The sequence below is a fragment of the Cinclus cinclus genome, chromosome Z (genome assembly GCF_963662255.1).
Source record: "Cinclus cinclus chromosome Z, bCinCin1.1, whole genome shotgun sequence".
Lineage (NCBI taxonomy): Eukaryota > Metazoa > Chordata > Aves > Passeriformes > Cinclidae > Cinclus > Cinclus cinclus.
The window spans coordinates 46,044,388-46,188,566 of record NC_085084.1 but is presented as its reverse complement, the minus strand read 5'-3'; the positions used below and the strand labels follow the sequence as shown (position 1 = coordinate 46,188,566).

General features: G+C 39.3%; 4 protein-coding genes across 5 annotated transcripts; 1 reads left to right on the top strand and 3 right to left on the bottom strand.

The window, feature by feature from the left end:
• Positions 1–46,967: 46,967 nt before the first annotated feature.
• HSD17B3 (hydroxysteroid 17-beta dehydrogenase 3) lies at positions 46,968–67,251 on the bottom strand. Its single transcript, XM_062513938.1, is given in 9 exon segments — positions 46,968–47,087; positions 47,391–47,443; positions 47,736–47,748; positions 49,153–49,234; positions 53,139–53,190; positions 53,659–53,825; positions 64,904–64,955; positions 67,069–67,099; positions 67,102–67,251. Coding segments are annotated over 9 exon segments (696 nt in total). The 5' UTR covers positions 67,228–67,251.
• Positions 67,252–70,626: 3,375 nt separating this feature from the next.
• Positions 70,627–92,101, bottom strand: SLC35D2 (solute carrier family 35 member D2). The gene is made up of 12 exons (XM_062513346.1): positions 91,962–92,101; positions 89,237–89,270; positions 87,605–87,691; positions 84,749–84,816; positions 82,279–82,350; positions 80,200–80,268; positions 79,056–79,158; positions 77,057–77,149; positions 74,630–74,697; positions 73,795–73,873; positions 71,923–72,005; positions 70,627–71,298 (listed from the first exon to the last, which is right to left on the bottom strand). Exons 1-12 carry the CDS (start codon positions 92,099–92,101, stop codon positions 71,196–71,198), a joined length of 999 nt encoding a protein of 332 aa, XP_062369330.1. The 3' UTR covers positions 70,627–71,195.
• Positions 92,102–95,128: 3,027 nt separating this feature from the next.
• On the bottom strand, positions 95,129–99,686 carry ZNF367 (zinc finger protein 367). Its single transcript, XM_062513751.1, has 5 exons — positions 99,327–99,686; positions 98,181–98,331; positions 96,453–96,572; positions 95,941–96,079; positions 95,129–95,369 (listed from the first exon to the last, which is right to left on the bottom strand). The coding sequence occupies exons 1-5, from the start codon at positions 99,684–99,686 to the stop codon at positions 95,129–95,131; spliced, it is 1,011 nt and encodes a 336-aa protein (XP_062369735.1).
• A 17,141-nt stretch (positions 99,687–116,827) lies between these two features.
• Positions 116,828–141,785, top strand: HABP4 (hyaluronan binding protein 4). Of its 2 annotated transcripts, XM_062512791.1 has the most exons (9): positions 116,828–116,862; positions 117,069–117,337; positions 127,532–127,679; positions 128,462–128,623; positions 128,822–128,893; positions 130,647–130,730; positions 137,539–137,707; positions 139,339–139,521; positions 141,259–141,785. In XM_062512791.1, the coding sequence occupies exons 2-9, from the start codon at positions 117,085–117,087 to the stop codon at positions 141,313–141,315; spliced, it is 1,128 nt and encodes a 375-aa protein (XP_062368775.1). In that variant the 5' UTR covers positions 116,828–116,862; positions 117,069–117,084; the 3' UTR covers positions 141,316–141,785. The 2 variants fall into 2 exon arrangements, with proteins under 2 accessions (XP_062368775.1, XP_062368774.1); XM_062512790.1 differs by lacking the exon at positions 116,828–116,862 and having other exon boundaries at positions 117,049–117,337.
• Positions 141,786–144,179: the final 2,394 nt, after the last annotated feature.

Below are 144,179 nucleotides of genomic sequence, written 5' to 3'. Positions count from 1 at the left end.
TATCTGTTTTTATCATTGTTTGCATCTTAGTATGCTTCAGGAGAATGTTTCCTTTCAGCATTAATGTTTCAGGGAGGCCTGGGCAGCCTACAAAAGCAAGATAGGACATTTTGCATCAGTAATCAAAACCAGTTAGTTAAAAGGTCCTTGCTCTTGACAACCTAGTTCATCCATTTAAAAATGAGATAACAGTTTTTCTTGTAAAATGTCTGCTTTCTGTTATGCCAAGGGATAAGAAGGGACTGAAAATCCCACACGAGATGTCCGCAAGCCCCAGCCTGAACCTGGTCCAGCCTTCAATGAGGAATGCAGCATTGCACTGGGTCCTGGCTCACTAATACCTTTCTGAGCAAACATACATTGCTTTGAGGTCTCCTGTTCACTCTACATGACTCGGCATCACAGACTCTGTTTCCTAAGCAGCTCCTGAGAACATTTTGGAAAACTTAAAAACACCATTTTAACCAGTTTGTAGCACCCGCACAGTAATAACACCATCACACTATTTTACAGGGCCATAATTTGGTTCCCTCCCTGGCATCAACCAGGGGAATTTTGTTCTGGTAGTTTCTCCACTTGGTGACTGGCTTACTACCTTGTAAAACAGCGTGATGGGACTATTACTACTGGAGGAAGGGACAGGCATCAGGAGAGCTGATTGGTTGACACCTCTTTTTCATTCAGCATAATATTTTTCTTCTTAGAAGTAACATGTAAACCAAAATGTTTGCAACTCTAACACCTTATAACTTACTTCCCCCAGCCCCCAATCCAGAATCAATTTTAATTCAGTTTGCTTAATTTATAACCAACCTACGTAGACTACTATTCATTTTATACACCACTGTAAACAGGGAGAATATGCACAGCAGGGGAGGACAAGGTGGCTGTGCCACCTGACTTTGAGCAGGAGTATTTGCATCAGATGGAGCAGTGGCTGGCAGGAGGGCTGCAGCCCCCTGGCCTCCTGTAGGTCTGCGCTGGCTGGAAAGGCACGTGACATTTCATAACATTGGCAGAGTTTTTCTAAGTACCCTCGTGGGTCCTTCTGAAAAATTTGTTCACTTACACCTGCAAGACTTCTACAAGGTAGGGTAATACTTACTGTCCCTGTTTGACATACAGGCATTTTGGGCAGGGAGGGGCAAAGATGTTCACTGGTTAGTGTTTGGCCACCAGCAACAGTACCTCTTCCATGGACCAGCCCTTTGCTGCCAATTCTGCTTGTCCCCATCCCAGACAGCATAAGGATTCTTCTCCTAGTGATGTCCCACATACCAGAAGGAACCCAGGATGCTGCGAGTGGCTCTGACCATTAAAAGAGTTGACCTATAATGCCTGAGCACAGAGAGGACGGCTGTGCTACCACTGCAGCACAAGCACTTTCACAAAATATTTACTTTCTTTAAAACTAGATGTATTTTGTGATAAAACGTCCCTTTAAAAAATTGAAATTGCTTTTAGGAAGTCAGAGCCGGTGTTTCTGTGTGTGTAAAATTTCTCATTATTCTCTTCTTTTCACTGTTAAACATATTCAGCTTGGACCAATGAATTGTCAGCCTAAAGCTGGTCTATCTATAGGAAAAAGGACTCTCATCTGGAGTAATGCCACCTAGGCTTAGTTCTGGGTAATCTGATCCTGATTAGCTTTGTCTCCTCTTACCAAATCAGAAACCCAATATCTGGAGAGGACATAAGGAACAGCACTGTTGCCAAATTTTGCTAAACTACCACTTGACAACTTTTATTTCTTTTCTTTTTTTTCTGTCCCAGTTGGGTTTTCTTCAATCCAAATTCTGAGAGCACCTGCCCAGCACAAAGTCAGGCTACTGCTGCTACTGCTCGGATAATGGCAGTCTTTTCCAAGAGCTTTCCTGGGAATCTAGATGGTGTGGAAATCCCCTGCAGATGTGAAGGTTGTTTAAGTTTCATTTCCTTGTTTCATGCATCCTCTGACACAAGGGACTTTTAGGGCATGGATGAATATTATTTCAACACAAGGGTGTACTCCAGCAGTACCTGGCTGGTGTGGGACCCAGGAGGCTACAGGGAGCAGTAACAAAACAGAAGGTCTGCAGGCTGGTATAAGCTTTGCCACGACCAAGCCAAAAACAGGTAATTAACTTCTTTTTTCCCCCACGCTTAACCTGGCCTTGTACAGTTAATAAATAATACTTCTAAATGTCATACATCCTGATGAATAGCATTTGTTTTTCTAACTGTGCAATTGCACATCTCCTTCAAATTTGCCAAATTTCTTGCTGGCTGTACTTGCCCCCTAAACTACTCTCAAATGATTGTGTTCAACTCCACTGAGCTGCCTAAAAGTTGTCTTGAAGAGACATTCAGTCACACATGTCTGTGTTGGCTGTCATGAGAGTGGGATTGATATTGTCAGTTCTCTTTTTTGCATTTACATCTCTGGTTTGAGTGGCTTATGAGTATTATTGCACTGATCAGAGACTGCCTTTGAGACAGGCTCTGCCCTGCCAATCCCTGCTGTGCCCTGGTGATTCTCCCTTGCCTGATCTTGCAGTGGCAGGAATGTCTCACCTGCCTGCTGCAATTCCCACTGCAGGGGAGCAGAGTGAGCTGTGTGAGCCACTGTGGCTCACATCTCACTGCATCCCTGCAAACCAAATTAAAGAGCTTATTGCAGTGAACATGAGCAGCTGGACTGAGGATCATGGCATCTGAGAAGCAGATTGGATAATCCAGACCCATCCCAGCTGCAGGGATTGTAACCTGCAGACTGGAGCAGTAACCAGAGCTAATTCCCATACAGGCTTGAATCAGATGCCTTTAAGGGACAGCGTACCAATGTGCTTCCAGTAGACTGAGACAAGTGCATCAGAAAAAAAATGTGCATTCAATCTTGAAAATGCCCTGGTAGCTGTACAACAGTAATTTAAATCCTTTCCAAATGTCACCAGTAAGCTTGCCTGTTAAATCTGACCCGCTCAGCATCTCTGCACTGCAACTCTGCTGAAGGCACACAAAATGTGATTCACTTCATGGGCCTTGGGGTGACAAGGCAGGACTTCAGGCTGTGCTGCTCCCATCCTGTGGCAGCAGACTGGGAGTCTGGAGTGCCTCTGTGCAGCGAGTATCCTGCTGTCCCCAGGGTACTGCCAGGCCTGTCCCACCAACCACAGGGCAGCCAGAGGGGCTGGGAGTGTGGGAGGACTCCGGGTTGTGCTGTCAATGTCAATATTTTAACAAGAAAATGGACCTTTTTAATTTAAATTGTGGAATTCTTCTCTCGAAGGAAAGAGTGGAAAAAATGACACAAACTCACAGATTACAATCTAACAAGGTTTTTTTCAAATTTCAGATCACTTATCTTTACTATTTTTTTTTCTTTTCAGTTAAAAAAACATTTTGTACTGAAGGAACTGTCTAGTTCCCGCCTGTTAATATTCCCAGTGCACTGCGTGCATCTTGGCTGTATCTCAGAGAAACTCTTCAGAGTGCTGCTGACAGGATTTAAAGCTCACCAGTGCTGCTGGGCTGAGTTTAAAGCTAGGGCTTTTAAGCCAGAAACCATGGGGACTGTCTGTGTGTGCATGCATAGTTAATCAGACATCGATTAACATCTTTAGCACAACGAATCCCTGTGGATCACAATTTAATGGATCCGTTTTGGGTCAGAGGCATGGTGCAGTCCACTTGAGCTTGCAGAAAACTGGCTCCTGATGGTGAACTGGGATTGCTTCTTGTCATATCATCAGCACTTCATACAGGTTTCCTGGTTTTGTAAACATATTTGAGAGAGGGACCTTTCATTTATCAACCATTTTCTTCGCTATTCCCCCTTCCTGATTCAAATGTTGTTAACAACGTTTTCCTCTTCTTCAGAGCTTTCAGTTAAATCCACAACTGATCATTTTGTTGGCCCAGTGCTCCTATTCTGCAAGATTGCACACCTGGAGGTTTTTACAGGAGTTTCGTTTTGGTTTAATTCCCACGGGGTTTTGTACCCCTCTCTTAACAAGAATCAGAATAGCTTACATTCCTGCACCATGCTTTTCCTCCCAAAGGACCCTAAAACCATTTACAAACTATAAAAGCTGCTTTTTCTCTAAACAAAAATCACTTTACCCATCAGTGAAGTGCAGCCACCTGGAGGGGAGGGAGAGTGGAGAGCAGCAGCTGCTTAAAAACTCCCAATATTTTTACATTTTAAACTGAAAAGTGATAAGTACTAAGATCCAGCTGAATGTATGGCTGGCATTTCAGAAAGTAGGATGTAATTTTTCAAACTGTAATTTGACCTAGAGAACATACCCAGCTCTTGCCCCAAGTACAAAGAGGCATTTAATTTTAGCATGCAGTCAAACAAGCAGCTTATGATTTATTATAAAGAAAACCAGGACCTCTGGCAGGAAATTATCCTGAAGTTATGTAAGAAAGGAAGAAAAGAACAAAGTGGATAATCACCTCCCAAGCACAACTGTATAGTATTATTTAATGAAGGACTATGTGCTGAGCAGTCTCAGGCTATTTGTTTGTCAAGTTTCCCATAACTACAGCCCAGGGGGATAGGCTGCAACAATGCTCTAGATGGCATGCAGAAAAATTGTCTGTCTCATAATTGTCAGAATACACTAACAGTGACTGTAATGATGGTGATGATGACAATGATGATGATGATAATAGCAGCAGCAACAACAACAACCATAATAAAAGCCCAACAAATACCATTGATGATACAAATTAAACCAAGTTCATGTGAACATGCTTGAGCCTTTGTTTTCAGAGATTACTTTTTGGTGACTCAGAACTACTATGGCAGGTTGTTTACTTGGGAACATGTACATGAAAGGTACAGAAAAGACACCCTCTGTCTGGAGTTATCATGTGCATGTTACCTAATTACAGGTGATGTGCCAAGGGAGAAATCTATATGCATTTTAAAATGCTGTGACAAGAGTAAAGTTTTGAGATGAGCACCCTGCTGAAAAGGAGTTTCAAAGAAGACATTTACAGCTACTGAGACTGCAGTTGTACAGCTGTCATAGCAAGAATAATTACTGCTCATTTAACAATCCTCATCTGGGTGTTTCCCAGAGATCCTGAGGGACTTCAAGAGAGATAAATGTCTCTTACACCCATCAAAGTGATAAAAAGGCACCACTCCTCTTTTAATGGAAAAACTCAGATTTTTTAAAATCATAATGCACTGCTAAAGGACAGACTGTCGCAGACAATTCCCAAAAGCTGTTCCCTTTGCTGAGCCTGGTGCTTGGACTAGCTCAAGAAAGAGACATTACTTTTGTAGACTGTAGGAAGCAAAGGAGGTTACACCTCTTTGCTTAATCAAATTTTCTTTATTTTGCTAAATAAAAAGGTGTTAAAGCACTGTCATCTAATGAACAGCATGACAAACAAAAAGCATGAGGGAAGACATGAGAAAGGACTGAGATGGCATAAGGGCAAAAGGGAGTGACCTGACTCCAAAATGACAGAATGAACCTGTGTTATTCCCTCTGCATTTGTCCCAGAAATATCTGGACTTCATATATGTCTCCTGTGTCCTGCCACAAATCAAACCTGCATCTTCCTCTACGGTCTCCTGTACTATTCATTCAAAATGAAAGTGTATCAACACTTTCACCAGAGTGCTCATTGCTGTTCTGCAGTGCTCTTGGTAGAGTTTGAAGAAAATTGCACTCTTTCAACAGATAGAAAAGCTTCATGGGCAAAATAAAACAGAACATATTCATTTTGAATATTTAAGCATATAATAAATTGCAGAAGTGAAAATAATTTTTAAAATAATAATTTTGTTCTTTTGCTCATTTTTTCTTTTCCTCATGCAGAAGAAGTCTGCACTGAGGTTCGGATAGTACCAGAACCCCTATACCCAAACACCTCATCAAGCAGGTTTTCTGCAGTTTGATTCTTCTTGACCTAAATTTTGTTGCTTGGTCAATATCTTCTCTATAAATTTATACTTTTGTTCAAAGGTAAATTTCATTTTTCTTACTACTACAGCTTCTTCAAAAGAACACAAGCTAGATGATAAAGTTAGACTTGAGGCAGATTGACTGAAGCAATTGGAGTGTTTTTCCTTTAATAACATTATTTGGAGATAAATCTTTTTATTCTGTTTGCTTCCCATATGCTGTTTCCATGTTAGAAGGTCATTCACAAGGTAGAAGTCATAATTGGGTTCACTTAATGGAAAGAGAGAGCATGTAATTCATGCAAGGAGATCAGCTGATATTTCATCCCTCAGAGATAAGAGTCCACAACAGAGTGAAGATAACATCAGAGTCATTGAGGGAAAGAGTAACTGTACCTGAAAAATACATGATGATCAAACCTGTAAAATATGTCTGCAAGAAACCTTAGAAGGTCTTGATGTTTTTATCAACTCTGACTTTTTAAGTACTGAAGTGACTTAAAAGCAGGGGGAAATGATTATAGAATTTGAATTCCTTTAAGTATTTATTTCAAAGGCCATGGGTCAAGTAAAAATACAACAGAAATAATCCTGGTCAAATTTATTTGAAAAATGTAAGTTCAACCAAAGCCTGGGAAGTTTTGGAGACCAATTATTTTAAGTATGAAATGTAAGTTTCTTATCCAACAAACATTTATACGCTACCTGATTTTGAGAGTCTCCCTTCAAGTTCAACAAGCCTAATAGATTGCATAATTTTAAACACTGTTCAGTATTTAAAGCTATTTTTTATCTTTACTTCAGCTCTATTCAGTGGATCATACCTTTTGTATGCACAGAGAAGCTCATCATGCTTTGAGAAACCTACCTAAAAATTTTGTTAATTTCTACAATGGAGAATAAAGAATTTCTACCTTGGACATCTGAGTGAAATGTGTATATAAGGTGTACTCTATTATGGGAAGAATCACATTCTTGTAGGACAGGAATAAGAGCCCCATGATGAATTTACATTTAGCCTGCAGTTTTTGTGAACTAGATAGAGGAAACACTTGGGCAGTTAGTGTTCATATTATCAAAGCTGTTTTCTGAATGTATTTGGAAAATTACCTTTTTGGCAACCATATAACCCTAATTAAATTACAGTATTAGCATAGATAATTCTGGCAGAGATGAAGTATGGTGATGGATAGAGTTTGTAAATATGCATCTAATTTTATAGATGGGGGTAAAACAGTCAAAGTGAACTGTTTCCCTGGGATGAGATCTCTGGCATCTGCTACTTATTTTTATTCTGCTAAATACAAAAGGAGTTTTGTGGATATGATAAAAAGGTTTGGCTTTGTTAGAAATCTTGCCCAAAAAGTAATGATAAAAGCCTTTTTAACTTTCAATTTTTGTAAGTAGCATTTATTGTGCAAGTATGTAGTATCTCCTGTAATAATTTTAATATGTCTCTGTGATTGTTCAGTGGGATGTACCAAAGGAAAGGGATATTTACCAGGTCTGTTTTTATCATTGCATCTGCCTAATGATCTATCACATGTGCATATCATGTGGAGGATATGGGCACTAAATAGACAGACTTGGAATAGGTACAGGACTGTATTTTAGGCAAAATTAGGGCTTGGGTTCAGAGGCAGGCTCAAGGTCAGCCTGTAAACACCTTTTCTGCTCTTGTGAGATTTCACATTGGTATGCTAGGCAAAAGGCATTAGAGGACTGCTTTGGTCATTAACACTGAAAATTTAGCTTGTTAGCTTTTGTGCTTGTGGCTGTTCGCTGCTTGTCTCTAAAATTTTGGAAGTAAAGGTGTCTTCAGGAAATTTTGCTTTCATTTTTGCTCTTATCAGAAGAAGAAGCACTTGTAGGTTCCACATGTTCTCCAAACCTGTGGAGGAGATCCTGCTCTGAAAAATCACCCAACTCTTTCACCTAATCCTCATGACAGAAATTATTTGCTGTGCTGAGTATGACCTTGGTTCTGTAGTAATGTGATATGATTGTAAGGAAAGAAATAATAGCCTTTCATAAGACTCCAGCCTCTTCCTATTTTGTAACAAGAATATAATCCCCTATTACTGCAGGGTAATCCAGACAAGCCTCAGATGCATTTTATGGGACCTTTTGATGAAGATGTGTTCTCTTTCCTTTTTTCCCTGACAGAAATACAGTGTGATTCCAAATTGAGTCATCCCTCAAACTATTAAAAATTAGTTGGATGAGCTACATGACATGCTGTGCTCTATGGTACATTTCTTTAAACCTGGAGGAAATAGCCAGCCTTTTCTCATAATTGTCACAGGGCTTTAAAAAGGTTTAAATCCTCATCAGAGGTGATTAATGCCACTTAACAGATGCGGTCCCTTTTCCATTCTGGTAAATGGCAGCTCTTAGGAAAGTGTAAAACTCAAGCACTACTTTTAAGTAGTGTTTCTTTCAAGTTAAATTTCAGGTAGTCAAACTGAAAAAGAATTGCCAGTATTCATTCTGTATCCTACACAACAGGCCAGTTCCCACATCTATTTGTGAGTTTCATCCATCATCTGAGCCATTTCCAGGCACATGAAAAAGAAGGAGGAATTTTTCTTTTGATTCTTCTGATCTCTAACATGAGCTGTGATTTAGATTTGATGATGTAGATGCAATACAGTTACTGAATTTTCCTACCTCTTTTTATAATATGGAATAAAAGTGCTATTTTCCAGGGGAAATTCTTGCCAGTCATTCTTCTTAGGAACCCAAGAGTGTGTATTTTTAATGCTTTATTGGTACTTTGCATAATTTTAAATAGACCTGAGTTGACAGAATTCTGTGAAGTCTACATCAGATTTTCCAGTGATTAGTGGAAAGGTATCAGGGCAAATTCTTGTATGGACTGTGATCATCGTCAACCAAACCCAGACCTCAAAACTGAATATGCAGACCTACAAAGATTGCTTGAATGTCAACATGGTTTTTGGGTGGTATTGCTTGGAGGCTCTTGGATTCTACTTCTCTGCTGTTTGCAGCAGGAAAAATGCGCCAGGCAGGATCCATCCTTTACCAGTTTGCGGGTATGGTTTTAATTCCTCAGGGCTGAGAGAACTGTAGCTGGCATTAGGTTTCTCTGAGTATAGGAAATCAGAATGTAACAGAAAGAGGAAAGGGATTAGAAGGATGGAAAAAAGGGAAGGGACAGAACCACAACTCTAAACCAGTTCCTACTGCGTTCAATTCAACCCATGCCTATTGTGTTTAGCTGCCTTTTCCCATGCACTTGTTTTTGATCTACAGCACACGACGGTGGTAACTACTAAAACCTAGGGAACATTTGCAAGCTATCAAAGGAGGTGGAGTCACTCAGGCAACTGGAAAGAGAAACTCTGCTATTTCTCAGGATATTTATAGAAGGGTACCCCCACTGCCATTTGTGCTTCAGGGAGGTCCTTCCCTTGATTACTGATAGTGTGTACTTTAGCCATGTGTGGTGTAGCAGATTGGGCTCAGCACTGTGAGCCACAGTTCCCCTTTCCCAGAGATTCCTTTGAACTTTGAAGCCCTATGCAATAAACTTATGTGTGGTGTTAGGCTGGCCCACCCAGAAGCAAGATATTTCTTGGAAGCTGTCTAGCACTTCCCTATGGCAAGCTACTGTGAAAACGCTATGGTAAGATCTCTGTGTCAACACCATTTCTCCCACCCCTCCTTGCTCCAGCCTGCCCACTGGAGGCAGACCAGGACAATCCCAGCTGGAGCAGCACCTTTTGCTCACCACTCTCTGATTTGAGACCCTTCATTACTGTCCCACTCCACGTGGACTGCTGAAATAGCAAAATGTTCACTGACAACATCACATTTACCCAAAGCTATTGTTTCAGCTTTTGTTTTTAATTGCAGCATTCTCAATAGCTGGCTTCTTTTCCACTTTTTTGATTATGAAACAGGACTATGTCCCATGTGTTTTGTTTTTGATGGTGCTGTTCCAATCTCTAACCCGTTTTCAAAACAACAGTTTGTTGTTTGAAGGTCCCTCTCCCCAAAAACAGCTGGTACATTTTCAAAGACTTTGGTTTAAGATGAGGGAAGGGAAGAGAGTAACAGAAGGTCTAAGCAAGCCTGACAGTTCTCTTATCCAAACACACTGTCATTCCCATGATTGATGGAGTTTTTGGCCAAACTCTGGAAGGCTTTCAAACACACTGTTCTGGGGTGGTGTGAGTTTCAGAGGGTCATTCTGGCAGGTGTGACTAAACACAAATTAAGTGTAAGATCCCCAAATAAATACTCACCTGGGGAAGATACCAAGTACAATTTTTACAACTCACTACCTCTGAGCAGAGCAAATTGTCTCAGAACTTAGAGATATTAATGAAAAACACTGAGAATCTTATAGCTGATTAGTAAAAATTAAGTTTTAAAAGTTGATAGTTCTGCCAATAAAAGTATGTTTCATAACCAAAACTGTGAATGTATATTTTCAGCCTGCGGCTTTAAAAAATGTCAAAAACTATTAAAAAAAATTTTAAAAGGAACAGCAACAACAAAAAGCCCAAAACAATAACAACAAAAATCCCAAACCAACCAACCAAACAGAAGAAAACCCCAAACCCAAAAAAATGCCACCAACCACTCCACTCTCCTCAAACTTCCCAACCCTCACCATATATTCAAAGTAAAATTTTAATCTATTATTCAGAAAACTGTCCCATTTACTCAAAACTCTTCAAGGACTAGCTTATCATCAGGAAGAGGCTTGCAATAGACCTGTCTTTTCACTGAGAAGTAAAAACCCCTAAATTCAAATGCCTTTAAAGTATCCCAGTCTGGAACGGAAGTACTTTTATATCCTTATATATATTGTTCCCACCCTTGTGGTATGATAAGCTGATAAGTATGTAATGTGTATTATTGATACAAGAAAATTATTTAACATGTTACAAAGCTAAATACAAATGTGACTCTATTTGGTGATTTCAAATGCACTGTCTAAACAGGAAGGTCAAATTATTATGCACCTCACTTGAATGGAACTCTCAGTTTTGATGTACAAATAATAGAAAAACATTTTTCCAGTGTTTTCCTCTACTGTAAGTTATGACTAAGAGTGTCTATCAGCCTATAAATGCCTTGCCCTGACAATGTTTCAATGTCAAACAAAAGGACTTTGGCTTTCAGAAAGTGAATCACCACCTTTCTTCTTTTATAAATAATACTTTGTACATAGAACACCTTCCACCAAATTTCCAGGAGTGGGAAAAGTCTCCCTATACCTTTGGGAGTCTGGAATGTGTGAAGTGAGGATGAGAGTAAGCTTTAGGTTCCCAGTGATGTAAAAGCCAAAGCAGATGTAAGTAATTAATTCCAGTTCATCCCTCTGCTAAGGTGTTGCTGTAACTATTAAACCTTACCCTCATTGTATTAATAACAGTAAATCAGTGGAGGGTTACCTGTCCTGCACATGGATCTACTTTTTCTGTGTTTTCCCAGGGTCCTCCAAAGAATCAGACTCACAGTTTTTCTTTGGATTGGCATACTCAGGTTAAAAGATGACACCCTCAAAACTATAATACTCATGTGTCTATACAATTGGTGAGACTCATGGTTTTGCCAGTAGGCAAATGGGTAGAAATCAAAGACTCTATTCCATCACTTATGAGCTTTGTGCCTGCTTCTGGATGAAATAATCCTGGAATTTGACTTTAAACTGGAAAATGCTGGAATTAATTTTGCTTTTACAATTGTACTAACTATGGTCAGAGCTTCATCCCCTGTCACTGAAGGACAAGAGAAGCTTTCTGCCACGGATGTATCAGATTTGCCATGTGCAAAAATGTTCCTCTTGTCGGGTGTCCATAATCAAGCCCACTTCTTGCTATCATTGATGCTGCTGCATTGTTTTCTCTCTTTGCCAACTGCCTCACTTCCCTGTCCCTTTAAAAGTCCCAATTAGCTGATCTCTGGGGCCCAAACTTCTGCACATATCTAAAAGTACATTTTAGCACTTTGCATCCTACTCAAATTGGGTCAGTTTGCATGTGCCTTCCAGTGTGCCTTGGCATATGAATCACCCTTTAAATGAGAACTCTTATTTACCATTACACCACTTAAATACTATAAAGGCAACTAGACGTTTCATTACAACTGGGTTTTGAACACTGGCCTTGAGGATTTAATTCTGTTTTTAATTTGTTGGACACTTTTGTTTTGAATATATTGTCAGTGATTGAAAGCTTGTACGGGTGGGAAGAGGAAAGAGAGCAGATGAGTCACCACATTACATAGCTTGTGAAAGGCTGGAACAGAATGGTTGCTCCAGAACAATGAACATTTAGAAAGACACAGAGCCTGTGCTGGCAACTTTAGGCAGCTTTAAAGTAATATGGATATAATATGTCCCCAGCATGAGGCTGCATAACTCTGCCAGAGTACTGCAGTGAGAAGTACTGCCAAAGAGTAAGTGCAGAGAAGTTCCTGGTATCTCACCGAATAGAGAAGCTATGGAAAGCCAACGTAGAAGATGCTTTGTTGTTGCTTTGCTGTAGTTTGTACCTACCAGTGGGGTAAGGCTTCCTCATCTATGTCAACAGTGTTGTCTCTGAAATCCTTTTTCAGGTAAGGGAGGTAAATCAGCCCTCTGCTGATTTATTTAGGTAGCACTAGGCTGTTGATATGATGGCTACTGGCTATAAAAAGACTGGAGTGACTAGCTCTTAGAGTTATCTACATTTTAAGCCTTACCAGACTGTAGCTATCCCACACAATCCCACCCAAAACAACTCAGCACTTCTAGGACATCTTCCAGTATTGCTTCACATCCCACATAACCTTCCTGAGTCTTTTCCTGGAGAGAACCTTTGGTGTCAGCATGGTAAAAATATTTGTATTGCTTAATTGCTTGAGATCTTTGAGCTCAAAGATCGTTTGCCTCTCCATGGATCTTCATGAATAGATACTACAGTGTCAGAAATTGAATGAGGAAAACATTGTATGGAACACACACAGCGCACGCACACACGCACTCACACACATGCATCCACAGATATGTAGACAAAAAGTCAGAGTTCTGTTCTGAGTTTGGAAAAAGGGATGTAAATTTGTAGGCATTTGGTTAATAATGACTCATTTAACCCTTACTAGTCCTTCTTGCCATTACCTGGGGTAGGTGGCACGGCATTGGCACTACATGATATCAGATGGACCCAGTGTGAGTCAAGGGCCACGAAAAATAGTAAGAGCAGACTCACACTGTGTGTCATCCATGCAAAATTAATAAAACTGAAGAGCTGTTTCTTTTCACTTTGCATACATACTACGGATTTTCTGCCAAACTACTTCCTTATATGAAACATTATGTTTTCTGACACTGAATATTGTTTGGTGATGAGTTACCATTCCAGAGTTCATCATGCTGTATTTTAAGCACTTGTTAACACACCTTAAATCTCTAATTATGCTATAGGCCTAGTTTATTAAAAAAAAACAAAAGGAACCACCAAACAAACAAAAAAATTCCAATAAAAAAACAAACCAAAACAAAACAAAAAACAAACTAAAAAACAAACAAACAAAAAAAGAAAATGCCCCCCAAAAACCTCAAAAAACCAGGAATTTTTTGTTTTGATTCTTTTCTTAGATGTTGACAATTTGACTGCCAGATTGGACTGCTCTGAAGGTTGTTTCCTAATAATTGGTTTTGATCTGTTGGAGGAAAAAACAAGTTAAACTTACATGGATTTCTAGTAATTCATTACTGTAGTGATTACTTGAATCAGGGAGATAAGGTACCTGAACTTTTCAAGCACTCCAAAGCTAAGGTGAAGTCTACAGAAAATAATAGCCTCCATTAATTTCCTTCCACACTCAATTTGGTTTCCTTCATCAGAGTAGACCCTCAATGTACTAGAGTAGGGTGGTTATTTTTCATAAAGTGGGGTATTATTTTGGATATTTTATTCACCAAAGTGCATGAGGAAAGAGGATAAAGCAAATAACATTTTCTGAAGAGAAAATACTGCAGAGAATAGAGAATATTGCAGAGAAATAATGAAGCTACATGGAGAAACATTTGCTAAAGTTCCCATAGTAGACCATAATATCTGAGCCTCAAGGAGAGGTGTGAGAAGCAAAGGAGACACAGAGGAAGGAAAACAGTTAAGCAGGAGAAACAGGCTGTTTGGGATGTTGTTATTTTTATATGGTCTCAAATGGCTTTAAAGAATAATTTGATCTTTGCACAGGGAGTGAGAAATTACAGTGATCTCAAAGAGAGTGAGAGATTACCCTCAAAGACAGTGAGAATACTTTCTTCTTATTTGTGTGCATTTACTTCTGTGAAAACACCTACATTCTGCTTTACTTAGAAATGAATGTCTGGCCTGAGAAGCATGTAACAATGAGTTTGTTCTTAAGCCTAAGCAGAGACTTTAATAGATGTTAATATTTTTTATGGCTTTACTGAAAAAGCTTACTGTTCAGATCCCATACAAATAAAAGCTTTTCTATCACCTGTCATAATACTCTATATTGTTGTAGGTTAAGATAAAAGTCCATTAGAGTGATTGGCTGACTCACTGCAAGGATTCAAAGGCTGTTTATCTCGATTAATTAAAGACCTGTAATTACACCGGTTTGACCTCGAGGACAGCAATTACTCCACAAAAACTCTCTACAGGAAACCAGACATTAGCCTTGGCTAATTAGCTTGACATTCACAAGCTGCCTGTACCAGAATGCAGATGGTTTGGCAACACCAGCATGCAAACAGCACCTACAAATGTTGCATGAACTGCCTGTCAGTGATGGCTAAGAATTAAATTATTTTCTTGATGGCTTTTATAATTTGCATTTAGAAAAATCCTTTTTCCCAGAGACAATTTCCCATGGAGAAAAATGGAAGAATGGGATGGCAGCCTGGGAGATTGACTCAATTTATTATGGGAAAAAGTAGAGGAGTCTGGTTCTGTAAACTTTCCCTGGTCCTCCTGACAGTGATTAGTCTTCTCATGCCTATTGGCACATTCCTTCCTCTTGTAAAACCCTTGTCTATAGGGTTTGCACTTAGGATGCTGCAGGCTCCCTACATTATGCTGAATACAGCAGCATAATAAGCAAAAAAATTGTCATTCAATTTACGCTAAATCTTGCATCATGTGCACACAAACTAAATGGAGTTTTGGGTTGGATTTACAGTTCCAATTTCCGTAGATGTTTAAATAATGATTCAATTAGTCCTATAGACATGTTTTAACATATGCTAAGCATGTAGCTCAAAATGAGCTGTGAGTTTACACTTTTTGAAAAAAGAGAGTTTAGAATTATTTATTTCCTTATGTCCCTCCCAAGTGACAGTCAAATTCTAACCTATATTTCAAATTTTTTTCTTCAACAGTTTTCTACTGTGTGTTTTCAATGTTTTGGGTTTGCGTTCATAGTATAATGGAAGAAAATATTTGGTATTTGTTAGCATGGGAATATATGGTGGGCCCAGACACTAAAATGCCAAATTTCTTAGTATTTTCTGTGGGAACTGCACCACAATTTTGGGGTGTCCACCTGGGGTGGCAAAAGATCCTGCCAAACAGAAATTAGTGGTACAAGGGCTGGCACAGAACAGACATATTCTTACTTTGTGTCTGAAAATTATACCGTGGTGAGAATAGATACCATTATATCCTGGTGAGAAACAAGATTAGCTACATACTAATAATAGAGATGTACCTGTTTTTTTCTTTTTAATTAATGTCAGAATATTTTATTATCTCAAAGGTAAATTTAAATAAAAAACATTTATGACATGTTCTTTCTGTCACAGATGTCTTTTTATGAAAACATTCTTTGCAAACAAAGAAAAGATCCAACAGGAGGACGAATCAGAAAAATCGAGTTGTTGAAGTGCTAGTAAATGAGTGTTCATGTTGTTGCCAGAGGACATTTCCACCTGCTCTGAGCATTGCAGTGTTCAGCTTTCAATCAGCTAAACCACTCCTGTTATGCCTTCTGGAATTTTCCATAAACTTAGTAGAAGAAAGGACTAGATTACCTTGCAACTTTTATGAGATGCACATGAAATGGAAAACAGGGAAGAAGAAATCTCCCTTTGGACTTAAGTATGTTTGTAGTTCTTTCTTGTAAACAGCTTTTTACCGAATGATATGAAATGGATAAGAAATGTTGGAATTTATATTAACAAATGTACTTCTCATGTGTTTATTTGTCATTCACTTCTTTTCCAGTCTCAGCATAAGCAGCATCTCATTGTTCTACTGAGTAATATCTACATTTGTCAATTGATGTTTGGTTTTTCTTGAAAGTAAAAAAAAAAAAAATATACAAAGGACATTTTTATTACAATCAAAAACATCAACTAGCCCTGTGGAACAACGTGCTAATCAAAGAGTTGTCAATATGTAGGGAATCATTTTACAGTCAGAATGAATGTTCCTCCTTTCACCATTTCCAACACCTAGTCTTGCCCCAGATTTGCCTCTCTGTGACACTGAGAAACCTTTAGAAATATCATTAAATTGTCCATTTTTTTACAGACATTCACAGCATATCTCGAGTTTTATGTTTTTGCAGATCCAGAATATGCAGAAGCACATATACATTACTCTGTGCCAAACCATGGAAATGCAGTCAAGAATCTGGCCCTTGTCTCAGGTCACATCAGTTTTCTGCTGAAATAATTCATCATCAATGGACAGGGTTCTGATGTGTTACTCTGTCAGCACTAACAGAGCTAGCTGGTATAAACCTGTCTCAGGTTTGTGTCATGATTTTCTTAATTTTCTGTTATTTTCTGTTATAGCACTGATCAATCTCAAAGAAAAGGTAATGATTGTAAAATGGCTATATTTTGACAAAAACCTGACCTGTTCACAATCCCTCTCAACCTTCCCTTTTGGGGGAATAGGAGGAAAAATGTAGAATAGGCCCTGAAATGCCAAGTGGTGCATTCCTCCTAGCATGAAGCGTTTCAGGAAAGTGAAGGTATAACAGAAGCTATGGAGCTTCAAGGATACAAAGGACATTCTTGTATGGAGTCCTGATTTTATAGATAGGACTGCCACCTCCTATACTTCCTTCACTTGGCCTTCAAATCACATGATTCACAAAATATCCAGAATCACGAGTGACAGCGTTGCAAACAAGCAGATGCCAATCTAGTGCATGGCACTGGAGATACACAGCTCAGAAATTGCGAGGTACAGCGTGTGCCAACACTGAAAATGAACATACTTATAAAAGGTGCCTTTTCCAGTTTCTGCGTTTTGCTCCATGTTATGAAATTTTGCAGGGCTGAGCACCACTCAAACTACCTCTGAGGCCTACGGGACTGTATTACAATGAAGTGAGAAAAAGATATACATCTACTTTTCTGCTCCATACAGGCACGTCTGTTTTCTAGGTGCTCCAGCCCATGAAAAAGAAGAGGAAAAAGAAGCTGCCATTTCGCAAACCCCTTCAGTCCTTATTCTCAGCAATCTTTGCCAAAAAGGTTACCAAATACAGTGGTGGGGCATGAGGGGCTTGGGAATAGGAGATAAAAGTTGTATATATCTATTTTTCCCTCATGAAACATACTAAATCCCAACAAAGAGCCACTGAAACCAAACCAGTGACCCTGAATGTGCCTCCCAAGTCAGCCTTTGGAAAGGTAGCTTGTTATGCATATGGGATGAAAAACTATATCCTGGAAAAACACAGAAAGTAAATATTTAAAGAAAAAGAAACAATGAAACAAATGCCTTGTGTTTATATTTCCGTGGACCAGTGCCATGTATCTCTCAGCCTGTTACCCAGCTAATGTGTAGTGTACCAAATGTTTTTTAAACCGGTGGATTACTCTCCTCCATGGTTGTAAAAAACATCAGTGTATTTGTTCTGGACTTCCTCTTCCTGCCTTTGTTGTTAATTTACAAGTTTCTCACATCCCTTTGACAATTTCTGTCTGTGTGTTTACATGTTTCAGATTTCTGATGGAATGCATACATTGCTCCTACCATCACTCAGGATCTGTTGCCCATTATCCCCAGGAACATGAAATGTCTCTCAGCCATTTTTAGTGGACATTTGAGAGCACAGGCCAGGAGGATCTCAGGTGTCTTTTAAGCCCCCAAGTTCCTTGATGCCTGCTCAGAGCACCACCAATCTCTGAGGAGAAAAGACTGTCAGGTCTCAGCCTCTGTTCAAATCTCTGGAAAGGTCTTAATCTGTATTATTTGTATGATGAAGAATGAAAACCAGACTCCTAGTTCAAACTTTGCCTCTTTCACAGCTATAATATACTTCTCCTTGTGACATTTGATGGTCAACCATGAGGACAGCAGCCAGCTAGGGAGTTGTATTTTTGCACACTGTGATTTTGCACATCTCTGTGTAGCCAGCAAAACACATCTCAGCCTGAGGATCTCAGCCCTAGAAGACATAACCAGCAATGCTACCCATTTTCCCTCATTTCAGATCTCTGATCAGAGCCTAGAAGGCTTGGTATGAAGCAAAAGCATTCTGCTGTGTGGTTTCAGTTTTCCCAGGAATGTTATCAGAAAATAACAAGTACAGACAGAAATAAAGTATAAGACTGAGGAAAAAAATGGGCTCATCAAACACTACAAATTTTTGGCTCTGGGAACTTACATGGAAGGAAGTTGGTCAAGAACAGTCACTTCCATCCTCAAGCAAACACCCTTGTTCACACACCTCTCATGCAGTTGCACTTAGATCACTTTCACTCACGGACATCACTGGACACCTCAGGATGGAACAGAGCTCCAGCTAGTCCATGGGAAGCCAGGAACACATTCCCTACCCCTGAAAAAAAACAATGAAGCTATTGCTTTAAACCATGGAAGCAATCTCTTTCAATGTTAGACCATGGGCAAGAGCTCATTTCAGATGTGAGGACAAGCAGTGAGCTGTGTCTAAATATTTTGAAAATGGATTCATTTACTTGAAAAGAAAAGCTCTGGCTCAGCTTATGCTGATAAATGGTTGGTTGTCACATTACCTAGGCTGGAAAAGTCTGCATCTCTTGCTGGGAACTAAAGCAAATTGGAAAAATGTCAGAAATTTAATGTTTTAAGTACAAAAACAAAGTCAAAGCCTTCTCACAGATTGTGGTTGGGAAGAATATTAACTGGTTGTGCTCAGGTACTTGTAAGTGCTTAATACCAAACTTCTATTAACTTCAATGACATGACTATCTCCTGTGGCAATTAGAATGGGTTTTTTGTTTTTTATTTGTTTCTTTTTGTGTTTGTTTTTTTTTTTGTTTGGTTTTGTTGTTGGTGTTGGGTTTTTTTTTTTTGTTTTGTGGTTTGTGGGTTTTTTTGAGCTTTCTTGTAGCCTTTGGATTGGATTTTTTTTTTGCTGCTGCCTACCAGAAATTAGAGGGAGTATTTCTGTATTTCTGCAACAGTAAAAAATCAAAAGTTGAAAATGATTGACAAGTCTCAGAGATATGTCAGGGTCTAGTTCCCACTGCTTTCCACAGCAAACAGCAGTCTACATGCCTCTGTTGATTTTTTTTTTTCTTCTCAGCCTGTGCTGTTGCTTTTTATTAGATAGATGAGGACCATGGAAGAAACCATTCTGTTCAGTCAACATCAAGTTCAAAGGCCACTACCATCTGATTTAGGCTTTTCTTTCTTCTGTTTTCCTTTGATCCCATTTTTTATGCTTTCTGTCATTAAAAATTACAGCAGCACAGATCCTTTTTTGGAGGAAAGTCTGAATGTAAGGCCAATTCTTACTCTGCACTCCAAAGTGGTGAAAAAAATCTTCGTGATCACTTGATGCAGCAGTTTTAGAGCAGACTCATCATCATAGCATTTAGCAGGACAAGGTTTCTATTCAGTATGACATCATTCTTCTAAATAATCTACTCTTTGTGTCCATCACAGATGGGACACAAGTGGGTACAAATCATTGCAAGAGAGATTTGGACCTGATTATAAGAAAGCATTTGCAGTGGTGCTGTTGGTGATGTATTGGCATGGATTGTTGGTGAGTTGGTGGTAAAAATTCCCATCCCTGAAGGGTTTTTTTAAGAATGAGTTTGTCAAGGCCAGTGAGTTATGTGGGTCATGCCAGGCATCTCTTCCTGTTAGTGAGCTTTTACAAGCAAGCCATGTAGTCTGTGCAACTATGAAAGGAAGGACTCAGGACCTTTGAGGGAGGATGAATAACCTCTAATCATCAGACAACAAATCCTGCCAGCCTCATGCCATCTTCCAGCATCTTCAGAGCCCAGCTCCCAGTGCTTCTGGAGCGGACACAGAAGCCAGACTGCTGCAGTTTGTGCAGAGGGCCCAGGGATCTGCCTCCTGCACTGCTCGTGTGTCCACAGCCCCACTGCTGGAGTTCTCACTGGGTCCTGACCAGGCAATGTCCCTGTCTTACCAGTAATGAATGTATTTTAATTTAAGGAACAAAAATGTAAGGAACAGTCTGGACTGCGCACACAGCTTCCTAACACCCTCCTCTCATATTGAGTCTGGGCTCACTCCTAAGAGGAAGAGTGTGTGGAGACTGCAGATTGCTATCTCAGTCTAAGCACATGCACACAAACATGTTCAAAGGAAGTTTGCAGCTGGACTATTAGACTATCCCTGACTCCAAGCCTATAGCATTGAATCCCCAGGCAAGAAAATTTCTGAGAGGTTGCAAGTGGAGTATGTTTATGTGGTACGTGGGAAGGGACTCATTATGTGCTTCTGCATAGAAATACAGGCTATGTCCTGAGAACACAAATGTTGCCACCTTCTTTATACAACAGCCTCAGGAATGTAAAAGTTGTTCAAAAAGTAAATAGGCAATGCCTGGTCAAAGCGCTGTCCGAAGGAATGGCAGGTGTTTGTTCTCATGGGACCTCTTCATCTCTCAGAGCATCTGAATATTTAAAGGCATCATTTGTATGTGAAGGGGTAAAGAAGGGTCAGGCCCACATTGTTCTTTGCTCTCTTTGTTTGTTAGAACAAAGCAAGGAGTCAAATTTGAATTCACAGAGTGGAGGGACAGCCAAACTTCGTGCTTGGGAACCTGTTTGCATTTGTAACTAGCATAGTGTTAATTAAGTTGAAATGGATTCACAAGCATAGTCTCAGTGCTGGTCTGTTTTTCTCTAAAACATTATTTCAAGGATAGGAGGGAAAGAGGAGAGACAGTCCTTTTGTGTGTGCATGTGACAATTTAAGCACAGTTACTTAACTCTCCAGTCTTCTCTGTGTGCATGGTGCATATCACAAAAAGACAATTTACAGAATATTACTGTCATACTCATAGTAACCATACTTTGGCCTTGATTTTTCACAAGAAATTGTAGAAGGAGGAAAATAAGATAGTTACAATGTCAGTACAAATTGGGGTTTGGGTAATTTAAAATGTGTGATCCCTATGAACAATAGCTCCAAATTGCAGCTGGGATTAAATTACATGTTATCTCATTTGTATTCAACATCACCACTACAGCTTTCAATTGCAGCTTGGTGTATGAACTGCTTGTGTGAACAAAGCATTTAACAGTCTCAGTATTTCTGAGTCAATCTGTATCAAGTCAGTTTTGTGATACACACACAGAACAGACTTTCTACCTGGTTGGTTGCTACCAGTCTGTTGCTTTCTAGGCCACGAGATACATGCAGCACATTTGACTTCAATTTGGGAGACACAAAATAAGCTTATTTCCATTTTAAAGTCATTTTCCAAAGCAGAGCTGAACCTGATAAAAAACTCCCAAACATATAATTACTGTAAAAGAAACAAACAAAAATAAGTGTATTGCTCTAATAAGGAGAGAGATGCCATTTGGATAGTCTATGAGACAGCTAACACTGCTGCACTTATAATAATCCCATTCATGTCTCATTTGGCTGGGAGGAGGGCTATGTAACATCAGAGGACTTATACTGCTCTGAAGTGCTCACAGTAAAAGTCAAGGCTCACACAGCAGGTCAGAGAGGCGAAGTGGAACCATTGTCCTGCTTGTCACTAAAGCTGCAGGACCTGGCCTGTGGGAAGGGACAACAGTTTCTGCCCCTTTCTGAGTCTCCAAATCAGGTGGAGAAGGGATAGTCCCCAGGCTTAATCAGAAGAAAAACTCCCCTGTGCTATCAACACAAGGGTCAAGAGCAGGGATTGTGAGCATTTGCCATTTCTACAGTAAGGACCTGGCCTCTGAGAACAGCAGTGTCTTCCTACTCTGAAGAGGCTGAGGAATGGGTGGGAATGACCAGCTGTACCCTGTTACTCCAGGCTCATTGTCTGCTGAAGCTTAGTACAAAATACAAAGCAAACACTGTCTGGAAAATATGTTGAATCCAATAACTTGTAATCACAGTTGTGAAAGCCTGACTGCTGCAGCTATTATGATTCTGAAAGCTTTGAAATGCTTTGGGCCATATTACTTGGTATGTTTCATTATTTACACTCCTTTAATTATGCCAGTAGTGGCTTATTCTATCACCTGGTGATGTTTTCCTGCATGACAGAATCTGACCGCTAGGATTTTCTTTGTGCCTATTATTAGAGTTTTAAAGTTCTGTATTAAATGAACTCTTTTATTTCCTAGTGGATATCTTTTGTTTGTTTTTTGTTTGGTTGGTTCTTTTTGTTTTGTTTGCTTACTTCAGACCAAGTAAATGTAACTGAAAAATTAAACTTTTTCTTGACTTGAAGCAAAGGAGACAGGAGAAATGAGATCTCATGTAACCCCTTTATTTCTCTGTGAAGGCAATGCAACATTTCTTCCTGTGATTTCAAAACTTGCCTAAAATTTGAAGAAATCTTTGTCAATAAAAGGATGATCTTTGGTCTCCAAATAGAATATACAGCTATGATTTTTCAGAGTTGGAGGCAGACCTCCACACACTGCTAAACGTGATGGTATCAAGCACTGACTCTGTTGTCAGTTTCTGTGTTTACTCACAGTGTGCCCTAAATTTGGCATTAATTTTCTTTTATATTGCCTATTTGTAGAAGTGAAAACCACCTCCTTGGTGACAAGACCCCATGTTGAGGATTGTGTGAAAAAAAAGAAGTTGAATGGAAGACTAGAAATTAGTCTTGCTTGTAAGGATTGGAGTTTGGGGGTGGAGATTTTTTTGGTTGTTTTTATATGAGTTTCAGATGCAAACAGATGGAGTTCATATGGTGGCAAGCACTGCTGAATCAGGAGAAACTCAGATATAAAAATATCACTTTATGTTTTGTATCTTCATCCTTATGGGAACAGGAGACACAAGTATAATGAAGCACAGTGTGACTTGTTGTGGGTTCAGATATATTTCCAGTAACCTGTCTGTGCTCACTGGTGCCTCTCTTGAAGAGATTTCAGGAGCTGAGAACTCCCAGCCTGTGGGTTTAGTTCTGTTGCCTTAATTGGACTGGTGCTAATAACTGTGGAAAATGACTTTTTAGATTATTTATGGACAAGTGTATTGAGAGGCTAGAGAAATCAATGGAAAATCACCACATCTCTCTGTGATGAACTCACAATTTGTGACATTTTCACTGAACAAAGCACTTCTGGAAGCCAGTTTTACTAGGCACCCTACAGAAACATTCAATTTAGCCATTATGCATTTGCAGGGTGCATCTAATGCTGGCATTCTTCTAGGCCTTCATTTTTAATGTGTTGATGTCATCAATGCAGTCTGAAAATAGGTGAAGGTGTTTGTAGAGAAAAGCAGAACCAATAGAGCAAATTCTTATGATCTGTCACAATTCTGTACTTTTCATTTAATTACCTTTTTTTGCAAGCATTTTCTCCAGAAGCAAAGTTTCAGTGACAAGCTCTGTTCCCAGGTAGCATGTAGGCATAATGACTAATGTGTGCAGAAATTATTTAATTTATTCAATTACTTTCACTTGGTAGATCAGCACCAGAGAGGCAGTGCAGGGAAGAAAGACAGAAAAAGTCATGCAGAGTTTGATTTCAAAGAGAAGTTACTGGAATTATTCTGATTTGACCAGGGCTTTTTTCTTGTTGACTGCCTGTGGAATTAAGGGTGGAAGGCCAGATTATTTAATGGAGTTTCTGCATTTGGCTGATGTGAATACCCACCAAGAGAAGAATATGAAAAACTGCATGCTGCCTCAGCCAATATGATAAGTTCCTATTAACCCTAAAGACAACCTGCATTGTAGCAGACATCTGTTCTCCCTTTGTAGCTTAGCATCATGATTGAAGGAAGGGGCAGTGGAGATGCAGTAAAACACAAGCCTGTTTGCAATCATGCATGTGCATCTTTGACAAAACAGAGGCAGATTCATGATCTTGCATGTTTATCTTGCAAGCTGACAATGGGGTTTCAGAAATTAATAATTTTCTAATTTTGCAGAAGCTGACCACTGACTTGGAAGATCAAAGGTACATTTGGAAGAAACAAAGGAAACCAAATTATCCTGTGATGGCCATTTCCCCGAATCTTCTTTCTGAAAGAGACAGGAAAGATGGTTTCGAAATCACCTCCATCATGGATTTCCATCAAAAGGCTGAGTGCTGACAGGATATTGGGACCTCTAATGACACCATTTGGTCACTGATTATTTGTAGGTTGAGGCTTAGTGGGTGGCATCGATCTCTTTGTGAACTTTTTCATCTTTTTGTTGCTTTTGGCTGTTTTCTTCTTTTTTGTTTTTCTTCTCTCTCTCCTTTTTTTTTTCCCCCTTTTTTTTCTTTTTTCTTTTTCTTTTTTTCTTTTTTTTTTTTTTCCTCCTGTCCGCTGGAGTGGCCGGGAAAGGGTTGTGGTGGGAGGACAGAGCATTCACAGCTAGCCCGAGACACAAGCCAGTTTATTTACTTAAACAACAAACATCCAGCATGCCAGGGGAGCAGTGGCAGAGGGCAGTTCCTGAATGGGATGAGACAGCGTGTCTTCTGAAGCGCCCACCCACGTCGCCCCAGAGGGTTTAGCGGGGCGGACTCCCCGCGAGGAAATAAATAACAGCTTGTGTGTTCTGAAACGTCACAGGCAACCCGGCAATGTGTGTGATGTGAGGGTCTCACAAGCTGTCTGCAAATGACCAGAGGCAAAACTCTGCTTATTTTCCCTTTATTTCCTTCACAGCTCTGCATACCCCTCCCCCGGCTGTCTTTTTGGGGCTGTCATTCTTCTCATCATCCTGCATGCAGCTGGCATTAAGCAGCAGAGCACGTTCTCCGTCAGATGGACCGAGAAGGGGGTTGTATAAACAAACAGAACAACAAGAACATTTCCAGGAGCAACATCAAACCTGACCTTTTGTTTTATGGCAAAAAAGTAACAAAGATGTTCTTGGGAAAACAGCTTAGCTGAGAGAGAAAAAACACGAACCCTTGAACTGTTGTGCCTGTGAGGAGCTGACCAAGCAGTGATTTGCTTTCTTACCAGGGCTCTGAACTCTGCTGGACTATAAAAATGTACATGGTGGTTGTCATTCTCTAAGGTTTGGTAACCTCAGAACTCAGTTGAAATGAAGCAAAACAAACCTTTTGCTATCTGTTGTTTTTTCTAGCAATCCTGGAGTTGGATTTTTGCTGACAACTCCTCAGCATGGCAACATGTGACACCAGCGCTCTGTGATCTCTGCTGCTCTCCTGCTGCTTTTCCAGACTGAGGCAAAGGTGTTGACTTTGACCTACAAAGCCCTTGATGGCTTTGGACTTTCCTACTAGATTTTCTTTCTCTGAAAGCTGTGACCAACAGAGGGGCCCCAGACACTGTGTGAAAAAGAGAGCTATGAGACAGGTTTCTCATTAAGGATATCTTGTGGATGGCATAAACTATTCCATACCCACTCCAAAATATTCTCATGTGAAAAGTTTACATAACAGTAATTAATTTCCTCTGGCTCTTGTCAAAAGTCTTGAAAGACAACTTAGAAAGATGACCAGGAAATCCCAAGATTTCGTTCTTGGTCTTCTAAATGCCAGCTCAGAAGCTTTGTTATAGGGTTTTTAGAAGTACTTGGACACCAGTAATCCAGTACCAACATTCCTTCACTTTCAACAGCATCTGAGAAGTTCCTTATTTCAGTTAAAGGGAAAAGAATTGATTTCATCTTAATTCAGGTGCTTAAAATTTTATTTCAACATCTATTATCTAATTAATGAGTACTTATCACTTAATATTGCTGCATCTAGGCTTCAGTTATTATGAACTGTTAGATTGGACTTCACCAGCAGTCAGTGATGAGGATTTTTTGGTTAGCTATCTAGACACTGCCATGGGATTAGAGGACCCATGCTCTAGAACTTCCCTTCCTCTTCACCGATTAGAGAAAGTCAGTGAATACTCATATGCATCTGAAACTCAGTTACCTAAGTACACTTAAATAGGCAAATTGGTGGTTGGTCATGTCAACAATGTTTGGGGTTTTTTTAATTCCCTTTTAACAAAAATACCTTTCTGTAAAGCATATTCTTTCCCAAACTCTTTATGACTTCTTACTAGCACTGAGTTCTTTTTATCCACAACTCTTAGGTTAGGATCAACAACAGTGGTTAGCTCTACCCACATGGCATCTAGATAGCTTTCTGGATTTGGACTTTACTATCCTAAATTACAGTTTATTCATCCACTCTTGCCTAGCTACCCTTAGCATTATACAAAATTATATGCAGACACCATCTTCAAAAAAGCAAAAGCTCTTCCTCAAAATACACATTCTTGGACAGTTTTGAAAGCTCCTAGAATGCAGAAGCAGCACCCATTTGCACTCCACCTTTTTAGGGGACTTACTTCTCTCCCCACTTTTCCCACAGAACACTATAGCAAGCTTGTAAATAGTTGGTATATCTGCAACAAGCTTCACAGATAATTCACAAAACACTCAGAGTTTAATGAGGGGAGAATGAGCATTTGGCCAGATTTCTCTGCCTATGCACACCTGCAGTTACTATTCTGTGTCCTTACATGTGAGAATGACAACTCTAAATGAATTAAATTAAATTAAATTATTTTAAAAAATAGGAAAGCTAATCTCCAAATTAGGGACAGACAGAACTGATTTTCTGCACTCTGACGAGGCCATCAAATCATATAAGCATATGATGATTTGTGAAACATTCCTCTCACATCCACAGAAGTCTCCGGCCGAATGAAACTGGTCAAAAAAGTAGACTGCTTCTTCCTTCTAGCTCTTCCAGAAGAGAATTTGAAATTGTCCTTCCTTTTCATGTAGACCATAAAAGGTAGTTTGTCTCTTCTGGTAAAACAGAGGTTTATCAGCAGACAGAATCTCAGTTGGCCACACCACTGAGCACCATTTCATAGATTGGTACCCATGCTGGAGCTCATAGTTCATGCCTGGTTTTACCATCAATCAACTTTTCTGTTCTGTAGTCCCCCAGCTGATCATCTATACAACAGAAGTGTTTGCTAAGATGTGTAATCCTGCCTTCCTCCCTACACACACCCCGTATATTGAGAGATGCAATCTCAACTAATAGGCAATTTTGAGTTTGTGCCTCCTCTGTTGCTGTTTTCTGTGTGTGAATAAAGTCTCACACAGTACCAAGCTATTACTAAATGCAGTCTTAAAATGCAGAGGGCATTTATAGACATTGCTACCTTGTTTTGGGTCTCTGAAAATATTTGCCCTGCAGATTACACCATGCAGACAGTCATATGCTTAATGGTCCTATGCTGGAACTTGGACTACAGTAAATACGTGCTTCAGTGTTTTGATAATAAACAGTAGCACAGCCAATCTCTGGTGTAATTTTAATTGGAGAATCACACTGTCCCTGAAAAATGAAGGAGAGGTTAGTCCAGATTTTTAAATAGATCTTTCTACTGTACTGTACTGCACCCAAGGGAGAAGTAACAGCCTTGTAATGACCAAAACTGAACAATTAACTTTGGGCATATGCTTTAATTAGCAAATTTTGGCTCATTTCAAAGTAATCAGTAGGAATAGTTTCTGCTCACAAGCCTCAAGGTAATAGCAAAACTCTAAGCTCATACCATTAGTGGCACACACTTTTGTTGTGCCAAGAGTATCAACCCTTCACAAATACCTGTCCTGCAGCACGAAGGAGGTAGGAAGCCTATGTGAGTTAGTGGGCATCGTGGTATTTGGTTGAAGGTTGTACTTGATGATCTTGGAGGTTTTTTCCAACCATGGAAAATATTCTATGGTTCTGGCATTCAAAATTTGTTTACTGTTCATTAAACTGTTGCCTTTGGGCAGACAACAATCAGGAGGGACAGAGCTTTATGGAAAATGTGAACAAGCATTTGTCTCTAAAGTTTCTCTGAGTGTTTTTTGCTACAGCTCCACAGTGGACTTCTGTATTTCATGTCAGTTTGTGAGATAATACAGCAGCCCAAATTGCTTAAACTACATTACTTGTTTTGGAGCTAACATGGAAAATCTTGACTTCTAAACAGTAGAGCAAATACAGACATAAATGATGAACAGCTCTCCCACACAGTAAGGATGCTCCTAATACCTTAATCCTAAAATATATAGAAGAAAATGAAGCAACATCATAATGATATACACAAACTGTCACTCAAGCATGTGAATATATGAATGTCATTATGACTTGCCAGCTCTCATTCTGAATATTTCAGCGTGGTGGGAAGTCTACTGAAATCTTTGCAGAATGCAGATACATTCCAATCATCCAAGTAGCTCCAGGATGGTCCAAAAGTCATGATTTCAAATAAATTCATGTAGTCCCTGAGTTTCAGAACTGAAGGATGTGTCTGACATCTGTATAATCTAAAACTCGGCTATGAAAAAGATGACTCATCTGAAATTACCAGAATCTTGTATTAGGACTATCTTTATTACGGATTTGTAATGTTATCAAATTCAGACTCTTGAAGTCAGAGGTACAATCCACTTATACCAACTATCTGCCAGAAAAGAAAGGGGCAGTTTTCTGCTAAGACATGTTCCACATGTATTGATTTTGCACCTGGATTGCAGGTTTTAGGCAGACACTGGCTCTCATTGGCTTCAGTAAAATTCTCAGAGCAATTATTACACATATGAAAATTCTCCAAATGGGGGACCACAGCATTGTAAGTGATGCAGGATTTTTTTCCCAGGGAATTACTACACCAAAGGAAAAACTAAATTGCAATAATATTCTGTCATAGCCTAAAATGCATTAAATCTAAATAAATCTAGAAATAAGTGCAGTTAGAGAGAGAGGAACTGCATTTTACTTGTTTAGAGTTAGTTTTGATAATGTTTGCTTTGTAAACGTGAGCTAGAATTCATGTTGAAAATATTGAGTTGTTTTAGTCAAACAGAGAAAAGCAAAAGTTTTAATAGACATCCTAAATAAAAAATTGCAATGTTTGGTTTCACATTTTGAGGAGACACACTGTTTAGAAATCTATCCATCTTTATTTCACAGAAGAGAAAAATCTCTGAATGAAACTCTGCATTTCAGGGTTAAACAAAATGTCTGTACATTCTCTCCAGCAAATGCTTTACAGCTTCCTGGTTTGTCTGTGATCAAAAATACAACTGATCCTCCATGTAAAGTTTAGGGACATGCAATTTTTAAATGAAATCTAAAATTTGTTCTCAGGGACACATCCTTCCAGAGCACCGCAGCTGTGATGAATGCAAGGCACAGCAGAAGGACAATGAGCTGCCAAGTGTACTCTTGGCAAGAGACAAGAGTCTGTGGTACCCAACCCAGGGCAGATGCCCTTTCAATGGGAGAAAGCAAGGCAGCTGGTGAATTTGGGCTATATGAAGTGTAAATATGTTCCATCTCCACTATATTTCTAATTTGTTTACCTGTAGATGAGGAAAACAATTGTGAGTAAAAGAATTTATATTTTCTGGTGAAATAAATGCAAGAAATTCAATAGGCTGTGTTTTAATTTATCATAGTGTTAATGAGATAAAATTAATATCACTGACATTAATCACCACTTGGGACTGAAAAACACTTGTCTGATTCTGGAAGCTCAGATACTCCTCTTTTATGTTGCTGGTTTACTGCAAAACAATTTACAGGTTTATTAAGTGGGACTCCTGTCTACATTTCAATTGAAAATACTATAACAGGCAATGCCTCCTCCCACAAACTGCTTTAAAAAATCATCTCTTATGTGTCCTGACACAATAACAGAAGCCTGTGAAAAACATGACAAAATTTCACACAAGAAAGACCTACCACAAGAGAGCATATTGAACAGCTGCTAAACCTATAGAAGTCACATTGTTTCCTGCACTGGCTGTTTGAGCATCTGATCTTATTGAAGCCAGGATGATTTGGAACAGCTTAGAGAGGAACTATTGACTGAAGAGACCTTTATATGGAAAACCATTGTTCAGTTAAATTTTATGACTTCACAGCTATTAAACTAGAGAAATTTTAACAGCGAAAACTTCCTTCGAGGTTTCTTTATGAAGTGAGTAAGCTGAGTTCCCCATTTCTTCACAGATTAGGCTCTGTTCTAAGAAGCTGTCTCTCATCTTTCATCTGCTGGAAAAAACAGAAAGCATGGCCTGGGTTTAGCCGTGTAAACCCCTCATCATGAATGGACTTCACCTACCTCAAAAGAGGAGGAAGAATTGTCAGCAATTCTACTGTTAATGTTGTGATGGATTTTAGAGAAGACTGCTGGATGTGATCAGAGTTTCTCCTCTGGCTAATAATTATGTTATCAGGCATAATTCATGCCCTCCCTATTGGCCATGACATTTGCAATCAAGAAGTTTCCCTTCACCAAAGTGCAATTCCAATAGCAGCATAGAAGGAACAGCTAAGGACTACCATGTCACCTGAGGTCTTGTCCTGCATGGCACTCAGTTGTTCAGAAGTGTCAGATCTTTCATCAGGAGTAAAAAGGGGAGAAGGCATGGCCTATCAAAACACAGTCGCATGTCTGCATATGTTCTCCTGGCCCACCCCACTGGTGAAGAAAGTCACAATCTGTACAAGCAGAGCTTTGTTCTGTGGTTTGCTCCTGGGGGACAATCCAGCAGTTAAACCTGCACAATACCATGTGCATAGTAACACCCATTCAGCTTTTCTGATGCAGTCATGCTAGACTTGGAGAACATGGAGAGAGAAGGAGACACCAAATTATGTAGACTTCAAAATACCCTTATATGACATTCCAAAGTCATTAAAATCAACTGTAATCCTCCTTGCCAGGACTTTTCTGCCAGACCATTACTCATGGTCTTTATTGCCCATTCTTGTAAACCTGAAGAATTATGTTCCACCTCTCGTTAGAAGTTAAATGTAATTTCTAAAATGGTGATGTATGTCAGGGCCCACCCAGGACACCACCTGATGAGAAACTACAATGTAACTTTTTATTATACCTTCAAAATATATCTGAATTGAGAACAAGACTATCATGCTTCTACAATCATAAGCTTGTGTTCTGAACTACCATGCTCCAACACTCTTTGCGCTGTCCTTCTTTCCTGGTACCAGAGGTTTTTGGCTGACTATATGTCCTTTATACTTCACTATTTTTTGGTTTTTTTCACTGAATCAAGGAAACCTGATATTGATTAGAGCAACTCAAGTTTGAAACAGAGGACATGAATCCAACAAAATGAAGGCCCTTTTCATAATATTTTAATATCCTAAAGCTTTACACTTCATAAACTGTGTCATTTTAGGATTTATTCTCCCCATTTTTTCCCAGTGTTTGGACTTGATAGCTAATTGTCTCAAAATAATAAAAGGCATATCTTGAAAGGCAACAATTGCTCCCTATGTGGTAGTGCACTCCCACAAGTACAAATTGATGTCAGTGCACCACACAGACTGCTGAATAAGAATTGCACTACAGCCAGGTGCATGACAATATTTATTAATTTAAAACAGCTGAAAATAATAGTGAATATACAAGTTGTGTACATGAGGAATACTGTGTCTACTTGGTAATAAAAACCAAAGACCATTATAAATGACCTGATAGGCTCAGAGCACTTGTGTCATGCATGTGTGTCTGTGTGGAGAGATACAGCATATGTTTCACACATACTTTATTTACATGAATGCTAAAATGTCTAGTGCCCTCAGAAGAGGAAAAGAACTCACATGGCTCTGAGAGTTCTTGGGCTTATCCCAGTATAACACCAACTCCCAGCTTAGGTGTAGCTTTCCCTACATCAATGCTACACGTGGAACAGTGCTGCTGGAACATTAGTAAGTCGCCCCAGCAGGGTGAAAGCAGCTTGCCAGTGCCTAGAGGAACTCTGCTTGCCTCCTGAATTGTGTTGCCACATTCAACAAAGAAAGTAGCTTCTGGATGTGAAATTATCTGAGTTCCACCTTTGTGTACACAGGCTGTACACTTTCCTTCTTTGGCCAGGTAAGTGGCCTGATAACTTGATGATTGGTGGAACTAGGGGCAACCCCTCATCCCTGGAGGAGTTGACCTGGTGTGTCACCTCACATCAAATTACATAGCACACGTTCACATTGCTCAAGGCCAGGTTCAGCAGCACAGCTTTTGAGTACCAGAGACAAGGAGAAAAGAAAGAGGGTTAGGGATGCTCCATGCAGTTGCCATTCCCAGAGTGAGGCAGGCAATAATGCCCAGATCAGGAGTGAAGCATCTCAAATAATTTAAGAGGCTGTACTCTGCACTGCTTCCCTGGGGAGATAATAAACATCTTACAACAGAAATTAAGATTTCATGAGAAGATGGTTGATGAAGAAAAATGAGAAGGCGTAAGGCAGGAACAGCTTTAAGGCAGGAAATAATCATCTCTATGCACTAATATGCACTAGCTGTATGTGCTACAGCATAAAATAGGGTGTGAAAATGAACTGAATAAGCAGTTGTCACTTTCTTGCTGTGTTTATGAGCACTCCCACCATATCAGATCTATCAGACAGTGCTGGGTGGCCCTTCTTTTGTGAAAAAGAAGAAAATTACTCCACATCAAAATGGGATTAACAATATGTCCAGTGCTGGAATTACATGGCACCAGGGGAGCCAGAGCTGTTTCTATAGAGTCATTAAGAAAGTGCTAAGAAAAGAGAACCTGTTGCTGACATTCAGCAGAGGTCTGCAACTAGATCAGAGAATATATAAAAGAGTTATATCTAAAAATGAAAACAAAAAAAAATTTTAAAATACATTTTCATTTTTATTGTAAAGCCTGTTACATTACAGAATGTAAAATTGAAAAAAAAAAAAAAAGAGATGACTGTGACTGTGTCCTCAAAAACTCCAAGAGCAACATCTGAAATATCTGAAATTTTCAAATAAGAAACAGGTATCTGTGATTGTTGCTAACAAGCATATGAATTCATTATACCACAAATGTTGTGTTGATGTAGCTGTAATACAAGGATAAAAGTAGAGAGTGCTTGTCTAGGAGAGGAGGCAGTATTTTTTATTACATTACAACCTGAAGGAGGGCATATGTGTCTGTAATATTTCCTGTTTTATCCAAGTATGACACTCAATCTAACAAAGTGTTCTATCTTTCTTATCTATCTTTCCTGACAAATCTTGATTTACTTATATTAAAACACGAAGTTTACTTTCCTTTTTTACCAGAATTGCTTAGAAAAAAATATTAAAAGTTGTTTGTGTGCTACATTAATACACTCTCAATAGGCAGGGGAGAGGGAGGGCATCAATGAGAGAGGATATTCTTCTGGTATAACACCTTTTTCTCTGAACAAACTATTAGTAATTTACTAGCAGTGGGTTTGTCTGGACTGAAACTGCTAGAAACAAACTAAAACAATAGGTTCAGAGTACAGCATGTTGTTCATGTGCTTGCCATATGCCTGTTGCAAGCACAGCCAGATCCACACAGTTATTCAATATTGAAAGAATATTATTCAACTTTTACTGAAATTCTCTGTGATTTCATCAGTAAAATTGCTTTCTGTAATCCAGATGGGATCAGTGGCACAGTTTAATATTAGAAGCAACTCTGAAAATTAAGGAGATTATCAATGTATGGGCCACCCACTCTGTGCCATTCACAAGAATCTGCCAAACAGAGCAGGAAGAGAAACTGGCATCGACTGTGTATCAGCAGCAGAGATATTTTGTTACTTTATTTATTGAGCTATTTATTGATTTATGATGTGGGTGGAGCTTTAGGAGAAGAAGGCTGCCTTTTAAAGCCTAGATCTATAAAATCAGCATGTGAAGATAGTTAGACAATGTTCTGCAAATATTTCTCTCAGACACCAAGAACTTCTGCTGGTTTGGTTTTTGTTTTTGTGCAGAATTAATCCTTAAACATTCTTCCTTTCAAAACTATTTCTGCACTGAAAAAAATACCAAGTGTGCTTTTTTATCAATTCTGAACAGCTCACATTGGGTGCAAGTGGTTAAGTGTGATATACATATACCATCTTCAGAAGCTTTTAGACATTGCAGTCTGGAGAACTTCCTTACAAAAAAATTCTCAGGCTTTAATTGAAACTGTGGTCTGTGGGCTGTAGTACATTATCCTGCAGGAAAATAGCCCCAGAAGACTGATTGGAAGAAATAAATCTAAAAATCAGGTGCAGCAGGGGCCACATCACTTCATTGTGACGGAAGCCGTGTTTACGTCGCAACAAAATTGCAGAGAAGAGAGAAAAAATGGGATTGGTGTTGGCTTTTTCCTCAGATGGGCAGAGACTTCAAGCCATGTAGCAGTGAGGACTTTTAGGACCCTTAGGAATAAGAGTGAGCTGCTAGAACAGCTCCACAAGCCTTCAGACTTGTGGAGAAGCAATGGGACAGACAGAATCAGACATAATGGAATGGTTCATAGATTTTGATTGCCTTTATAGCACAGGAGCCAAAACCAAATGGCTTGCCTGTTGCTGCTTTCTCTATTTCCCCTCTACAGAAACTCCCTTCACTTGCCTTTGAGCATTATGCATTTGCCTCACAAGCTGATTTCCATCTTCATATGTCCTAGACACTTTTCACTCTCCTAGGTCTTTATTCTAGTCCCTTAACTGCCGCACATTCCTAATCTTTCAGTCTGCAGCTGTCATCCTTTGGTTGTCTCACTGGAGCTTATGTCCAGAACCCACACCTTGCAAACATTTCTCCAAGCTTTTTTTGCCACCAGGGCCACTTCTGTAAATCTCTCATCCCTTTCCCTAGACATCTCTAGGTTTCTATCTTCTCCACTACATGCCTTCCTAACATGCATACATTTCTCCATCAAAAAGCTTTCTTTCCAGGTGACTCAGATATTTTGCCTCTGTGAAATACAGTAAGGAGAGAAACTAGGTAAAGAATGACCCTTGATTGAAATACAAAGTATTCAACTCTTGCTAATAAAACTGGTTTCATTTATCTTCTTCTTAAAGGGGCTTTAGTTTTCACAGATATTTGTCCCATCTAAGAACCAAAACAAATTAAAGAAGTCAAGAAATAAGTTCACTGCATGAGTTATCTATGTGCCAGAGATCAGTGAAAGAATCAGACACAGAACAAGCTGCACCAAGCCCTGGAAGGAGCCCACAGAGATGGCTGCTTCAGTTGTTTAAGCTGAGTTGAGTTCTTCACTCTAAAATATCAGGGAATCAATACTTACTAGTTTAAAACAGGTATGTGTTCAGATGACTTGAAATGGCTGAAGTTGCATGTTTTATTTGTCTCATAACTTTCACATAGGCTCAGGACTTCATTTACATTTTTAGAAAGCCAGTCCTGGATTCTACAAATCAAGGTGATTTAGATTTAAGAATGCTTAAAAATGTTGCTGTGAAGTCTGTGTGTGACTGTCTGGCTGTGCTGTTGAGGGTGGCATGAAGCCTGGCTCCAGAGCTTTTGTGGTTCCTGGCCAGGCCCAAAAAGCCTTCAGGCAACTTGCAGCTGCCAATCTGCCAGAGAACTCCACTGTCTGGCTGTGAATACTTAAATTCTGTTCCTGTTACAGCCTTCTTTTTTTTTTTTTTTCCCTCTCACTGTTTCATGTACACTAAAGTCCCTCTGTCACTGTGTGTGAAGGAGAATACCATTCCAATGATATCTGAAATATTTCCATCCTGTTTGAAGTGAAATGTTTACTATAATCTTAAATCATCAGTGCTGCTCAGCACAGGCTGGAGAGTAGGGGCTGGAGTGGATTAGAAAGGAGATGTAGGTGAAAACCCGAGCTGGAATAAAAAGGGGGCATAAATACCCAGTTACACTTTCTCACTAAACCATACTGTTCAAAGATGAGATAAAATCAAGGGCAGACAAACTATGAAATCTGAGTGACAGATTAAAGCAGCCTTACATGCTGTAAACATTAGACAAATACAACAATCTGTATGTGTAACAAAAAGAGCAATATAGCCACCTTTGATCAGCGAGAAGATATATAACATTCTTTTATGTTCTTCAAAGGCAAAAAGATGTTTTATTTACCTAATGTCACTTATATAATTGTTTGCTCTACCAGAGCAAGATCCAGAAGTATTTCTGATTGTGTGCAGTGCAGTGAAAGATAAGAGCCCATAAAGCAGTCAGATGATCTGACTCCCAGCCATATGTTAGCCCGTGGGTAGGAACGGAACAACACAGGGGATTTAGACCAAAGTCTGCAAGCAGAGCAGACATAAACCAGAACCAGGTGTGCCCCATGGGCTGATCTCCTGTAGTGCTGATCCTTCTTCAATACTGTGTCGACATCAGTGTGCTTTTGGTGGGAGCATGCCCAGTCAGGTGTTTCGGAAGTTATTAATGTGGACAGCATGCTGTTGAGAGGTGTACAAAAGGCAGGACTTTCTGTTGGATTGTCAGACCTTCCAGCTAAGTGTGGAGCTGAAACATGCTGTGGTTTGTGTACGGCTGAGGCAGAACAGAACAGAGATCACTGGTGCCTTTAACTGGGTTTTGCTGTGTTCTGTCTCAAGAAAAACTCCCTCGAAATCAGCATTTGATTTTTCTTTCTTTTCTCCTTAAAAAAAAACCCCATACAAACAAAAAACCCTCAGAGTATATCTTAGAGTAGCCGAATAGCTGTAGGAAGCCTGCAATGTCATTACAAGAAACAAAAGAGGGGAATAAAGCAGTAGCCGAATCCATTAGGGTTTTATTTTGTGGCCATAGTGCCCCCCAGAGGTATCTGTTCAGATAGCTGCGTGGCGCCCTATAATTTTAAAGCTTTCTTCATTTAAACAGCAGTGTACATAAAGCCTAAAGGTCTGATTTGTTCTCTCAACCCTGGCTCGTTCTGCTTTTGCGTCTCTGTGCTCCTGAGCAATGCACAATTGCTATTTTCCATGCACAAGCTAGAGTTGCGCTGCTGACTGTTTGGGTTACTCAGTCTCACAGCACGTCTCAGTGGTGAGGCCAGCTCCTGGTTTATTGCTTCCCAGGAGACAGTTTCAGGCACCATCCAATGCTTCCATTTTCCAGTATGGCACAAGGACAGTGCCTTATGCCAGCAGCACAAAAACATCTCTGCATCACTCACCTCCCTCACCATGCTGTCCTCCCTACAGAGCACATCCTTGTTGTGCCTATTCCAGGAGTGAGGCCAATCTATACCTCATTCCCAGACACTGGCTCAGCTATCCTGCACAAGCATTTAAAATCTGATAGTTTGATGTCTTCGTTTCAATAATAGCGCTTCAATGTTCAGTAAGAGGTATCATTTGGTCTGATTAATTCAGTCCAGTTATTTCCCTGCAAAAAAATTTGTGCTGCTTATAAAAACTCTATTAGGACTGAGTGTAGACATATTACAGTACTATACTTTTCCTTTAATAACAATATCTGGTATCAGCAGAAGATATCTGGTTCTATGCAGATTCATTCTGTTTCAGTAGGGATTGAGCCAAAGCCCACTGAAGTCACTGGAAGTCTTTCTTCTGCTTACCTGCCAGATCAGGACTTTCAAAGTACACTTGTAGAAGTTAGCCTACCCTGGACAGGAAAATTCAAGCTGCTATAATCCTAATATAGGCTGCATCTATTTTCTTCCAGAAGTCATTTTATGCTATACAGTCTGTAGAGAAAGAATTGAGTTTCCCAGCACTAGCAGTGTTATCATATTCTAAGCCATTAAACAGCAATAATACTAACCAGCCTCCCTATGTCTGCAATAAGTCTTTGAAAAAAGGTGGTTTCACATCTTAGTATCTCTGATGTGGGATGGAAGTTCTTGTCTCCATGGAGAGACACTTTGACCCAGAGGCCTTAATAATCAAAGACCTCCTGCTGAGCCCTGTACCAGCACCAGTCCTCAGCCTAGACCTCTCCCCTTCTATTGCTCCAGTTTAGGCACTCCCTAAGCTCCCTCATGCACCCCAAATAGGCTCTCCCCCTCTCTCAAGTACCCCAAACAGGCTTTTGTCTACATCAAAATGGTTGCTTTTTGCTTCTTCCTTTCTTTCACCAAGTATTTTTGCACAAATACATTTTAATCATTGTTTCTTCCCACTATTTACTTCCACAGTAAATTTTAGGTCAATGTCAATTTGAAGACAGTAAAGAACTTTGATCTCAATTTAATTTTCCTTGACCTGTTCAGCAAAGGTATTTCCACAGCACAAACCCACACTGTGCTCACAACATAGCGAAGTCTTGTGGCAGGAGGACATCTTCTCAGAGGTCTCAGTTTCAACAAAGTCCCTCACATTGAAACATTATTTAGAATTAGTAGTAGTAGTAGTAGTAGTAGTAGTAGTAGTAGTAGTAGTAGTAGTAGTAGTACATTGTTTAGTATTATACAAAATTTAGTATCTTCAACAGTAGCAACAATTGTTTTGTCACACAGATTTTCCAAAAGGTTGCCTGGGAATAGCCAATATATTTTTAATCTATTCATAGGGAGTAACAACCCTAGCTGCCTGGATATTTCAGGGCAGTACAAAACGCAACAGGCCATCCTCCAGTAGATTTTATACTCTCCCCTTGAGCTAGCAAAGCTATCAAAATGTGACTTTATTGTGTAAAGCTGTGTTTGACCTTACTCCCCACTCACTCACTCCTGAAACATTCAGCTTGGAAGTTTGCAGAGTAGCAGAGGAAAGAGAAGGGAAGATAAGAATGTAATAGCCCTCTTGGGCCAGCTTCATTTTTGTGTTTTTCTTCATCAAGCAAATAGCCAGGAACACTAAATGGCATTTTTTTTCCACATGCCTTTCTTTTTGGCAACAACAAAAACTCACAACCAGCCAACCCCCAAAAAATTGTCAAAACCAAACCAAACTGAAAAAAAAAACAAACCAAACCAAAACCAAAACAAGAACAAACAAACAACAACAAAAAAAAACAAAACAACAACAAAAAACCTAAACAAACAAACAAACAAAAAAAAAACCCAACCAAACCCACTAAAATTAAAACCCCAAAACCGTGTGGAGAGGGCAGAACTGTTTAACAGTTGGTGTGAGTCTCTCCATTTTTCATAACAAATGCCCAGATTCAGCTAGATTTGAAATATCGGAAGAGTTTAGATCACTTTAGTTCAAAATATGCTTTATATAACATTCCAGTCACTCTTGGTTTTCATAATTTCTGAAAGGTTAGAGTACACCAAAATCAATGTAGGAGACTTAAGTCAGAAGTGTATTTTGCCATCACTCTCTCAATTCACTCAGTAAGCTGGACAGCAATTTTGATGTAGATCACACTCTGCTCTAAAATGGGTACCTAAGTGTGTAAGTGTAGATGCTGGTATCCAGCTTGAATATCCAATACTGAAAATGAGATTTAGAAAGCTCTCATTGTCCTACAGCTGTCCCAGGAGATGTTAGGAGATGTCAAGGGGCAGTTTATACCAGATGTCCTGCTGCAGCCACTGAGAGTGACTGATGGTGTGTCTCACTTTGGAAAACTCTGGGCTGTAATGCTGAACTCTGCCTTTGCCTTCAGAAACCCATATGTACCAGGATATATGCCATCATGGCTTAAATACCATGCAGAAGGTCTGCAAGTAGGTTCTTAACCAAGAAGTCTCCTTAAAAAGAAAGGGGCAGGGGGAAAGACAACTGTTCCTTTATGCATGTTATGATTAATTTTGGATTCTTGAAACACCATAATGCTGGAAAGACAAAAGGACAGAGCAGAATAGTCAAGAAACTGTTTGAAGACTCTCTGTCTTTACTCTGTGTTTTAGTAGGACTGACACTTCTGAAGTACATACTGCAGTCACTGTCAAGGCCAATCCCATCAGCTGCTCCCTCAGCAAAGCACTACTCACTTGTACAGCTCTTTCATGCAGCTACCACATACTGGGATATCACAATTAAATTTTTCAGGCAAGTTGCCATATCAAATTCTTTCTCTTGTGGGTGGTCCTTGAGAAAAGTAGAGCCCTGTCTGTATTACCAGTCTTGATAACAGACTGTTTACAACATTAGGATTCAATAGTTTAGATTTTTTCCCTTGCTGTAAATTACTTGTCTAGACAGACTTGAAACTCCAGTCTTTGTGAAAGTAAGGCTTTGACTCAACTGCTGATGTAATCCACTGATTGAATACAACATATTTTGTTGTATTCAACAAAAAAAGCAATCCTGCACTGCATAGTTCCTCTTTTCCTTAATCCAGTAGTTTTGCACTAACTGGAGGGATATTTTTTTTTCTGGAGTGATTTTCTTCTTTGCATGAGCATGTGACTAATGTAATAACTGAAATCTGTGTTAGTCAAAGATTTGAAGCTGTATCCCACAGCTGTAAATTGCTTTAGCTTCACTCAAAAACCAGTGATTTGGTGGATGAAACCCCAGTGAAACAAACAGAAAAAAATAGTCAAAAGTAACAAACGAACAAACAAAACCCCAACAAAACAACAATAACAACATACCAAACAAAATAAAACAAATCCCCCAAACCAAAAAAAATCCAAACCAAACCAAAACTAATACAACAACAACAAAAATAAAATCACAAACAAAAAACCCCAGAAAACAAAAGCAAAAGAACAAAACCCAATACAAACAAACAAAACCCCCTACAACTCCAGAAAACAAACAAAAAACCCCCCAACCAAACAAAAAAACCAACAAACCAGCAAAACCCTCACTCAACACTATACTGGCCTGCACACCATACATTCAAAACCCCTAGTGAACACTTGCACTGTTATACCTGAAAGGACCCTCAAGGACAAGAAGACATGGTTTTCTCAGTTTTTTTTTCTGGTGGTCCTTATTGAAGACCAACTTTAAGGTAAGTCAAGTCACCAACACCATGGCATTTTCATCACACATAGGTGACTGTGCACATGGATGCTCACAGGGAAAACCAGGGGAATGTAACTACTATGAGTGTGTGAAAGAAAGAGAGATCCTTTATGTATTTTGCTTTGCCCACCACACTGTGCCAATTTCTTTTTTCCACAGGTCCAGTGCTCTTCCTTCTACCTCTCTTCTGCTCTGTCATTGCTCAAAAAAAAATAAGTTAGGTTTAGTTCCCTGTAGAAAAATCAGGAAACAAGCCCTGTTTGGGAATAACTGTAGATATTGAAGGGCCTGCCATTCTGTGCCTTTCACTTTGTGCTTTTTTAGTGCCATTAGTTGGGTGATTGTCTTACATACCCAAACAAAATTGTGGCTCAACACCCCTGACACCCAGTCCATAAGGAAGATGGCCATCACCAAAAGCCTTCCCCCAAGAAAGTGCCAGATCTGAGGGGAACTGTAATTGATGGTCTTCCTGATGGGCTGCCCCCATTGCAACAGGATCCATGTGGAGTTTTATGGATTTTTTCTTGTGTGTGACTTTGGTTGGGGCCAAAATGGGCATACTGTGTGTAAACAGGTGTTGAAGCAGCCCTAGGAAGCATGAAATTACCAGATGGAGTTCTTCTTCTGGCTCAAAAGATCACAAAATTTACCAGGATCATGTCACTTGGGACCATTACTGGAGTCTCCAGCAGGAGAAAGACATGAGTCTGTTGGAGCCTGAAGTCCCGATTTGTGCCACAGTCATAGTCAGAGGGCTGGAGCAACTGTCTTAAGAAGAAAGGCTTAGAGAGTTGGGATTATTCAGTCTGGAGAAAAGAAGGCTTAAGGGAAACCTCATTGCATTCTTCCAATAAACAAAGGAGTCTAATAAGAGAGAGATTTTTTTATCAGTTTCTGTAGTGACAGGACAAAGGGCACCAGTTTTAAACTGAAAGAAGGTAGATTAATGTAATATATAAGGGATATTTTCTTCACTATGGGGTTGGTGAAACACTGGACCAGGTTGCCCAGAGAAGCAGTGGTTGTCCTGACCCTGGAAGTTTTTGCAGCCAGGTTGGATGGGGTCCTGACCAATCTATTCTAGCTGAAGGTGTCTCTGGCCATGGCAGGGGTGTTGGAGTGGATGACTTTTGATGTTTTTTCCCAGTTGAAACCATTCTGTAATTTGCTGATCCAGTGACCCTGAGAAAAGGAGGCATAACCTTCTATTAAGTCATGGATGGCAGCTTCTTATCAAACTCCCAGGTTTAGTGGAGTGAGGATATAAGAACAAAAGCCCAGCAAAGTCTGGCTCTAGTGGATAGCCATTATTCTTTTTACTTTATTTGAAGACATTTGACTTCCTGAGCCATGAGTCTCCTTAGAAGTCATAGGCTTCTTGGAGAATGGGCCTGAGGAGAGGTAAACAGTGTTTGTCTTCACCCTCCTTCCTCTGGGTTGCTTAGGGCAGGTGCTTCACCTCTCTGCACCTCTTCTTTCTGCTCAATAAACAGGGGTAATATGGAATCCTTCCATGAAGAGACACTGCTCCATTGTGTGATTTTGCTGTTATTACCAATGTTATATGAAAAAGAGGAAATTCCGTGCTATAGTTTCTGTGGGAGAAGCAGAAGGCCTGACTTGCTGGTCTGCTTCTCCACCTTCTCCCTAGGTAGGGAGTACTTGGAAGAACTGCCATTTTCCCCTTCTGTTTCCATTTCCTCATCAAGCAGGTCCAAGAGTAAGAGCAGATAATGCAACTTTTGAGTTGTTTGTTCAGCACTCAGAGAGAACATGTTGTCTATAAAATTAAGAGGAGGGTAGGATTGCTTCTCCTCCAAGTTTACACACTGATGGCTGATCCACTCACTAACTTCTCTGAGAAGCCAAAGGAGAAACCTCTTCTTGCAGACTTAGGTTAATTTATCATTAGAGAGAGCACTTCTAATTTATCATTAGGAGACTGGAAGTCAGCAAGATCTGGCCTAATATTGTGCAAATAGAATCACAGTATCATAGAATCCTAGAATATTCTGAGTTGGACAAGACTGATGAGAGTTACTGACTTCAGCTCCTGGCCCTGCACAAGAGACCCCATGAATCACACCATCTACATGAGTTGAAAGGTCAAATAAGGATGCTTTACAGACTGACCATGCAAGACCAGCAAATAACAGTATCCTTCTGTTCATCAAGAGAAACAAATGGACATTAAGGTGTTTGCTCAGCTCTCTACTCAACAGCCTGCAAGACCCATACAGAACGCACAACCATAAACCAGCTCAAAACAAGAAATATGGAATTGTCATTTGTCACAGATTACAGATTGCAAACCTTGGTAACTAAGTCTTTTACTCACTAATCCGTGCCTGTGGGGTCCTTGGTACAATGGCACCTCTGCATTACTAGGGTCCCTGTACATCAGATAAACATTTGTTTCCAATGGCAAAAAATTGTTTTTGTAGGAAGGGCGAAAGTGTGTTCCTTAACATAAGTTAGGTAAGTCATGTGAAAATCAGAGAGGAAATAAGGGAATTTGTAGGTACATTGTTGGGACTGTGTCATGCTACAGGCAAGGGAGTCCTCAGGTTTGTTGCTGCTGTGACTGAATCCCTCAGTGACCCCCACTGACTGAAGCAGAGCAGGAGCAGTCACTGCTTTATTGGAGTTGCTTCACCCTGCAGGGACTGCTAACACATGTAAATCAAACATGCAGAGAGCTGTCTGGGGACAAGGCCTCAGAGTGTGTTTAGAGTGGATGAGCTGGGAAAGAGACATGTACTGCATTCATGCTGTATCCGAGAATCCATTCATTGAGAATATACATGTGTGGAGAAATAGGCACTTCTGCTAATGACAAACACAAACCCTACATTCCACACTTGGGCCTCCTATTCAATGCGCATTTCCCCCAGGAACTTCAACAGCTTTTGGTGTACACGCAATATGTAACATATCTTGTATTCTGCATTTATTTGCTGCACAGCTGCACAAATATAACACTTAGAAGAATACAGTTTAATCACTTGAAAATATAGTCTTTATGGAGTGATGAACAAACTGTTTCTGTTCCTTGCATTTCAAACCAGCAATACTGAAATGTCCAGCATAGATGTCTCATTTTTATTTCCAGATGTTTTCTATGTCAGGTAATATTAAAGTAATAGTTTTATTTCTAATTCTGATATGAAAGAACATAAGTGTATCAGCAGTTTTATTGAGTTCAATGGCAGAAGCAACTCATAGGAGCCCATGTGAGTAAAGTGATTTTTTTACACCTGTTCACAGACATGGGTCAAATTTGATTATACTGCAGGAAAGATACATATAATTTTATATTTTGCAATTTTCATTATTTCAGTTCAGAGATCTCAGCTCAATCCCTAGTCATTCCTTTGAGATTCATAACAAGTATAGGAGATGTGCTGAAAGCTGGGATCTAAATGGTGCTGTGATATATGTCTATGATGTGTTGTGCATAGATGTCATTAACTTCAATGCAGTAGACAGGAATTTCTGGAGCCAGCAGAATACATTTTTTGATTTCTCCTCTGTCTGTATGGCAAAGATTACAGAGGCTGTCCTTTGCATTATGCAAAAAAATCTCAATTATTTATTAAGAGTCCTTGTTATCTTCATGCTCTTTTACAAGTACTTTTTGAAATGCAGATGTTAAATAAACATGCAAAATTAAAAGATACATGAAAATTAGTGATTTTTAATGAATAATGCATCTGAGCAATTAGCATAAACTAACCTAGCCCAAGATAGAATAATTCTGTTGGAAAGGACTTAAAGAGATCATGTATTTTAGCTGTCTGACCACTTTAGGGCCGACTAGGAGTTAAAGCCCAAGGTGAAGAGCATTGTCCAGATGCCCTGACAGGTACAGGGCATCCACTACCTTTCTAGGAAGCCTGTGACAGTGTTTCACCATTCTCTCACTATGGAGATTCTTCCTAATGTCCAGAGCAGAGAGAAGAGATCAGACCCTCCCTCTCCAGGTGCCCTCCTCAGGAGCTCTACAGAGCAATGAGGTCACCCCTGAGCCTCCTTCTCTCCAAACCAGACAAACCCAGAGCCCTCAGCCGCTCCCCACAGGGATGTGCCTTCCAGCCCTTCCACCAGCTCTGTTGTCCTCCTCTGGACCATTCCAGGACCTTCCCACCCTTGTCAGACTGTGGGGCCCAGCACTGCACACAGGACTCAGGGTGAGGCCGCACCACGGCTGAATCCAGCAGGATGATCCCAATCAGGGCTGGTGATGCTGTGTCTGATGCTCCCTGGGATGGGGTTTGCCCTCCTGGCTGCCCAGGCACACACTCCTGACTCACCCTGAGCTGCTGCCAACCAGCACCCCCAGATCCCTTTGGCAGGGCTGCTCTGCACACTCCTCTCCCTGCTTGTACTTGTGCCTGGTGTTACTCCCAATCCCAGGGCCAAAATCTGGCATGAATTGAATTTCATGCCATTGATAATTGCCCAATGCTACAGTATATGCAGATCCGTCTGCAAAACCAAGAGACAGAAGGCACCTTTAACAGCACATCTCAGTTGGAATCATCAGCACACCTTCTAATGGTGCATTCAAATCCTACATCCAGATCATTGATAAACTTGTTGACCAGAACTGGTCCTACAATGAATTCATAGGAGCACCACTGGTGATTGCTCATCAGGCAGATGTAGCCCCACACACTAAAACCCCTGAAGTTCTGACATTCAGCCAGTTCTCCATGCAGCACACTGAACCTGATCATCACAACAGCTTGTCCAGAAGAACACTTTGAGGGACAGCATCAAAAATCTTACTAAAATCTTACTAAGTATTACTAAAATCAAGAACAGTCTCACCCATCACCTTCCTTTCATCCACTAGGCAAGTCATCTCATTCTTGATAGGTATCAAATTAATTAATCAAGACTTTCCATATGCCTGGTGATTGCATTGCCCTTGAAATACATTTTAATATCACGTGATCTGATTTCACAGGCATCCAGTCAAAAAACCTGTCTTCTGGATTCATTCAGCAGTGTAGAACTACTGTGCATGCTTTTCATATGTTGCTTCCTCTTACATCCCAATATTGGATATTGTAAAGGTCCGCAATATTTACAGGCTCTGGAAAGAAATATAATTTTTTTATCATTGCAGACTTCCCAAAGCCCAGTGTGTGCTTTACATTCTGACAGATTTCTTTTTCTCTTCTTTCAAATTTCCTTGAGTTTTCCAAAGAAATCAAAGACACAAGACACTCACTGAAAGCATGAAAATACACTGTGAACAAGACGGAAATAAAACAAATTATTGTTTTATTCATAAACAACAAATAAGCATAATTGTTTGTGACCTTCAAGATTATGTTCAAATGGTAATATAAATTTCTTAGAGCCTATATAAGGCCAACAAAAGCTATTACTTCAGGTTTTCAGTAACTGCATTTTTCTTTGAGGAAAACGTTAATTCCTTTGCTTTCAGCAAAACTGTTCCCTTTTTTATACTTGCATTTAATGCTCATCATTAGCAGCTGCTGTGTATAAATATTTACTCTATTTTGTTAGCATAGTATCCAAGGAAATGATGTCTCTGTGATAGTACATTCTGGTTTTATGTCCTTCCTCTCCCCCACTAATAACTTTTGAAATTGCTGGCCAATTTTTGTGAAGGAGTAGAGCTCTTGGAAAATTCATTAGAAAGGTCATGAAAACAGGCATCTGGAGAGAGGATAAGGACTAACCTGACATCAAACTGAACGCAGCTCAAGACTCATAAGCAGAGAAAACCATATTGTGCTGTTACCACTACATTTTACTTGTGTATTCATCTCTTCATATTTTACTGGTGCCATATTAACTTTAACAACCCTTTGTCTCTTTCTCTTTTGGTGTCCAAGGTCTACAGATACAGTGAAAAGAACAGGCTGAGCCCAGACAGCCTTGGCTGAAGCTTTGGAAGTCATTTACACACAACCAAATTCAGTCAGATGTTTCATGCGTGAAACATGCAAAAAACTAGCCTCCAAATGTGATATACTCCAGTGATTCTCTAATAAACTCTTCTACTGTCTTTGTAATAACACCAGGGTTTTGGTACATTGTCACTGGAGCAGAAACACAGTAAGGAATCACTACCTAAAATAAAAAATAACAACAGTGTGATGCCTTCTAATACTTACATAAGGTACTTTGCAGAATCCCACAGCATCTGACATATTTTTATATATATTTTAACATATGGATTAGGGCACAATGTGGAATAAGTGATAGTACTATGGTGAAAAATAGGAATAAAGCTGCATAGAGAGGGGAGAAAGATCTTTGGCAGAGTGACCCAGCAGTTAGCTGAAGGCAGCTACACAAGAGAAGTTTAGGCATCTCAAATATTCTAGGAGAATTTGCTAAAATGAAGGCTAACATGGCAAGATATGGCAACACCTGTACGATAATTACCTTTGCCTTATACTCTGCTTGTAGTAGTTGTGGAAGTACTTATAAAAGTCTAGAATATAAACAAACCAAATAAAACAAAGCATTAGCATAGGAAACTAAGTGCTTTCACTATGCTCAGAAATAAATGTGAACGTGTCCTTAACAGAAATGGCATTTGTGTTACCATCATACAATCTAAGGCCCAGTGCAGTGGTAGGAAACACAGAAATGAAATTTTCAAGATGCAGTTTCTGCTGGCGCACATGAGCGAACCTGACCCTTTCTCTGCACCGGGAAAGTCAGAACCTGGCACTATCCTGAGCTAGACATGCAACAAGTACTCCTGCAGACTGCACTGGAAGCTCTGACACTTCTTTGTAAAAGTAGAGATATACATCTCCAAGCCCCACTTATTCTAGCTATTGTCTGTTGTGGCTCTCTGCCCTGGATGACACCGGCCGTGCCAGTCAGACACTTGCACTCCTGTTTCTTTTGCAATAAAAGGAGCAAAATAAAACTCATGCCTTCCGTGTTTACCTAGTAGCATAACCTACGTAAGATACAGATAAGTGTTTCAAAGTTAAGTATTTCTGAATTTGAAGGAAAGTTTTAGCTTCAATCTTTTAGATTTATCTTTCTAAGTTTTTGTCCACACCATGAAGAGTATGCATATACCAACTTCATGCAAATGTTGATTTTCTTTCAAGAGAGATTTTAGGAGTTAGATCTTTGAGAAATAGTCAGAAACTTGACAATTTTGAATTTCTCCCCTGTAATTAAAAATAGGAAACTCTTGGTAAGGAAAACAAAACAAAAAAGACTGTTTTTCAAACCCATTATTAGACAGTCTTAAAATTGTAACACCAGCACTGTCATGATATTGCATGATATAAAGCTGACAAGTAAAATAATTTCCCTTCAGGGGATTAAATATAAAGTTATAAACAAACTAAACAAAACAAAAACCAAGCCAAAACAAAAGAAACCCCAAAGTCAAAAGACATCTGAGAATGAAAAAAGACAACACAATCTCACCAATGTACCATATCACTTAGAAATAATGTTAAGTAAACATTTTTAAAGATCTAAAACTCTCTGGTTTGAATGAAGTTCAAATTTTGAGCAATAAGGGATTTACATAAGAAGAGGAAAAGGAAAAAAGAAAGCTATACTTTCTTACCAAGAAAGCTCTTTCTTTCTTTTTCCTTTTTTTTTCTTTCTTTTTCTTTTTTTTTACCAATCTAAACTTTAGCTATGTTCAAGAAGTATCATTAGAATTTTTCATTTGTAAGAAACCTAAGCTGATCAAGTTGCTTTTTTTGAGTTTTACTCAAAATCATTCATTCCACACTTTTATAAGTTCAGAGCAAAAATTTAAGGTGAAATCAATGTAGTTAGGCAACTTGCCACTCAGCTACCAGAATTTTATTCTTGGTTCCATACACAAAACCTAGCACTTTTGTAAGTTTTAGGTAAACTAAATAAGTGAGCCCAGTAAAATTCATCCCTTCCCAGAATGGAGATTGTGAACACTGGTATAACACTATTTAACCAAAGACAAAAAATATTTCAGGGATCAGACATACCCCAAGCTGGATTTCATTTACATAGTTTCACTGATTCTTAGCTCTTAGGTAGTACTAATTTACATTACTTCATTATTTTAATGAACCAATGCTATTTGCATACTGATCATATGTTATACTGATCCAATGCTTTGATAAACACTTAATGGGGATGTCTCAATAAAGCAATGGGAAAGATTTACCTTAGTAGCTGAGTATGTTGTATATCATGGACAAGGGAAAGTATTCAAACCAGGGGACAGATTCAGAATTAGACCTTTCTGACTGAAATTTAATTTAAACAGTTACATTCTGTTTACACTTTACAGGATTATAGTAAAAGGCTGCATGAGCAGAAAACATTTTTTCCCCAGAAGTCATAGCTCCCCTACTATAATGTCAATTATGCTTTCAAAAGATCTCATTTTTATAGTTTAATTTGGTCTAAACCAGCCAGAAATAATGTCATAAGTGAAATTTAACTGCCTACTGCAATCAGAACCATGGGAACATTGTATATGCAACTGTACATCTAACAGAGAAAAAAGTCAGTCATCAAAGGAAAATTTTATTCTCCTAAGTAATTGGCAGACCCCTTTTGCTCTTTAGCACATTCTTTTTCCTGCTCTATGGACCTGTTGCTTTAACTTCCCCATTCACAACTCCCTGTACACATCACTAAAACCCAATGCATTTTGCAAAAAGGAAAAAACAAAACAAAACAAAATGAAAATTAAACAGTAAGAGAGGTTTTTTTAGCCAAACTAAAAGCATGTTCTAGCCTCCAAAATGCAGTATTTAACAATGTTTCCTAGAAAATCCATCCAAAGACCCTAACTAGTTTAGGGAACCCATGTCTATAACACATATAGTATTAAATGAGCAACAGTGATCCTTAATCACAGAGATTAATCATTATCTCTGATTAGTAGTATGGGTATTTCCAGAGCTTGAAAAGCATTATTCCAAGCCCAACTACCATGCTTAGAAGAATAGGTAATATATTCAAACACTGTTTCTTACTTGATTAGGCCCATCACATCCTATTTTATGTCTGCCACACATTTTTAACTGGCAGCAGATATATATTCTATTTTCTGCTCTGTTCTGTAATTGGCTGACCATTAGTAGGACTTTCAATAGATATAATGATGCAGCACTAACAGCAGTAGAAGATATCTTACTGACTGATAGACTGTGAAGTCCAGAAGTCCATAATGAAAAAGCCTAACTAGCACTAAAGGCATTGAAGGTAGAAGCTAAAAAAATTCAAAGCTATAGAAAAAATACCTTGGTTGCATCTGTTTCAATTTTTTTTTTTCCATCTATAAGAAAAGTATTTTAACAATTATTTCCATTCCCCATCTTCCTGATAACATTTTTGAACTGATTTTATTTTAAAAAGAATTTTTTTTTCACTTGATCAAGCCAGATACATATAGTTCAAATACTTAAAATATGGCATATTCAACATTCTGGAAAATATTTTAGAAGTGCTTGTGGCCTGAAAATCATCTGAATTCTCAAAAAATTCCACAGGTTAGTCTTCTAAGCAGTGAGAGTCTTCTGTTTATCCAAAGCTTTTCAACAGTTTCTGAATTTCCTCATTCTTCAACATGGTACTATAAATGCAAAGAGCAAGTAGACTCTATGTTCTTTTTGCATTTTTACTTCTGCCTGTAGCTGGACCAGATATTGAAGAAAATCAGGAAATTATGTCATTTTTTTCTGCTTCCAAAAAGAACTTTAGGATCTTTTTTAGTGCTAATTATTTTATTATCTTTTTCATTCTTACTTTAGCAATAGGCTTAATCATGCAGCTGATTTTTAAAGTGAAATTAAATGCATTTTTTCAGGTAAGAAATCAGCTTTTCTTTTTAAAGGTATTATTGATAGTAAGCCTAAGTACAAAAGAGAAGTCATACTTACACTATGAATTTTGTCAGGACAGCAGTGTGACTTAACTTCTAAAGAGCAGTAGTGAAAAGTAGTGCAAATTAATGTCGCAGTTTAATTGAATACTTGTTATTTCCTGATTATTTTCTTAATGGTGTCACAGAGGATAGTAGGAGCAGTGTGGGGTTCACAAAGCCTGACAACAAAGGCCACTCACATCAGGCTGGGTGAAGAGGAATTTCCAAAGCAAGTGCAAAACATGGGAAAAGGCCCTTCTTTTGCAGTGCTGAAAAATCCCACTGACATCTGTGGGAGCCAGGATACCTGGACCTCAGGCACTACACTGCAAGAAATGGTGAACAGTATCTTAGCAGGAGTCCAGACAGGGAGAGGAAAGGAAAATCCAAAAAGATTTAAAGATTATTTGGACCTAACCATGAGGAATGCTGGTTAGGAGAATACTTTCTTCTCTGTAATTTGGAGGAAAGTGAGTATTTGTGAGAGACTGAAAAGGGTGTGGTTGCAGCAGTGGGGAAAGCAATGCCCAGGCACCACAAAATCAAAAGAGGTTGATTCTGAGATATATGTAAAGTGGGAAATGACAAAAAGAAAAAAACATTTGTGTGCAGACTGAGAGGGTACAAAATGGCATGCGTATATATATATATAGCATTCAGGTATTGCAGATATTTCTGTTCTATTCACATATGAATAGAATAAATCCTAGGAGCAGAAATGTCACGAAACTACTTACAGAATTTACTTCCATTGATTAGTATCACAGGATTTATTATCTTAAGTAATTAAGCAGGAGTACAAATTTGAGATGTAAATTTTGAAAGCCAGAGAAAGACAAATATCTGCTGTCAATTTTTATGTCATTTTTAGAAAGACATGAAAAGAATAAAAACCAAGGTTGAGATCTTCTGCTCATGTTCATGTTAACACGCTGCTTGCAAACAGCAGATCAATATAAATCTTAATCAGAGTTGAAAGGCATGAAATACTAAATGTTCTTGGAAGGGAAATGGCTAACCAAAATTAGCACCAGGGGGCAACAACACAGAATTAGGAGACAGTTCCTGGAGTTTCTGTCCTGCATTGAAATAAAGCATTTTGACAAAAGAGAATTGTGACAAAAAATGCAAGAGCAGTGCTGAAATTCAAACTGCAGATTTACCTCTCTTGAAAACTTTAATTCTGAAGCAAATCTTCCTGCATACCCAAACAAAAATTATTAGCAAGATGTTTTTGCTTTTTCAGCTGGATTTCAAGGATGTGTTTCAACTGAGAAATTCTGTTAAAAAATTTCCAATCACCTCTGATCAAAATATTTCACAGGCAATAGAAAGAGGTGGGTTCCTTAAATTAACACTGACTTTCCTGCTGAAAATCACTGTCTGTTGATGAATTAAATGATAAGACACGCTAAAGCTAGTTTGTCACTGTAACATGGGACTGATTTTTTTCCAATGAAGTACATTACAGACCCAGAACAGATGGGAATGTGTCACATACCTACCTGGAACAGAAATAATACTGCAGTTGACAAGTTCCTGCAGGAAGCAATGAAACAGTAAATTCATCCTTAATCAGAGTTTGAGGGAAGCAGCCTGCCTGAGATTTTCTGATTTGGAAGAGATGATGACTGAAAGCTGAATGAATCCTGAGAGAGGTCCTAGCAAGACACACACTTAGAAATTCTGGGATTTTCATTGCAAGTGATATAGGGGTAAATAACAATGAGGCAGTGGAGAACTTGATCACATTCTTAATCCTGTCATCCTATTCATCCTCTGTAAATTAATCCCCCCACAAATTAAACAGTGTTTAAATGAGGTTCCTTTCCTTTTTTTTTTTAATTTGGTTTGTTTTTTTCCACATACTTAAGCAACATGTTCCAAAGAAAGTAAGTTTTAACAATGCTAACAAGAACCCAGTATTTTCAGCTGTGGCTGTGAATGGACTGGACCCCATTACACTACAAGCCAGCAGGGAGTCAGAGGGTCTGCTAATCCCTGCTACAACCCGGTCAGCTGTCCTCTCCCCTCTATTGCTGGATGCTTCCTGCAGTTTAGCTGAAATCTACCATTCTTTTTCTCTTTCAAGCTCTTCCAAGCATTGAAACCAAATCAAAATATGCTTCTTCAGGCCCAGTTTCCACCCCAACTAAACAGTTAATATTTGATTGTAGCACAGGCAAAATCTGTGCCTTGTTCAATGAATTACAATTCTCCGTTGTTATATTCAAAGATGAAATCCACAGAATAATCCTACCTCCTCTATGGTTTACCTATTAAGGAAATGGTATGGAAGAGGATTATGACGCATTACAACATTGTTAACTAGTCAGGAAAAATGCAAGGTTTAGAATCAAATCTAGACAAAGTGCATAGTTCTAGTTAAACAAGTTACTTCTCCTCAAGACCCAGAAGGTTGTGAGCTGCATGTGAAGAGATACACTACTTAGCATCAAATCTTTTTCTCAGTGAAGTCACCGATACTGATGAGTGTTGACTCTGGGGAACAGAAAAACAGTCTGTTGTTGAAGTTGTTTGTGTATTGTTGCTGTTGTTAAATTTTTTTCACTATTGAAGGCATTCATTTCTTTAAAAATAAAAAAACCTTTCCGAAGCCCCATCTTTTCACTGTTGCTTCATGAGTCACACCAGATAATGACCCACAGACTCACTATGCATACTTCATTTCAAGCATTGGATAACAAGTTCTTAAAACACATCATTTTTACAATGGTCTGTTTGATACATTACAGCCATAAAATATACATCAATTAATAGACCTCAATGACTGACTCAGAACACCAGTAACTAAGCCTTTCACAACTTTTTCAGTGTTCTCCTACACTGAATTTTTAGTGAAATCAGCTTGTGTAACCTTCATATTGTGATCTGTGGCAAGCTCTGTAACTACAAAAAACCCAAAAACCAAAGACCAACCAGCCAAGAAAACCTGTTTGTATCTACTGAGAAAGAGAGCTGTAATAAGTAATTAGAGAAACAACCTGATATCTTGCTAAGAAACATCCACCATACAGCAAGCAATTGTTTCAACCTTTTTTTACTCTAAGAAATAATATAGCAGAAGCATATCACTCTCACTCTACTCAGTTGTTTTCTGGAAAATGGCCTGGCCAATACAAGATGAATTTATGCCCTGGAATCAGTAGAATTTTTCTAACAAGATGTAGACAACATTTAGTCCTTCAGTAAGGTAAAACAACACAAATTCAGAAATAAGCCATACAGGACTTCTTTCCCTTGTTATCACAACATTTATAAACACTGTCAGTATAATTAGACAAATGAATGTGAATGCCAGATCCCCTACACAAGCACAGCTTTGCAGAAAATTTTAAAATAATTCTGATGGATAGGATAAGCATTTTAACAAGTGGAACTTATCTTTTTACACAAGAGAAGGGGTAAAGAAGGATGGATGGGATGCAGTGTTTTCTGCATTATTTTTTAAAAATTCCTTGCCTGTTTTGATATTTGCATTCTCATAATTTGAACTTTTCTCGGGCTTTTGCTGCACTAAAAGACATTTTAGGGAGGTTATAGCTTAAATTTTACAAGGTCAATTAGAAGGGAAAAGGAAATGTGTGTGATTTTTCCAGTATCATTTCTATGCAGGAGGATAGTCCAGCTGTACATTGCCATTTTTTCTCAGCAGTTGATTTATTGCTGTGCATATTTTCAATGCAGTTTCATGAGGAAAAGAAGTAGAAGTCCTATTTACTCATTTTTAAAGGCAAGGCTCTCCTTTAAAGGGGCCCAATAAGGTTTCCTCTAACTAGATGTTCACATTGTAAATTTTTGCTACTAAACCTGCTTTCAAGTTTTATGGGGAACCTGAAATCCAGATGAAGTTTGCTGAAAAAAGTGACAGGCAAAGCCTGGAAATGTCAATAGGATATCAGATTGCAGGGTCTCTGCAAGTGGCAGGAATTCAGGTGCACACACATGGCACGAAGTGCATATGGCTTTCAGGAAAATGTCTCTTCCTGGTTTGTATTCTAATTTTATGATACAGAGAACAGAGAGCAGTGCCTTGAATAGGAATCAGACTTTTTTAATTATTACCCAGAAATTTTGTTTTATCCATTGGTGCTCATTCACTAAGAAGAGGCCTTGTGCCAGCTCCTGCAGGAGAGTAAGGATGCAGAAAGCTGGCTTTGGGTCCAGCAGGCCAATTTGCAACAAATCAGAACTCTGTCAGAGGATGCTCCCTTCCAGTTGTTCCTTTTTGCCCCTCTAAGCTCTTTGCAAACTGCAAATCTTGACCACCTTACACTAGTCAAGTAACACAGTTTGAGGAAATAGCAAGCACACTGACTGCAGATCTGAAATGTGGGTTGCATCTTGCGTGCAGTTTTAGAGGACATCTGTCTCCATGACAGAAGAAAGGAGGAAGGAGTGCCCTTTTTCTTGCCCTCTTTCTAAGCTGCAGTTCTGTGTATGAAAGGGACAAAACATCCTTTGAACCTTCAACCTATAAAAGCAACTGTAGTGGCAAATGACCCCGTCATGGTCCCAGTCTGGGCGAATGGTGAAACTATAAATAAAAGGACATTGTGAGTGTAAATGCAGTAAGTGGGAAAGAATAGAGCAACAGCTGGAGCAGACACCTACAGTGACCTTCTGATTGAAGAGCTCTATAAACAAAATGAGATGGTCTTAAAAAGTGTAGTGACGTGGTGGCCATCCTTCTCGTGGGCAGGCAGAAGGGCAGCCAAAACTAGAGAAACATAAAAATGAGGATCAAACAACCCATTTGGACTTTCTCCGCAACTCCTTGTCTGTACAGAACCATACAGCTGCAAACAGCACTGTCAGCCAACAAACAAGTACTCCAGATGGCTTTCCTCTGTCTCTTTCAAGAATAAACCAATATATTAAAAAACAATAAAACTCTCATGCTGACAAATGAATTATCCAGGGATAGCTCTTCAAAAAATTATATCAATTCTGCAAAGGAGAGAGCCAAAAACCAACTTCCAACATTTCTTATGTCTCTCCCTCTCTGTGACAAGGATTTATGATAGTCTTTGAAGATACATGCCATTACATCTCTTTTTAAAAATCTTAAGTGTCCTGGAAGCAAAAACCCTAGCTTTTCAAACACCAGAACAGGTTATTGTCCCTATTTTTTTTTTTTTGTTGGGTTTTTGTTTGTTTGTTTTGTTCTGTTTTGTTTTGTTTTTTAATAATTGAGTACAAACTAATTTAAGGAAAATTAAAAGTGGAAGCAAGCTGGTTAACTCTATATGTTGTAAGATGTATCACTAAAACTTACACATCTAACTTGTTCTGACCTCAGACAAATTGGGAATCTACTTGTCAGGTAGGATAATGTGCTGCTTTTTGAAATTTACCAAAAAGATAATAAATCAGAATGAATCATTAAGTTATTTAGGATATACAGCATTCCAGAATAACTCCCCTCCTATTTAGATAGTTCAGAGAGTTATGAAGATGCTCTGAAAATCAAAGTAGCAATACGAATGCCCGAGTGGCATAAGAACTGATCTTTGTAGAAAGACCTTCTTGAAGTACTACAGTAACATTTGGTTATATAGAGAGAACCACTGAGTCTAAGATGGTGTTCATGGTCAGTGGAAATTTGCAGGTAGGAGAGCAAATTGAGGAGTTTACCTTAAGGGATCAGCAAGACACAACAGACATTATTAACAGCTTTTTAGAATGCAGAAAGGATGTGTGAAATTAGATGATTTATGCTAGTCAGCAAATTCACGATGTTACCTGGTTATTTCTTGGAGCAGGCAGTATAAGATCCAGAGGACGCAGCAGAGCAGAATAGAAACTCAGCCTACAGCAGGGAGGACAACTGAATGAATTAACATCTTCACAGGTCTTCGTGGGAGCAAGGCATATTTTGTCCTGGGCTGTGTGGGTTCCTCTTTTAATTCACTACTTTATTCTGTATTAGCAGGTATAATTTCTGTATAGTTTCCTGGATCACCAAGTCCAAATTCAATAACTCTGTGCTCTGTTAATCTGAAGTGCTACAGCTGTATTTTTATTGTATCTGAGGATCACACACCTTATTTTCCATTAAGCAAAAAACTCTAACCTTCTGGTATAGTGGTTTGATCAATGTTTCACTACCACAGTACTAAATGTGTTAAATGAGCAGTATACCTGGGGTAGTGATTCTGTCTGTCCTCTGTAACACCTACTTTGGTGTTTTTTTATCTCATTTTAAAAGAGCTTTCCAGTCTGAATGAATGGAAATCTGGTTTTCAATTCCAGTGTGTCTTTAGAGAAATGTTTTTCTTACTGTTGATTTAAGCTGGCTCCAGCTCTCAGTGCTGTTCTCAGGCACACCTGTGGCCCACGGAACATGGAAAGCCAAACATTGAGATGTCTGTAACTACCCACAGTTTAGACTCTTTTAATTTATAGGACTCGGTATCCAAACAGATGTGGCAGTATAAATAGGCAAATAATACAATCAGTTTGAAAATGGAGCTAGCCTTTTCAATATAATGTCCAATGGACTGCAAAGAATATATGGTATCGATATTGAAAAAAAAAAAAAGGAAGAAAGAGTAATTTGTCCAGAGCTCCCAGCTGCTTTTAGATCTTCCAAATCAGACACTCTATGCTTTTCATTACTGTATTTTTCTCTCTTTCCTTTTGTTTGTGCCATCTATTTGTTGTTAAGATACACATTTCCAACCTGACAGTAACAGATGACTCTGGCCAAAACCTGATGAAAACATTTGGAAGACTTCACTGAGATTTACCACCAATTTCAGCAAGCTGTGGGAAAGGCTATGCTATATTCCACAGCCAGGTGGAACAGTGTCTAAACATCATCAGTGTAGCCTGACTTCTGGGGTCACACCACACACCTCCCTGCACCTTGGATTACATGGATAACACTGCTGCTGTCAGTGAAGCTTGAAGATGTCAGTGAAGAAGTGAAAAGCCATGTGCAGGAAAAAAAAAAAAAATGAATAGAACACATTGGATAGAAAATTTCTGGGTCCATTCCTTGATTTTGGCAGCTGCAGGTTGAAAATTTGCAGACTTTTTCACCCAAGTCTTCCACATCCCTGATACATATGCTGCTCTCTTAGGTAAGTATCTGGGACCTGACACTGTGGGACTCAGCTGCTAAGCCTTCTTAAAGGCAAGTCTTTCCAACCTGTATAGATATAATCTTGAGTTGACACATACTTTTAAACATGTAAATCAAGGAATCTGCTGGATAGAAGCCATGTATAGAAAAAGAGACGGTGGAAAGAATGATTTTCATTATAGCAATCTGTAAAGTTAATGGAGGATAAAAAACTCATTTGACTCCTAAATAAATTCTAACTATCAATCTTAAAGTATTTATACAAGACATTCACCAGGATTAATGGCTAATTTCCTTTGAAGAAAATAAAGGGAACTTTAATTCTAAAAGCACTCTATTTAACTGTTTCATCAAGAGCCAAATGTAATTTGAAAGCCTTAAAAACTCAACCAACCAACAGCCAACCAAAAAACAAACCTGGTACTTTGATTTTGTTTTTATTCCTCTTCTGCTCTGTTCCAAGAACTACTTTAAAGGTAACTTATTTATCTGTATTAACATATTTTTAAGGGCAGATAAAGGCAGCAAAGAGCATACATTTTTTTTTTAACCCATTACACTCTTTGAAAGAAAGTGAATATTTTTAGAGTGATCCATGTCTAGAAGGGCTCAAGGGACACAGTAATATAAAAAATTTTTTAGCATTGAAGCCATGCTTTGAGGTACAGCTATAGCAACATCCAGCACCCTGCTGGGCTGGATACCAAGGGAAAAGACTTGCAGATCCCTGTAAAGCCAGCCTGGTAAATGGGAGGATGAGTTTGAAACACTTACTAAATTCAGTTCTCAGAAGTTCTCCTTATCATCACTATAGTTAATTTATCTCTTGCTGGGTACAAGAGAGGAATATAAAATTGTTAGGAAACAGTGAGGTGACAAGAATCTTTCCATTTTTTACAGTTTTACAAAACCAGTAATAATGAATTTTTAAATTGGTTTTCATTCACCTGTCTCTTGTCTAATGGATGCACAAGAAATGTTAATACCAGGACAAAAAATTATGAGTCTTCCAGAGGCTTCCAAAATATTTCCCTCACTGTACAATCTTGGACCCTTACAAGAAAAATACACTGGACAACAATCAAATCCAAATAATAGGAAAAAAAATAATTTGAGCCAACTTCAAATTAATTAAAGTCTTCAGGAAGAGAAAAACACATTAAATTTCTTAGAAATACATTTTTATTTTTATTTTTATTTTTATTTTTATTTTTATTTTTATTTTTATTTTTATTTTTATTTTTATTTTTATTTTTATTTTATTTTTATTCTTATTTGGGTTGGGGAGCCTGGTCCTGTTGCTGTCTTTTCAGTCATATTACGGCATCACCTTCCATCATAACTTTTTTTCTTGAGGAAGTACATTAAGCCTATTGAATTGAAGGCCTGACAGCTAGAAAAGATTTGGACTTTATAAAATTTTATTTAGTATAAATCAAATCTGGTGCAGGTTAGATGGATAAATTTTAACTGCTTTTTCTCCTAATTTTTAAATTCGTTGCAAATTCAAAATAAAAAATATTATTAAATCAAAGAAAAAAGGTGAATTATCTATACAAGTATATATAATATATATAGAGTCACAAAAAATGAGCAAAATAGAGTCACAAAATAGAGTCACAAAAATGCGCATCCACAAAGATACAAAGATTCCAGGCAATACCTGGAATTCTATAGCTGCAAACACTATTTAACATAACGATCCATTTGCAGTCAGTTTGTCATCACCATGTGCGGAAAAAGTGCAGAACAAATAGAGAATGGTTTTCTCCTGTTTTCCTGAGGTCTCCCATTCCCATCAGATTTTTAGGCAAAGTCTGGGAAAGGATCATGGCCCCAGTTTTTGAAATGAAGTTATTAACAAGTGTCAGCTGAGCTGCTTGTGTAAAGAAAGATAAAACTAAAACTAGAAAAATCCCGTGAGAGAAAGAAGAGAGCTAAATTAGATATCACAAAACATAAAGCTCATGTCATCTGAAAGAACCTTCAGATTTGCTTAGAAGAAGAAATAACTGCCAAAAGCAGTTACCCACTGAAGATCCATTCATTTCTAGAGTTGACTCCCTGTAACACTTTCTTCTTAGAACTATTTGAGGAAAGAGCTTGTCCTGTTGGGTTCTCAGGAAACAATGCAGAGAATGTTAAGAAATAATCTTTGTTCAAAAATTTTCTCCATCAAGAGTACAAGGAGATGATGCCCTGCTAAAGGCATTAGCCACAACAATTTGTTTTTTCAGCCTTTCTCACAATTCTGTTTTGTGGAAATCCTCTAACATAATTGATCAGGGATCCAAAGATAACTGCACAGACTTGGGTGCTTTGGGATTTCAAAAGTCTGCTTTAAATACTTCACTTCAAATTCTCAAATAGAGAAGTGTAATTGCCTACATATTGGTAGATTTTCCTTTGTCTGTAAGGAGTTTGACTCAAGGCATTTTCAGTCAGAGATATTATCCCTGTTTACAGGGTCACTTGTTCCTTTCTGTCACTTGGGAGCGTTTGGATAGTGATTGTTTATTTTTTTGGTATCTTCGGACACAAGACCAATTACCAGCCATGAAATACACACACAAAAAAAAGTTCTGCTTCACTGGGATTCTCAGTATCATATCAACTTTGTCTCTATATTTCATCTGATAGAAAACCACCCTCCTAAAACCTAAAGGGATTCTTACTGCTAAGGTTGCATTGTAGTTCACCTGAAAGCACGTTTTGGGCAATCATAAAATGTTACCTTATGAGGTGAGAGGAACCTCTCTTGCTGCTGTGCACCAGACTAACCAGAAGGACAAGGCATTTCTCAAGGCAAAGGAGGCCATACACCTGACTGGTCTCTTTTGCTTCCTCACACACATAGAAAATGTGCATCCTTTCCAGAAAGAAGGTTTTGTAGGACATTGTAATTACCATAACATACAAACAGACCCTCAAAGCAAACAAAAAGAACTGTGCTTAGAATTCCTTGGCCACCTGCAGGAAAGGTTAAATCTGGCCTAATAATTTAAATGATGGTAACTTTTAGTGTTGATGTCTTTAGCACAAAAAAAATTCTTAATATACAAAGGCTTTGACATTAAAGAATGATGTTTCCCTTCACAGTATAGAATAAGCAATGGTTCCCAGCACTGTGTAATGGGAAGCTGCATATGTTAGGAAATCCTGACTCCCAATGGCAAAGGAATAAAATGCTCCTGAGACTCAGTCTGCCTAAATATAAGATCATTATTACCAACTCCAGCCAAAATAAATCATTACAACTAAGCATTTAGAAATAGGGCTAATGATAAAGCAAATTAAGCAGAATCAGCACCTTGAAATCTCAAAAATTTTAAACCTACATTAAATGAGTATTAAGTCCCTCAGCATTTTCTAGAATGCTTTTACAGCTCAGTCTGAATTGATTTTTTAACCAATAAAGGTTCATGAAAGGCAAGATAGGTCTTAAATTCAAACCATGCCTGTAACTGCGACATTTACCTTGACAAATTCATTATATCCTACACGGGTCATTAGATGCAATAATTTAAGATCTTTAATAATGTTTTGTGGAATCTGTAGCTGCCTACAGTAATATTCTACTTCCTAGAAAAAATATTATTCTCTCTTGTCTAGGACCGTACTGATATGATCTGTGTTTCACCTTTTGTCTTCCTTTAACTGGGATTCAGAACTGTAGGGTCTGTATAAATCAAAGACTCATTCATTCTAAGTATTATTCAAATATTTCAACCCTGTACTTGGTCCAGTGCACCAGAACTCAGGTGACAGGGCAGGATGAACTTGCAATTTCTCTGCTAGCTCTTCATGCTCTGTGCAATGAAAAGAGAATAGCAGTATTTCCAGGAATAAATCCAAGAACAAGTGGAGAAAATAGAATACTTTACAAGTATTCTTGGAGCAGGATCCAGATCATATTTAACAGTTGTTATACAGCAGGTAATACTACACAGAATTTCAGGACAAGAAACAAATATTTAAGATTTGAGGAGCTGTTAAATTAGGAAATGAATGAATCTCAGATGAATGAAGCCTGTCTCAAAATGGTCTGCTGAAACAGTAATTGAACACAAGCACTGGCCTGACTTATAAGAGACTGATGAACTATTAATAGTAGCAAGAATGGCAACAACATGAGCCAAAACACACCCTGCTTATGCCCTGACATCACACGAGAAGTGTGAAGAGGCCAAACCATAAATCTCAGAGTATGCCATGGCCTTGTCCATAAACCCAGCAGGTCTGAGGTGCTATGTCAGTAGCAGATGACAAAGCACATCTGTAGTTACTACACCATAAAAGCAGAATAAACAAGACTACATCAATACCTGAAATGCTAATCCTTGGGTAGAGATGTGACAGACCAGCACCAGACTCACAAATAACTCGCTTGTGTTTCTTCTTGTATGTGTGGTGAGTTTAAACCCTATCAGCCAAGTGTAACAGAAGCCTGGCTTTTCGTATGCATGCATATGCAAACTAGATCCAAAATTCCAGTACTCTGACATCACCACAGTCAGTTAAAAAGCCAGGGTCTTCACCCTCAAGAAGGTCAGTCATTCAAAATAATTGTCTATTCAAAATACAAGTAGAGCCTTTAAGGAAGCCTGAATATTCATTCAGAAGAGGATAAGTTTGAGCTCCATGAGTGCTTGTCTCTCAATACAAGATAGTGAAACTAAAGGTCTGTGTCCTGGCATCAACAAAATAGTGTTCTGAGACCTCATGGTTGTCAGGCTCTTCACATAGCTCCAGGCAGCTTTTGAGCTTAAGAGACTTTTCAGAGTCCTGTATCTACGCATAAATCTTGGAAACAAGAGTATGGAACCTGTTGATACTGCAATCTCTCTCTGGACCTTAGTCTGCTGGGTATTACCAGACAAAATCCATGCTAGGATTTCCACATAAAACTGAATACAGGAAACCACATTCCACTAGCCTTCCAAAACACAAAACCTTCTCTCCTTAGAATCCCATAGCATATACTGTTAAGTGTGGAGACCTTGAATTAGTTGTGACTAATTATCAGCCCATGCCTGAGCTCCAAACATCAGAAAGAAATTCAGCACTTAACATCAGAACTAATACTCTAGAAGACTGTGTCGATCAAACATTACCTTCACATCAGCACATAACTCCAGAGGAACCTACACCTGAAGAACATCAGAGAATTTTGTACCCTGACATTTGAGCAGCAAGACAGCAGTTCTGAGCCAGAAACTTTGAAGGCACACAAACATGAAAACAGCAGGATCAGATTTATTTATCCACAAGACACACACAAGTGTGTTCTCCTACTAGAGCCAGCAAGATGGTGTGCCAAGCTATGAGCTCATGTGGTGTGGGCTTGGGATCTGTCCCACAGAGAAGTAGCTGAGCAAAGTTTCAATCAAAGAGACCACCTGGAGAGGATGGTACATCTCAGCATGGAGAAAGATGACTCTCAGTCATCCTACACATGCCAAAAATAATGAACAAACGGCTCCACAAAATCTATCCAGCTCCAGCCAAGGTTTTTTTTAAAAAAGGGCAGCAGTGAGTTTACTCTTTCTTATGGCATAATGCTACCATTCATATGTTATAGCCGGCCATTTAACGGGATTTACACTTGCATAACCCATACAGAGCAAATGAAGCAGAACAATGACAGAGGCTGCAATCTAGACATTCACAGGTTCTTGCAGCCTTCACATGGATAAAATATCACCAGGTGCTCACACAGAATATTAGTTCAGCAAGCTGCATAAACAGAAGACTTCACCCCAAGACATTATAACAATGTTTGGGCATTTTTGATGCCTGCTCTCCTTGTACTGATCCCATCTCATTCACCCTGACTTATGTATTCATCAGACCCTTCCCATTTACTTATTAATAGTGCAACTCTCTGAGTAGACAGGAGGCAGCATTTTCCCTTTTCTCCCATGGGATTTTTTTCACAACTATGAACTACTATTATAATTATTATTATAATACAACTATTACTGTATTGACATTCCCAGTAATGGAAGTCATAAGGAATGTAGGCATTTAAACAGTGCATAATGAAAAGACTAGTGCAAAAGTCTTGTGAATCAATTATTTTTTTTTCTTTTTCAGTAAAATACCTTTTAAAATCTATGAGCAGAAGGTATCATATCTAAACTCTTGCATGTTACAAGATCTCCTTTATCTCCCTGTTATCTCAGACCTGAAGACAGGAACTCATGAGTCATTGCTGTTTAACTTCTAGAAAGGGAGCCAGTTTAGGAGAGAATGCACTGCTCAGTAACAATCAATAATAGCAAGGCTAGTACAACACAATATAAGGCCATCCTGCCCTCAGTGCTGGCTACTATGGGTGAGTAGGAAGGTACTGCTGCAGTGCCTCTGCACAGCAGAGGCTACAGGGACAGCATGGAGATCCTCTTCCTCCTGCAGCCTCCCAGAGCTCCTGATTCTGAATTAAACCATTAGGTCTCCTTATATTTCCATGACTTGTAGTTTATATTAATTTATACAAGTTTATCCCTTATTTGTTATTTCAAATTAAGCTTTCAAAATGTGTTTGCAAGTGTAAGGCTAGAAAATGACAGACATTTTGTGTGTTAATACCAGACCAGCCCATTGCAGATTAGCTGTGAAACTGGGAAAAAAGGGACAATTTAGGAGTCTTCTTTCTGTGGATAGACAATAGGCCCTCTTCTGAATCAGTCATTTTAGTTCCCTGGTTTGATGAGACCACTGAGGCCCAAATGACTTTCCTCTGAAATGCAGCACTGATTTCCTTCCAGAATCCGATTCACTCTATTCTGGTTATACAGGAGAGAAAGATTAGAAAGATTTTTGTCACAGTAGCTTTGAATTCTAATTTTACTAATATGAAGACACTGATGGAGGGATTGCAGTTGTCATTTTGTTAAGATAAAATGAATTGTAGGTAATCTATTTTACCTGAACATATTGGAATATATTTTTCCAATCCCATCTCCTGGTCCTGTGACCACTGGAGAAAGCAAAAAAAGATACAGATTACATTTGGAGCTCTGGTTTAGCTTCTTCTCTCTGAATTGTTTAATCTTCATCATCTGCTTTTCTTGAACAATACAACCTAAATTTCTCCACTGAAGAATAGAATTAATCTTCTAATTATTTTCCCTTGTGACCTATGCATCTCTTAGTTCATTCAGCACATTCTGCCTTCAAACCAAATCTCTCCCCAGGGTAGCTCATTTGGTACAGGAGGTAGTAATTACTATCATTTTCAGTGGCGTCAACAAGCAACAAGTCAAGTACCAAAGAGCTGGCAGAATTTTCTTCCATATAGGTATTTTCACCAGTTCTGTTTTGCAAATTTTAAATTTATATGCTGGTGGCAGAATGGCAGGAGATAAAGACTAACTGGTAATTGAAAAATTTGTCACACAGGATTTCTGCCTGTAAGGAAAGATAACATCAAACTTGCCACCATCTATAAAATGTTCCTCCTTCAGAGCTGTACTACACAGTTTATTTTTTAATTTAGTCTAAGTGTGAAAATTAACAAGTTTTGGTATTTGTAAAGTACCCCAACCTTAAAACACTATGCATATAAATACCAAAGAGGAGCTGTAGAAAGAAAAATCCTTACCATCTGAGAAATACAGAAGAAATAAAGTAGCAAAGCACCAAAGCAGTTCCAAAGTAAAGCTGGTAGGTTTTAGAGAAAATGAAAAATTAGTCAATATAAAAAAAAATTGGTTCAGGATTTCTGTGTTGCCAGAGACACAGAAAGCAAGGTATTTTTGAATGGTTAGGTGTTGCCAACAGAAGAGCAATTACTTTCTCATTTCACAGGGAAATGAGATCCCAGTGAAGAAGCACTGTATATTTAATTTCCTAATAGACCTGTAGATGAAGTGTGAAGAGTCTTTTGAAAAACAAGCTTCCACATCCCAAATTTAATTTTCATGATTTTCAGAAACTCATGTGCCACATGACACCAAAAACTATTTGAGCCTTATGAATTTTACTGGGGCCAGAAAACTTTGTTTATAAAAACAGAGCATAAAGGTCCATTGACAGAAACAAGTCTTTCAACCTTAAGTGGAAAGAAAGATTTTACTCAGAAAGTTCCACATGCTGTTCCTCATCTCATACACAGAAAGGGAGGTCTTTGCCTCACTTAAATCAAAATGAGGCCTATGAAGTATCTGGTATTCAGGCAGGTTCTTCTACACAGGAATGGATTTAATATCTTAATCTGTTATGATGTGGCAATTAAACATACATTTAATAGTTAATTATATATTTAATAGATGTATTTTATATGTTTAATAATTTTTTATATCTAGCCCCATCAAGTCTAATGCAGGAAAAAGGAATCAAGCACAAATCTACTGTTCAGGTAATTTCTTAACAACTAGCTGCCATCAGCAACATCAGTAGCCAAGGAACTCAGAAACAGCAGCACCTGTTTAATTCCTGCTTTATACCGATCATCTAATATGGAACAAGCTTAAGAAGAAACATCAATGATCAATAGGAAGAAAAAGGTGCTTGTTAAACTTTGTTTAATTTTATTTTATGAAAATGCATACTATCTTAAAAAAACACTGCCAACTTGCAGCCTTTGAAGATTTTAGACTGAAGTAAATTTAGTTAATTAATGATATCATTAAGGATAGGTCAGCATTTTGGAAAAGAACACACTGGAGCAACATCAAGAGGAACAAGAAAGTTGGTTTGAAAACTGGAGAACATATGTTAGATATAAACTAGCAGCTTCACATACCAGAAAACTGAGGGTCTGGGCAATGCTATTAAAATAAAAGCATCTGCAGCAAAAAGAAAACATCAGAAGTAGCAACAGGGAGAGAATTCATATCTACATACCAGGATGTGAGCTGTTACCAGTCTGACTAATTTCCTATTCTCCCCAAGTACACAAAACCTACAGGTTCATAAACCCAAAGCTTTAGGGGAAAGGAAAAAGGAACTAAGCAAACCATACATAACAGAAACTGCATTTCATCTGAAGGAACGGGGTAAATAAATGCAAGGAAAACGATTCCTGATTAGTAATGTAACAATTAGTAATGCAACCTTCTACAAGTAGAAGGTGAAGCAGTTTCCTTTACCTGCCCAATCTCCCATTGACTGAAAAAAAAAAAAGCCTAAGGTAAAGAACTCCAGATGTATGGGAAAAGGTCTTTCATAAATCTGGTGCATTTTACCAGAGTACAGAAACAGATCAGATCCCCAACAAGACTGAGTAACTGATGCTGGAACACTTCCATGGAGAGCAAAGGTAGTGAGCTTGTATGAATCATACAGACTGCATTGAAAATGCCTCTTTCCAGCACACTGTTAGTCTCTGAGCCTTGGCAGAGAAGTGAGAGGATTAATCAAGTCGCACAATTTCATTTTTCCAGGAAATGTCCAGGATTTAGATTAGAATAACATCCCTACATTATACCCACGTTTGTAAACTATTGAGAAAATCCAAACTAAACAATGATTTCTGATATTGGCCTTAAGGGAAAGGTTTCACTCCTTTTCTGGAAACTACATAAACCCAAAAAAATAATTTTGCCATTATATAACTGTCATTGTTTGCATTCAGAGGGACCAGAGATGGGTCTAAACCAAGCCTCTGAAAAAAAATACTCCAAAGACAGATCAACACTACTTCTTACAGTGAAGAGTTAAATTGTAGCCCAGACACTTCTGGGACAAACTCACACTGACACCAGAGAAAAAGACTTATCATGTTACATTACTGACACCTTCAGACAGAAACCCAAAATTGTGCAGATACTTTACAAGTAAAGACTTTACAAGTAAAGTCTGAATCACAAGGAAGGTGACACTAGCTTACCTGTAACAAGAAGATAAAAAATCATTACTGTCTTATCTTAACAACAAACCCAGTTTCCTCATGCTAAATCTGCCTTAATTTTCCCCACAGGGGTTTACCTCATAAGTAAGCCCAGTCAATTAAATAAGGTTTGAATATTACATTTACAGAAGCATTTACAAACAGTCATGAATAACACAAAGAATCACTCACTATTCAAGGAATACTTTAAATTTGAAGAGGTTTCACTGGTTCCTACATGTAAAAATTACAGTGAATACCTCTTTTAAATTAATGCCCCCAAATTTAAAAGAAACCCTTCTATTTGATGAATGGAGTTAAAACACAACCTTCCACAGATGTCAGTCTCCTCTTCTGGACTTCCACATTCTTCCATGTTCAGATAGGTCTACAGAGCTTCACAGGCCCAATATGAGTAAATTATGCCAAGATAATGAGAAGAAAATTAATAATTTCTTAAGAATGTGAACAATCCTTCATTGAGCCCCGTCTAAGTTTTTTTTCTGAGGTAAGTTTTTTGGCATCTGATCCACAGGAATCACTGCAAGAACTTTACCCAGTGAATGGGCAGGAAGTTCCCTGGGCAACCACATTTTCTCACTTAATCTCACTTCACTACACCCAGGTCACTGCTAGAAAAATCCCCACAAAATTTAGACAAAAATTTTGAACAGGTCAATGCACAGGACAGTATTGTTTTCTGGTCCAGTAATTATTTTTCTTTGCATGTTTCCTTGTAAATATACCCTAGCACCTGTAATGGTACAAATATCATATTTAAAACCCTAAGTTTATTAATATGAAATCTGTAGAAAAGTAAGCAGCTGTGTCCTAAAAAAATCAGTTTAAATTCCTGTCTTATTAATTGAAAGACACAATTACTGATATTCTGGATGAAAAAGTCATGCAATTTCCTAAATTCTAACATGATGGTAGAGCCTGGTTCAGCCCAGATCCTTCCAGGGCTTTAATCAGCAAATTTACTGGATTCAACAGTATCTGAGATATAGATGAAAACAGTAAGTGACTGAAGCTGAGTTTCTTTGTGAAAATATGCAAGCAGTTGTAAGCAGTTCTAGATAGTACCTATTTCTTGTTATTCCTAGATTTATTTTTTAAACGATCCTGACTAACACTGTCATAAAGACTATGATTGTCAGGTCTGCATTTCAGGTGAGAAATCAAAGTCTGAAGCGCTATTCTATGAACAAGAAATTAAATAAAATCACTTCCACTGTGGTATAGAATGAACTAAAGAACTACTTTAAGAACACTATAACAGTTGGTCATATAAAAAGCAAATATCTGTGTTGTTCATGTGTTTGGGAAAATTATATGTATCCATCCCCCCCAAAAAACAACCCAAACAAAACACCTGTTAAAATCTGTATATTTTTATTTATAAAAGGTACAGCAAAATATTAATGAATTATATGCATATGTTATGTGTTCCTTTGTGGGAACTACAATTTACTTAGCAGATGCCTTTGTGTGTTCATCAGTATTGCAATCAAATGGCAGTCATACTAATTTCATAATTAATGAAAATCTTCCAATACCTTGTCTCATGGCAGAGTTAAGGTTCAGCAACTGGAACTGTAGAGGTAGAGATGATCTGAAGAAAGAGGAGCCTTATAAAATAATACGCTCAAAAATATTGTAGGTTTTTAAGCATAAACAAAATATTTAAAAACAGAAGAGAACTGAAAAACATTTGCTGCAACACTTTCCCTCCACAGGTTTTCAACAGACAGAAAATAAAAGTCACCTTCTTAGCCAGCTGTGAGAAAATTGATAGCTCAAATTTATCTTCTCACTTTGATTGTGCCTTCAAATGCCACTTGTAGTATCTGCAGTCACTGCTCCTTTTGCCATTCAAATCCATGCAGGCAGTCACTCCCTGAAGCTTCTGGTGTGAGTTACCCACATGTTTCTTAGATCTAATTCAGACTGGTCATTGATGTGCTACACACAGAGTAATGCTTTTCAGATTTTCTTAGCTATATTTTAATTCAAGTAGGGATCAAACAAGTCATGAGACCACCCTGGTTCCATGTCAGTCTTTCAAAATCTTCTTTTGATTTGATTATTTTCAAAAATCTTGGCTCATGCTTGCAGGGAACTGAGAACTTCAAAAAGATTAATTTCTCTGCTGTCTTCCAACACTTCAAAGCTCCTGTCATGTTTTCAAAGGTTAGAGAAACAGGTAAGCATTGTCAAGTATTTTCAAAGAAGGAAATACAGATGCATGTGTTATTGAAATATAGATATGGGTGTTATTGTCCCAGATGATAACTCAGTACATCAGTCTGGGCCTCCTAACTACTGTACTCACTGAGCCTACTGTAGTAATCCCCAGGCTCATTATGATTCCTTGCTTAGAATTGAAAGCATATACAAGACACAACTTATATAGTACACTAGCCATTTCTCCTTATTTAAACACAAGTCAGTCCTCCACATATCTATGTTTCCCTTTCCTACCATGTTTGTACATAGTAGCACCACTTCTCTGAAGAGACGTGGTTATAGACAAAATGTGAGAGGAGGGGACTGTATTATAAAAAGAAAAATGTACCTTAACAAAAATAGATTTTTTGATACTGGCTCACAGACACACAGACACACACACACACAGACACACACATACACACACACACATAGATCTTTAAATATTAAAAAAATCCCCGGTCATTCCCCTATTCTCCTTGCTCTGCTGCAAAGTTATGAGGGCTCATTCATAACAACAGTGACAATTGCTGCACCATGGTGTGATTGAGGATGACAAAAACACAGAGAGAGAATGCCTACACAATGTACATACATGGACATAGCCTGAATATTTTAGTTGATACTTATACAGGGAACAATTTGGGGGCAAATATCCTCTTTGCCCTATATGTTCTGTATCTTTTATCCAAGAGCAAATGCATGCCAGAAATCAATCCGAACCACTAGGATCTTTCATCTCCTCACTGATATCAAGGATTGCATATGGCATAAGATAGTGGTGAATGAAGCCTCATGATCTTTACAGGGAGTTTTGCCTCAAGAAGCTACAGGCAGCCACTGAAACAGAACTCAAAGACCTTGTTGAAATAGCACCCAAGTACAGGTAAATGCAGAAATTTACAACTTAAGATTTTCTCATCGCATTTCTTCCTATAAAATGGCCTCCAGATTAAAAAAAAAAAAAAAGCTAAAAGCAAACCAGTTTACATGTCAAAAACATGGTGTGCAAGAATATTTCTGAGCAAGTGAATTGTGTGCATTTCTGTGACAACTGAGGTAGATTTTTTTGTTCTTCCAAGTATGTTCCAGCATATACTTATTTAAGGTCTTGGCAATGCTAAACAAACTTGTGTCTTCTCAACGCAGGCATTTTGCCTAACTCTTTGACACTGGAAGTGCATTTTCTTCATCCCCAGGTTGTGCAGGCTTGCTGTTTCCTCTTAATGTTAAAAATGAGTATCTCAGTCCTCCTGCCATACTAAAGAAAAGAGAATGAGCAGTGGTGTCAGAGATATCTGATGTGACAGATGTCATTTCATAGGTACATAATTTTCCTTCTGAAGGGGTAAAGAACACCAGCTATCATAAACTAGAAGAGCCTCAGAACTATATAATCCAGCTGAGAAAGCAGCCCCAAGCAGACAAAGATCAACTACATGTTGCTTAAACAGATTCATACACACAGACGATCATCTGAGCACAAAGTAACAACTCACAAAGTTAGAACTTATATTCAATGAGCACAACTCATTCAGCCAGTGTTCTCAATTCCCACACCACACATGGCTTCTACTTGGAAGCCTCACAAATCATAACTGCTGCTCATAACAAAAGTAAAAAGAACTAATTCAATTCCACACAGTAAAACTGTAGGCATGTTTTCACAATTAGGCCTTACTACAGTAAGATTTAATATCTGAAAACAAACATGAAAAGACATTACTAACTGTTATGAACTTCACATCCTGAGGCAGTGCTTCTTCAGGCCAGTAGTTTCAAAACTGCATCACCCAAATGAGTCCAATCAAAAGAAATTTAAAACTAGAACTCACTGAGAAATTTTCAGCTTTAATTTAAAAAAACCTATTCAAGTTTCACTTACCAAATATTTAGTCCTACAAAATTTAACATGGAGAATATGTAATCTCCACCTATCAACATTCCAATGTAAGCAATGGATATATTCTGAAAAGGAAGCAAAAGTCATGCATTTATTTAAGTCCAATTTCATCTCCACGAATACAAGCTATATCACCAAATACACTTTTCCAAGGAAATAGCTATACTGTGTTGCTGAACACTCTAAAATCAGCCTTTAAATTTGTTTCATGGGATGTCAGCCTTATTGATAATGTAGCAATAAAAAAAAATACAATCGGTATGTTTTCTAAATATATACAATGCAAAGTGACTTCCTAGGGGAAAAAAGTGCTATTTGATATTAAGCAAAATGGAGCTAAGACCACTTTTTGAAATTTATTTCTTTATCATCTTTGGAATTCAAATCCCATTTCTTAAAAGTGAGGTTTGGGTTGTCCAGCATAAAAAGGATGTCTTAAAGTTTCAATAAAAGCTCTTCATTATTAACTTAAGAGGGTTATCTGCTTACTTTTCCAACTAAATGTGCACTGAAATCACCTGGTACAGGTTCAAACAGGAACAGTTTAAAGCTAAAGATCCTACCTCTCACCTAGCTGCATCAAGTTTTGTAAAAATAGTCCCCTAAAGACAAAAGGAAAAATCTAGAAATGTGTGTTCATTTTACCAACGCTTTGTTGCTTTCAATTGTTTCAGCAGCTAGCCTGGACAATGACATCTGTCTCTACCAGTAACTAATGGAGAGTGCTGAATCATAACCTGCTTCTCAACTTTAAAGCTGCTCAAAGTGTGTCAAAGACTATTACAGCATAGAAAATAGAAATGGTCTTGCCCTGACTTAGTGGTTTGATGCAGACATAGAAAATTTAAAAGAACATTTTCAGGGCCGCAGAATGAAAACTACAAGAGTAATCTTACAGCTTTCAAAAAAGAAAAAGAATGTAGAAAGAGAAGTAACACCCTCCTTCTCCAGATTTTTTTATGGTGAACATGTTGTTTTCCTTAGTCATGGAAGGGATTCAGTACTGTGCCTAAGCTAGTTTGAATTCTGAAAATTTTTTGCCCACAGCTGCATAGGCTTTATCTTTACTAAAGCTCTTTCAGCTTTAGAGTTCTGTGCTTCTCTCCAAACTGGCATAAAAAAAAAGCATGGGCAGTGAGGGGTGTTCCTAGACATGCTGTCCTCATCAATGCAAAGCAAGATGCATAGTTTTAAATTAAACTGGATTAAAGAAAACAGACTGTGTGGACACCCGGTTCAGTTTTTAAGACAAACATGTTTTGGTGTTGATTAAATTGACCAGAATTTGTACAAACCAAAATTAAATAGTCCATTCAGCTAGAACACAAGTTCTCACACAGAGACTGAGGCACTTAACCATAAGGCACACTCTGTACTTCAGCTTAGTCATTATTCTATATCTATGGAAGCCCTATGTATCAGATGCAAAGGAAATTAATTTAGCCCAAAGTAAAAGCAGGTTAGTCCCTATCGGTTCACTTGGATTTGCATCAGGACATCTAGACTAACACTCAATAACCTGACAAACAACAGAGTGTTGGGATAGTGCCTGATGAAATGTGGCTAAATGTACATCTTTTAATTAAAATTGTTCCAGTTTCTTTTGTAGAAGAAATAAAAATAGATCAATACTAACAATTGATCTAAAAAAAATTAATACTATCTGGACCACACTTGACTTTCAATGCAAGAGAACAGGATCACTTTGTGGTGTGACCTTGTTTGGCACAAGCAGTGTCTACATATTAGACCTCATTTTGAGTTTCCATCTCAAAGTAGAATCAAGATCACTGCTGAGCCAATCCTCTTTCCTATCTATTTGAGCACTTATATTTCCCTCTTCTGGGAACTCACCTTGATGGCACCAACTACTGTCGTTGTGAGCGCAGAATTGTAATGACTGCACAGGACAGTAGAATACATCAAGAGAAACCTAAACAAAGGAGAAAAATTTATAAATTCATGCCAGGGAGATAAGAAGGTTTGCACTACTTTAAGATGTTCAGCATTTTCTGAATCAGTGTTTTTCTAGGCTCTGTAGTCCCACCTGTTTCAAACCCTTATAAAAGAATTTCTGTAAATCTCTATTTTAAGTTGTTGATGTTCATATACAGAATATTCACAATACATGTTAAAGAACATGCTACTTGAGCTCTAGCTCAAGCAGAGTAATCTCTTTTCTCTGTGCTGTTTATATGTCAGTATTTGAAGCTAGTTTGACCTCTTGGTTACAAGTGGAAGAGAGTAATGGGATACAACTGGTTCTTCCTTTGATTCTCCAGTTTCAACAGTGTCAAAGTATTGTTTCATTACTTTTAAATCTCCCAGCTTTTACTTTTCCAGCTGCTTTAAAGAACAAACACACTGAAACAGTTCCTAAACTCAGGGATTTACGTGTTTATTAACTGCAAAAAAGTTAGATGATAGGAAGAGACAGAGAGAAGGCACAGTACAGAAAATACAAAGCTAAATGTCATGCTGTCCAGCACTGTACTGTGGGGTCAAAAATCCAGATAGCACTGAACAGTTATTTACAGCATCAGAAATAATTAACAGTCAAGACATAACCCTGTGGGAAAAAACATTTCCTTTGAATTGCAGCATAACCTATGTTTGAGTCTTATATTTGAGATTTGCAATTTGAAACACTGTCATGGAAACAACCTGTTTGTTTCCCCTGTGTCCTTACCCCAATAAGCAGGAAAGAATAAATTGAAACACAAATAAGAAATTTGTCCAGTGCTGGAAATGTGTTGCCTATTAAAAAAAGAGAGAGAGAGAGAATTATGTGCTACATAATCAATTGTAAACACATATAAAAGATACTTAATATGAAAATATGTAAATTCACAAAATATGTTTAATTCATACCGAAATTATGAACCATTTATATTACTTCTGGAAACAGTTTAATGCATCTAACTTGAGAGACAACAGGATGACAGCACCCCTGATACCTAGACACATACTTGTAACATGTAGAGCAGTACAGATACACAAATGCACACTGTAAGCAATGAACATAAATGCAATACAGAAAACTGTGTTTTGTTGTTTACTGACAGATACCAACACTGTGAATAATAACACATAATAAACAGTGTTGATGTGAGACAGACAGAAACAGCAAATACATAAATAATTTCCTCTAAATCTCTTTCACACCACAGATCGATTCATGAGCAGCTTTCAAGGCCTAAGTCTGCATTTCTGAGCATTACTAAGGTCTCACAACAATGAAGATCAATGAAAAAGCTCAATCACTTTGAAGTATCCTCCCTAGTGAAGTGCAGCATACAAACACACAGTGCCACACAGTCACTACAAAACATGTCACAGATTCTTTTCCATCTCTACTAACTCCTGGATATGCCTCATTTTAATCTGGTTAGTTTACACTTGGTGCATAAGCACCAAATTCAGCTAAGGCTGAACACATCCCTGAGAAACAGAATAAAGGCCATTAGTCCATCCTGAGCTGCAGCCAGCTGAGCCTCCACCATGTAAGGTAATAGGTAAAAAGGATCTTGAGCAGCTCTGCCATGCTAGAACTGTGCTAGTGTGCAACAACAATTTGCAGAGTATAACAGAGAGCCATTCTAGGGGTTCCTTCCTCTTACATTGCATCATGTTTTCTGCCCTCACAGTGAGCTAGCTGGTGAAGGAGAAATGAGGAACTCAGACATTCACTCACAAACTGCAATCTCTACAAGACTACAGAACTATCTGGGGGAGTAGAAGCATGTCCCTATCACACAGATGTGGTACTGATGTTTTGACTTCACAGCAAAAGACGCATACTGTGATGTGTCAAGGCAAGAAGCTCTGCCAGGGTGAAAACTGATCTGAAAATCTCCTAAGTACAGGGGTTATCTACAATCATTTGCTGATTTGTCATCTGTATTTTCCCATTTTCTCTGTTTTCTCCAATATTTGATTTCTGTGTGTCACACTGACACTAGATATCTGCATCATTTAATAGGACTTCTATTGTTAAGTGACCAAACCAATGTGATGCGCAGCAAGCACAACGTATTTGTCTAATAGATATTTATTCTCTTCAGGTAATTGAGCGTTGTTTAGAGCAAATCAGCCAGCAGGCACACCACACTCCTTATTTTCCCGCGAAGCAAACCTAGCAAGGTTTATATCAGGGGAAAGTAAGTAAACCCAACAAGGTAAACTTCTCTGTCCAGGTCTCCCAAAATGTCTCCAAACCTGTATGCTGGAAAAGCAGTTGAAATCTTACAGCTATAAAAACTTGGGCCCCTTTTCCAAGATAGGCAGCAGCTGCATTTTTCTAAACTGGCACAAGGTCATGTTGGACTGATGACACAATAAAATTTCACATTTACAGCAGACCTAATTCCAGTACTTTCAGGGAATCATAATTTTTCTGCTTAAAGCAGAATTCTAAGAACACAATGACAAAATAATGTGAGTTCAGGGCAATACAGCAAAGAACATAGCAATGATTTATTACACCCTCCAAAGAATTTTCCATGGCAAATGTAAAACATTTCTAGAAAGGAATATGAGTGACTGGACTGATTTTACTATTATGAAAAACACAACTCGGCAAATCTGTGAGGGAGCCAGGAAAACCTTCTGATTTGATACTTCATGTATCAGGACATACTGCCTATGGATACTGTATTATGATTACCCTGGGAAAGTCATGCTCTCATTCTATGACAATGGAAAATGTAGGTTACCTGATTATACTGAGATTAACAGAAATCTGCCATGGATATCAAAATAAGAGAAGGACTGGAAATTGTCTATATAGTTGTAATCTTGTTTTAGAGCATGTGGCAAATCACACAGTGCAGCTGGATTCTCAACCATTTGCTCTAGCTGGGAGTCCCCAAACATATGTAGTTCACAGACAAACATTCAAATAAGGACTACTGCACAAATTCAGCTTCTCCTTAACTGGAAAATCATAAGTTCTTACCTGTGAAGGACAAGTTCAACTCACTGTTTTCAAACACTAATCACTAACGAAGAGGTAGGATTACCTCTTCAGAAACAAAGAAAAAGCCCTTCCCACTCCCCAAATGAAATCTGAACAAAATAACATTATCAGTCTGAGATATGCAATATTGCTACTTACCTGCTGAAAGTCTCCAGTAGAAAAGCTAATAATAACTGTTGGAATCACCATGAAGCAAGCATTGTAAAACAGGACACCATATTTTCCCAACTCCTGTGAAAAATGAAACATGCTGTTTGGCATTAAATGCCATTTGGGAGCAAAATACTACATATTAGTCTGGTAAATCTGACATTGTTGTCAGTGAGTAAACAAAATAGAATATATCTCCATTTAAAATACAAACTTGCAATCCTCATATTCAGTGTTTTGTACTAAGCTGAATTTCCACTTCAGTCATTTTGTCTGGGCACTCATCAGAGTTCTGTTATACCTTGGACACTTTCTATACAGCACCAGAAACTTTCAAAAGCACTGGTCCCAGAAGTGCTTTGTATTGACTTCACCTAAGTCTCTGCCTGGCAAGGAATTACCCAGTCCTTCTACTGCAAATCAACCATGAAAATGTATAACAAGGAAATGAATGAAATTTGACTCATAGATAGAGCTCTGTAATCACTGGAAATTGATGTAACTTTATGCAACTTGAGGGGTGCCATATAACCTGTGGCTTAACTTGCTTGACACAAAGGCAGAAGATTAAGAGAATGAAAAAACAGTCATCCCTTCCTCCAGATTCAGCTATGTTGCTTAGAAGATCTCTCCAGCCTATCTCTTCTCCTATATTTTGCAGAAAATTGTGAGATTTTTATGTGCTGCTCATGAATAAAAATGCAGTCTGGAATTGACTAAGATGTCTAAGATTATTAAAAAAACATATACTTCTGCTGTACAGAGTGAACCACAGAAGTCAGCATCCAAACCTCTATTTTCCTTGCTACAGCTTGGTACATTTCATGCCACTGCATTTGAAGAGCAGCCTGCCCAACATTTACGTAAGTAATATGTATCAAGATATCACCTAATTCCTTGTTACACCTGCCTTTGCTGCAGACTTGCTTTTAGGTAACAAAAAACCCCCCTACAGTTACTGTGGTTATAACTCAGGAAAGTTCTCTTTTTATTTTACATAAACCTCACATAAAGTGTGAGGTTTCTAGTCAAAAGTGTAAAAATGTAGTGTAAAATATTTTTAGTCAAAAGGTCATTGTCCCTATATAAATATCAAATTTAGAGATAAATGGTTTCTTGGTTTTTGTTTTGTTTTGTTTGGGTTTTTGTTTTGTTTTGTTTTTGTTGTTGCTGTTGTTTTTTTCCAGGCTGTTTTGTATTAAAAATGCATATATCAACTGAAACATGAAAGTAAATTATGTTATTTATGAGTTCATAATGGTAAGTACATAAAAGTTATATAAAAAGTAGCTGTCCTGGGGTGACTTTATGATGCTGAATTGTATCCCCATTCATCTTTTTAGCCTAGAAATAAGTTTTGTGCCTTTAAAACTAGGTCCAAGAGTGAAGGGAGAGAAAAGGAGAAGAGGTGGTTGTATTCAAAAACATAAAGAGCTTCAGCTCTCTCTCTCTCTCTCTCTCTCAATCTCTCTCCTCGGTGTTTGTCTGCAGCACTGAGTCGGGAGAGAGCTGAGGCAGAGGAGTTCTGGACTGTGACTTTTCTTTTTCTTGGAACTGATCAGACCTGCTCTGGACTGAAAACCCAGAAAAGCACTGGGAGCTCACACCTGTGGCCCACTGGGGCACAGTATTTCCCAGCAGAGGAGGGACTGATAAGAGACTGAGTGAGCTGAGCTGCACCTCACAAAAAGGACTCTATTTCTGAATCTGCCATCTCTTCAGAACAATTAGAGGTCCCATTGTTTAATATTATTCTCTTTTTTTTTTTCATGTTTGTGAGTACTTTGCTCATTCAATAAACAGTTTTTTCCACTTTTCTCAAAGGAAGTTTATCTCCTGAGCAGGTAGGGGGAAGGGACGTTTGAATTCACTTTTTAGAGGGACCCCTTTGGAAGTTTCCTCCCTAAATTTGCCCTAAGCCAGGACAGTTGCCCACTGTCACCACATTGTTATAATGATAAATTCAATCTAATCACCCCACAGTTACCTTTGGATCAATTTTCTGCTTTGTATAAACTCCATTTGCTGCTGTGAAGATATCATTCAGCAACACAAAAATGTAGCCCTCCAGATTGAAAGACAGATCAGATCTGGGAAAGAAAGAAATGCTATATTGTAAATAAACAAAAAATATGTAATGCATTGTATTACCTTGCTTACCACGATGAATATTGTAAATGAGGACATGCAAATCCCATGAACTCCAGCCAGTCACAGGTTTTGCTTCAAGCCTTCTTTGTAAGTCAAAGTACTTTCCATTTCTCCAGAGGACCATCACAAATGAGACATCAGAGAGTTCCTAATACTCAGTGTTACAGTGGCAGGAAATGTTCAGTTTTCATTCAAAGAAAAATTCCACCCATCTCAATCCTGATAGCCAGTCCAATTATAAGTGAATATACTTACCTACTTCTTTTACTACAAAAAATGGCTAAGGCTAAATTTGACTGTTTTTCACAGTCAGAGCAGACACACTGTCACCCCTTCTGTTCTGACTAGTTACCACATCAGTACAGGATAATTAATTTGATAGGGGATGGCTTTATCTGGGTCACATCACATGGCAATTATTTACCCTTGTTCACAGAAAAGCCAGGAAACAAACAATCAAAACATTACCTTTCCTGTTAGGTAAAGGAATGTTCAAATAGAAAACAGAGGACAACAGTATATAGGTGCTTTGTGAACATTATCTCACAATGGAATTTATTTAAAAAAAGTGGAATTTTTATGATTTAAAAAAATATATGATGCTTAACTCCATATTTGACAACCAAAATATCAGTCTCTCTATCCAGAACAAAAATATACTTTTCCAAGATTATTAAAATACACTGATACCATGAAATAAAAGCAATATTCCTCACAGAGTTTTAACTCGCTTCACTTATCATCCTGCCAAAATGGAAAACTTATAGGTGGAAAAAACACACCCAAAGATTGTCAGCAGGAATTCAATTCTTTACTTTGTATAACTGTACCTCCTGGTGAAGATCTAGAGACATTTTCCAAATCAGCTATCTCCAGAGTAACTGATCTCAGCTTTGGTTTACTTAGAACTAAACAAGGAAAAGTCCTCCTGCTGTCCCTCCCCTCATAACAGGGCTTTGTATGAGAAATTAAAACCTTACCCAGCGGCTATGAAAGCCCCAAGAATGATGGTAAATACGCTGACTATAATATTCAGTGGGTATCGTTTCCTGTAGGCAAAAATTGAAACAGTTCACATTTTCATTATTTGAAGCACAGATTAAAATGGCTGTCTGCCTGAAAAGTTTCAAAGCAATTAATAATCACAGAACATTTAACAGGAGGGCAAAGTCTTGACAACTTTACAGAAACAACGTGATTGCCCATGTGCCACACTGTCAGACCTTGGCCCTGAGAATGGAGATTGAAAAAGCACTATGAGCACTTTCTTGGTAGACAATTATAAAAGCAAAGATTAAAGGTTCAAAGTAACAGCACAGAACCAAACAAATGTAATGTGTACTGATATTCATAATAGACACATTTCAGTGTCTTCCAGCAGTGCAGTACAGGAAAATCACTGCACATGTCTCATGCAGTTTTTCATATCATTTTTCTGAGGAAGATACTATACAGCACACTGTCTGGATTATTTTTAAATAGATACTTATTTTGAACTCAAACTGAAGCTTTGTGCTTGAAAGGGAAAACATGGATCTTATGACATTCTTCACTACCACACCAGTGCTGCCACAGAGTAGTAAAAAGTAGTAAAAAGCATACAGTAAAGCTTTATAAAAAGGTTTTTATATCTACATGACTTTATTTGGAAATATCTTAAGTACTCATTTTTTTGCATGATACTGCAATATGCCTTACAGATATTCCCTTAGTCCTTATTCTGACAAGATAGACTGAGGGAGAAGATCCATCATATCAAAATATAAAATGCTCTTGAAATGCTCTTGGAGAAATCCTGTGTGTAAAGCAGCACATCTGTGGACCACTGTCTCAACAATAAAGTGCCAAGCAGACTCTACATAAATTAGGCTTTGATTATAATGACTCTCAGAGTAACAACCCCCAAAAAATTTTAAAAATGCTGACATAAGCCTGCGCAGACTCTGTAGAGTCCTTTCATTTTCAGTCCTGAGGAAATACACTGTGTCAGTCTGCACCAATACAGCATTCTCCTCCCAAGCTTTCCTTTGTTTAGGATGTTGCTTGCACTCATAGGCCACACTGCTGTTTTCCAGCTGAGCACTTATGATAATCTCACTAACTCACTTTTTATTTCACTTCTTGTGGGAGTCTTCAGGCCAACAGAAGACTAAGTTTTGCTTTCTCTGGGAGAAGTTAAAACTACAAAAGAATTCTAGATCATCTCCAAATATGAAACACACTGATCAATTAACTGCTGCTTCAGCCAAAATTAGATGACATTTTACTTGTGGGCTTTTTGCTTTTTCAGCTTTCCCATGACCATCACTCTTGTGCTGCCTGAGTTCAGCTTCAGCAAGCTGGTTTTCTCCTTCTGAGTTCATCTTGTGAGTCCAGCATCAGCCATGTGGATAGAACTGTGAAGTTCTATACAAAGTATGATGTATTTATACTCCTGTTCCTCCAACTCAATACTACCAAAATTAGAAATCCTGAGTAGTTAGCATATCCTTCATAATTTCTCATGAAAAATAACATAGGTGTGTATAAGTAAAGAATTCTCTGATTTAACAACTGGTAAATGCCATTTTGCTTCATTAACCTGGTATATTTTCAGACCTGATCCTGACAGTTACTCTACATAAGCAGACTGCCATGCTATCAGTATCCTTTGGAGACATAAGGATCTGTTTGTTTGAAGCAGTTTAGGAGCCTCCAAGACAAGACACAAACATAACCACTGGAAGTGTTTGAGTTTTGTCTGCTGACCTGAAACCCCTGTAACAGTCTAGAGAATGAGACATGAAACTGAAGGCAATTTTCTCCTTCTCTTCACTTAAATGTACTGTAAATATCTATGCCTTCAGAAAAGCTACATAAATCACTTTATTTGCTTTTCTCTATTTGTAAGTAAAAATTACTCATTGAATATTCTGGTGAGATGACATAAGTAATCAATTTGATATGATATAAAATAAAGGTATCTTCAATTTTAAAAAATAAACAAAAACAAAAACAAACAAACAAACAAAAAAAACAAACAAAAAACCACAACCCCAAAAACAAACAAAAAGGATCACCCAAGTATGATGATTTCCAGCAGTAAAGTAAGTGGAATGGTAAACTTCCTGAGCACTGTAAACATCGGCAAACTGTCAAAAAAACAAAATAAAAATCCAAGCATAGTATCAGATTAACAGCATTCTTATATTCCAACTCTTATTTTATTAGCCCAGGGAATGGAACAATTAGTCCAGCTATAAGAAACCAATCATTTGGTACATATATAAAAATGTCAGTCTGATATTAGATGCATATTAAACAACCAAATCATTGAAAGATAACAAGCTTTGCCAATTTGTAAATCAGTGCAACTGGCTATGTTCTGCATTACTGAAATGGAATATAGTAGGTATTTTCTAGCTGTCCTTATGAAAGAATTCTTTCTGCAAAATTTATAGGCAGCGTTAAATAAAAATTATTTCTATTATAAACTTAAGACAATAAACCTGTCTCTGAAAAATATAACAGAAATAAAATACAAAGAAAATATGCTTAGTAAACAAGATGTATTTTGCAAAAAAAAAGTAAAATAAATCCATGACCAGAAAATTAGAGGAAAATACAAGAAACATGAAAGGTGAGACCTTTCATGAGCCTCAACTACCAAACAAACTGCTTCTTTTAGCAACGTATTGTTAATCTTCATGCAGTAATGCAGTTGGAAACCTTTCTGGGTGAGAAAACGCATCAGATACTTCGTAAATGTGACAGCATGGCCATACGGACCAATTAATCCCCTGCTTAAGATAATTATTAACAATTGCATTCATAGATGACACAATTCCTAATACAGTGTTTAATAACTTTAGAATGGATATTTTAAATTTATGCATAGGATCATCTGCACCTTCCAGACAATGCAAACAAGGTGGATAATTCAATGATGTAAACAAGTGTCATATATTGTAACAAACTGCAGTGTAACAAACTGTTAATGGTATAAACACTGCTGGCATTTTAAAGTTTCTGTTACAAAAATCAGTTACAACTAGTAAATCTAAAAGCAGTATACTAGTCACAGGAGAGGCAGAAGGTACATTTATATACCCTATTAAACATTTAAATTTACATTCAGAGAAACGGGGGGGGGGGGGGAAGGCAGCTTTTACAGTTTTGAAACTTCTTTCATATTCACAATGGCTGATGTGCTACTAGGCACAGTACCGCCTAAGTCATGTCTGTTTCAGTGGAGCAGCTTGTGAACATGTTCAACAAAGAGTTGCAGATTCAGGTGTCTAGTGTTCATAGCTAGAGAATATAAATTCTATAAATAAGAAGAAATGTAAACAAATTAAAAGTAATACCCTGGAGGACCTCATGGCTCTCTACAACTCCCTGAAAGGAGGATGCAGTGAGGTGATGGCAGTTCTCTTCTGCTGTGCCTGCAGTGAGAGGACCAGAACAAATGGCCTTCAGCTGACACAGGGAGATTCAGACTAGATATTAGGAAAAAAAAATGTCATTGTTAGGGTGATCAGGCATTAGAGTGGGTTGTCCAGGGAGGTGGTGGAGTCACCATCCCCGTTTAGGATGTTGGATTCCTGAGGAGTCACCACTCTGTTCGGTGTTTGGATCTGGCACTGGGTGATAAGGTTACTGGTCCAGGTTACAGTGGTAGTGCTGGGTAGACAGTTGGACTGGATGATCTTAAAGATCTTTTCCAGCTTTGATGATTCTATAGTTCTGTAGTTCTACTTCCTAGCATCTGTGTCATAGCTATGAAATGCACACAAATATGCAAAATTCTGTTTTGGTTTAGCTTGGTACAAACTCTCAGGAGGCTACAATGACATAAAAAACCACCACAATGGTAGTGTTGTATCCTCCAGTCCTGGGGCAGCCATCATGGTTCTCTGCTCATGTTCCACAGAAAATATGGTCATTCATTCTGTTACAGTACATGTCCACATTACTTACACCTTTTTAGCACTAGCATGGAAGCAACTCTTATGAGTCTACACTCACAGGCACACAGGAGTAAGACACCCTTCAGCAGTGCTCTCTGACAATCTGCTTTTGGCACTCAGCAGGGTTAAGCCACCACCACCACTGCACTACACAGCAGTTTTTTCATCCCTTGGTGATTCCTAAATATCTGCCATGACATCATTGTACAAATATTCTCCTTACGCTTCTTCCTTCAGAAACACCTTACAGTTTTCCAACTCTCTGGTTAGGACACCCAGGAAAAGCTGGATGCTTGGGTGTCAGGCAAATGTATAAGTACTTTCATGGTCACACAGGAATATTGTGTTTTTATGGCAGTACAGGGCCAGCTAAGTTCCCTTTAAAGGAAGGAGACAACTTGTAAACAGATCAAATATTTGAGTAAAAAGTCCATAACAGTATCAGAGGTTTAGACAGACAGACAGACACAACACGAATTTAAGACTCTAGACAATGCTTTTCTTTAGTGTTTCTTTTTTTGTCTCACAAGAGAAAAGGGTAAAATCCAGACAGTCTACTTATAACTTCTACTTACTGTACCTGAGTTTGCTGGTACTTGATAATCCACTTAAGTGGTTTCCAACATAAATCAGAGGCAGAGGAAACAACTGTGATAAAATTAAAAGTACAACTCAGATTATTTTGTTAAGAAGTACTGTTGAGAAACCTTACTTGATAGAATTTGGTATCTGTCATATCAGATGTACTTTTACCAAAAAAAGAAGGTTTTTTTAACAGGAAAAAAATGTAATTATGCTGCAAATTAATCTGCAGCTCCCACTTATGTGACTGGTCATTACCACAGCTTCACTGATGTCATTAAAACAGTTACAATCTACCACTAATCCATTTAGAGCAAATACTAATCACTTTTATTCTAGTTACTATAATTCCCAGATTAATACCCATTTTAATATTTAATTTTAGGTATTAAAGTAATATTAACAACAGTAGCTAAATAAGCAAGTGGAGAGCTGGGATAAAAAGGTTAATAAACTATAAGTATGCTGTGCTTCTCTGTGTCCTCCATATATATTGCTACAGCTGGAAGTCACAACATTTTAGATCTACCCAGAAAATTATGCTATGTGAGACACTAAAGGAAAAGGTAAGTAATTATGAGTAAATTAAACTTTGCTTCTAGCAAAAAGACTGACTTGCACAAAAAAATACGGTCCATAACACAATACAGATAAACAATAATGGAAGTTCAGAGCCTTAAGAAAATGTACAAGAAGACATGGATCCCTACAATAATCAGCTGCAATTCAAAGTCATTAATGTTCATGTTACAGAAGGAATTACAGTATCACAGAATGGGTAAGATTGAAATTTGTGGAAGATTTAAATCAACCAAAATAATCAATGGGGACAAAGGCAGTATGTACATTTGGTCCCATCCACTATTAGTCAAGAGGAGCTGAAATGGCAGGAAGACATAACAGATCCTCTATCTTAATGTGTAATAGTTGTTCTTGTTTCTACACAGGGACACTTTAGAGGACACTGAAGTCAAAGGCTATGCATTCTTAAAATTTTGCTAGAAAAGCATACAAAGGAGTGGGGTGTACTTTACGCATGTTAAAAATTCTGCATTTCTTTCAGAGCAAGAGAGAAAAAAAAGTGAAGTAAAAGTTAACTAATAGTCAACTGAAGTTAACTTTTAAGTGAAAGTCACAGTAAAAGTAAACAGGACTGTAAAGAAAGCAAGAGTATGAGTAACGATAAATAATCAGCTTGTCAACATAAGTTTTCAAAAATTTTGTAATGCACTATCTCATCTGCATATTTTTATTTAGAATGTTTGGGTTCATTTAATTTATAGGCTGAAAACAGAGAAGACATTATATTATCTTTCCTCTGAAATTCATTCCATTGTAAAGACAATATTACAACATCCAGCATAACAGCAGAGATCAGTGAATCATTTACTTTAAAAGGGTCAGGAACTTCAAAGCTTTGTCACTAAAATAAGCACTTCACTACTTTAAAACTCTAGTTGAATGCACTGGAGACATAAACCAGTTGAGGAGTGAAAAGTTGAGATTATCTTAGTGTCAAAGCAAGAGTTGACAAAAGGATAAGGAGCTGGCTTAAAGGCTCCTTAAAAAGTAGAGAAATGAACAATGAGCAATCCAGCTGATTCACTATGACTAGTCAAATCCAGCACTACAAACAATGTGCAAGTCCTGGAAGCTGAAATGCTGACTGCTCCCAGCCTATCCAACAGTCTTGCAAGCAACAGATATTATTAGGATAAAGAAAATGTGTGCTGTATTTTTTTAACATAAGTGAAGACAACAGCAGACAGGGAGCACAGCAGGACTAGGGGGGGATGGAGGGAAGAAACTTCTCAAGGTCTCAGTAAGTCGTTTATACATAGAACTCAAAGCTACCCACTGGGAAACCTTTCTTATTCTGGAATAAAGCAGGATTGTCCATTTTATGAATGATACCACAGATTTTTCTCCAAGACTTTTACACATAGAAATCCCAATGATTTCAACATGCATTAAGAATAAATGTATCTGCAACACATCCATTGTAAACCTTGTACTGATAGTAAGACAAGATTCTGCAGTAAAGATATGGGCCTGAAAAGCTATACTATCTAAGACCTGTAGCAGGGCTGGGAACATTCCCTGTCTCCTGGAGCAAGCACAACGGATACCCTGCCACAAGACATAAACACACAGGCTAATGCATCAAAGAAACATTACAGCAACATTGCACAGATGCAAAAATCTTCGAGGATTATTGCTGTAGCCATTTCATATCCTAGTTCCCAAACTGAGATAAGAGGAGGCCCTCTCACATTTGTTCTGTCCTGCCTCTTTAGACTGTACACATTTAAGGTCTGTATGATGCAGCTAGCCACCACCTACAGCATTTTCAGTGGGCATTATTTTAGCACCCTCTATGGAACATAAATCTTATACAGGCTGTCAACTGTTGTCCTGTTTTCTCATCTATCACATTATTTTTCTATTATTTTATCACATGCTCCATTCATATTTCCAAGCAGCCTTTCTCTCTTCATGCTGTGTTCAAAAGTCTTTCACAAACACATCTCCCATTGATCCCACAGAGAGCTATATCCAGAAAAACCCTTCAGGAATATGAAAGAGTTCATCCAGTGGTATAAAAGTAAAGCACCCTTCCCATGTGCTGCATAACACAATGGCACCAGATTTCTCTGCAGAGTTTATCTCTATAGCCCAAACTAAAATATCACAGAGAAAATTAAATTGTCAAATAAATTTTTAAAATGAAACAATGATCCAAATAATCCAATTTGAAAAAGAAATGCAAATGTTTTTCTTTTCTCTGTAAGAAAGAATGTTACTTTAAGAATTAATACTTTCCTATTAATACCAGGCCATATGTGATCCTTACCTTCACAGGTATACTTTTATCAAAATCAGGGAAGTGAACAATCTTATTTAGTTTTGACACATACAAGATAAGTATAGTGGCAGCCATCTAAACAACAAGAAAAAATGAGAAGTCATACAAGACCAAAATTGTAACATATGAATGAAAAAACTGCTTCAAACACAAAAATCTTTATACAAATTTGACAAATGCTAGGTTTTATATATTCCTATAAAATAACAGCACATAACACAATCAACAAATTGAAATAATTTTGCTCTTATCAATTTTGTCAGTTATTTATTTTAAAGTAAAATACACACATATAATTTACTATCCTGAGGAAAATTAGTGGCTCTCTGTGAAACAATGCATTCTGAGAAAATAAAATAGGACACAATCCCAAATAAACCATTACATTTTTATTCACAGAATTGTTTAGTCTGCAGAATCACTCCCAAAACTTTTGTTTTGGTAATATAAGATGGAGATTGGGCATTGATCAGTCTGTTGACAACATAAGGAAGAAATAGTAAAGCTGCAGATAGAATGAAGAAGAATAACTGAGCAATCATACATCATAGGTGTTAATGCTGTCCCCAGGGAGTCAAAACAAAGGGTCAAATTTTCCTAATACAAAAATACACTAATTGACTGTCTAGAGGATTAGGTGGAGTCACATTCTGCAGACTAAAGCATTATACCATATCACATGTACTTTATATAGTGATCAGGAAAACCTTGGAAGGATCAGTCAACAAAAAACCAGAAATGCCATTAAGTCTTAGTTTCTGCAAAGAAAACAGCTGCATCAAGACATGAATTATTGCTGCATTTTCTATCCTTTCACTGAAACATGATCTGTGGTTCCTTGGGAAGTCTGGATGTGTAACAGTCTCTTTCTCTATCACATCACAAAGTCTTCACAAGACATTTTACTCTAACAGCAGAGACATCAGTCTTCCTCACTACCCCATGCTGTGTAGCCTCAGCAGAAAGCAAATTATCTATAAAATGTGCTTGCCTAAACAACACTTGTTTCAAGGCTCAGTTGTTATCAGGGTTCCCTCTCCAGTGATACATTTTTTTATGGACCCAGTCCATATTTGAACTTTGGCTTTACTATGATGCCTCCTAACAACAAAAATAATAATAAAAAAAACACTTCTGCTGAAATAAATGGGCAAGTAAAGCAATAAAGAATCAAAATTTTGCACAGGTTCTACTGGAAAACTCCTGGGAAATGGGGAGAAAATTATGAGGAAACACAGGGTTTGGCTACAAACAGGGGCAATATCTCTGCATGTAGTCCACAAAGGCTCAAAGACCCTCACAGAATGTATGCATTTGCTAGAACAAAGCTGGACAGTTTTGAAGGCAAGATTCCTTAATTACTGAACTTTACAAGGAGAAATAAATAGCATTCAGCCTTTTACATGACTCTCTCCAGGCAATAATTTTGACTCAAGCTCAAAGTTGCCTGTTTTCAATGAAACAAATTACAGTTCCTTTTAGTGTATCTAATCCAGAAGACAAGTAGTTCACTATAACTGCTTGTTATAGTGATTTTTCCCCCTAAAATCTACCTCTATTATCATTAGTTTACCTTATAAAATAGTGAATAATTTTAGTATGCTTTACTTGTGAACATACCTGTCCAATTCCAAGAAACACTGGTGATGGGAAGCTGAAAAGCATGAACAGATGTTTAGTGCTGAAGAATGGAAATAAATAATAAGGAAAACATAAAAAAGTTAAAGTTTAATACCAAAGTCAACAGTTAAACATGAGGATGACTGGCCTGTGTTTAAGAAGAGCTCAGGACTACACTTATTGTAGTAGTAATATTTTATTTCTGCAGTCCAAATAATACAGCCCATGCACAGTTGATCAATTCTGAACTGTTAGCTGTTTGGGAAATACTCATAAGTAAAGGTAAGAGAACTCTGACCTCTCACATTAGAGAATTCTTAATGCATTGTTTCTTGAGCTTCACATATACATTTTGAATCCTGATATAGATAGCAACTTAAACCTCTTGCACTTGCTCTAACATGGAAGCTTATCTCTACACACTAGCAATATATTTTTGCCATAATCAACTTCTTAGATAAATGTTGTAGAAACATCTATTTCCTACTAAATTATCTACATTCCTACTATAACTTTTCAGTTGGCTTTAGCTCAAAGCATGGACAGAAACACAGAATGGTGCAGGTTGGAAGGGACCTTAAAGATCACATAGTTTCAAACGCTCTTCCATAGGCAGGGACACTTTCCACTACTCCAGGTTGCTCAAAGCCCCATCCAGACTGCTCCTGAGTGCCTCTAGGGATGGGGAGTCCACAACCTGTCTGGACAGCTTACTCCAGTGCCTCACCACTCTTCTTCCTATTATCAATCTAGACCTGTCCTCTTTCATCTTAAAGTCATTTCCCTTTGTCTTATCATGGCCTTCTGAAAAGTCCTTCTTGAGCTCTTCTCTTTAGGTACTGGAAAGCCACAATAAGGTCTTCCTGGAATTTCTCCAGGCTGAGCAACCCTGTCTCTCTCAGCCTTTCTTCACAGGAGAGGTGCTGCCGTCTTGTGATCACTGCCACTGTGATTCATGGACTCCCCTGGACTAGTTCCAACAGGTCCATGTCTTCTTTGTGTTGGGGGGCCAGGACCTGAATACATTATTACAGGTGGGGTCTCACCAGAACAGGGGCACAGAATACCCTCCCTTGACCTGCTGGCCACACCTCTTTTTATGTAGTCCAGGTGGTTGGGTTTCTGAGCTGCAAGCACACGGTGCTGGTTCACATTTAGCTTTTTGTCCACAAACACCCCCAAGTCTTTCTCCCTGAGGCTAGTAGAAGACTCCATTTGTGCCTGGGACTGCCTCGGTCCAGGTGCAGGACCTCGTACTTGGCCTTGTTGAACTTTGTGATGTTTGCAGGAACTGCTGTACTCCTACTTGGTGTGGTGAGAAATGTACATCTCAAACGAACATAACTGGGATGCGAACAAGGCACTGACAAAAGAAACAAATGCACTGAATCACAGCAGGAAGGCCATAAGAGCATTACAGTCCTAACACAGAGTTAGGAACAACCAATAGCAAAAGAAATTCAGGGAAACAGAAGTATCTGGGTCAAGAAAAACATAAGAAACAGCAGGACTTCCATTTAAAATCATGTGACACCTAAAACACCTTTTGTTGAGTATTTACAGCTACTCCATACAAAAATGGAGAGTTCACCCATCTGTACTACAGAGATTTCTCCAGACATTTGTGATTTGCAGAGGCCTAAATATTTCCAGTAATGCTATAAGGTCTTAATACAAAACTTAGGCTAACTGATGGACATATTGCACTTGATTATCTCACACAGATGTGCTAGATCTATGCCAGGGACTTGCAGAAAGCTGCAGTCTGTAGGATAAAAACCACAATAAAACAAAACCTCAACTTGCACTATGTACAATTTATGAGACATATTAAAGATAGATGCTGTATGTTCAAATAGCACTGAATGTTAGAAAATGACAGTAAGTTTGGCTTTTTAACTTTTCATTTTGTTTTTTCTTCTTATTTTGATTCAAGATGAACAAAACTGCAGCAGAAACAGAGCAAAGATTTTAAGTAAAACATGTCACTGGTGAGAAAAATGGCAGTCACAGGACAATCATAAACTATCATGAGTCAGAAGGGATCCACAAGGATAATCAAAGTCCAAAAAGTACAAATCTAGATGGGAAAAGTATGACTTGGAGATGAATGCTCAAGTTTCTCTGTTTCCCACACCTGAAAGATTAAGAGTAAAATGCAAAGTGTAAGAGGTCTGCAGTTAATGCTGTTGCTTTACACAATGGTAGAAGATGCTAATTATCATCATGAAGGGAGTTAGCACCATCAAGTCAGGGATGGAATCTTTCAGTATTTTTCATGAATAAGCCATTCTATGAGCTTCACTTTTCGTTTCTGGCTACCTCAGAAAAGAAAGATGCTGGAAGGAAGATACTGTTCGTCAGGAACAGTTAAGGCATACGTTGCTCCCCTCACGGGTGTCTGAGGTGATGTGATTCCTCTGGGAATAGCGAAAAGACCCCGAGGAAAGGACGGGTGTTGTCGGAATTGTGCCTGCCGTCGGGCGGTGCTGCAGAACTGGTACATACTGGGCACAAGTGAAGTCTGAAACTGGAGAAGCCGACCCGGCTCCCAGCCCATTACCCACCAGCTGCACGTCCGGGAACCGAGCTGCATGGACGCCAACGGGAAGAGGAACAGGAGCGGGAACGCTTCTCCGCAGGGCAGGGACACCCTGGCATCGCCCGGCACCGGCTGTGCCAGCACCCGCGGGTGGGGGCCCGCCCGCTCTGCCCCGGCGCTCACCTGTAGGCGCTGAGGAGCGCCTTGTTGACCAGCACGGTAAGGAAGGAGCTCGCCCCGTAGAAGAGCGCCGAGAGCACCCTGGGAAGCGCCGGGGACGCGGCGGCGTCCGCCTCCTGCCCCGCGGCCTGACCGGCGCTCATGGCGGCGACGAGCGGCGCCGAGCAGGGCCGCAAGGCGGGAGGCACCAGCGCGGCCGTGGTGCCGCTGCTCCTCCTCCTCCCCGGGCCGTCCCCGAGCAGCTGCACCGGGTCCCGGGCGCGGCGGCCCCGCGGGCGGGTCTGGAGCGGCGCTGCCTCTCGCCTTGCCTGCGGGGGGCGCTGCCGCCGCCAGGGCCGGGGGCACCGTGAGGGGCTCGGCGTGAGGGGCCGGCACACCGTGCGGGGCCGGCACACCGTGAGGGGCTCGGCGTGAGGGGCCGGCACACCGTGAGGGGCCGCCGCGCCCCGGGACAAGGCCTCAGCGGCCGCCGAGCTGCAGCAGCGCCCGGCAAGACCCCGCCGTGCTGCTGCACCAGGCCGGCGGCTAGCGAGGCCTCCGAGGCTCGCCCCGCGGGGCAGACGGCAGGGACAGACAGGGCTGCAGCCGGCCCTCAGCACCCCCAGAGCTCGGCCTGGGCTTCGCACGGAGGGACGGACTGTGACAAGTTTCTCAAACCGTAAAAAACATTCTACGGAATTTGCCTCGGGTGGTTTAACTTGTGTCAAATTTCAGGGAAAATAAACACCTTCAACCTTCTCCACAAGTCGGGGTCTCAGAAACAAGGAAAAGGCTGAGTGTTTAATAATTACCAAATAGCACACATTAAATCTGAAAATTAAATCAAGTTTTTATTCAAAGCATCTATTAGAATGACAGCACATCAACTCTTCTGCTTTTAACTCATGGCAAACTACATCTTAAATCTTTCAAAGCACTGAACAATCCCTTGTATGTAATCACTTAATAAAACAAAAAGCAGTCTTCCACATCTCATCTTTGCTTTTTTTACTTGGTATTTTACCCAAAACTTGTAATGATCCAAAACTGCTTCAGCTGTCTGAATTTTGTCTATGGCAAAGTACAATCCAGTGTACTTGTCACACTTCAAAGACCTGAGGAAATATTCTGGCTGACTGAAAAAAAAATAATTCAAAAACCTCAAACCCAAACAAACAAAAACAAAACAAAAAAACAAAACACCCACAACCAATCCTGATGAAGTAATATTCCAGTCTGCAAGTGGCTGGTAATTACAGTCTTCTGTCCTGTGAAATACTACTCAGGAGCAATTCTGAGTTATGATTCAGAATTACAATAGATGTATGTTCAGGACTCATTTTGGAATCAGACTATTCACATGAACCTAGATGAACAGTCAGAAGCATGTAATATATTTTAGAAACCCAAGACCTGCATACATTGATTAATTACCATTTTTACACAGGCAAAGAAGCCTTGTATGACTAGTGTTACCTGTTTTTTCAGAAGCTGAAGCAGAATTTAAACCGTATAACTGGTGCAAAATTATCTACATTCAATGCAAGAGACTTTTAAAAAAAATATTCAATTACTTTTTAGTTAAGTGCATCAACATAGGATTTAAACAAACTGGGTGAATGAGATTTTCAACCACAACAGGTTATCAGAGAACATACTTCAACAGCTGCAGTTTCTGATGTAAAACTACTCTACTCTTCTGGAACAGCTTTATGTATCTGGTCAGCCTATATCAAGTGATTGATAAAATGTTTTCTTCTTTTTCATTTCAAGTGAGAGGGAAAGAGGCTTTCCTTCTCATCTGAATTTCCTGACTTCCAATGAGAGGAACAAGTTAAAGCAAGCAGGTCAGTAAATACACATTATTAATATCCCCTTAAGCAGTAGCTTAATAACAACAACAACAACAACAAAACCACACACAAAAAGTCCAATCTGAAAACAAAGTTTTGTTAGCATATTAGGAATCTCTGGCTGCCTTCAAAGCAAAATATGGTAAAAGATCACCATGAGACAATGCTACTGAAAGTATACAAAATTCACAAAGTGACAAGATACCCTGTTAAACATTTTATATCAGCATCTGAAAACTAGGCAGCATTCTGCAACTTATTTGGGAAATATATGAAATCACACTGTTAACACGCTTGTAACTATCTTTGGAAGCCTATTTTCTAATTGTATAGTGAATACTTCTCTGCAGTGTTTATAGCTGTGCTATGGTTAGTGAACAAAAAATCGGCATGTTATGTTGGAGTAAAGCAGTAAGGTGGCTTTATGCACAATAAGTATGGAGGCTTCTATTTACTAATCATTATAAAAGCAATCCTTTAAAACTTAGTGTTTGCTAACAGAAGACCTAGGATAGTTTACTACAAATTCATACCACCCTGTAAATAACCCCTTTGTTAACAAAATCAAGTGCCAAATCACTACAGGGCCAAAAAACACCTGAAAAAATATTACCAATTGTTTTCCTTATTCTAGACTTTGCAAGACTAATCATTTTCAGATAAAACAATGTGCAAAACTTCCCAACTACACATGTTAGGAATAACAAGTGCTACCATGAGATTCTGCTGAAATCAAATCAAAAAAATGTGAAGCAGCAAAGTCAAGCATCATACCTTGGGCAGTCACAGTGAAGATATTCCCTGCATGAAGCATTTTCTTTCCCTGTACAAGTTGAGATAACTAACCTTTGCCCTTCACCTTTGAGATGCTAGGTAAAGATATACTGACATTAGAAAAACATGGTTTCCTCGCTGTTTAACAATATCCCCAGACCCATCACTTTGCTACTCAGAAAAACACCTCTTTGTCAGCCTTCTTTGGCCACATGTACCATCCTGCTAATCATGAACACTTTGTTCAGAAAGTGTTTCCTATGAAATCTGCTTCAGATAAATGAGTTAACCTTGCAAAATCTAGCTTCCCATGACACATACATTTGTCAACCCTGCCTTATGCAGTCCTATATTTACAAAATACTTAGAAATTTTACATCTGTCTTTTACCTTATCAAAAGTGCAATTCTCTCACCCCATGTTATGGGGCAACAACATTCTTCATAAATTCTACAGAATAGCAGCCTATTATAAGCAAATAAGGTGCTTAGCTTATGCTTGGGATCTAACTGGTTAAGTATCACCAGAAAGTACATTTTTTTGGGCAGAGACTGCTCCTCTTATCTACTGTCGCAGGGGTGCCACAGCTAAGTTTGCGAGCTCGATGAGTGCCAGCGCACCGTGCATGCGTTCACGCTGCTCCTGGAGGCGGCGGTGCCGGGCAGATGAATGAGCACTATTTTTCTCTTCATCATCCTCTTCATCAGACTGAAGATACTCCATTGGGTCCTGCTGTTCCTGATCCGTTTTCTGGATTGCTTTGGTCTTCAAAGCAGGAGCACGCTGCTCTCTTGTCTCCCAGTATCTATAACATCAAATGTAAGGAAGACTTGTAAAATACATACAAGAAACTCGCACACCAACAATTCAAAATGAGCAAAAAACTCCCAAATGCTTGCATCCAACTGGGCAGTGCACTTGGCTTTATCTTTCAGCCCTTACATGGTAGTATTTAAGTTGTCAGAAACCTTCTTTATTCAGTGTTTTAACTGTAAAGTGTCCAAGTGAACATCTGTGACAGATTTCTTGTCTCCATGGTGTTCTCAGCAGGCATTTCTCCCTAGGCATACAGAGCCCCTCATACAAATGAGAATTCAGCAAAACTGTAGCACTAGCTAATAAAATACTAGCAAAAAGAAGTATTTAAGCAGAGAGCAAACACAAAACAAAACAAACATGTAAGAAAAAAAATTCATGAGGAACTTTGTTTTGACTAGGAGTTCATAATTCATCAAGGGGAGGCAAGGCCGTGCTGACGTGTACCAGAAGAACGTCTAGTTTTAGTTTCTTGGGACTTCACTGTCCCGAAGAATAAACGCTGTGTCAGACCACCCTTTTAAGTATTTTGAGAAAGATGACACCGTGAGGGAACTTACTTCGCCAGCCACTCAGCCACAGCTTTATTGTCAGCTGTCTGCTTTTTACTCAGTCTGTCTGTGAGCTCTTCCCTCTTCAGTCGGGCATATGGATGTTTGGGACAATGACGGTTCGCATGCGTGAATCTGCTTAAACAGCCTTTAAAAAAACACAGAGTGATCATGAAGAATGTGTTACAGAAAGCAGCCAACCAGAGAAAGTGTAACATCTATGGGATGGAAATGCCACTGAATTGACCCCTCCCCATTCACAAAAACACTAGGTTTGGTTGAAAATTGTGCCCAAGGTTCCCAAGGTGCCCCATTATTTTATACATTAGTATCCACTAACTGAGAATGTATGCAATCCTCAGATACATACTTGCAGAATTAGGCAGGTTCGCATGGCTCTTTTCCTTCCGTAAAAGTTCCACTAAAATTAAACTCCAAAGCTTTTGCCCATGAGAAACACGCATACATTTCCAATATTAGTCTGACCCCAAGAAACTGCAAATTGTTCTCTGATGACTCACCATTCTCTGAGCAGACAAAAGGCTTCTCTCCTGTGTGGAGACGCTGGTGAGTTTTGAGCTGTCCGCTCTGTACAAAGGCTTTCCCACAATCTGGGTAGTCACATAAATAAGGCCTTTCACCTTAAAAGAAGTAACAGAAGAGATTTATGAAAGATGACTAGAAGTGTCATAGTATCTAGTGGTGGTCCCTGGCTTGAGACTTGCACAAATTCTCTTTTTACCTACTCAGAAACTTACATCTACTTTAAAAACCCTGGTGTACTTTGAAGTGCATGCTCTATGCTACTGAACAATATACCTATTTCCAAAGAGGAAAAGAAATATAAACTTCTCCTAGTCATATTTTCTGTTTTAAGACTCTTGGATAGCACTACATAAGTTTTCTGGAACTGTGAAAGAAAAATATAAGTAAATGAACAAGTAATATAATTCAGGTTGTAACCAGATAAAAATTTTCCTTAACATAGCCTGAACTAGGATAAAATATCTGCAGTCATCATTACTCCAAGGTTGTAGAAATATCTCATTAGGAGAAATATCTCATGTTTAAGAAAAGCTACAATGATTGAGGCTGCATGAGAAACTTATTCCAGACTTAAGTTTTCTTAGGACAGTCATCAAGGAAGATTTCTCCATGCAAACTGCAACCAGAAGAATAAAGGTAACAGGTGTCTCCTTCCTCAAGCACTACACAAAGGCATGCCATGCCACCACCCTCAGAAATGCAACAAAACAAATGATCATTCAGAGGAATGACAGGGTAAGCTGTACTCAGTTAAGTCGTTCTTACAAGTTCAACACATTGTAGTACCAAGTGAAATAACATCTTTTGACCAAAAAACCACAAGGAATGCTGCTGTTTAATATCATTATCTAGATTAGTCACAGTGATTTGGGCCAAAAGATGGTGAAGGCAGAGGCTTTTCATGGATTTTGTTTGGTTGCTTTGAGAAGTTGTGTCTGGTGGCTGTGTCTGTATTGTAAGCTACATTTCTTCATATTTTATGGCAAATATGGAGTTCTGTTGAAGACATAAAATCTATTTGCTTGGTTTAAAAAAAACCCAAATAGCATCTTTGTTCAAACTCAGTTGAGTATTGAGTGAGTTCATCATATATTTTAACTTAACTGCAAATTGCCTTCTAAATACAGTTCAGTAAATTAGTATTATTTCCTCCACCCTAGAAAATGAATTTTAAATAGTGGGAAAAAACAACTGGGTGATGATTTTAAGCTTGTTGACTCTTCTCTCAGTATTTAAGCACACTTAGGATGTTACAGTCCTGAAGTTGCCAGCCCCTTTTTAAGTTACTGTAAGCTCTTACAGCAAAACTTCAATTGTGATGTGAAAAATACATCAGCAAGGAAGAAACAAATCACAGAGGCAATCAGGACACAAAGTGCAACTAAGGTCAAGTACACAGTACCAAGCCCAAGTCTAGCTCTCTTAAAACATGAGTCTGTGACATCGACAGATAAAATGTTCAGACCATTTGCCTATACTATTACAGCCAAAATTGCTGCTATATTTCCGCACGACAAACATGGTTACAAAGACTTTGATTGACTACCAAGCTATGCGTGCAAAGTATGATTAATTTAGCAGTTACAACAAAATCATAACAGGTCAAGTTCTTTGGGGTTGTTTTATGTTTTGGGGGGCTTAATCCCTTCACTCCTTCTTCCTAAGTGGCTCTCCCTAGCTATTCATACCTTCCTTTTACTCACCGGTGTGAGTTCGTTTATGGGCTTGCAGTGATTTCTCTCGTGGGAAGACCCTGTTGCAAATATTGCAGCGTATTCTGCTGGAAGAATGCTCTCCTTCACTGATCAGGTCTCGGACGGTGTCTGCTCTTGGACGGCCACGTCTTATTCCATCCTGGGTGTAAATAAAGGCAACTGAACTCAGGCACTTCTTCCCCCCTGCAGTTTGGCCAACGAGCACAGCATTCCCTGGAGCAGCAGCATGACCAAGGATGGTGCTGTGACAACACAGCCCCACGCCTGACTCTGGCCAGCCCACTCCTAACTCACTCCTAATGGCTGCACTGTGGCTGGTGCAGGAGTGATCACAGGCATCACCATGCACTTAGGAGCAAGGGGAGAAACTGACAACAAGATCACAGAATACAGCAGGTTGAAAGGAACCACAGGGGATCATCTGCTCCAACCTCCTGCTCAAACAGAGTCATTCTAGAGCCCATGGCACAGGATTGTGTCCAGGCAGTTCCCAAGTATCTCCAGAGAGGGAGACTCCAAAACTTCTCTGGGCAGCCTGTGCCAGTGTTTGATCACCAACACAATAAAGAAATTCCTCCTCATGCTGAGGTGGAACTTCCTGTGTATCAGTTTCTGCCTATTGCCTTTTTTATTTTTCCATAGCTTGTCACAAGCAAGCAGATCCTGGCTCCATCCTATTCGCACCCTTGTTAGATATTCACATCCATTGATGAGGTTCTCTCTCAGTCGTCTCTTCTCGAGACTGAATAGGCCAGGTCCCTCAGCCTTTCCTCATAAGAGACATGCTCCAGTCCTTAATCAATTTTGTTGTCCTACACTGGACCCACTCCAGGAGATCCATGTCTCTCTTGTACTGAGGAGCCCAGAACGGGATAAAGCAGTCCAGATGCGAGGAGAGAGAGGACAAGGGTTTTTTCCGGTAGCGAAAGTGTGTTTTTAAGGTTTATTTTTTGCTTTAGAAGGGAGGGAGGCCCGGCAGCTGCTCCGCCCCCTGTTCTTCCCCGCGGCGCGCGCGCCGTTGCCGGAAGTGACTTCACTTTAAATGTCCGGGAGGAAGCGCGGGAGGGGCGCGCGCCGCGGAGTCACCCTGTAAGCGCTCGGCCCGCCCCCGCTCCCGGCCCGCCGCGCACTCACCTTCAGATGCCGGTGCCGGCCGCCACTCCCCGGGTTCCCCGCCTTCTCCTCGTCCCCGCCGGGCACTCTGCCCGCTCCCCCGCGGGGCGGCGGGAGGGCTGAAGGGCCGGCGGTGCTGTCGCTGCCGCCGGGGCTGAGGGTCACGTTGTGCGCGTTCTCGCCCCAGCGCCACGGGTAGACCATGAAGTCGCTGAAGCCGGGGCTGGTGGGGACAGGCGGAACGGGCATCGGCTCCTCACCCCCGCTCCCCCTCGAGGAGGGTTTGATCGGGGTGGTTTTGATAACGGAGACCAGGACGCGCTTCGGGGAATCCTGGCAAAAAATCACCGGGGGGGGGCCCGGTGGGAGCCGCTCCGCCATCGCCGAACCCTCGCGGGCTGTGGCGAGGGGAGCGCGGTAAGAAGGGGAGAAGAGGGCGCTCCGCGGCGGTACGGCCCCGCTGTCCGCGCCCGTGTGTCGGGTTGGGCCGTGCAGCTGCACGGAGGTCCCGCGGTCGTCTCAGCCTGTTGCCGTCCGGGCCCGCCTCAGCCGCTCATCACTGAGGACGGCGGTTCCCTGTGGTATCGGCGGCTTCCCCTTCGCACCCCTCCGCCTCTGCGGCCACCCCCGAGCGGATCCGCCAAGTCAGCGGCGACCCCCGGCCATGGCAGCGGCCGGAGCGAAGCAGACACAGAGTCCCCGCACCTTTCTGAAGCGAAGCCGGCCCCGCTGGCAGCTCCGGTCCCGGCGATGCCCGAGGAAGAGCCGCCGCCGCCGCTGCCGATACCTCTGCGCTCGCAGCCCGGGCCGAGCCCCAGGTTTTCCCGCGTTACGTTTCGCGCCCGAGCGCAGCCAATCACCCGGCCCGGCGCGGGTGTCACGGGGAGTCTGTTCCCGCCGGCCAACCGCTGGGCGGGAAAGTCGGCGGCCGCACCTCTGAGGGCGGGACCCGAGGGCGAGGCCGTGCGGCTGCTGCCATCCTATTGGGCAGCAGCCCGGCTCAGGGCCCCAGGGGAGGCGCTGATTGGTTCGCCGCGGTGGGGCGGGGGGAGGCAGGGGTGGTGCGCCCGGGCAGATTTGGCGCGCTGCGGTTGCGGACGGGCTGCACGAGCCAATCCCAGGAAGGCGTAGCGGAGTTGGCGCGCCCGGCGGCTTAAAGGGGTCGCCTGGCGGTGGGACGGCGGGTGGTGGTTTCTTTTCTCCGGCCGGGGCTCTGCTCTTCAGCGGCGAACAGACCTGGGCGGGAACTTGTGGGCTGGGAGGTGCCCTGTGAACTGCCGCCGTTTCCGCGGGGATCGTAGGGCGGGCGGGGTCGAGACAGCGCGGCCGTTATGGCGCTGCCGTTATGGCGCTGCCGGGGCTGCCCGGGAAGACTCCCCGTCTAGCAGCGGTGCCCGTGGCAATAGGGCATTCGTAGCTGTACATCTACATGCACCTGTCCCGGAGTTGTAAGAAGCGGGCGGGAGACGTTGTCACGTCTCTCGACTCGGGAATTTTAGGAGGTTCTTAAGGCAGATGATATTTTAAGAGGACTGTGCCAGATTTATTCAGTGGTACCCACCGATCGGACGAGGAGCAATAGCCCTAAACTAAAACACAAGAAGCTTCACCTCAACATGAGGAACAGCTTCTTTACATTGAGTGTGGTAGAGAACTAAAACATAACTTTTACCTCAACATGAGGTTGCTTCAGCCTGAGAACATAACTTTCTTTTATTACATTAGTAGTTAAATTTTGAGGCCAGTACCAGGAGCACAGAGAAGCCTCAAAGCTGTAAAAATGGTGAAGTTTTTTTTTCCTCAGATCGCTTGTTCTCAAGAGTTCCTCTACTGCAGGTTGCTGCCTTTTAAGAGTGTTAGCAAACATCACAGGTGACAAGAACAGGAAAGTGCAGGGAAGAACAGGTTTGCAGAATATGACTACTAACTAGTGCCCTTTTGGATAGTGGGGAAAGCCTACCAGTTCCAATGCAGAGGCTGTAATACAGGGCTGCAGTATTTCTTATCCATCCTGAGATCAGCAGCCCTTTCATTATGAGTTGTAGTTGAGTTTGCCTCAACTGCTGTTTTAAACTAACTAAAAATACTCAAATGTTTGCTTAGGCAAATTCTTGCTCATTGTAATGGTATCCCAGCTTCTCCAAGTCAGTGTTACATGTTGAAGTCCTACCATTACTATGCAAGGTTAGGCCTTGCTAACCAGGCCAGAAAGAAAATGCTGCAGCTTGTAACATTTGTTTCCAAAATGAGCAAATAGGCTTCCACGTGCTTAGATCTGACCCCCTTAGAAACCTTTTGCCTTAAAAACAGCCCGTGGTAAATAGTTCTTGTAATGTAATGATGTTGTAGAGGAGTAGTAATACAGAAAAATGTTAAAATCTACTTAAAGATAAAAAACAGGGGAATAATTACTCATGTTAAAATAATTGCATCCCAAAGCCAAACTGCAAATACATTTCATAACTTTCCAAAACTACATGCCTAATGCTTTAAATGGTACATGTAGCTGCTAAAGAACTCCAGTGATGGATGGAATTAACACTGTGAGTTGCTATAGACATCTGTAGATATTGGGAATGGTGCAGTGCATTGTGAGCAACTGAATATCTCCATATTTAACCTATGCTGCCCCAATGTATGCATTATGTTTTGTGACAGCTTTCAAGGACCTGGCAACAAATTAACTTCTTTACGTGGATCTTGTAATTTTTTCTAATGTCAACTAATATAATTTTGTTTATAGAGAGAAGGAAGATGTTAGTTGATGCCACATCTGATATTTTAGCTGTTCTGAACAATAGTGTTTCATATTGTATTACCCATAACAAAGGAAAGTGAACTTTTTCTCCAGATACTGCCACTGGAAAAGAAAATGTATATATAGAATGTACCTGGCCTAAAGGGCTTAAAACACACTGCTTTTCAGTACACGGTCATAGGTATTGTAATATATTATTATAATAGTTCATGTAACATGTAAAAACAGTTCTAAAGTAATAATCTGAACTGTAGTGTCTTTGCAATATTAAATATGCTTGCTTTTCATAGCATTTTGATGCTATGCTACTAGCTTAATGTGTGCCATGGTTTGACCCTGGCTGGAGTCCAGGCACTCATCAAAGCCTCTGACACTTAGCTCTGCAGCTGGACAGAGGAAAGAAATTTTAACAAAAGGTTCATGGGTTGAGATAAGGACTGGGAGAGATGGAGCAATGTATTTGAACAGCTTAGGCCACAGCGTATTCCAGCCAGTTGACCAGCTAAGCCATTCTTAGTTATTTTTATCAAACACTCTGGAATTTGTCAAGACTACTGAAACATAAATTGTGCTAAATTGAGAAAGAAAGAACTAAAAAGCAAAATACAAAAGTTACAAGAACTATGATGAAGAAGGGCCACTGAACACCAGACTGTAACCAATCTTATTTCCTGAAATGTGTGTGCAGAACTCGTAAACAAAAACACCAATTGAGTGATGCGCAATTGTGTGAACAGTAGTTTTAAAAAATATAGGTAAAACATAATGTAAACAATAAAGTTGTTTCCACTTAATCACATTACTTAGTTATTCAAAAGTTCCTATAGACAGATCACTCACCAAATACATTCATGGGAAAATCAGGCTCAACTTAGAGATGTGAATGTTTTACTGACAAAATCAGAGCAGGATAATGAGAAGTAAACAACCCCTTAAAAGCAGCTTCCTGCCACCCCTCCCTCCTTCCAGCTCTGCCTCCTACCCCAGCAGTGCAGGGAGACAGGGAATGGGGGTTATGGGCAGTTCATCACCCGAGGCTTCTCCTGCTGCTCAGGAAGAGGAGTCATTCCCCAGCTGCACCATGGGGTCCCTCCCACAGGGGACAGTTCTCCATGAACTTCTCCAGTGTGAGTCCATCTCACAAGCAACAGCTCTCAGTGACCTGCTGCAGTGTGAGTCCATCCTACAGGCAACAGTCCTCCCAAAACTGCTGCTGCTCCCAAAACATCCTGGGTTCCTCTTTTACAGGATACAAGTCCTTCAAGGACAGGCTGCTCCAGCATGGGGCCTCCCTTGGGCTCACAGACTCCTTTGTGTATCCACCTATTCCAACGGGGGCCCTTTGGGCTGCAGGTGGATCTCTGTATCCCCATGGACCTCCATGGGCTGCAGGGACACAGCTGCCTCACCATGGGCTGTCTGCACCTGGGGCTGCAGGGGAATCTCAGCTCCAGTGCCTGGAGCACCTCCTGCCCCTTCTCCACTGACCTTGGTGCCTGCAGAATTGTTCCTCTCACGTGTTCTCACACTGCTCTTCTCTGGCCACAGCTACATCTGCACAGTAACTTTTTCTTCTTTCACCTTGAATCTGTTGTCACAGGAGTGTCACCACCATTTTTGACCAGCCCAGCCTTGGCCAGTGGCACATCCATCTTTGGACCCACCACAGCCTGGCTCTGCCAGACATGGAGGAACCTTCCAGCAGCTTCTCACAGAAGCCACCCCTGTAGACCTTCCCCCTCCTAAACTTGCCCTGGCAAACCCAATTCAATGCATCAAAGCATCAATATTTTAGTGTAGAAACAAGAAAAAGTTCTCTCTGAGAGTTAAAGGACCAAAATAATGAAACATGATTCAACCTACAGTCAGATCAAATCCTGCTTATTACAACAAAGCATACCTTTTATCACACATGACATGAAATAGAAATTGTAAAAGGATAAAGAGCAAGGAATCAAGAGAAAATATGAAAAATACCTGTGTTATATCTAGCTAGTTAGACTTTAGATGGAAATGACAATTACAGAATTTGAGGGTAGTAAACTCTTTCAGAAATGAAAGCAACTAACTGAAACAGAACAAAACATGACAAAAAAGATAGAAAGAGGTAGTCTATCTCTTTAAAACATGCCCTTTAGATTATGGCCTTTGGGTAGATAATAGCAAACAGTCACACTGCATGTAATTTTATTGTTATTATGTTATAATATGGACTTATATAAAACCTTATAAATGGTAATAATATCTTTTATCTAAATCTTTATTATTACATTTTCCAAGTTTCCAGATTTCCTGTCTGAGCATTCAGATTCTACTCTAGGAGTCACATTTACAACCTGTGAGACTTTCATTGCTGGGACTGAGACCTCTTTGCAGTGGGTGGTTCCAGTGACTTGACAGGTGCCACATTTGAATCCCTACACACACCACACTCACACAAGCTTCCTTTGCCGTCTTGACCCCACAATTCCCATAGCAGTGTCCCACATGCTGGGTTACTGGAAGTATTTTGATTGTGATGCAGTGACTCAGTAGCAGCATATGCAGTTTCGAAGGAACCCCTGGGCTTTTACACTCTTACAATCTATGCACCTACCCTTCATCCCCTTGCACTGTCTCTTGGTCCTATGGTGGTATTTTGGCTGAGATCCTCTCCTTGCTAATTGGGTCCTGCAGAGTCTCTAGGTGACTGGCCACCCCCACCCCTACCAGCTAGCACCACAAGTCCCTGTGCCCTTTGTTAGCAGAAGGTCAGTGCCTGTTCATGGCTCATTTGGTGGGGCTCTAGCCATTTACTGCCAGCCAGGGCACAATGTCCAGCTTGCACACAAAGCTCTCATCATTAAGTGCGTTCCTCTATAAGCATGTCCATCTTTGGTGATGCAGCTCTATGTTTGGCTTAAGACTTCATGTAGTCAATTTTGCTTAGTAAAATTGTGCTGCTGGAAAATGTATGTGATAGCTGGAACACTGAGGGACAGAGTGTTGCCCTCTCTACCTGTTCTGGTGCTCTGCCCCAAAGTGGCACCTTGAGCCATATGATGTGTTCAGGACATTTCTCCCCCAGGCAGGAGAGATGTAGGCTAGAAAATGAAATGTCCAGGGCTGAGAAAGTACTTGTAAGAAAGGTCAAGGATGACCCTTGCTGGTGATTAGGTACTTAGCTGTAAAGATCAGAGAAACACCAGTCTCCATTCTCAATTAAAAATCTCTTGTAATTAGGCACTTTTGCACCTTGGAAAAAAAAAAGAAAGAAAAAGAAAAAAAAAAAAAGAAAACTAAACAAGGGCTCTTTTGCTAAGATGCCATATTCCATATCTGCACCTGCTAGGCAATCCTGTGTAGGATGCTGTTCTGTGTGTGTTTAAAATCCACTTGTGGAGAGAATGTGGATGAAGTAGCCACTTAGGCAGGTAACCCTCATCTTGACGTAACATGAGCCATCTGTTGTCCAAAAGGTTAGGCACCTAAGCCTAGTACTAAAACTATGAGATTCAGGCCTTGCATTCAAATATGTAATTATGGTGAATTCACCAGTGTTTATTTCTTGGTGTAAAATTCCAGACAGAACATTTGGTTACACTTTTACAGTAAAATTCAGGTTTTCTTGTCTGTATCTATTGTTTGTGTAAGTATGTAACTTGACAATCACACACACTAATTGCACGTAGTGAAAAGCTGTGAAAGGAATGAGAATGAGGTGTTTTTACAAACAAACTATAGGCCTGCTGGTAGATAAAGCCAGATACTGATAGGTGAAAGAAGCAATTATAAGAGCCATAAAATCCAGAGGAATTCCATTACTTGACACAGACTGCTACTCACCCAAGGCCTAAATTCCTGGACTTAGAGAAAAAGAACAGAGACACAAAGAAATGGGGTGGGTGTGGGGGGTGGGTAAGGATGCACATTAGAAGAGGGTCTGTATTAGGCAATTTGGGAAGTCTGTACCTCTCAAGTACCTAAGACAATAGAGAAAGAGAGAGGGAAATAGGGCTGAGAAATTAGGATAAAAAGGAGGCTGCATCCCCCAGCAATTTGAGAGATCCCATGGGAAGTTGCCCCATGACCTCTCCTTTTATTCATGAATAAAGCTATGGGACTCCTCTGTATTCTTTTTGGACATAAACCTTTGTGGATTAGATTTCCTGATAGCTGCAAGCAAAAAAGAGATTGCAAATTGCGAAGGGCTTCATGCTGGAGAACAGAAAACTGCAGACGACCACTCACTGTGAGTGCAAACAAGCAGTCTCTCTTTATTACTTTAGCAGGCAGTTTTTATACATTTCTTTTCCCAACTACAAGATGTAACATGCTCCATTATGGGTTACGATTATACATTCGCTATGTAAGACATTTTTCTATTGGATTATCTAAGATAAGTTATTTTAAAACAAAGTATTGCAACAGCTTTCTTTTGCAGGTACGTGGTATGCTAGCCAAACAGGAGCTTGTGTCTCCCGATGTCTTTTCTTTTGTCCTTGTGCATTCTTTGTAACATATTTATGACTTTGTTTTTCTTTTTTAGTTACATCAAGGGCACAGTGTCCTTGCTGTGTTTTTTCCCATACTTATAGGATTTTCTTATAAATGGGCTGTAATGCTACAGCGCCCACAAGACCACTTACATCTCCCCCTTTCTTTTCAAATACAGCATCAGCCATTTTCTTAATTTGGGCAGAAAAGCATCGGATGACACATGGTCCCATACATAATACAATTAAAATAATCAATAAAATAATAAATGCCATTTTTATAATTTCTTTTACCCAATCGGATATGCCAAAAGACAGTAACAAATCATCCAGTGGATTGTGATTTATTGTAATCTTTTTTGTATGATCATGCAGCCACTGTAATTGTTTATGTATGGATTCACTATGGTCAGACAAATTGAAACAACACATTCCTTCAAATTCCTCACAGCCTTTGTTTTGAGTTAACAAAAGATAATTGCTGCTCGATTTTGTAACACAGCCTGCCTAAGACTACTCATGTCCTGAGCCATTTGAGAAATGATTTGAGTGGTAACATTGGCTTGTTTGACTGTCCAACATGCTAAATGTTGTATTTGCAATAACGCCTGAGAGGTGCCCACTGATGGGACAAGAGATGTAAATACTCGTGCAGTTTTGCTCCATAGCTCTACTTTATCTATACAGTCGGGAGTTAAAGTTTCTACGTTCCGCCGGTATCTAGATAAAGATTTGGTGGTGTTCAAAGACAAAAGTGTTTGTTGCGATGGGGCTAACAACGACAGTCTACTCAAATAACAAGGACCACCATAAGCATGACGGGGAATTCCTTGCTAGGCTTGATCACCACAAATGAGATATAGGCCATTCGGAATAGCTAAGGGTCTAGAAATGTTTAGTTGCAAGTTTCCAGAATTTCAGCCACATGGGAATGATTCACAATGTTCAGAGCCATTATAATTTTTTCTGGGGCCAATTCTGCTTTCGAGACTCGCTGATATCTCACAAATTTTTTCCAAAATACACACAACTAGAGTTGTTAGCTTTTCTGCTGTCTAATAAATTTAATTCTTGTTGATCTTAAGGGGGTGTAGTTTTCAAAGTTTTGATGACCTTAGCTAGGCAGTGACTAGCATTTCCTGTGTTAGAGCAATTAAAAGGAGAATGTTTAATGAGGATGTTAGATGGGGGCACGGGGGTTCCAATTAAACAAGTTTTAAATGGATCAGTGGCTGCAGTCAAGTGTAGACAGAAGGCAGTGTTTCCAGTTTTCTTAGCCCATGTGACCTAAAAATTGTCTTGAGGCAACTGTGGCGATTGTAACACTGCAATACTAACTAGTCCTATAATAATGCACCACCTAATCATTATGCTTACTACAATTTCTCAAATATCTAGTTTGTAAAGTAATAGTGTTATTGATTGCTAAAATATAAACAGCCAATCTAATGAGATTATAACAATATAAAGCTAGTTCTCTTTCTTTTATTGATTCAAATAAATCCTGTAAATCATCTACATGGAGAGCTGAATCTCCTAACCAAGCTCATAACTTCAATAAAGGATGTTCATTCAATGCTAATTGACACTCAGTGCATCCTAAAAGCATGTGTAAGCATTGTTTGAGTTATATTCTACTTTACAATTACTACAAGCAAACCGTCCGTCAATCCAAACGCTACACTGGCACTTTGGCCAATGCAACTGTTGAACCTTAGTTGATACAATTTTTCCCACCAGAGCTTGAACCACATTAATATTAGGTAGATCAGGTAGTTGGTCTCGGAGTAGAGTCTTCAACAGCTCTTTTATCCACCTCACTCTGTTCTTCCACCTTCGGTCCTGGCGTATTTGGTTTAGGTGAGTCGCCTCCAGTTGCAGTCGAAGGTTTCACCCACTTGGCTGGTATCCAAGTTGGCTTGGAATCTGACAAAACACAAGCATATCCCCGACCCCAGTTCAATAGTTGGCGTGGACCTTGCCATTGCTGTGATATGGGATCCCAGGTCTGTACCTGAATATAATGCTTGTTGCAATTGAAAATGAGACTGAATTGGAGTAAGTTGCAAATGTGTTTCTGGATGTTCCATCCAGGTTTTCCAATTATGTACAAAAATAGCCTTAGCTACCACCTCCTGAGGAGGGAGAGATATATTCCCCTCCTTTTTCAAAACAGCAAACAAGCGTTTTAAATCTTGATGTTTACGTTTTACAATAGCTTGCCCGGTACTATTGTAGGGAACACCAGTTGAATGAATAATACCCCACCGGTGCAAAAAGGACTGAGCAACCTTACTGACATAATTTGGGCCATTATCAGTTTTGATATGATTAGGGACTCCCAGAACAGCAAAGGCCTTCAACCAATGACAAGTAGCTTTCCCATTAGAGCTAGTTAGGGCAGTTGCCCATACCAACTTACTGTATGTATCAATAGTAACATGTACATAACGTGCCAGTGACCAAAATGAGAAACAATGGTAACATTAGACTGATACAACTTTCTAGGTCCCAACCCTTTGGGGTTCACTCCATTCGCTTGTAGTGGTGGCAGTCGTGTACAGTCTGGGCAAGAGGCAACAATTCTTCGAGCTAGCTGACGAGTAATGTGGAATTCCTTCTGTAGACTGAGAGCAGACTGATGAAAAAATCCATGAGAGACTCGTGTGAGAGAAAAGTTATCCATCCCAACCAACTCAGCTGAAACAGCAGAATCAATTACTGCATTTTCATGACTCAAAAATCCAGGCAAGGAAAGATGACTATGAATATGCATAGAGAAAAAGACATAACTGCGAACATTAATTAGGTTAGCTAAAGTTAACAGTTCTTTAGAAATACAGGGGTTTGTAACCCTTCTAAAGAGAGCGTCTTTTATTCACTTGAGAATGGAAGCAACGTACAATGAGTCCAAGACAATGCCAAAGGGAACAGAAGAATAATGAGTAAATACCAAGACAGCTGCTTTTAATTCTAACAGTTGGATTGATGCTTCTTCTTGTTGCAAAACAGTAACTTTCCAATTTCCATCTACAAATTCAGCATACCCATATTTCCTAGTACGACCGCTAGCATCAGTAAATATGGTTGGGCCATCAGATATTGGAGAGGCTTGATGAATATTAAAGCCTCACAAAGGTAAATTTGCGGCAAATATAGAACATGGGGGATAGTGGTTCTCTATTGACATGCCAATTATAGCAGTTGCAAAGGTGAAGGAAGAAGATTGCCAATCTGCAAAAACATTTAGAAGTTTTATTGGTATTACCACCATAGTTGCCTCAACTGTAAAAACCTGTCTTACACGGCTTCTTGCCTTCAAGATCAATTTCCCCATATGATCTGTTTGCTTAACAACAGAAGCTGAGGGTATGCTGGACATAAAGACCCATTCCAATGGAAAAAATGATTTCCCATTATCAGAAACCTGTCCAATTAAAGCAGCTTGTTTCAATTTTGAATTTAAAACATAAATGTTAACAGGTAATAATGGATCACATCGATAGGCACACACATTTTGTAATTTTAAGGCTATTTTAGAAAGAGCCTCTTCCCCTTCAGGGGTAAGGTAACAAGGATTTGTAATATTAGTGGAGCCACTTAACAGCGACCGCAAAGGGTCCAGGTCCCTGTTTGTAATACCCACCCACAATCGCACACTTTGAATGTCACCAAGCAATTTTTGTACATCATTCACATTGTTAATTACCGCATGTATTTTACCCTTCTGTGGTTTGAATCGGTTTTTAGTTATTTCAAACCCTAAATAGGCCCAAGGCTCAGTTCGTTGTATTTTTTCATTTGCCACCTTTAATCCCCATTGTGCCAAAATATCAAGCAACTCTGATTGTTTCTTTGTTGATAACGGGAATCTGCTAGCCACAAGAATATCATCCATGTAATGATATGTCAATAATTCAGGATTTTGTTTTCTCCAGGTTTGTAAGGCTTGATCTACAAACCATTGACAGATTGTGGGGCTATTATGCATACCTTGTGGGAGAACGACCTATTCATAGCGCTTCATTGGCGTGCTATGATTCGTGCTAGGTATGCTAAAAGCAAAATGCTTGGTGTCATTTGGATGCAGAGGAATACTAAAGAAACAATCTTTGATATCAATTATAAATAGGGAATAATCTTTTGGTAGGCCAGCGGGCGATGGTAACTCAGGTTGTAAAGCTCCTAAGGGAATCATTTGTTCATTAACAGCTCTCAAATCATGTAAGAAATGCCATTTTCCCGATTTCTTTTGAATAACAAAAACAGGCGTATTCCAAGGGCTCATAGAAGGTCGTAAATGTCCCAGGCGAACTTGTTCATCTACTAACATAACAAGATGTTCTAATTTTTCTTTTGACATGGGCCACTGAGCAACCCATACTGGTTTGTCTGTTGTCCAGGTCAATTTGATCATAGGGCAAGCATCTTTCTGCTCAGTGGCCGCTAGTGAAAAGTCTGATTGGTAAGTACAAGATGCCACTGACTAAGTGCATCACGACCCAAGATCCACAAGGGGGTGTCCAGAACATATGGTTTAACTAAAGCATTGTTTCCTTCTTCATCAACAATAGAAACAAAATTTTCACTCTGCAAAGTTTTAGTGGCCCCAGCAACACCTAGTGTCTTTCCTTTTAAGGCTCTTGTAGGCCAACTAGGAGTCCACCTGTCTAATGGAACAATAGTGATATCGGAACCAGTGTTCAACATTATGGTGGCTTGTATAGGGCTATCATGATTAGAGGACGGTGGGTAGAGGTTGATTGTTATCTGTCGAGTAGGCCTAGCACTGGTCATGATTTCAGTGAAACCAACCAAAGGACCAGTACTACTGAAGCCACCATGTCTTTCTACTGTAGTAGTTGTTGGAATCTGAGGAAAAAAGGGAATAAGTTGAGCAATCACACTTCCTTTTGGTATGAACATCGGAGGGGAAAAAACCTTGACCATAATTTTAATAGGTCCTTTATAATCTGCATCAATAACTCCAGGTAGTACAAATATTCCCTGCTTAGAGGCTGATGATCTGCCTAACAAAAGGGCAGCTAAACCCCTTCCCAAAGGTCCATGACTAGTCGACTCAATCAACGAGACACCTTCATCAGATACTGTGACAGACGTAGCTGTTACCAAATCGACTCCAGCGCTCCCTTTGGTGGCTGGGAACATGTTGAGGAGGCAGCCATCACAGTCGGAGGGTTTTTCTTGATTGCCGCACCCTCCGCGCGGCTCTGCTTGTTTCCCGGCAACGGCGTTCCATCCTTCTTAAATCTAGAGCGACATTCGTTAGCTTTGTGCCCAAATTTATCACATCTCCGACATGTCCCCACAAATGATAGGGTTTTATTTTCCACAGCATTGCGCTTAGCTGACTTCAATGGGCATTGTTTTCGAAAATGACCATTTTGACCACAGCTATAACAAACATTGGTGGGCCCTTTATCCCCTTGTCCTTGCTTATAAGCTTGAGTTAGTGCTGCTGCTAGCGCTGTGGCATGAATGCGAGCCCTTCCCTTTTCTGCTTCTATGGGAGCACGAGAACATTGTTCAATCATTTGCATCAAAGTAGCATTGGGAGACAGAGCAGCAATAAGACGCTTACATGACAAATTGGCATTTTGTACAGCTATTTCTTTTACAAGAGTATCTTTCATGTCATGTGGCATGTCCGGGGCTGATTCAACTCCTTCTTTTACTCGGTCAACGAAAGCTAAAAAAGATTCATTGTCTTGTTGTTTAGTATGCAGATAAGGTTGTCGTGGTTTTCCCACTTGGGGTAACGCATTAAAAGCTTCTAAAGCTGCCGCTTTGCTCTGCCCTAATATTCGAGACCCCAAGGCCGCTTGTTGCTGTGGGTCAATATAGCGGCCACGACCCATAAACTTATCAAGATTAGCAAAGCACAATGGATCTCCTGCTGGAAGACTCATATTGTCAAGCTGTTTTGCTTCAAGCCTTTCTTGCCACTTATTCAAAAATAACATATAGCTAGTAGGACCTAGGATAAGTTCAAACAAAGTTTTTATATCTGATGGAACCAACTCTTGATATTTAATAAGTGCTTCCACCTGTCTCTTCACGTGCCGATTATCAATACCATAGTCAATAACTGCCTTTTGCACACAAGACACTAAATTCCAATCTAATGGTTGCCAAGTGTCTCCGTGTTGGTCCCTGATTACTGGAGCCTCTACAAACTGAAAATCACCAGTCATCTGTGCATTCATAATAATTCCCTTCCACCTTTTATTCATATCAAATGAAGAGTCACGCGGCACATCAGACTCCACACTCCATGATCTTGGCTCTTGTTCTTATGAGAACTGCCTTCCCCTCCACTACTCCACCATCAGTTAAATGCTTCCATCAAACCTTCACCACGTACTGATTTACTCTGCGTAACCTCAGGGGGGTGCTGCTTTAGATAGTGTTCTATTTCAGCCAGCTCACTCATCGTTAAAAGATCTAAACCCTTTGATTGTAAAAATTGATTTGCAGTCTCAATATCCCATTCACCAGCTTTCAACATATTAATAACCCACAGACGATGATATTGTGAACTTTTAGACATAGATGAACTAGGCGTGACATGGTACTCCATAGCTCACAAACCACTAACAATAGCATCGTGCGCTTTTTTATAAGCATTCTGAACAGCCGTATGTTTAGAACCCTTATCCAACCGCTTCATTTCTGCCAATAATTGTGTCATTAAGTCTGCCTGCTGCTGCATTTTCTCTTGTAAATTATCAGTATCAATGCCCATCTCTTCCTCAGGTAAAGGGATAGCAGCTGGATCAATATTAGAACTTTTAGGGTCACTTGGAGCAGGGGGAGCAGAGGGAACAGCAGCCTTTTGCTTGGACTCAGTGGGATCCCACGGAGGGATCGAATCATCATATGGCCCACGAGCGGCGGGTGCAGCAACAGGATATTCAAAAGGAATAGGAGAAACCGAAAGTTTATCAGCAGCCGTGGTGATCACAGTTTGCGCTGCCAAATCTATCTCCGCTTCAGCTCCCATTTTTTCAATAAGTAACCACACTTGCCGATATGTTTGTGCACGGGATTTTGCCTCTTTGTTCCCATGTTGAACAGCTTCCCACAAATCTATACCAACTGCCTGCCATGTCTTGTCTTTAAAGACATCCGTAGAGTCTTTTATAAAACCACGGTGCTTCGCCCAAAATAAGAGATTCGCTACTGAAGAGCAATCAATAGTCTCTCCACTTCGCTGGGCAAGCTTCATAACGGCATCTACAGTTGCCTTTTCTATCGCTGTTACAGCATTTCCCATCCCGCGAATTTTAACAGCCTGCAACAGGCTCCGACTCACCGGTCGACTGTGGCCACTCGTGTCTCTCTCAGACGCCCGATTACAATCGCCGCGGGCTAAACGTCCTCCTCCACAGCATGCACGAAAGACCCTCTTCAAATGATCCGACAAGCAGGTCAGGCACACCTGCCGATCACGTCGGGGTCACCAAAATGTGAAGGGCTTCATGCTGGAAAACAGAAAACTGCAGACGACCACTCACTATGAGTGTGAACAAGCAGTCTCTCTTTATTACTTTAGCAGGCAGTTTTTATACATTTCTTTTCCCAACTACAAGATGTAGCATGCTCCATTATTGGTTACGATTATACATTCGCTATGTAAGACATTTTTCTATTGGATTATCTAAGATAAGTTATTTTAAAACAAAGTATTGCAACAGCTTTCTTTTGCAGGTACGTGGTATGCTAGCCAAACAGGAGCTTGTGTCTCCCGATGTCTTTTCTTTTGTCCTTGTGCATTCTTTGTAACATATTTATGACTTTGTTTTTCTTTTTTAGTTACATCAAGGGCACAGTGTCCTTGCTGTGTTTTTTCCCATACTTATGGGATTTTCTTATAAATGGGCTGTAATGCCACAGCGCCCACAAGACCACCGACAGCAAATGACTTTCATTTGTCACCTAAGACTTTTAATCAGTTTGGAGGTTGGAGTCTCTTACAGAAATTTTGTTTTGATTGACAGCTCATAGCATCAGAAAACTAAGATTTTTTTCTAAATCCTTACATTAAATTTAGGACACAGAATTATACAGATAAAGACAAAGTGTATATAGAGCAAACACTGGTTTTGGCTGTCACTGTTTTTCTGAGCAGTTAGACTTTTTTTTTTCTCTGTTGAGGTTTCATGAAAAAAAGAAAAAATCCCACAGAACACCAAATCTCTTATCTTACTGCTGAAACATTTCTGAATTCCTCATATTTATCCCTCTCCAGAGATACTGTGACCTTCAAAGTACCTATTAAAGCTGCAAGGACATTACAGTCAGCTATGGCACTGACCAATTATGATCATCTGTCATCTTTCATATACAGCACAACTTTGATTCAAACTTGTAGAATATTTAAATAAAAAACATTTCTAAAATTTCTAAAAACTTTCTGGATGCAATGTGTGCTGAGGAGATCTAGTGTAGATGCTGAATTGATACCAAAATGTTCCAAAAAATCTGCAAATATTTGATGAGTTTTTTGATATGCTGTAGTAATGTGATGGTGTTCATGTTTTTCTCCAGATTATTACAGGAGAAAGTAGCTATCTAGCTTCTTCTTTGCACTGAGAACATATGAAGTTTCATCTTTCTACAAAACAAACCAACAATTCAGAGGCAAGTACAGTTGAGCTAAGTGAACATTCCTTATTCAGTATTTCATTACTTTATCATATTATTAAAAATTTATTCATAAATTTTTATTAACTATGGGTAGCTACGTTTTACAATAGAACTGTGTAGAAATAGTTATATTTTTCCTTTGTTGACTTAAATTTTTCTGCTTTTAATTTGAAGCATTTCAGAGCCTGTGAGATTTGACTCAACTACCAGGATTTTGTGAAACTCTTTGCAAGCAAATAATTGCCTGAACTTGCTGTCATTAATTTAATGCAAAACAGTCTGTGATCTCTTGTATAAAATTGAAACTTGAATGGGCACTAAGTCAAATTAAATTAGTTTTATTCTGCAGTAAGCATGCCCTTTGCGAGCGGGTCTACATGAAAGGCAGGAGAGACGCAATGACTGTGTTCAAGGCTTGGAATGATCCGTAGAGGATACACCACATTTTGTTTTACTGTGGTGTTCACAGACTTATTAGCACCCCAAAATGAAGAGAAAACAGGGCCGTTTTTATTCCTGCCTTTGGAAACATAGCAAGTATTCTGATACAGTTTCAAGTTACTGCAACAAGGATAAAATTAATTCAAAAACAAGGCGGTACATACAGTGAAGTTATCACGATAGAGGAAGCGTTAGTTTCCCATGGACGATCAGAATTAAGACAACCTCATCGCAGAAATCAAGACTGCAGTCGCCATTCTTTGAGCAGTTGCGGCTGAAGGGCTAGGAATTTGTTGTTACTGTGGCTGTCAAGAGAAGCACCGATATTTCGCCTGCCCAAGGTGCCCGCGCTCTGCGGAAAAAGAAGCCTTGGCGAGTCTCCTGGCATGTCACTGTTGTTCGTGCTTATTGAGACAGCAAAAGTACCCGCAGCTCAGTCCAGAGCTGCGAGCGGCCTACACGGCTCCTGAGGTGGTGCTGCACTAAAATTAGTCACCGTGGGGGCTTGGTGAGGGCCGGGAGCCCCAGGCACGGCTTTGGCTGCCCGGAGCGGCTCCGTGGCCGTGAGTGCCGCACGCTCCGCGCAGCGCCGCGGGTGCGAGCTGCTGCCAGCGCCACCGCGAGGGACGAGCACCGCTGCTCGTCGCGGCACAACGGGGCGTTTCAGACACTTTACGAGAACACCAGACTGCTTTATCCAAGCGTGCCCGACACTTACAGCCGAACTACCCACCCTAGGGAGCTCCTAGTGTAGCGGGCGCCTTTGTCGTTGGTGTCGCTTGTTGCAGGATGTAGGTCGTACCGAAAGACCCGTGCCGACACCGTTGTAGGACGGCACCCGCTGGAAGCGCTTGCTGCTAGAAAGCATCCCCAGACGGGACGGGACGGAACCCGCTAGGACGGGGCTGCGCCCGAGGAGCGCCGGGCACCGGAGGGAAGGTGGAGAGCGGCGGCGGCGGCGGCGGGGCGCGCACCAGATGAATAACAGAACGGCGCACCGCATTGGTCAGCGGGTGTGATTGACGGCTCAGACGCTGGACGTTAATTGGTCGGAGCTCGGCACTGGGGGCGGGGTATGGCGAAGGCTGGCGCCGGGATTGGCTGCTCTGTTAGTCGCCGGTCGCGCGTGCAGGCGGTGGGCGGGTGCGCTGTGGGGCTCCATTGGCCGCCGGGGCGGGGTCGGCCCGGCCCGGCCGGCCGGGGCTGCGGGAAGGTGCGGCGGTCTGCGGGCGCTGAGGCGGTGCCTGGGTCGGGCCGTCGCCGCTTTCGCTCGCCGTGCGCGTTGTTTCGGCTCCCCGCAGCAGCGGCAGCCTGGGGGGGCGGGGCGGGGCGGGGGCGCGGCGGCCGCCGGAGCGCGGGCAGGGGGCGGTCGGGGAGAGGAGAGGCCGCCGAGCGGGTGATGACGGGGCTGGTGGGCAGCCCGGGGGCTGCCGTCATGCAGGAGAACTTCGGGTGCTCCGTGGCCAATCGCTTTTACCAGCTCCTGGACGACGAGTCGGACCCGTTCGACGTCCTGCGCGAGGCTGAGCGCCGCCAGGAGCAGAGGAAGAAGCGCGACGCGGCGGCGGCCGTCGCCAAGAGAGCCGTGCCCTCTGGCCGGGTGGGCGGCGGCAAGAGGGAGACCCAGAAGGAGCGCAAGCAGCCGGAGAGTTCCCCGGCGCACTCCCCTGCGGCGCCGCCGCAGCCAGGTACGCGCCTCGGCGGGGCGGGCGGCACCGACGGCCGGTTTTGGGAAGGAGGGAAGGAGGCTCCCGGCGCTGCGGTGCCTGGTGCGGGTCCTGCGGCGCGGCGTTCGGTGGCCCTGGGCTCCGCGCTTCACCGACCTCTTGGCGGCCGTGGCGTGGCGGGGGTAGCGGTGTCATAGTAGGGCTGAAAAAACTCGGTTCCTGGTGGGCTCGGCGTGGTGAACGCTCCTGAAAGTCCCCACAGAGAAAGCGGTGACGCTTGGGCACCGTCCCGACACATGTTGCGGAGCGCTCTCAGCCGAGAAGGCCTTTGAGTATGTAAATGAAAACTTCGGCAACATCCCCAAGAGGCAAGTGCAAGAGCATTAACTCCTACGCTGCGGCATCTACAGCACTGATGCTGGTTTAGCCGCCCTGTTGCTGCCTTGCATTGCTTGTCACCCTGGACGGTATCCTTCAGTGTCTGAAGTTTTCAGGCTTGAATTCTCGGTACCTCTGAGTTTTCTGGCCTTTCAATGACTTCAGGGTTCTAACGTCTCCAGGGATCTGTGCTTACCTTGCCTTGAACTTGTGTTGGTGAACCAGCCTTCGAATAAGAACTGATTTCCTGGGGTAACTCTTCAGGACGGTGTTTATTCAGAAATGGTCAGCTGCTAGGTTTTGATGCGTAAGATTACTTGTGGAAAGAGGGAGTTAGTTGGCTTTTTTGCTAAAACGTCTGTCACAGGCCTCTTTGCAGCTGGAGGCTTTGTGGGCTATAGCTCTTGCATTTGTTACATCTTAGTGAGTCTGATCGTTGCTACTTACCTGGTGTTGAGCTTCAGGTTGCTGGATCCAGTATCTAAAGTATCTGACAACTGGTGGATTGTTTCCAGATATTGAGAATCTCTGCGGAGAAGATTCTGGTTTCACCCTCTTGAGTTGTAAATTCCCGTTCTCCTGCAGGAAGCAATGAAGCCTAACACATAGTCTGTTATTAAGATATTTTCTTCCTGTAGTAGAATTTCCCGTTAAACTCACGGTTACTGCACAGTGTGTTTTAATGCCCTAGAAAAAGGCCTTTGAACTGGCATTGTTGCTCTGTCAAGTTGTTGCCAGTGCTACCAATTCTGTTGCTTAGGCTTACGGTTTTATGCTCTACCCAACAGCAGTTAGTTGATGCATTTGTAGCACTTTGTGGAACAGAGATTCTTTCAGTGCTAAATATGTGCTGGATAATGAGCACATTCACAGAGGAAGATACCAACAAGTTGTCACTGTATTTTTTGGACAGTTGTATGAAACTAGTCTTTTTGAGGTTTCTCGCAGTTATGTGACTTTGTCCTGTAAAACCAATACTCAGACTATAACAGCTTATTTTGTTTAAAGGTTACTTCACTGTGGCTGTCAGCAGAAGTTGAAGGGGTCTGTTCAGTGAACAGCAAAGTCTTTAAGTTCTGATGAAAAAGTTCTGGTGGTTATCGGTAACTTACCAGGAGCATGGTAGTATGTGAAGACCATCCTTTACCTCCTGCTTGCCTATAGGTGTCTTCATTCTTGGAAATACAGAGTGGCCCTGTGGAGTGTCTTTGACTTTTCTCTGCAGCCTTGGTGTTAAGAGATCACTTTTCTCATACAGAGGCAACAGGCATGTTCAGCTTGTTTCAATTTCTGGCTAATTTAAAATGGAGAAAAGACTGTAGTGTGCTTAGTGAAAGGACATTAAAATCTATTTTAAGTAGAGTTATTCCTCTTCTATATTTAAAAATGCACTTTCTTCTTTAAACATAGTGTCTGTTCTGGATTTTGTCTTTGTCTTGGGCTTGTTAGGAAGTAAGGACTATGTGTAGATCACATACAAGTGATGATGTAGCTGACAATAAGTAAGTGGCATGTTGAGAGAAAAATCTTGTGGTTTTTTGGAAGGGAGGGGTCAGCACTTTATTGGGGCCACATGAAGTTGGTTTGTTACATAAGGTTCAACCAGAAGACTTCTGGATTTTATATATGGTTAGGGGGCTATCAGCTTAGTAGTTGAGAATGACCAGCCTCTGGGGAATGTCCTTGTACTCTCACAGTTTGGCATAAAACTTCTAATAATAGATGTATTTCTGGAAGAATGCACCTCTGTTTGGGGAAATAAATAATAATTATTAAAATTAATAAATTGTTAAACTATTAAACTAATTGCTTAACTTTCAATAAAAACAAAAAGGAAAAATGACACACCTTACTTAGGACTTTATTTCTAGACTTTCTTAGTGATTTTTCCCCTGATTTGAGCATAACTGTCTCTAACTTCATTCTTCTTATTAGTAATTAAATACCACAAAATGTGGTGAACAGCAGAATCAGGTTCTGGTGTTATTACAGTTAAAATTGTGGAATTCACTGTATTGTACTACTGTTCTTGGAATCATCTCATCACAGGACAGGGTTGAAAGGCCATGATGGAAGGGACCTCAAAGGATGGTCTGGTTCAACCTTTCCTAGGAAAGACAGCTGTTAAGAGCCCATCTGCTGCTTTGTCCAGTTACATTTTGAAAGCCTTCTTTGATGGGGGCTTAACCCCAAGAATGTTGTCTCAGTGTAAGGTAGCACCAGAAAGAATCTTAACACAGATGAAATATCTCCTTGTGCAACTTGTCCTGACTGTAGCCACTCACCTGCATGGGAATCCTTGTGAAGAGAGTCTTCATCATTGTAGCCATTCAAGTACCTGGGGTATTGTGATGTGGCTTATACGAAACCTTGTCCAGGGAGAAGAGATGTGACCCCTTCAGTATTTTCTCATAAGGGAGACTCACCAACCTTTTCATAACCTTCACAGCCTTCTTTTGGAAATTCTGCAGCCCAGTCATCTTCATAAACCCTCCTTTGGACCTCTCCAGACTGTTTTATCTAGTTGCTAGGGCATTTGCTCATTTGGACTGCAAGAGGGCTTGTTAAGTTTCACCTTTTTTTTTTTCTAGTATTATTTCTTGAGCATATTGAATCTGTAAAAAAGGGTCTTTAGAAATACTCAAAGCACATCTAGTCTTCTATCTTGCAATGTAAGCTTTACAGTAGTCAGAGTTTTTTTTTTTGTGGTATTATGTTTTAATGTTTGACTGGAGGGATTAGTCAAAAAGTTCTGTAAGGTAGCTTTTTTGTTTTTTTATCTAATTCTTCACTGAGTTTTTCAGAGCAGATTTTACTAAATTTCTGGAGATATTTTCAATTTGAAGCAAATCTGCTGAGAGGATTTTGCCAAATAATGCAATAATTTGACCTTTAGAATCCAATCTATTTATTATGAAATGACACAGCTGTAAGGACACAACTTTTTAAGCTTTGTTTTTTATGGAGAAAATGATCTCCTATTTCATTGTTTACCAAAACCTATACTTCTGACCTTAAAAGTGTATTTTTTCTCTTCTACTGACTGTTGTTTTGTGATTTTTAGACTGTAGTAGCTGAGGATTTGGGTAAAGGCTGGCTGTAGGTATTGCAGCTCTTGTAATTGCACCACTTGATGTTAACTCGGTTCATTCTTGCCACAGTGACCAAACTGCATTTGCCAGCTCTTTATTCAAAAAGCCCAGTTGCAGAGCTTGCATTCTTTACAAGTCCAGGGAAATTAAATTTGTTGATCATGCAGTAATACTCTCTGTTCTTTTGAAATCTGTAAGCCTTTGTTGCTAATACTTCTAAAAGGTTTTCTTCTTTCGTGTACATATGATGACTCTGGTAACATTTCTATATAGTTCCTAAATACTGTGCTTTTGAGTTTTTAGCTGTGGTTTTAAAATGGCATGGAAAGTTTCTATTGAATTTTATCTTAGACTGACTGTAATTTTCATATTTTTAATTAGTTTATCCTGATAGCATTCTTTCAACTACAGTGTCATAAGGATTGTCTAGAGGAAAGTTGTGGTAAGCAGTTCTGTAATTCAGTAAGTACTGGCACACATGAAAACAAAATACTGCAGGATAGAGTCTAAGTCCATGTGTCTCTTTGGTGTGTTGTTTGCAATAGCTGAAGCTTTTTTTTTTTTTTTTTTTGTATTTTGGGATACTCTTCTTCTTCTTCTGTAAATCATGTAATTACTGTGCTTTGATTAATGAATTTAGTTATTTTGAAGTTTGGTATTAGAATCACATGGACACACGCATTTAAAGGGGAGAAAGTTAAATTGGTTTTGGAGTCTTAATTCTTCTACACTCTAAAATATAGCAAAATAAGTGCCTGAGTGTCTGAATTGCCTTTTACTCTTTCCAGTTACGTAGTTTTGTTGTAAAGGAAGATTACTTGCCTATGTAAAAGTTGTTAAAGAAGTTTGTTCACTGTAGGCTTCCCACAGCTGAGTCTCTGACATCCAGCTTCTGGTGGGAAAAAACATTAATAATTTTGTGGTAGTGCAGCAGGGACAGCTCAAGCTAGTTGCCTCACCAGAGGGATCCAGAACAAAGAAATATCTGGGATTTTATATCCTTTAAACCTATGCATCTATTCTTTGCACACTTCACACAACTTACAAGCACCTCTTACTCCAGTGATGATTTTTGTTTTGGGGTCTTCTTGTTCATTGTCACATTTTTTCTCTGTAGCTGTTTTATCTGGGTGGGTTGCAGCTTCTGATGATAACCATGTCTTCTTAATCTTCGAGTTTGCACTTCTTAGAGCCTCATTTCATTGTATCTAAACAGTAGTACACGACTCATTCAGCATTTCAAGGTGAAAATTTGCAGCTTGTGACAAAAACTTCAGCACTTTTCTTGTGCTAAGCAAAACTACTTAGATAAAAGAATTCAGCTAACTAAACTCAGTCTACAACAATCCTTCCTTTGTTTTTATTAAGCTTACCCACTCTTGTCAGAAAGAACTCACAAAGTCCTTCAAAGCATTTAACTGCTATCTGTAATGTCACATACAGTGTACTTGCAAGTAATAAATAATATAATAAAGCTTTAACAGCAAAATAAGTACAGAGTAGGATGTATGTGACCATATCCATTTAGGTTCTAATTTGGATTTCTGTGAAAATACCATAATTAATACTTCAGTAATACCACTGAGCATGCTTTTTTTTTTTTTTTTCTTTTTCCCTTCTTTTCTCAAAGCTTTTTTGTGCATTTATTTAACACACTGGGTCAACCACTGATCTCCAAGAGGCTGGTCTTGATTGTAATTGTTCGCCAAACACTAGTGCTGTTGATGACAACCTTAGATGTTGGTGATGGCTATTTCCCAACATTGTACAATATCCCAAAGTATAGTGCTCCTAAGCTTCAGGCCATTATAAACTTGCCTGACTACAAGTTTGAGTTATTTTGTTTCATATTTTTGCATTTTGTTGGAGCCTTTTGTATGAGCTCAAAAGTATACTACAGGAATTTCCCTTGAAAGCTTAATAGCTACCAACAGAATCTGGATTTGAAATCCATTGGAAATACTATTTTCTGCTTAATCAAGGACTCATTTTTTCCATAGCACACCCATTGCATGACACACTCCAAAAGCTTATTTTGACTCATCGTAAATAGTGATGCTTGCTGGTCTTGTCACTGCAAGGCTGCTTTTTCTTTCTTGCTTATTCAATTAATTTGGCCTCTTGGGCCATCAGCAAGGGTTGTAGAGGTTCAGTTTCAAGTGCCTCAAAGTTTCTCACCAATGCATAGCCTCTGTGCTGTTTTCCATTTACATAGCATGAAGATCCATTGGTGGACAGTGTAAGATCTAAGGTTTCTAGAGCCTGATTTTCCAGATATTTACAGCTATCTTTACAGATAGCTGGCTGGAGTGAAACACCCCGTAGCAACCATGATGTGTCTCACTGTTGGAAGGAACAAATAGTAGAGTTGCTGAATTCAAAACATAACATAATTTAAAAGTAATAGTCAAATTCAGAACAATTAATGTTTTGAGGGGACAGTGTTTGTCTATCATATTGTTTAAGGATCAGTTTATGTTACACACAGTTATGTGACCTATTATTCTTTTTACAGCTTGGAATAGCCTTTCTTTCTCCAGACTCCAATTCTACTCCCACTGCCTAGATAACTTATTTCAATGGTTTACTAACTGCCCTAGCCTGGTAGTTGGAATCTTCAGTTACCCTATTGTGCCTAAAAAAATTCCTCACAATTGTATTCATTGTTGCTTTTTTTGCTCAAGGTATTTCTACCATAGCCTTGGACCTATTTTGTATCTACTTTTTCCTTTCAAGGTATACTGGGAAGAAGCCTAGTCTTTCAAAACTGGAGGGGGGAAAGGGGAGGGCATTTTTTTTGTGGGGGTGGCGGGGGAGGGTGGTTATTGTTTTTTGTTGTTTTGATTTTTCTGTTTGGGTAGGTTTTATTTTGTGCTTTTTTTGTTTATTTGGTTTTGATTAGGTATATCCATTCAGGCAACAGATGTAATCCTGTATCTCAGGTCTGTAAGAGGTCTCTTTTTATGCTGGAGAGCCTTCTGTTGATGTGACACGCTTTTTAGCATTTGCTCTTTGCAAGCAGTTACCTCCCTCAGCTTGTGAATTGCATGCCAGCTGCCACAGTCATATCCTAATGCTCCTTGCATTAGGGAGTGGGAGAAACACCAAGGTTTCTCTTTAGCTTACAGTCACTGATAGCAGTTGCAAGCTGGGCTTCTTGTGGTGTTTGCCTGAAGTCAAGGCTCTCCGTGAAAAAAAACTTTAAAAATTAATTTTTTTTTAAAAAAGGTGAGAGCACACTCTCTCAGTACAGGCCAGTGAAGAGCCACAAAACATAGAGTGATACCTCTTTTCAAGGAAAAGTCTCACTTGTTTGAGAATAGATGATATGGATAGAGAAACTTTCTGAGAGCTAGACGGCAACACTGGAAAGGCGGCTGGATTTAACTGCATTGTTTTAAATCCATCTATTAATGCATAGATATCCAGTGTCTGGGAAACCAAGCGATGAAGGTTATATAAATACAAGTTCTGCATTTTCAGTTGCAAGTTCTGTTTACATACTTATTAAAAACATTTCTCTAGATAGTCTTCTTATCTAAGTGCTGCAGTGTTAGCAAAACTAATACTAATAGTGAAGTATTACTGGGGGAAAAGTAAAAACTATCTAAGTATGCTTGCTCTGTATGATTTAAACAATGTCTTGTAAAACTGAGCTTTTTTTTTATTTAGCATTGTCTAGTTCTAGTACCTGGTAATTTTAATATTTACAGGTTCTTTACCTCTAATAATAGCTCAGCTGCTTATTCTGAGGAAAAAAAAGCTAGGTCGGTTGAAACAAATGTTAGATTTCTTTTCTGATTCCTCAGTTTAGAAAGTAAAGTGATAGTCAACTTAGCCAAAAGACTGGGCTGATGCAGTAACAATCCAAGGAATGCTGTGGTAAAGTGGAGAACAGTGGGACACATATATTCCAGTGAATACATGTTACAGATACAGATTAAGACAGAAAAACCACTTTAAAGAGAGGCTGAAATAGGTAACTAGGAGAGGGTGATCTTCAGTTTTCAGAATTAAGTTTATAAGGCCTCAAGTAGATGACCCACAAAACTCCAAAGCCTTTTTTTGGGGAGGCAGGAAGTTTGAAGAAAACCTGCGTACCAGACTATATGTACAAGCAAGCAGACAAAATTGGGGTGTACTTGGAGAGGTAGTTATTAAGAAAGCATTCGAAGTGTACACCAGTTCCCTAAGTTTTTATATCAGTGATATCCAAGATGACTCATGCTTTGTCTTGATTTTGTTGCCTTGTTTTTTTTGCCCCCCAAAGGGTAGGTGGCCCTTGAGCTGTGTAAATTAAACTGAGCTTGTTTTGGTCATACATGTAGCAGAGGATTAAAATTGTATATCTTATGCTGTCACTGCTGCCAAGCTCCAGTTTGATTTATACCCACATGTGGAGCTGAAAGCTGGGCTGCTTTTTTGTACTGATTCACAAGCAGGTCACACAAACTTCTGCCCAGAGGGTGACTTGTCCTACTAGAGAGGTACAGGTGCTGTATACTGCTTTAGTCCACTACTTAATGTCTGTCAAACCAATTAAAGATATTTTTGTGGCACTTACTACCTGTATAACATAGTCTTTCTAGTGTTTAAAATCCATCTGCAGTAAATGAACCACCTGTTAGAATCAAATTAAATAGCCTTGCACTGAAATTGGAATAGAACAGACAGTCCATCCAGTATGCTCAGTGCTGCTGACATGTAATACACTGACATGTCTGGCAAAGAAGACTTGTTTTGAAATACTTCTAAGAGGTACTGGGTAATAGAATGAGACACTATCTTTTTAAAATTAATCTTTTCTGAATCTTCTTTTTTGGCATTGTTTTGCTCCTTCTAAGGAGCTTTTTGAATCTCAAGGTGAAATTGAGGTTAGTACTAAGTTTGTAGGGATGGGTAGTAGTCTCTGACTACTGCATTCTTGCCAAAGGAATCTTTTTAGGATAACTAATGATTCTCATAGCCAATGAGAGGATCAAAATTAAATAACACCATAGTCTTTTATGCATTGTTGTGCATTCAAATCCAAACAAAATAACTAAAATGAGGTCAGAAATTAGTAGTCATTTTCCCACAGCAAGATTCCAATTTAGAATTAACACTTACATAGTTGGTAGTGTAGTTGAGATGTGTGTAGAGCAGATGTTTCCCAACTGCATGTGCAATTCTGTATCTTTTATAATTTTGCTTTGTGTTAAAATGTTCTGATTTGAAGAGCTTACTCAAACTGATATCAAAAGCTGTTCCTTTATCCAGAGATTACAAATATCCTCGCTGCTCTATGGATCAAGTAACTCCAAACCTTGAGAATAGAGAATTACTGGAATGTATTATGTCAAGTGGTTTGTAGTTTAAAGAAAAGCAAAGCTGAAGTCGCTTAGCACTACATGTAAAACTATCTTCTCTGTACAAATAGGACTTTTCTTACTGCATAACAAAAAGTTTTATTTATCAATTGGATAGTTCCTTGAAGCTTTCTCTCTACAAATGGTATTAGACTTCAACCTAACCATCTAAGCTTTTATCAAAAATCTTCTTATATGGGCATTTCTGTGGGGCTGTGAATTAATTTGCATCTTAATCTTGTGACATGAAATCCCCTGTTTTCTCTTTGTGTTCTAGCAAAGAGGTACAGTAGCCAGGACTGTCACTTGTCCACCAACCTGAGTTCAGTTATCTGCTCAGCATTCCACAGGTAACTTGTTGTGGAAATAGTAGCTCAGTTTTGTTTGAGACCAGTCTTCTAATTCCTTACTTGATTGACTAACACTATTGTCTGAAAAAGGTGTTGGTTTAGATATAGAGGCCTAGCAGGCAAAAGGGCTTGCTTGCTTGCTTCTGGAGAACTTGGTCCCAGGTAGAGAGCAGAATTTGGGAAAATGGGAAAGGGACTACAATAAGAACCTTAATCTTCTGCTAGATGTATACAGGTTGAGTATAAAACTTCAGTTTATTCGGTTTCTAAATTATATTTCTCAATTTCTTTCCATTCATTCTGCTCAACCTGATCCTCCTTGACCCCAACAGTGGCTGAACAAAACTCTAAAAAGCTTAAGTATATGTTATCTTGGAATATATTTGTTCTGGAATTAGTGGTGTTGAAGTCTTCTACTTATTTTTTGGGTCTCTGCCACTTGAATTCAGAGACCTTTAAAGTTGTTGAATGGTGCTTTCCTTCATGAACAGCAGTGTGAGGAGGTGACCCTGTGCTTGTTGTTTGGTGCTATGGCCATGAGCTTAGAGGACCTGGAGGCTTAGGCTTCTAAACTGAGCTTATCTGGCAGGAGGTGTGTTGTTTCACAATAAACACCTGTCTGTAGGGGTCCTTTTCTTTCCCTCACCTCCATTGATTCTGCTGCTGTCTTTCAATTAGTCTTTTCTATTGAAGCTTCTCCACCACATCCTATACTACACTTTCATGATCCTTGAAAACATGAGAGAAACATCTTTTGTTCTCCTTTTCCATGACTTGTGAGCAAAACGAGATTTTTTTTAAGACTGTCTTTTCTGGAAATCTCCGACCTGTGTCAAAACCCATAGCATTTAGCAGGTTCATCAGTACAGAAGGTAAAATAAGTGCATGTCTTTCAAACAAACAGTGTCTGGCAACATTAGCTATACGGACTTATAATATTTTGGTGGACTTGGGTTTGGAGGTGTAGCTAACTCACTTAAGTCAGTAGATTGGTAATGGCAGTTGTTACTATTGAGCTGTCAGTAATCCCTGCATGTGCTTGTGTAGGCCCAAAGCGAGCACCGAGGCAGGGAGAACAACAAAGGTTCAGCAACAGAAGCACAGAGGGGAAACAAGATAAAACTGAATGGAGACCATCTTTCCGAGAACACCGTCCCTATGGAGCACAAAGACAAGTGGAATTCTCAGTGAAGCGGTATGTATCCCGCAGAGAGAACTAAGGTCCCTCACAGTGGATCTGTGCGTTATTAGTGTGCAGGTTTTTGGCAGCACTACTTACTTTGTGTCTGTCAGAGCTGTAGTTTCAGCTTCTTTGGGAGTTGAATTGGAACATTTTTGTTGGATGTTAGAAATATAAGGCAAGACTGAAACATGTAAAGATCTGAAAATGTACCCCTAGTCAGAGCAGCATCTTTATAATGTTTGTTTCTGAGTTTACATACCAAGTTTTGCAGAACATGTGGGAGTTTGCAAGTTGGAAATTACTGCTTGGACAGTGAATGCATATTGATTTTGCTTTCTTCATAAGTACTAGAAGACTCCACCTAATCCTTTAATACTTCAGAATGTGGCTGTTTTTATTTCATACCATGATACTTGATATTTAACAAGTTGAAATTTTTAGGAGTTGCATATGAATATAGGTTTAGATGGTGGAACTGTTGCATGATAAAGTTGTGAGGATTTGACAGTTTTATAATGTTTTCTTTAATTTCTGTAATGTTTTCAGTGTTAATAACTGCTGATCTTTCTGTCCCTGTGTGCAGTAATAATTTCTCCAGTGTTCAGTTTATGTCCATTTCTAATGACAAAACCGAAATAGCTGTAATATATGCTGTATAAAGATGCATGCTGAAAATTATGCATTAACTGTTGTATACTGATATGTCCCATAGAGGCACAAATATAACAATATGATTTTTTTCTTGTTAACTGTTCCATAAAAAGCAAAAATCTGACTAATTATCTTCTTTTTAGACCAGTGGAAAGATTAGACTATGAAAGAACAATAAGAGGTCGTGGTGGAGGAAGAGGTGGAATGAGAGATAGAGGAAGACGTGGTGGATTAAGTGGAAATTTTGATGGGTTTGGCCAAATAAGAAAACAAGAACCTGAAAAACAAAATGGGAATGATAAAACGTGAGTGTTCTGTGTGCTGTTTCTTACTTGGTATACAAGTAAATAATAGTTAATACTGCAGTAGTGTCTTTTAGGTGTTCTGTTCCCTTCTACTGTATCCAGGTTGGCTGGCAAAATGTCAATATTTGTTTTAGTTTGAGGTCATAAATAAAAGGAAGAAAAAACCTCTTAAATTCATAGAATTGTTTTCCTCTCTAGAGGAGTGAAGGCAGATGACAAAAAGGGAGGAGGTGGAGCTCGCGATTGCAGAACAATTAAAGATGATGCAAGGTATGTCCTATATTTCTGCCCGTTATAGATCATAATTTTCTATGGCCTATGTCAGATTATCATTTTCATCAGTTTCGTGTCCATTTTGAGCTTTATAAGCATCACTTTCTATTATTGGTGCAATTAATGGAATTCTAGTTTTCTTAACTTGGCTCCTTCATAATGGTGAGATTAAATTGAAGCAAAGGCATGATGATGTTTGTTCACTTAAGATTGCCAGAATCTTTTGACTGGAGCCGAGTTGTCTTTTAATGGAAATAAGTTATAAGTTATTACTTTTCTCAATAGTCAAGTAAGTGGGACTCGGGTATTTAATGGAATTGCTCCAAAATGCTGTTTCTAAGATTCAAAGTCTATTACTGGGCTTAAAGTCCAGTCTCTTTTCTGAAATTTTATGGATAATTTCTAAATTACAAAACTGTAGTACAATTCAGTGTAGCTCTGAAGGTAGTATTTAGCTGACTGTACCACTGAAGTACATTTTAAAGTGCTAGAAAGATCAGTAGCATAATGTGCTAGTGGCCACTTAGAGTTAAAAAAACCCAGGATTTTTCCATTCAGTTCTCTATATCTCTTAGTGGTACTTGTTTCTGTTCAGATTTGTAAAACCTTACTGATTATGTTGGCTTTTGTCCATTCCTTGCACCTACCAATACATTACTCTTTCCAGTAGCTTTGGTTCTCATATACATCTAGAAATGTTTAATTGAAGGCTGATAAAGGATGGAGAAAAGGCAGTGCTTTGACATTAGAGCAAATAGCTTTGGCCACATGCACATTCACTGACAAAAATAAAATCTTATTTTAAAATGAAATCTAAGTTTTAAAACTTAATGGATTTGGACAATCATGCTAAAAGTTTGAAAAATACAGCCTTGGTATGTAATAATTTTTGGGTCTTGATGTTCCCAATTCTTCTGAAAGGTTATACTAATGTCTCTCCCTTATACAGGATTTAATATTAAGAGTAGATTGGTTAGGTTCTCTGGTTTTTCAAAGGAACGGCTAGGTTAATGTTGTTCTGAACTGACAGTTTTCTGCTAGCTAGTTTTGTACTATGTTCTGTAGGATATCAGGGAACACTTCATAAACTTACAAGGTATTTATTTGCCCTTACATATTTTCTCCCTAGTTAAGGTTTGGTGTTGTTTTTTTTTTTTTAAGTTCAATAGCATCAGAACTTATACTAATGTTTTTTGTGATACAGTAGAAGTGACATAGAATTAAAGCTCTGAACAATTCTAAGAGCATGTCTGTGCTCTAATTGTGCTAATCATGAACTGAAGCTAAAAGGTGTTAATTTTAAATATGCATGCCTGCTACTGGAAAGAAAATTAGTTCCTGCTGTCATTTGCAAGTGAATTAAATTCTTTGTTACAGAAAATGCAAAATTTAATTCTTAAAAAGGAGAAAAAAGGCAACTCCTTATGTCAGTGTTATACTGACAGCTAATACTAATCTTGATTAGTATTTGTTATTGAATTACTTCATTTTCATACATGCTTTTTTTTTTAAGGGAAATAGAAATTATTTTTTCCCAATATTACTCATTTTATTAGTTGGTCAGTCTATCTTTCTGCTTATGATCAAAGAGTTTTCCTTTTTTTTTTTTTTTTTCCTCCTTACCAAGGGATTCTGGTAAAAGAAGGAATGTATTGATTTGTTGTTTTTTTTCCAGTGTGACTCATGAAGACTGTGTTTTTTTTGGTTTTTTGTGTGTGTTTTGTTTTGGTTTGTTTGCGTATTGTTTTAGTGGGACGGAGCAGACTGCATATATGGAAGAGACTGTGGAAACTCCTGAAGAGCCAGGGAGATCTGAAGGAGAGCCTCTGAGCAAGTACAGTCAGACAAATATTTTCTTTCTAAATGCAAAAGAAACAATTAAGTCTTACTGATGTACTTGTATGAGAGGTACACATGAAATGTGAAGTTTTGCAAGTGCATATATTTGAAAATAGAAAAACTTTATCTTATATTTGTGAATATGGAAAATGCCCCTAATTTTGACTAAAGCTTGATTTATTATACAGCTGGAGATTGCTGGAGATTGCATTTAATTGCACAGTGATGCTTAACTTCCTAAGGTTTGGTAATACTTTTAGGGCAAGCTACATATTATGTTTTACCTTTCTAACTTGTCTGATTTAGAACTTGTCTGATTTAACTTGTCTGACAGTAGAAACTACTATGGTTTTTTGACATTCTCTGAGAAAAGGTATTTAAGGTGCCCATGCAATTGTACAAACACATTTAAAATACACTGACCTATTCTGTATTCACCAGTCACTAATATCATGCAGATATCCTCTATTCATGAGAGACCACAGTGGAACTTGGAAAAACTTTCTGGAAATGCAGTGAGCCTTAGAAGTAGAGAAATTGAGAAAGAAATGTGCCCTTTATCTTCTGGCTTTCATTCAAATCAGTGTCACAGCAAATAAATGAACACTGGGTTAAGAAAAATAACTGGACAGTCTTGTCTAAGTAGATAGACTTAAAATTAAATAGCATGTGTTGCATATCTCCTAATGAGTGAAAGATGGTCAGTGCAGTATGTCAACCACTTCTGTTGCTGTTAAGCCTCTTTTACCTCATGAAGCATCTCCAGATATTAGTGATATGGGTTCATTTCTTACTTATGAAGCTAACTAGACAACAAAACCTGTTTTATATGTTCAGGTTGTTTAACGTGGTAAGAAGTTCAGTTGATATAGCTTTGATTCTTTCGATTTTGGAGTAGGTTTTTATATATAGTAAAGGTGTAAACACATGGGGAAATCTGTCCTCAAATGAGGACTTACGACTTATGAGTGAAAAAGTGTTTCTTGGCTAGGTTGTATCACCTGGGCAGTGTAGGAACACTGGCAAAAATGCACTGTATTAGCTAAATATGAAAGCAGTTATTCAGCTTTTTAAAAATTTTGGTTTTGTCAGTTGCTGGTACCTTTACTTGTTTCACACTTGTACTTGTTTCTACTTCAATTCAAGCTCTTTGTAGATATGTCCCAATATCAGTTCATTGTAGAGCTTAAGGCATGAGAAGTGTATACAGTGGAAAAGGCCTCTGGTAAAATCTGCCAATTAATTTTAACTCTTTCATCTTTCTGACAGATCACTAGGTATTCAGTCAGACTGGGAGCCTTTCTGGAGATTTTACTCCTGTTTGTAATTTTTTTAAAAAATTAATTTAGGCATAGCCCACTGAAATTCAAATAGTTCAAAAAAGCAAGTAACCTACAAGTACAAGAATTTTCACAGTGTACTCTTTCAGTGCAATAAATACTGTCCCAAAATCTTACAAATCTATATTCAAAACATGGATTGCAAAAGTCTTCCTGCACTTATATTTTAGGGGGTGTCATCTTGGTGACCCTATCTATTTTAAAACAGGAGACATTGTGTGAATAGTGCCTATGTCATTAGGGATGGTTGCATGGCATACACCTTAACAAGATGGAATTGTTGTTGTTGTTTTAATGTTTAAAAGCAAAAGCTTGTAGGATATGGTGTTCAGGCTTCAGGATGTATTTAAAGGATGTATTTACATGGTTAGGTTGCCCCTGCTGTCCAGATAACACAAATTAGGCTGCCTTCTGCTTTTGGCTACAGCCTCAATATTATAAAGTGTTGTGTGTTTGCTTAGGCTGCTGCTAGGATCTTTCTCATTTTTACTCTAAAATGCAGTGACTACAAGGAAACCATTTATTTTCTACTGCTTTATTGCTGTTGTGTGCTTGCATTGAGAAGGAGATTGAAGACCTGGGTTTGTTTCTTTTCTCATTCTCTTTCTCGTGTTTCAAATTGCAAATAAAAAAATGTACTCTTGGAAGTCGGGAATAACCTGTGTGAAGATGGTGTGTAGCTTTCTGATGTGGTACTGGCTAATTTCCATGCAACTCTGGAAAAGAGGTTCTATGGGCTTCTGCAAGTTATGGGGTCTTGTGTTTAGGACTCTGTTTTGCCATTCCTGAGCTTCTATTTGTGGAGTATTGTAGGAAAAGAGTTTCTTTAATACTTGTATAATATAAATCAAGTTGTTGTTCCCCATATCCTCAAATCTTCTTGAGTTATCAGCAATGTTTATCTCTAGTGATATAATCCCAAACTGCATGCTAACATAGGGGTTTTTTTTGCTGAAAAAGCAAAACCTAACCCTAACTCTGTATAAAATACACAGGCAGTGCAGAATAAACTTTACTCATAGCTGCTTTTGGTTGAGCTTTTCTTCACAGTCCTAACAATGTAACACACTTGTGTTGACCAGTTCAAAACAGATTCTTTGGTTTTATTCAGTACAATACATGAGAGATTAAATTCCTATTCCTAAGAGTATTTGCAGAGCTTGTATTTAATCTTGTGGGGTTTTCTTACATTTTTTCTCATATGATAGTTTTCCTATGGAGTGGAAATGGAGCTATGGAGCTATGTATCATTGTGGTTACATATTAGGAAGCTTTAACAATTTTTTTTCAAGATATTTTAGTTATTTATTTCATTTTTTAATTTAGTTATTTATTTCATTTTTTAATTTTAAGTTTTGTTGTTGTTTATTGTTCTTTGTTGTTGTTTAATGGTGACATACTGTTCATAGATCAAGCCGGACCTCCATGAGTGTTTGATTCAGTTTTTTTCTTACATAGTAGTTTGTATAATTGTTGTTTGATCCTACCTTGTTTAACTTTAAATTTTTCTATAGCTGGTGATAATGCTCTTGTAAATAATGTTTGGTAGGAAAGTTTCATGTCACTGACTTCTTGATAAACGCTGGCTAAGCATGTGCTTTGTGCAGCTGAATAATACGAAAACTGATTGGAGAGAGACTTCCTGTCATTCTCTTTAATGATATGAAAATAATAGCTGAATAGCTGAGCTAAATAACATTCTTTTTCATCTGCCTTTCTTCTGGTAAAAAGAAAAGGTATTTTGTTTACTGTATGCACAGCAATCAAGGCATAGTTAAAGGGTTATTGCCATCTATAGGAGACACTGAAGCTGTAGGAGCCATTACTGAAGGCTTTCTTTTAGTGATTTGGTAGGACTTCCAGTGTGGATTCAGTTTGTTCATGTCCAGAGGTTGTGCTTAGTTGTCTGCAGTGCTTTGTGAGCATGATTGCTGGTGTGCTGAGGAGCTTATTAATTTGATTAATGAAAAGGCACACCTGGTAGTTACTAAAAATGTGTAAAGTTAAAAGATAGAAAATAATGCACAGAATGCACTTCCATGCTGGCTCTGTGCCCAAGGTAACTTGCTGCAATTGAGTTTCTGTCCAAAATGTGACATGCAGATTTCTGTTGCTGTGTTTCACTCAGAGGTATTTCCCCTTGCGAGTCTTGACATCCTAAAACAAATTTGTACTGCCCATAACCTAACAGTTAAAACCATCCTTTGCAATAAAAACCAAAACCATATTTTGCAGATGAAAAAAACAAATATTTGCAGTGTAAATCCACAGGTATTTCCTTTGGAATTGGCAAGTGGGTGCTTTTGATGTGTGTGTACTTTCCAAAGCAATAGCTGTGTTTGCTTTTTGAGAGATCATGTTGCTGTGTGGTCAAACGTCCTCATGTTATATTATGATCATAGCAATTTAGACCTGAATGGGGTCTTTCGGGCCCAAGGCATGATCAATGTAATTGTAGCTTCTTATTGTCTTGTTGATTTTAATGTACTCTGCTAATTAAGATTTTAATGTCCCCTGATGGTCTTTCTTTACTTTCCTTACTTTCTTTTCTTTACTTAGAAAAATAGAAGCTGCTATTCTAATTTTTTTTTTTTTGTCCTCCTGGATGTGTTGTCTTAATGTCATGGATATGTAAACTTTTTTTTAGCATTATTTATATTTCCTTTGCACATCTTTAGAAGCTTCCCATGTACATCATGTGTTTTAGGCTTGTGTCTTGCAGTGCAATTGCAGACTTCTTACCTGTTCCCATGCAGAAGACATTATTCAGATGAGATGTTGCTCCACCCAACCAACAGTAACATCTGTTCCAAACAAAACTTTTGATGTGGCTCCTTAACATACATAGTATGTTGTTGAAGAAGGACCAGCTGCTTGACTGCAATGCTTCTGCACAGTCTGGGGAGTTGGGGTCCCTCCTTCAGAACTTCTGCCTTATTAATGCTTATTTCTGCGTTTGGGTGGCTGATACTTTTGCCTGAGTATATGTTTCTAGTTGTTCTTGTGACTTTCTGGTGATTGCTTGTTTTCAAATTACTGGGTTACTTTAGCATCTTGTGACCCTGAATGCTTAGCTATTCAGTGTTCTTGAACATTTGCAGTATTGCTCTTCTTTTGTGCAATCTTTGTGCCGTAGAAGATGCAGTAAATACTGTTTTACACTGCTAAACTCCCACTCACATTCTTAGTTTTCATTTGAAAATTGAAATATTGATAGCTAGTTCTCAAGTACTTCTGGCTATCAGTTCTGTATCTTTCTGCACCTCTTGCCAAGGACTGAAACAGTGTCTCTGTAATGTCATGAAGGGTTCATGGGAGAGGAGGAAAAAAGATTTCCCAAAGTTCAGATATGCAATTTACTGAGATAGTGGGTTAGGAAAAAATTAAACTAGTTTAATATAGACACTTTTATTATGTTATGTTTCTCTGTAATTCCTCTGAGTGTTTTTAGTCTTGTTTTTCTAACGCTTATTCCCAAATCAGAAGCTTCAGATAATTGATCAAAAGTTATCTGGCTTCTTACTTTTGAGGACAACTAAGTGAAATGTTTTGGGTGCTATGTATTCTTAGTGCTCTTATAGATGCAAGAGTATCTTTTGGTGTTTTTCCAGAAGTAGCTACTTCTTTCACCAGTATCCTTTTTTTTGTGTAACTCAGCAAACTGTTGTTTTTCCCTAACAGTCCTTCTAATACAGTTTCAGATTGTAATGAGCATGGAACTACAGACTGCCTACCAGTCTTTTAACTGTGAACTTCTGGTTGATAAAGCTGGAATTTTAAAAATAACAGGGCATAAATGCATGTCAGATGGCTGGCGTGTAGTACAGGACTTCTGTATATGTTATTCTTCTGTGAAGTGAATTTAGAACTGTGTTAATCCTAGAACTAAAATTAAGGATTGATTTAGTGTTCAGTTCTGCTCCCAGTCATATGCTGAGTGCTTAGAAAAGTACTGTCTAATTTTGACTGGCAAGAAATATGAAAGCTTGCTGCAGAATCAGGTAAGAGGGACCTGGCCTGTTCCTATATAGGCTATTTCTATAATGTACAGAACAGTTCCAAAAAAATTGTGTATTCTAATAGGTTGCTAGTATAACTTTAAAAATAAAGTACACACAGTCACTGATTGTCACTTGACTCTATCTTTCCACTTTAAAATATTCCGACTTGCACCTAAGAAACTGTAACTTCACTTTGGGGAAATTGTAATTATTTGGTAGGACTGTGGAACTATGACTGAATGAGGAAAACCAAATCCAGTATTCTCTCACTCGACAGGTTCTAAAGAAGGGACTTGCTATAACATTGTTACGGAAATACTTAGGTCCAACTGCTATGGTAAAGCATAGCAGTTTTCTATGTAAGGAGAAAAGGTTTCTCAAGTGTCTTGGAGTAATCAATGTGGGCTTTCCTGTAGTTCATAGTATTTAACTTGTTTATGTAGCAGACAGTTACGGTGATTCAGGAAGTTGTGCTCTGTTTATGATGCTGGTTAGTAGGAAATAGCTTTCTGTAGGTATCAGTAAAGGTACACCTTTAGTGTTCTAAAAGCTGCTGTCCTGGGCAGGCCTGTCATGATCAGCAGCAGCAAAGTGGCAGAAGAGTACTCAAGCAGTGATCAGTGGAAGATAAGGGTTTTTTACTTATGTATCTTATCTCAGTGTGTCTTACAAACATAAAAACTTCTATCTTTGCAGTGCAAAAATATGCAAGGCAGCCTCTGGCATATTCGATATGTTTTTCTAGAACATATATTATTGTACTTAGTGACAAATGAAATTTTGACTAGGGCTAATCCAGTTTTGCCAAGTGATAAATATTCTCTGCTTGTCTGTTACTACATCTGACAAAAAAAATTCAAGGAAGCATCTTGTGAAAATAACAAAGGAAATGTTAATAATTACCTGGGAGATCCCATGATGTGATCATCATATGATGATAATTTCTGATGACAAAAATCAACATCATGAATTCATCTCATATCTTCATTGTGCAGTACAAGGCAATGAAACCATGCAATTGGGGTGTTTTAAAATTGCTCTGTGGTGTTTTTTTTTTTTTGGTTTTTTTTTTTTTTTTTTTTTTTTTTTTTTTACTGTGGCTATATTTGCTAGGGGTAGATCCACTGTTAAACTGTAGGGTTAAGAATATGCCAGATCAAAAGGCAGAATGATTTTGTCTAGAGTCTAGGTGCTTGAATTCAGGATCAGACTGGATAAGTACTAATACAAGAGGATGCAAATGGCATTGGTTTGTACGACTAGTTTCAAAGAGTACATAAATATTTACTCTAAGTTACATTAATGTCAAACTACCATACCAAGTTACTGTGGGGAATAAGTGAAATTGACAATAATTCTAAACATTCTAAAATGTTTTGTTTAGTGTTTGGAGGTAAGTGTTCTTGTTTGTCCTGGAATGCTGGAAGCTAATGCTTTTTACTTTAAAACTGTAAACTTCTAGACCTGCTGAAGGAGAACCAATGGAAGAAGTAGTTCAAGAAATGACATTAGACGAGTGGAAAAATCTTCAGCAACGGAATCGACCAAAGCCTGAATTCAACATCCGGAAGCCAGAATCCACTGTACCTTCGAAAGCAGTTGTGATTCACAAGTCAAAATATAGTTACGATGTAAGCATTGCCCCAGGAATTCTAAACTCTCCTTTATGCCCAGGGTTAGGAAATGGTCTCTGTTTTTTTTTCTACTAGCTGTAGTAGAATCTGAATAGGCAGAAAAACAGTACCTAAACTTTATCACTGCAATGGCTTGTGCCCCAAAACTGGCTTTAAATTGTGTGTTCATCTTTTTTGTCTCAGATCACCGCCCCTATTTTCTATGCAAACATGTCAATACCAAGTTGTTTTATCTTATGGCTCAGCTGCTGCCACCCATATAGGTCTCTGGTAATGCTGCTAAAAAAACTTGGTTAATGAAACTTTTTAGTTTACAATACACTTCTTTACTTCTGTAAATTACTTTACACTTCTATACACTTGGTTTACTATACACTTATTTTCCTCAGTTTGAACCCTGTTTAGCTTACTTGCCAATATACACTTGCTTGTATCTCATTGTGCACTTGGAAATAATATTTTTTCTTTTTAGGGCATGTTTACTTCAGGTCCTGCTTCTTACAACTAACCCTGCAGAACTTGTGGTGCTGTATTGTGCACCTCTTCCCAATTTCCTCTAAATTTTACTCCATGATATGATTTAGACTGAAATTTTGGGGAGAACTACTACTAGTTCTGAGGAGAGAGGGGAAGCTTCTTTCAGATTCTGTCTTACTTAGATTTCAGATTTTGGGGGTCACTATATATGTGCATATAGTCTAGCGCAATGGAATTTTTGTTCCTTGAGGTCTACATGCATTTATGAATACATATGTTTTCGCTAGTTATATTAACATCAAAACTTGCTTAATCACTTTAGATCATTGAGTCTGCGTTCTTTTTAGTGAGAATTTTCAGGTCAGAGTTGCCATTATTCCCTCTTTCTTTTCTGCAAGAGGTAGTGGTAGAGGTGGGGAGAGTACTTTCCACAGACTCTGAAGAGAGAATACAGGTGTGTGAAGAGTACATACAAGCTTCTGTTCCTTTTGCCCATAAAGTTTCTGTTCTGGTAGTATCAAGAGACCTTGTTAAAATGAATACAGAACAGGAGATACAGGAACTGTGTAACATAGGCAAGAGAAATCCCTGAATTAGACACTGAATAAGTGATTCATTGCTGTAAGGGATGAGTTAACATAGTCATACTTTATCATTACTACAGTCCTCATTAAAGTTATGCTGGGCAGTACTCTGACATGCACTAGCTATTAGGAGCACACAGTTAAAACCACAGTAATCTCATAACTGCAGGCATGAAGATGAATACATTGATTAAGTAGCTTTGGTATGGCCTTGTATCCATTACTTTCAGATAACTGTGGGAGTGAGTAGCTTAGATCTGATGCTCTAGTCCCTTTGAAAACCTCCTACATTATTTTTCTGACAAACCTCTTTAGTATTTATGGAGTTGGTACAGAAACTTTTGTTGCCAGGAATTTCTGACCCAGCAAAGAGCTATCCCAGGAATCTGGGAAGCTGCAATTACCTCATCTATGTTAAAATCCTGTGCAAGTTAAGGCCTGCCTTGTACTACAGATGCCATCTTGGTTCATCTGCTGCTTAGTCTGTAATATAAGTGTGAATGTATATCTGGGAGGGGAGAAGCTCATACATGGAAACTGTAGGCTTTAACCATATCTTCTTTCTAGTTGCAAAAAGAAGACTTTGAAGATGATTCTCATGTCTTTCGAAAACCAGTGAATGATATAACTTCTCAGCTGGATATTAATTTTGGGAGTCTTCCTTACCCTGGCCGTGGATCAAGAGGAGCACGAGGTGGTCGTGGTCGTGGCAGAAGATCTGAAGAGACAAGGCCTCGACCGGAAGTAGTGGTAATGGATTTTATGGTTTTGTTGTTTATTTGGGTTTTTTTGTTGATTTTTTATTTCTCTTGTTGATGGTGTTTGTATGTGTCTAGCCCTTTCTGTGTGGAATTTGGATTTCTGTAGTGGCAGAATTATTTCTAATTCCTGTCTTATAGTATGTTGTCCTGCATATTGAGTTCCTGGCCCACATTATATTACTTGAAATTAAATAATGATTCAGGCTCACAACTCTTAACATGTATGTCCTAGTTGGAAAGACAGGTGTTTGCTAAGAAAAGCAGAAGCTTTCCTTTGAACTGAAAAATGTGATCCCCCTTCCTACAGATTATTATGATTTTGAAATTAAGAGAGCTCTCAGGCAAAGATATGGGGGTAGGAATAACAGTTCTTTACTAGTATATCTAACAAGACAAACAAGAACAACAACAGCTATGAAATTACCCACAAACAGAACAGTAACTCAGTCCCAGTGTTTTTTGGCTGCAGGCACCTTTTCCCTGAGCTGCAGTTCCCGGTGCTGGAGGCGGGCGGGTCCCGCAGAGCTGCAGGAGGGCTGGGGGTGATGGCAGAGCTGTCCCAGGGGGAGAGAGAGATGGAGAGAGAGCTCTCCGCTCACGGTGTGGGTCCTGGTGCTCAGCAGAGTGCTGGATGGTGGCAGGTTACAGGGAGAAGGGAGCAGGGCAGGGTCTGACAGCAGTGAGGATGGCTCCCGACGCTGGGATGGCAGGGATGGGACAGAGGCGGCGATCGTCCTTCTTGTCCAAACTCGGCAGGAGAAATGGGGCGAGCCAGAGCTTTCCACTTCCTCTTCTGGATGTTTGGATATTGAGGGGTTTCCCTCTTCCCTCCCCTCCCCCTTGTCACCAGGGCCCAGTCAACAGGTATCTTAGCATGACAATGGGGAAAATTCCACAGAGGGAAAAGGGAGAGAACCAACCCCCAACAACGTATATTTCAAAAGGTCTGAGTACTAGATGCTCTAATGGTATCTAGAAGAAAAAATGCAATGAGTTTTGATATAAATTGGGAAGTAATTAAAATAAAGGCTTGCATCTCTTTGAAAAAGTTCAGTGTGATACAGTAGTACTTTGGTTACTGACAATGAGATCAGTAAATCTGTGATCCTACAGAATGATTCATGTCTTCAATATAACCATTATAAAAAGCTTCCACTTATCTTTTCCTTTGGGGAAAAAAAGCATTTGCACACTTGAAAATGGCATCTTTATTCTTCATGCTAACAGAAGCATTACTGCGACTAAAATGCTTTAGGACTGGGAACTTTCAGAGTAATATGGAAATGTTGATGCATTTATTTAATGTGGAAGAGAAAAGTTCTTTATAGTAACAGATTAGAGAGATTAAAATTGCAACCCAACATGTTCAGTAGTTCTAGAATATAAAAATATAGTAATTCTGCTTCTAAAAATATGCAGTATTTTCCTTGAGACTGCTTTACTTTTTTATTCATTCAGTGCTGCAGAACTTGTGACCTTCTGGTCCTCTCCAGGCAGCATTATAAAAACGTTCACACTGAAAAATTATAGTAGTCATAAGTTCTGAGGTAAAAGTTGATGATAGTGATGGATACAATTTGAGTAGAAGTAGCATTTAGTAGTAGTAGCATTTGAGTGGAAGAATGAACCCTTTTTAGGGTAAAATATGTATTACATTACGTTACATAGCTGTCAGATACTTTTGAAACGCATTCATTTTTATAAAACTTCTCTTCTTCCTTTATAGGTGCAGCTTGTTGCTCCAAATCCTGATGATCCTGAGGATTTTCCAGCTTTAGCTTGAAGACCCCTCATGAATGGTGGTATCTCAATCACTTTGTAACTATGATGAGACCAGTTCTATGCTGGTGTGGATTAAGGAAGCCTGTCTGTTTCCTTCTGGAAAGTTGTTTGGGTGTTTGGTGTGGAATGATTGCAGCTCTCTGCTGATAGGGTTGGTTTCTGGAAATTTGGGTGGACTGGGATCCTGTCACAGGGTGCAATTTCTGCCTCCATTTGTGAAACCTATGGGAAGGCTTACAGTACTTCCCTACTAGGCTTCAAGTGAAATTAAAGGGAAGAGTGTTTAAAAATGTATATATAGAGATTATATCAAGTTCTCCATGATACCATGGTGAAATGTAAACTGTACAACACAATGTCCAGTTGGGACTCAATTTCACTGTACATTTGAAAGCTGTTTTCTTTGGGTGAAGTGTGTACTTGAGGCAATTGCAGTTCTTCAGTTTGGTAAATAAAGAAAAGTGCACATTGGTTTGGGTTTGAGGTATTATTTTAAGAAGTCAGTGATAGGTAGAAGCTTTTGCTATGTGGATGTAGGGCGAATGAAAGTAGGGGGGAAAAAACCCAAACCCTAATCAGCAATCTGTACTCACCCAAAAAAGCAAAAAAAAACCCCAAAAAAACAAAAAAACCAAACCAAACAAAAAAAAAAAAAAAAAAACAAAAAACAAAAACCCAAAAAACCCCACAAAAACAAAAAACCAAAACAAACAAACAAAAACCAAAAAACCAAGACCAAACCAAAACCAAAAAACAACAACAGAAAAAAACAAACAAAACCAAACCTGAACATCTCTCTAAATGGAAGTAAACTTTAAAATCAAGGCAGCACAAATTCTTTGAATTGACACCTAACCATAAATCCTACTTCAGAAACAAGATACGGTCTGCAATTACATTGAAGATTAAATAAAATAAGAATTTTGATCTAAAGACAACTAAGTTATTAAGGAAGCTTTTAATTTTAGCAGGATTAACTGCAAATTAAAATGTTTCATGCCTTACCAAGAAATTTGTGATATTGGGGATGAAATGCAATGTTCTTTCATTGCATCGTTAACATATTTGAGCCAGATTTTCTAACTGTTTCCTGTCCAAGGGGACACTGAGAGCCATTCTGGGGGAACTGAAAGAAACAAGAAAATGGTACCAGAGGTGATGACAGTAAGAAATGAGAGGACAAACACTCTGGACATTTTGGAAGTAGCTGTCAGCCTTGCAGGAGTCTTCAAATGCCTGCTCAACCTGAACACATTCTTTCAATTTACTGGGAAAGCAGATGACTATAAACTTTTCATGTTTTCCAGTTCTTTGCCTCACTTCTAAGCAGTCTCCTTTGAGAGCAAATAGTGGATACCTTGGAAAAAAGTATCTGCTTTGGAGTAAGAGTACTCACAGAGTACTCAGTCTTAAAAAACTTTTCTCACTGATAAGGCTTTACTCAAATAGGATGTAGTCATCCTAGAAAAACTTGTTTTCTATATGGTCCAAACAGATGGTCTGCAGAGTAGTTCAGCCCAAAGGATTTATTTTTACACTGTTAAATTACTTATATGACAATTTGCTATAACATGAGATTTTGTATTCTGCAAGAAGTTCATTGTAGTGGCGTAGAGATGCTCTGACTTGTAGTAGGAAGAATGTGCAAAAGCAAAGTGCTGGTGTTAAAGGAACCCATGCTGCTACTATTTGAGTAACTGAACTGGATGAAATAATGCATGACTTCTTCACCTTTTATTAGTTGCAAGGTGTGACTTGAAATCACTGCAGTTTAAGATTTACCTGATGCTGCCCTTTTTACAGGTGTTTGTTTCTGCCAAAAATGGCAATTTAAACAATGTGGATTGTTAGCAATTATTTTGTCTGTGGGGTTCTTGGAATATTTTGCTTGTTCTTCCCTTCTTGTTCCAATTTTCCCACTGGACAGGGAAGAATGTGTCTGAATTTTTATTTATATTTTTACTTGGTGGGGTGAATGTATGCACAGAGATGTGGAGAGCTTCTTTGCAGGGCTTCCTTCTATTTCCCATCATGTTTTGAGTGTGGCCTTCTCTTCTACTAAGACCTCTTATTGCTAAGGAAAGTGTTCATATACTTAAAAGTAGCCCTCCCTTTTTCTACTAAAAATTTATATCTTTGCTATGTTGTGCTGCTGGGCTCAATCTGCTGTAGTGCATTCAATTTAGTTCTGACTGTTCTCTGGGAAGGCCAACAGAATTGTTTTATTTTTCAATCTTCTTCCTGCTGTTGCAAAGTTACTCTTTATTCCTCTTTGATCTGCCTTTCAAAACAGAATGACAAATAGGTTATTTGGGGAATGCTTTAAAAGACTTGTGAAAATGTATCTGTATAATCCACTTTTGGTCAGCAGATTGTTAAACTTCAGGTTAAAAGGAAAAAAGACTGGTTACAAGACTGTATAATTAAAAACAGAACAAACCAACCAACCAACCAAAACTAAAAAATACAACCCATCCAAACCAAAACTTTGCGAGAATGTGATTTAATATAAATGATTATTGTTTAAACCAGAAGCTTCTTAAAGCACCTATGTGTGACAATTTTATTTTTCAGTCTGTCAGACTTGACTATGGCTTAACAGTTTCTCTAGTTGATGGTATACCCAAGAATAGAAAATAAACTATTAGTTGTAAGTGATGACAGTGATGCAATTTCTTTGCCTAGATGTGATAACAGAACTGTAAATCTAAGTCATCTGTCATATTTAAGGTACCAAAATAGCTGTATCTGTTAAGCACAGATTTGCTGCAGTCACTCCTGGTGTAGCTTTACTCCTTCATGTAAAGCAGTTGGCAGCAGGTGTAAATATATACCTAAACACTAGTAGAACATGGCATGCATATT

Bases quoted from the DNA above. Each gene is read 5' to 3' on its own strand.
- SLC35D2 (XM_062513346.1), bottom strand. From the start codon at position 92,101: ATGAGCGCCGGTCAGGCCGCGGGGCAGGAGGCGGACGCCGCCGCGTCC. The intron at 80,269-82,278 runs GTGATCCTTTTT...TTTTGCCTACAG, and splicing joins CTGGAAATCATCATACTTGG to GAAACGATACCCACTGAATA. The intron at 79,159-80,199 runs GTAAGGTTTTAA...TTTCTTTCCCAG, and splicing joins GGGGCTTTCATAGCCGCTGG to ATCTGATCTGTCTTTCAATC.
- ZNF367 (XM_062513751.1), bottom strand. From the start codon at position 99,686: ATGGCGGAGCGGCTCCCACCGGGCCCCCCCCCGGTGATTTTTTGCCAG. The intron at 98,332-99,326 runs GTGAGTGCGCGG...ATTTACACCCAG, and splicing joins GCCGGCACCGGCATCTGAAG to GATGGAATAAGACGTGGCCG. The intron at 96,573-98,180 runs GTGAGTAAAAGG...ACTTCTTTTAAG, and splicing joins CCATAAACGAACTCACACCG to GTGAAAGGCCTTATTTATGT.
- HABP4 (XM_062512790.1), top strand. From the start codon at position 117,049: ATGACGGGGCTGGTGGGCAGCCCGGGGGCTGCCGTCATGCAGGAGAAC. The intron at 128,894-130,646 runs GTATGTCCTATA...GTATTGTTTTAG, and splicing joins ACAATTAAAGATGATGCAAG to TGGGACGGAGCAGACTGCAT. The intron at 130,731-137,538 runs GTACAGTCAGAC...GTAAACTTCTAG, and splicing joins GAAGGAGAGCCTCTGAGCAA to ACCTGCTGAAGGAGAACCAA.